Below are 144,179 nucleotides of genomic sequence, written 5' to 3'. Positions count from 1 at the left end.
GTGCAAAGAGAGCTTGCTTTAGGTGGCATTGGGGTATTTTTGGTAATGAGCCTAGTCTTTAAATTCAGAGCCTTCTCTCTAGCCCTTCAGTGACATTCTGTGTGGGGCTTAGGTATTCTGATTCTGAAAAAAATGTTTTTCTCTTTGCTTATGAGTTGATGTTTTCTTAAATAAAAATAAAAATCCACATCACTAATTAGTAAATTAGTAATTTACTAAACATTTACATTATAATTAGCTTGCCATGCTATTAGCAAATTCTCAAGAATAATACATGTGTCCATGCAATAGTTTGTGTGCTCTAGGTTAACTGTGGCAAATTCTGCATCTTAGCAGGGACCTGTATAAATTTCTTAGTCATATCTTACACCAAGACTTACCTTGATTTTTTTTTAAAATCTTGATTTATGCACTTACCACTCATGGTTTCACTATGGAATTCTACTGTGGCACATGTACTTGAACATGTTACCAACTGGTGGCACTGTTTTTGCAGGTTGGGGAATGATATTTAATCCAAGGAGTTTTGCTGGAGGATGTGGGTTCCTGGGCACTCAGCACAGCTCTGTTTCTTACCTTATTTCTGCTTCTTGACTTGCAGACACACCATGACTGGGTACCTCATTGTCCTGATCCCATGATTCTCTTATTATAAGGTGCTGAATCCCCTCGAACTGTTTGTTTAAAAATATCATTCTCCTTTAAGTTGCTTCTTTCAAGGTATATTTGATCGTGACATCAGTGAAGTAACTTAATAGAGTGTTGTGCACACACAGCTACAAGACCTCATTCCTTGTCACCTTCTTACCTTTCGGGTTTTGGTCTAAAGAAATCATTGTGATTTCAACTGATAAGACGGCTAAGAATTGACTGGATGGAAATTGGCTGGTCATTTTTAGCATTTTGGCTCTTGAATTCCAGAAGCCTGCCTGCCTTCCTGCCTTCTTTCTCTTCTTTCCATAATTCTTATGTCAACACACTCCTGTTCAACCAGCTTACATTTGAGAATACATACATTTGCTCACATGTGAAATGGTTATACTGTGGCATTTTAATTAAATCAGGACTTTGCGAATTTAAATGGGCAGAACAATGTGAAGAAATGGTGCCATCAACTCTATGTTTTATTCAATATAAATGCTTTCTTTTAAAAATATTGTATTATTGGTTTTGGGAATTTCACACATGCTAATATATTTGCATCATTTCCTCCTCCTCCCTTACCCCCTGTTACCCATGTCATGCTCCCCAACTCCGTTTCAACTTTATGACATCTTTATTATTCTGTTTCTGTCTCTGTCTCTCTCTCTCACATACACATGTAAATACAACCTGAGTCCAATTTTTCTGCTCATATGAATATACATGTTTATCGCTGACCACTTGGGAATGGTCAAAACCTTTGTCCCCAAAGAAGACTGATTCACAGTCTCTTAGAGGTCATTGATTGTCTATACCTCTTCATGTAGGAGCCTTGGGATGTTTCTCCCATCCACACTATCATGCTAACTGGTTTTGTCATGTTTACTCTCTTGAGAAGAAATTAGATGACCTGCTTTAGGTTGCTGAGAGTGGCTTGGAACCTCTGGTTTGTCTAGTTTGCCTCAGATGTGCTGGGATTCTAGTCGTGTGAGGGATCAACCCCAACCTAACTATATTCCCAATTCATCCACTGGTTTTAATAATGACCAATGACCATGATTTCAAAGAAGCACATTTACTTCTTTGTGACACAAAAGTCCATAGGTCACCATTGCATAGAAGGATGGTGATGCTGATCCAGGAGGAGGCATCAAAATGCAAGGTTTTGCAAGGTAGCCATTCTTCTGCTCCTAAATTGTCCAAGATTGAACTGTGTCTCCAGCCACATCCAGGTAACAAGAAGGAATTGGGGGATGATGGAAGAGAGGTGATATAGCATGTGCCAGTTAGCTTTAAGGAAAATTTCATTCTTAAAAAAATTGATGCTTCCTTTTATTTTTTATGTGTACTGGTGTTTTGCCTCCATGTATGTCTGTGTGAGGGTGTGGTGTCCCCTGGAACTTGAGTTACAGACAGTTGTGAGCTGTTATGAGAGCTCTGGGAATTGAACACGCATCCTCTGGAAGAGCAGGCAGTGATAATAACCTCTGAGCCATCTTCCCAACCCCTTAAGGAATATTTCTTGAAGTCATGTGATAAACTCTGTTGGAAAGAGTTCTAACTTCTGATATGAAAAAACTGCATCACACATTGGGGGCAACACAGCTTCCCTGTTTTATCAATATTTTGTTTTTTAACATGGACTCAACTCATTCTTAAAGTCTCTTTACTGAGATTACAATACAGTATCTTTATTTCTAGTAATCCAATAGTATTGATTAATTACCTGTTGATACCTCATTCTGGAAGTAAAGCTAATGTTAAACATTTTAACTCATTTAGTATTGTCTTCAAAAATTCTTTTTGCATTTTGGTGTGTGTGTGTGTGTTTGTGTGTGAGGCTGAAATCAAACTTGAAACTTGATAGGCTCCAAGTGCTTAGTCTCTCAACAGGCTACATCTTGCTTCAAATCTTAATAATGCGTTCTTAACACCCCTTACAAAACAAACAAACAAACAAACAACACCGAAGTATAATTACTTCAAATTTTCAGATCAGAAAATGAAGGTTCAAATAAATTAAATAACTTTCCAAAGTTTTGCTAGAAGTTTTAATAGCAGAAATGCAAATTCAGCCGTTCTCTGGCCAAAGGCCTCACGTTGGTTCCTTTAATTCCCATAGATGAGTAGTTTAGACAATGTCAATACTAACCGTCAGTAGTAGAGATAGGAAGAAGACCTAGAATAATAAAAGAGGGGATAAAGGGGGCTGGTGAGTTGGCTCAGTGGTTAAAAGCACTGGCTGTTCTTCCACAGGTCCTGAGTTCAATTCCTAGCACCCACATGGTGGCTCACAACTGTCTATAAACTCCAGTTCCAGAGGATCTGGCATCCTCACACAGATATACATGAGGAAAAACACCAATGCACATAAGAAAAAAAAAGATTTGAAGAAAAGAGGAAATTAAAAACAGATTGATGGGAAGGAGAGAGAGATGAATGGGAAGATGATACGTAAAGAAAAAAGAAGATTATAGATGGAATATGGGCTAATTTGTTGACCTCAGTGGTCATCAATATGGAGGATCACTGATCCCAAGGGGACCTTATGAAATAAATGTCTGAAGCACGTGGCACTGGTGATCAAACATGGAATCTCATGCCTGCAAACGTGAGCATTAGCTCAAACAGAGCAGCATCCCTAACCCCTGCTGAAAATATTTTCAGCTGCCACAATGAGTAAGAGGCTGTGGGGTCCTGGCAAGCAGAAGCCTAGAGTGTTGGTAAGTTTCAAGCAATTTATGAAAGTGCCATCCACGCCAAGACTTGTCAGCATGTGAACAGTGTTGAGTTTGGGAAACTCTCGTTCAGCCTTCCCTAGCCATCACCTAGACATTCAGAGGAATTCCCTAACCATCTAAGGCAGTAGTTCTCAACCTCCTAATGTGGCGATCCTTTCAATACACTTACTCACATTGTGATGATGTGCACTATAAAACGATTTTCATTGATACTTCAGAACTGTTATGAATCAAAACATGTTTTCCAATGGTCTTAGGTGACTTCTGCAGAAGGATCATTTGACCCCCACAAAGGGGTCTTGACCCACAGCTGGAGGCCCTCTGATAAAGTGTCTTATTTAATTGTAACCCTTAAAACCTGAGTACACAAGACCAGGAGAGAAGACTTAGTACTATTAACATACTTTTTAATCTAAAATTCTACAGTGTCTGAGATAACAATTGAACAGATAATAGTTATTGAATATAAATTACACTCAACTAACTTCAGCCAACTCTTATGAGGCAGGACAGGGATGATAAGCATGTCTCACCTTTCTGTGTGAGGTTTTCAGAAACCTGGTACTAAAAGGCAGGTAGGTCTAGGGCTGGGGAGTCAGCTCAGGGGTTAAGAGTGCTGACTGTTCTTGAATAGAACCTAGGTTCAATTTCCAGCACCCTTGTGGTGGCTAATAGCTGTCTGTAGCATCATTCTTAGGGGATCTGAAGCCCTCTTCTGATTTTCTCAGGCACCAAGCACACATGTAGAATACATACATACATTCACTTATATACATTAGAAGTTAGGAAAACAAGTAACTCTAAACACTGCAAGCAAGTAAGCAAGCATCATACCAGGATCGAGGTTTTGTAGAGAAGGGAGTTAGGTCATGAAATGGAATGACCAAGGTTACTTAGTGACTGGGATTGACCAAAACCGCAGTTCCTAAAGCTTCTAACTTTTAGATTTGTCTCCATCAAATTGACTTCTGAAAATGTTTATCAACGGTTACCATCAGGAATGATTTGGATCGTTTCTTTTTAGTTTCTGAGGCCTATCAGTTAAAAATCACACAGACCCAAATAAATATCCTGGTATACAGATACTAAATTTATTGGGTCAAGACAACCATAACAGCCCCCCCCCCCCCGCTACGGCCCCTCGGCCTCCGAGAGATGACGTGAGAGGGTAGCGTAAGCTCAGTTGCTTGAGACTAGTTTGGGAAATGTAATGTGACTTCATATTGAGTTTTTAAAAGTCTCTTTTTTTAAGTTTTGTAATTGGGGCTGGAGGTGCGGTTCAATGGCAGAGTGCTTATACAGCATGTGTTGGGCTTATACTCAACTTCAGGGCAAAATAGAATTTTGTGATGATTGACAAGATACCCCCTTTCTTTTGAAGAAAAAAAAATGGCCATGATATCAAATGATACCAAGAAGTGTGTTCTGTTGAATGTCTTGTAATTTTGCAAGTCATTAGTTTGTGGGTTTTTTTTTTTAAAAAAGATTTATTTTTATTTCATGTGCATTGTTATTTTGCCTGCATTTATGTCTGTGTGAAGATGTTGGCTCCACTGAAACTGGACTTACAGATTGTTGTGAGCCGCCATGTGGGTGCTGTGGATTGATCCCCTGCCCTCTGGAATAGCAGCCAGTGCTCTTCACCACTGAGCCATCTCTCCAGCCCTAGTTTGTGAGATTTTATAGAATCGATGCTCTATTTCTTTAGTTTCCTTTTTATTTAATACGTTTTGTAAATATATCTAACTTTCTCACCAGTTTAAGTAAAGAAATAATGGGAGCAAGATATCAGCCATTAAAATCAAATACAGGAAGGAATTACACGCCAACACATTTATTAAATGTCCAGTATGTATATTAAACACTGTCTGTCATGGCAGGGATGGCTAACATTTATTACCTGTACCAGGCAATGGTTAATGTGTTTTCTTAACTCATCCATTGCACTAGCTACACTGAGACCTGGAGGTGAGGATAAGAAAAGTGTATCCCTTCATTGTGGGAAGCATTGATTAACTGGAGAAGAGTACAGGAATGAAACCTAGTCGCTCATGATAATACCAGATCTAATTGTAAAGAGGAAAAGGGAAACTGCCAGTGCTCATTAGAGTGTGTTCCAAAAATGGTTGTGTAACCAAGGCTTCCCAAGGCACACCTCCAGGGCTCCTGGACCTGGCGACTGAAGGTTGAGATGGGAAGATCCAAGCTCTTGGGAAGGAAGAGTAAATGGCCAAAGTTGAATAGGCTCATCCTCCAAACTCTTCACAGCTTCCAGGATTCTGGCTATCCCTTTCAACAGAGCAGTAGGTAGCTGGAAGGCAGAGTTCTCCAGAGTTGTCACAGCAATTTTTGGAGTTCTTGGTCCTACTCACATGTGCTTCTCCTTCATTTCCTGTGTGTGTGTGTGTGTGTGTGTGTGTGTGTGTGTGTGTGTGTGTGTGTAGGAGGGTGTATCTGGATTCTCTCTATCATTGGGTGGGATTCCCTGGAGTATCTCTGAATACTACTGCCCGCTCCACTGGTGTTTCAGATGACCCTTGCAGCTGCAACAGAGAAATCTCTATAACGTTATTGCAATGCGTGCTTGACTAATGAATGCTCTTCTGTAGTTATATATCACTGCAAATCCCTAAAAATGGTTAACCAAGTCAAGGTGAGATGAATGGATCTTGACTCACCTGAATACAGAACCTGAAGCCTTTGCATGCAAAGATTTTAATCTCTGTAGATGTGGAAATAAATGTGACTTTTCCTCCCAGGGTAGTTGTAAGGAGTGAGCCTCTACCACTAATACATAGCTAGCAGACATTTTTCTTCAATCCACCAATGATCTCATTCACTATGATGTCAAAACATGAAGACAACAGCAAACATCACTACTCATTTTTTTCTTGTTGCTGTGACAAAATATCAAACACAAGAAACAACTTAAATAAGGAAGGGTTTACTTTGGCTCATTGAGCATGAGGCAGTTGGCTTCTTCTCTCAATAAGTAAGCAGAAAGAGATGAAGGGTACTGCTAAGTTCACTTGTTTCTTTTAAGTTGTCTCAGACCCCAGCCCATAGGATGAGTCTTAACTCCTCAGTTCACCTTCTGGAAACACAGACAGGCCCAGAAATATGTCTTCTCAGTGACTCCGATCCCAGTCATCTTGATCACAAAGAGCAACCAATACATAAATGGTTATTCTTATAGATGTTTAAAAATATGTATAGGATGAAAGATTAATTTGCTTACTAACATAGTCAACTAGTGTCTTTTACCCCTACTAGGTCTGGCACTGCAGTGCCCCAAGATATCTGCTAGATATCTCAATCTCAGTCAGCAAAACCTCTCACCCGCTTTGCTCCATCCCATATCACACTGTCAATAGCCTCTTTCGAGCCTGGCAACAATCTCTCTACCCATCCAGTTCTCAAGGCAGGCTGCCACCATGCCAGAAATATACATCTTAATTCCATGGTGGCTTAGTGTCCCAGCCACCACATACTCTCTTAAACTTAATTTGCCACAAGAAAGAACACATAATACAATAACCTCTGATCCAATTGATAAGATATAATTACCACCTAAACATACAAAGCCCTGTGCACATCCATCCTTTAAGAGCATTCATAACAAATAAGAGTGGAATCTTAACATCCACCTCCATGTTCTCTCGGCGGCTTCTTCCTCCAGTCTCCTTCCGTTCCAGTCTCCTCCTCTTCCCTCAAATTTTTCTCCCACCCATCCTTTCTCCTCATCCCATGACAGACCTCGTTCTATCTTCAGCTGTATGACATCACCCTACACACAGAGGCAATAAAAACCTGTCAATGGCATCACTTTTGATTTAACGTTAATAAAAACACGAAGATATTGTTTTAGAAAAATCAACAACGAACTGTAATAACTGCTTTTAGGGGAATATATAATTGAATTAAAACATGAAATCCTATTTTTCCCATTCTTTCTGTGTCTTTACGTTGTTTATGTATGTGTCTTGTGTTGGGAATTGATCTGGGGCATGGTATGCAATATGCTCCAGTCCAGTGAAGGAAGACCTTGCTATGTAACTTAGTCTCGCCTTCAACTCATGGGCCGATGGCCTTTACCTTTACAGTGGTTGGAAGTACAGACATTCACTGCTCTAACAGGCTTTTATCATTGTATTTATTTTTGGATCATTATTTCTGTCTGCACGTAGAGAAAAAGGAAGAGAAATGTGAAAAGAGACTATCTTCAGCCTTCGATGTAAGGGAAGGACATGACCAGCTGGATCACCTCAGGGTAGCCTACTTGCTTGACCTGCATCGTGAGGATATGCATAAAAATAAAGAAAGGACCACACACAATTTTCTCTGCCTTTCCTAATTGCAGATATCACAGAGGTCTATAACCAATGAACTATAGATTTGACACTTTTGGAAGTATGTTCAATGGGAGTGTATTCAGCTAATTGCATCTCTGCCGAAGGAGGCAGGGCTTTTTCCTTACCCCATTTCTGCTCTCTGCATGGTGTGTATCATGCATCCATCTTTGACCTTGTACTAACACTGAAAGCCTGTACTAATCCTCAAACATCTGATAGGAAGCTCAAGGGCAGAGTGATCCTATACCATTGATGACTGGTGTCACTATATCAACTATCAAATATCCTTGGATTTCTTTTACACAATAGAAATATGTAAAACATTCATATTTTAAGTTTTCAGTTAAATCTCTTTTGCAATATTACCTTGAGAATGTAATAACATAGTTTTTCCAGAAACTTGCTCTATTAATATGAACAGTCTTTCAACTTTGGCTCTCCTGATGTCAAAAATTACTTAATAGACATAGGTTTCCCAAGAGAGGAAAGTTAAATTAAGAGTGTTGCTTCCTCTGTGTGTTCTCCAAGACAAGAACTGACAGGGGATCCAGAGGGTTAATGGTGAGACTTTTATTCAGGTACATAGGGGTAGTCAAAGTTTTCCATTTTCTTTAAAGACATTTATAATTAAGTAGACCTGGCAAGGGGAGACTGCTAAGTTTTTAAAGAGAGGAACTATGACAACACGTGTTCATGATGAAATAAATAGAAAATTGGCATCCTGGGTTGGCTCCATTCTAACCCTCTCAGCAGCTGAAGACCTCTGCTGATAGCTGTTATGTCAAACCTGTCTGCACGTCTGTTTTTCCTTGTCATTTGTTTATCTGATTATTGTTCCCATCCCTTATTAAGCAGCTCTCATCTTTGTGCCGTTGCTATTGAGTCCCATCTTGACGCTTTTCTTACTGTCATGATTTTTCTCTTACAGTAGTACAGATGAACCAGAAGACATTCCATTACTGAGCTACAACCCAACCTCATTTATTTATATATTTAGTTAAATATTTATTTCATATAGGCATCCATGCCTGGGTGTCAACGGGTGCACCATGTGCATCAGTACCCGTGAGTGACAGAACAGGGTGTTGGGTCTACTAGAACTGGAGTTGCACGTAGTTATCAGTCACCTGATATAGGTGAATGGAACCAAACAAAGGTCTTTTGCAAGAACAGTATATTCTTCACTGCAGAGCCATCTCTTCAGTCCCTATCTATCTATCTTATCCATCCACCCATCCATCCATCCACCCATCTATCTATGTGTGGGGCAGTAGGTAGTGATCGGTACCCTGATTCTTGGTCGAGATAGGTTGAATCCCTGGGGGACCCTAAAAGGGATAGCAGGTGCATTCTCAATCTTCCAGGATATCAGGACCCCACATAACTGCACCCCCAAAGACCCCTGTAGAGAGGTTTGAGTCAGACCAGTCACATAGGACAATGCCTCAAGTCCCTCCTCCCCAGGTAAGCCTGTGACCACAGGCCACATAGGCTCAAGACAAATCAGACATCAGACCACACCTCCTTATATGTAGATAAGGTCTTCCTGCGCTCTCAGGCCAAACCAATAGGAAGTCAGACACTGACCCATCCAAAAAACTGTATTTAAGTGTTGTGTTCAGAATTAAAGGTGTGCAGGAATTATTCCATTGTGTGAGAGCTTCTGTCATAAGAGCTGTAGCACTGCTGCTTGGGGAAGAGATCTGCTCTCCCTAAATCGCTGCCAGAAGCTCCCCTACACCCCTCTCCAGCTAGTCAGTATCCTGCTGGCTCAGCACGGTGAGCTCAGCACCATGTGGTGGTAGAAGAAAGGAGAAGGACCAAAGCTGTTCCCCCTCCCTGTCCAAGTTCTCTCTGCCTCGCCCCAACGCCTGCATCTAGCAGGGCAAAAGATCACCATGAAATGCACCAGGCACCAGAGCCCTACATCTATGTATCTATGTATCTATGTATCTATATGTATCTATCTATGTATCTATGTATCTATCTATGTATCTATCTGTATCTATGTATCTATCTATCTATCTATCATCTATCTATCTATCTATCTATCTATCTATCTATCTATCTATCTATCTATCATCTATTATTCTGAAGGTTGACTTGAAGTTCCCAATGCTTACTAGGCAAACAGACTTCCACCAACCTGTATCATTAACCCTTTCACGTTGCTTTCTTGAGATCAGACAGCCCAAGCAGGACTTCAAATTGATGGTCTTGCCTCAGAAGGTGGGATTACAGACCTGAGCTACCCAGACTGACTGCTCTCTCTCTAATCTTGACACTACTTTACCTAATTGTTCCCTGGTTAGACAAGGAGCACTTACTGATTTCTCTGGGAGTAGCTGGAGTAAACCACACTTGATTAGGATATTCACGTTTCCCAGCACAGCCATCTTCTTCATGATTAAGTCATCCTGGAGGATTATCCCTCAACATATGTGCAAACTGTCCTGATTTTGGGTATATCGTTGTCTGGTATTTTATGACGTTTCAAAACACTTAACTAGGTAGATAAAGGCACACAGAAATTGTAAAATGGGAAGCTATGAAGGCAACACAGGTGGATTAGATAATGGAGAATAAGTTGGAAAATGAGGACTAGAATCTAAGTCTTGTTTCCTCTATCTTCCTCCTGTGGGTAGTACAGGTTATAATGGATGCCTGGTGTGGATAGGGACATTTAGAATATTAAATTATATATATATATGTGTGTGTGTGTGTGTGTGTGTGTGTGTGTGTGTGTGTGTGTGTGTGTGGAGAGAGAGAGAGAGAGAGAGAGAGAGAGAGAGAGAGAGAGAGAGAGAGAGAGAGAGAGGCTGTGTACCATGTGCATGCTTTATTTCTGAAGAGGCCAGTAGAGGGCAGCAGAGCCCTGAGAGCTGGAGTCACTGATGTTTTTGAGCTACCAAGTAGGTACAGAAAATGGAATCCATCTGGCCAGCTCCATTGAGTTGTTTTTTGTTTTGTTTTGTTTTTTTAATTTAATTGCATATATATTACCTGGGACTCAGTTGATTTTCCCTTAATATTTGCCGAATAGTTTTTGAACCTAAACAATTAACCTTTTTCTGATAATTAAAAGAGGGCTTGTATATGAAATTTCCAATGTTCTCACATCTTCAACATTCCAGAAGGAATTAGCTCCGTTTTGTGATGGGAAACATACACAGAAGGCATTTGTGGTGTGGGAGAGATGACTCAGCAGTTAAGAGTTCACGCAGCTCTTGCTGATGATCCTTGTTTGGTCCTCAGCACCCACGTCAGATGGTTCACAGTCACCGCTAACTCTAGCTCTAGAGGATCAGATGCCCTCTTCTATGGGAATCAATTTGCACTCATGCCACGTATGCATATACATGTACATGTTTAGAATGAAATCTTTAAAAATAACAGAAAAACTCTAAGTATATATACGCATTTGTTTATTTAAAATGTATTGTTCTGTGGCAGTGTATACAGTAAATAATAATGGTTTTCACTTCGGCATTTTCATGCATACTTTGCCCTTGTTTTCCTCCTCCTCCTCCATTCTGTTTTCTTGCCTACCGATTGTCCACTTTCTCTTTCCGTAGTCCCTTCTACTTTCATGTCGAATGCATTCCATCATTCTCTTTATCCTTCTTTCTCTCCTTCCTTAAGACCTTGTTCCCTCCTTCTCATAGTTTACTTTCTAGTTTTATGCCTACACCCCTCATACATACACATTTACTTACATACAAAAACTGCATCCAAGTGGGAACACACTGTATCTGTCCTTGTGAGTTCCCTTACTTAGTAAAATACTTTGCAGATCCATTCATTTTCCTGCAGATTTATAATTGAGTAAGATTCTGTTATATCTATCTATCTTATCTTTCTTTCTATCTTTCTCAAATATATATGAGATCTCTCTTCTCTTTCTATCTCTCTCAAATATATATATGAGATCTCTCTTCTATCTCTATCTATCTATCTATCTATCTATCTATCTATCTATCTATACATTCATACTGTAATGATTTGTATATGCTTGGCCCAGGAAGTGGCATATTAGGAGGTGTGGCCTAGTTGGAGTAAGTGGGCTTTAAGACCCTCATCCTAGCTGTCTGGAAGCCAGTCTTCTGCTAGCAGCCTTCAGGTGAAGATGTAGAACTCTCAGCTCCTCCTGCACCGTGCCTGCCTGGATGCTGTCATGCTCCCGCCTTGATGGTAATGGACTGAACCTCTGAACCTGTAAGTCAGCCCCAACTAAATGTTGTTTTTATAAGAGTTGCCTTGGTCCTAGTGTCTGTTCACAGTCTATATACATGTTTTTATTACCCACTGATATGCTGATGGACAACTAGGTTCTTTGCATTTCCTCGTTAATTTGAATACTGTTGTAAAATATGTGGATAGGCAGGCATTTCCATATTAGAATGCAGAACTGTTTTTGGGGAAATATGCCCACTAGTGGTGTATCTGGGTCATAGAGTAGTTCAAATTTTGGTTTTTGAAAGAAACTTCCTTGGTGATGCTTACAGTCCCACCAACAATGAAAGGTAGTCTTCTTTCCCAAGTCCTCACCAATTTTGCGATCATTAGTTTTTGTGATAGAGGCCAAACTGAATGGACAATTTCTTCATGTTCTTAGTGGACAGAGTGATCCTTCAAGAAACTAGTTAATAAAGTGGTTATTTTCTTCGTATAACAATATTTATTTTAATACACTCTAACATTTCATTATAAAAAGAAAAATTAATTTTCTTAGAAAATAATTTTAAAATGTTCTATAATGTAACTCTACTCTCACCTGAATTTGGCCATGGTCGATTTAAAACATTAACAGGGTTTGAGGATCAGATTCTTTGACCTTTGAACTTTCTGCGATCAATTTTCTCGTATTAATAATTCATCATGATCGGCAAGCTGCAAAACACCTATCTGGAGATATTTATAGGGATAAGAAGTCAATGTTCCTAGGAAAACAAATTAAGACATCCAATGTAGGCTTATGAGCATCATGAGATCTGACCCAAACTGGTAATCCCCTCACAATTTCCAAGTTAGAGTCACAGAAACCTATTGCATCAGAGTTTATAAATGAATCATATAATTCGATGGCTAATAACTAATGTTCAGAAGGGACTATTTCCCACACACAAGGGGGAACGCTGGGTAAAGGGCGGAGCACTGGATTTATAAGAATTGGCTAGAGGCCAGCGTGAGTTATAGAGGGAACTCAGGAGTCATAGCTACGCAGAGAAACCCTGTCTCAAAATAAAATAAAATAAAATAAAATGGAAGGAAGGAAAAGATAGAAGGAAGGGAGAGAGAGAGAGAGAGAGAGAGAGAGAGAGAGAAGAAAGAAAGAGAGAAAGAAAGAAAGGAAGAAAGAAAGACAGACAAAGAAAGAGAAACTGGCAGGAGAACAACACTTGTTTCTTTGGAAGGTCTGTGACAAGTAGTTAAGACAAACAGGAGGTGTAAAAACTCTAAAAAACCAGTCTGATGGAGGTGATTCCTCGATTCTTAACTGAAATTCCCTCTTCCCAGTAATGTTTACCTTTGTGCCAATCTGATGAAAAGTACCCAGCACAGAGAGGGGTGGAGAAGGAGAGAGAGAGACATGGAGAGAGAGACAGAGAGAGAGACAGAGAAAGAGAGAGAGAGAGAGAGAGAGAGAGAGAGAGTGTCTTTCTCTCACACACGCACACAGAGTGGCAGATAAATAGAGATGGATATAGATAGATAGATAGATAGATAGATAGATAGATAGATAGATAGATAGACAGACAGACAGACAGACAGAGAGAACTAGGTAAGGAATAGGAACAGATAAAATGAGTTAGAATAGACAAGAAAGAGTCAGGGCATCAAGACAGACAAATGTAGATCTGGGAATGCAGGCTCCCAAACGTGAAAATACCTCAGTCACATATATGAGTTTAGTATAAATTCTCAGCTTTACCTCCACAAATACTGATTCAGTTAATACGGTAAATCAGGAATAGGGTCTGGTGTTTTCCATTTGGCAAAGCTTTCAGCAAGAGCCCTGTGATGCAGTTTAAGGCTCATGCTTGAACCTCTCTCGACATAAATGCCATCCTTCTGGGGTTTAACAAGAGGGAAACACTATGTATCAGAGAAAGAAGGAGTGTATACACAATGCATTCAGCACAAGGAAGGGTGAATGTGCTAGGAATGAATCCACAAGGAAATGGATGTTAAATGGAGATGATTTTCTTAAATATAATAAACCAACCTAGAAAGAAAGACATCAGATTTTCTCTCATATGTGGAATATAGATTTCAAGAAAGAGACTCATTACAGTCAAAGGGGGGCCAATGGGAGGGGACAAGAGAGACTAAAAGATGAATATGAGACAAGCATTTTCTGTGAATATATAAAAATGTCACAATGAAATCCATTATTCTGTACAGTTAGTGGTGTGCTAATAAAAAGTTAAACGAGGGAAAGGCAAGCTGGGATTCTTCACATTTTTCAGGAGGCGGTAATGGCCAAACAGCAAGCTGTGTCAGTGGACAACATGGTGTGATGGAGTGACAAGCATCTGATGATGAGTTCTGGGGTCTAGTCTTTATGAGTTTTGTGGCAAGCCTTCTGCTCTTTAGCATTAGTGGTTTTACCTCTAAACTAAAGGAAAGGGAGAGCGGAGAGACAGTCTTCTGTTTTTCTTCTGGAGAATATTTAAGTGGGGGTTGCCACTGCTATGAAGAGACACCATTGGCAACTCCTACAAAGGAAAACATTTCACTGGGGCTGGTTTACACATTCAGAGGTTTAGTCCATTATCTGGTTGGAAGCATGGCCTGAAGCAGGCAGACATGGTGCTGGAGAGGTAACTGAGAGTTCTACATCTGGATCGGAGGCAGCAGGGAGAGGGAGTGAAACTGGGCCTGGCTTGAGCTTCTGAAACCTCAAAGCCCATCCCCTAATGACACACTTCCTCCAACAAGCACACACCTACACTAAAAGACCACACTTCCTAATAGTGCTACTCCTTGTGGACCTATGGGGGTTATTTTCATTTTTTAAAAGATTTATTCATTTATTATATATAAGTACACTATAGCTGTCTTCAGACACACCAGAAGAGGGCGTTAGACCCCATTACAGATGGTTGTGAGCCACCATGTGGTTGCTGGGATTTGAACTCAGGACCTCTGGAAGAGCAGTCGGGTGCTCTTAACCGCTGAGCCATCCCTCCAGCCCAGTTATTTTCATTTAAGCCACTACAGGATCTGTGCAGAAAGATTTCCTGGTAGCTCTAAGGATCCAGTTCCTGCTTCTAGAAATGCATTAGTTGTCTGGTAACACAATACTAATACCAATGCATAATAATTTCTAGCCCAGTGTCTGAGAGAACAATGCTGAACAGGTTACAGCACTTTTTGCCTCCCCTTACCTCCCCTCCCCTCCGCCCCTCTCCCATCCCCTCCCTTCCCTTTCCCCATTATTTTCTATTTTATTTATGATCTATGTAGAATACAAGAATCAAAAAGTATATCTGGAGAATTCAGAGATGGCTCACTGGTTAAGAGCACTTACTGTTCTTGCAGAGGACCTAAGTCCAGTTCCCACCATAGTGGCTTGTAATTTTAGTTGCGGGAATATTGGCATCTCTGGACACCTACCGGCACAGGACTCAGAATATCCCCTCCTTTTCTTGTCCGTGTCCGCGCGCGCGCGGCATTGAGAATTGAACCTAGGTTAAGTTTTCACAGTTGACCTACATCCTGTACCCTGTCTGCCAGTTTGTCTGCCAGCCACCCTATTCATCCACATCAAGATATATCTTAGGCGATACATGACTAGGGGTGTTAATATCGAGCTGTTGAAATGTAATAAGAACAGCCATTTCTTCCACTTTAGCAATCTGCGTGAGAAGCGAGCATTCACCTTTTCTTCCAGCAGAGGGCAGTACAATACGCTCTGTAACTTAAACAGGCTTTGGGAGCTGTTGAGAAGCAAATCGTTATTTCCATTTCTGTTTGAACACAGAAACTTGAGAGTTTCTTGTGGGGTGAAAAGTTTAAGAAAAAAAAGAGTAAGTTACATTTATTGTTGTTATGAATCAGGACAGGTTTTTTTTTCATATTACTTTTATTTTTTTTTAATGTACATTGGTGTTTCACATCCAGAGATTCCTTTATCCACACATCTCCGAAGAAGTCGAGTTGCTTGCGTGTCTGGCTGAGTAGCTCACTCTAAAAAAACTGCCGTAATATGTCAGTGAAGTTTTGGGATGTTCCAAGAATTGGAAAAAATGGAAAAGACAATTGCTTGTTCTCAGGACTTTTCATTCTGCTAGGACTCCAAAGTAATGGAGAAGCATTATAAAGAACTACATTTCTGGGCATGGTGGCACACACCTTTAATCTCTGAATTCAGGAGGCAGGGGAAAGCAGATCTCTGAGAGTTCAAGGCCAGCCTAGTATAGCGAGTTCCAGGCCAGCCAAGGCTACATAGTGAGACTGTCTCAAAAAAATGCAGAAAAATTTATAATACATTTATAATCCAACACCTTTACTATCTGGCCAATATTTATTAATAGTCTAGTCCATGTTCCACCGTCACAGAAATAAAGAGTTACTAAAATGTAAAAAGCAATACTTCCAAAGAAAGCTGCAGGGGAAAGTGGCTATAGCAAGAATGAGGACCAGCAGGAAGGAGGTGCAGGGGTTTGAGAAAGGACCAATAAGAGCAAAGTACATATGAAAATGACATAACGCAACCTGTTACACTGGACCCTAACTTTAGAAAGAGGAGCAGACTACTTCAGGGAGTGAGCTTTGCCAATGGAGATTTCAACAGAGTAGCAGAATTTAGCAGAAGTAGAAGACAGCGTTCAGTTTGAGACCAATCTTGATTTAGGCTGTACTTGTGGTATGATAGGAATATCCAGTGACCCCTATAGAAGGATCTGAACATAAGATAGGCTGAAGTTGTCATAAATGTCAACCCTGTATCATTCATGTGACAGTATTATGTTTTACTGAGCCCCACTTTCATAGCAAAAAACAACAGGAAACTTGTGCCTGGCCTGGAATGACTTGCACCAGAAGCAGATACCCTTCTCCAGGCAACATGTACACCTTCCCTTCCCTAACCCCTGTTTCAGCAATGATTACTACTTGTTTCTACATACAGGCTCCTCTGAATAAGAACTCTATTTGACCACTTTTCTGCAGGGCCCTGGGTTTGGAGCCATTCTCTCCTTGAGTCAAGAGCCCTCCTCTTCCTTTGCAGGGGGCCCTCTTCCCTTATGTCATTGCTATAGGTAAATTAATGCTCTCAACAATTCAACTCAGGTTTGTGTTTATTAACACGTTTGATGCCTTATAGCATTCTTCTTTTGATCTTTTGATCTTCTTTTGATTCTTCTTTTGAAGCTATATTTGCACTTCATAGACACAGAAAACTAAACCGTTTAGGTGTGCTCAGTAATCTTGACTTGTGTTTCCTTCAAATATATCCAAAAGGCCATGTTTACTTTCTAAAGAATCCACAGAAGAAACATGAAGAAGCAAATCCTGCAAATATATTAGGTTTTTCTTTCTAACCTATGATGAACGAATGGCCTCTCCATGAGTGTAAAAACCTCGGCTTTCTGGCTCGGTGCTGCACTTTGGCTGTATGTCTTTCCTGAGGCCGCAACAACGCTGCTTTTAAAATACGAGGATCATTTTTCTCATGGTTCAGTGTCTAGGGTCAAGGTAGAGTCTCGGGAAGGAAAGCTTACAATCTGCCCATTTAGTCTCTCTATAACAGCATCTTTCTAATAACGTCTTAAGATGTTTATTTCCTAGCTCCCCAGATAACTCACTGCTTTTCAAATATTAATGAGGGTAGGAGGAAAAAAATGGCACAACTGTGAGTGTTAAGAGGCTTCCAGGTACAGCGAAGAAATTGAATTTCATCACTTTTGGATGCTAATGGCTTCCCAGCACCGTGGTTATCAACACTTCATACAGGATCCTCAGTTAAGGCCTTAAAACTCTGTTTTCTTCTCCATCTCCATTCCCCCACTTCTGCTCACACTAGCCTCTGAGAGTTCCATACACAAGAAGCTCTTCCCAGCTTCAGAGAAGATCTCATGATGCTTCCTCAGCCCTGGACTGCATGACCTCTATACACCCTTCAGATCTTCGTTCTATCCACTAGCAAGGTTTCTATTATTTGGTGTTTCTCATGCTTCAGCCGTTGCTTCACTGGATGGCTGGAACCTTGTCTCCTTTCTACAAATCCCCGTTTCCTCCAGCAGAAGAGCCCAGATACGTTCCCTGGGTGGGTGATATGTGTGGGAAAATGAATGAGCAAGGCTGTCAGTGTCTCGTTTTCTGAGGAAATGTGGCTAAGTCCATGCTAATGAGGAAACACACAGTGAAGTCATTGCTAAAAAAGGCAACATGAAATAGCAACTTACCTGTCACCCAGTACTTAGTGAAGCTGATAGGAGAACAGTGTTCTTAAGCTCCTGAAGAATGAGATTCAGTAGGGTGCTCTAACTGTGGAGTGCGTCAGGCCAGTAAAGGACTAAAGAATCAGATTATTGATCTTAAAAAATTGGGTCTTTTGTCACTAAAGACCTTTGATGTGATGTCATTTGCTTCAGAGACTGGCTCTTTTTAAAATAAAAAGAAGGCAGATCTTCCTGGTTGCTGCTGCCGCAGAGAGCTTGTGGGCAGCACCCCGCGAGCAAACTAGAGCCTCGGGACCACAGGTAAGACAAACTTTTCTGCTGCAAGTGACCTGGCTGGTGAACTCGGGACACACAGAGGCAGAATTCCTCTAGGACCGGGCACTTCCTGTGTTTACCGGGAGCCCCAAACCCGCGGATCCCGGCCCGCAGCACCTCTCTGCTCCCAGACCCCATGGGAGAGAGACCTCACCGCCTAGTCAGGTGGGCACTCCTGAGGCTGCAGAGCAGAAGAGACCACCAACACTGCCCACCCCTGCCAACATCCCTGGCCCAAGAGGAAACTGTATAAGGCCTCTGGGTTCCCGTGGGGGAGAGCCCAGGAGCGGCAGGACCCCTGCGCCTGAGACACCACCATAATCTGAAGGAACAGACCGGATAAACAGTTCTCTGCACCCAAATCCCGTGGGAGGGAGAGCTAAACCTTCAGAGAGGCAGACACGCCTGGGAAACCAGAAGAGACTGCACCCTGCACACATTTCGGACGCCAGAGGAAAACACCAAACGCCATCTGGAACCCTGGTGCACGGAAGCTCCCGGAAAGGACAGCGCAGATCTTCCTGGTTGCTACGGCCGAGGAGAGCTCATAAGCAACACCCCACGAGCAAACTTGAGCCTCGGGACCACAGGTAAGACCAACTTTTCTGCTGCAAGTGACCTGCCTGGTGAACTCGGGTCACAGGCCCACAGGAACAGCTGAAGACCTGTAGATAGGAAAAACTACACGCCTGAAAGCAGAACACTTTGTCCCCATAACAGGCTGAAAGAAAACAGGAAAACAGGTCTACAGCACTCCTGACACACAGGCTTATAGGACAGTCTAGCCACTGTCAGAAATAGCAGAACAAAGTAACACTAGAGATAATCTGATGGCAAGAGGCAAGCTCAGGAACCCAAGCAACAGAAACCAAGACTACATGGCATCATCGGAGCCCAATTCTCCAACCAAAACAAACATGGAATATCCAAACACACCAGAAAAGCAAGATCTAGTTTCAAAATCATATTTGATCATGATGCTGGAGGACTTCAAGAAAGACGTGAAGAACTCCCTTAGAGAACAAGTAGAAGCCTACAGAGAGAAATCACAAAAATCCCTGAAAGAATTCCAGGAAAACACAATCAAACAGTTGAAGGAATTAAAAATGGAAATAGAAGCAATCAAGAAAGAACACATGGAAACAACCCTGGATATAGAAAACCAAAAGAAGATACAAGGAGCTGTAGATACAAGCTTCACCAATAGAATACAAGAGATGGAAGAGAGAATCTCAGGAGCAGAAGATTCCATAGAAATCATTGACTCAACTGTCAAAGATAATGTAAAGCGGAAAAAGCTACTGGTCCAAAACATACAAGAAATCCAGGACTCAATGAGAAGATCAAACCTAAGTATAATAGGTATAGAAGAGAGTGAAGACTCCCAGCTCAAAGGACCAGTAAATATCTTCAACAAAATCATAGAAGAAAACTTCCCTAACCTAAAAAAAGAGATACCCATAGACATACAAGAAGCTTACAGAACTCCAAATAGATTGGACCAGAAAAGAAACACCTCCCGTCACATAATAGTCAAAACACCAAACGCACAAAATAAAGAAAGAATATTAAAAGCAGTAAGGGAAAAAGGTCAAGTAACATATAAAGGCAGACCTATCAGAATCACACCAGACTTCTCGCCAGAAACTATGAAAGCCAATAGATCCTGGACTGATGTCATACAGACCCTAAGAGAACACAAATGCCAGCCCAGGTTACTGTATCCTGCAAAACTCTCAATTAACATAGATGGAGAAACCAAGATATTCCATGACAAAACCAAATTTACACAATATCTTTCTTCAAATCCAGCACTGCAAAGGATAATAAATGGTAAACCCCAACATAAGGAGGCAAGCTATACCCTAGAAGAAGCAAGAAACTAATCGTCTTGGCAACAAAACAAAGAGAAGAAAAGCACACAAACATAACTTCACATCCAAATATGAATATAACAGGAAGCAATAATCACTATTCCTTAATATCTCTCAGCATCAATGGCCTCAACTCCCCAATAAAAAGACATAGATTAACAAACTGGATACGCAACGAGGACCCTGCATTCTGCTGCCTACAGGAAACACACCTCAGAGACAAAGACAGACACTACCTCACAGTGAAAGGCTGGAAAACAATTTTCCAAGCAAATGGTCGGAAGAAGCAAGCTGGAGTAGCCATTCTAATATCAAATAAAATCAATTTTCAATTAAAAGTCATCAAAAAAGATAAGGAAGGACACTTCATATTCATCAAAGGAAAAATCCACCAAGATGAACTCTCAATTCTAAATATCTATGCCCCAAATAAAAGGGCACCTACATACGTAAAAGAAACCTTACTAAAGCTCAAAACACACATTGCACCTCACACAATAATAGTGGGAGATTTCAACACCCCACTCTCATCAATGGACAGATCATGGAAACAGAAATTAAACAGAGATGTAGACAGACTAAGAGAAGTCATGAGCCAAATGGACTTAACAGATATTTATAGAACATTCTATCCTAAAGCAAAAGGATATACCTTCTTCTCCGCTCCTCATGGTACTTTCTCCAAAATTGACCATATAATTGGTCAAAAAACGGGCCTCAACATGTACAGAAAGATAGAAATAATCCCATGCGTGCTATGGGACCCCCACGGCCTAAAACTGGTCTTCAATAACAATAAGGGAAGAATGCCCACATATAAGTGGAAATTGAACAATGCTCTACTCAATGATAACCTGGTCAAGGAAGAAATAAAGAAAGAAATTAAAGACTTTTTAGATTTTAATGAAAATGAAGGTACAACATACCCAAACTTATGGGACACAATGAACGCTGTGCTAAGAGGAAAACTCATAGCGCTGAGTGCCTGCAGAAAGAAACAGGAAAGAGCATATGTCAGCAGCTTGACAGCACACCTAAAAGCTCTTGAACAAAAAGAAGCAAATACACCCAGGAGGAGTAGAAGGCAGGAAATAATCAAACTCAGAGCTGAAATCAACCAAGTAGAAACAAAGAGGACCATAGAAAGAATCAACAGAACCAAAGGTTGGTTCTTTGAGAAAATCAACAAGATAGATAAACCCTTAGCCAGACTAACGAGAGGACCCAGAGAGTGTGTCCAAATTAACAAAATCAGAAATGAAAAGGGAGACATAACTACAGATTCAGAGGAAATTCAAAAAATCATCAGATCTTAGTATAAAAGCCTATATTCAACAAAACTTGAAAATCTGCAGGAAATGGACAGTTTCCTAGACATATACCAGGTACCGAAGTTATATCAGGAACAGATAAACCAGTTAAACAACCCCACAACTCCTAAGGAAATAGAAGCAGTCATTAAAGGTCTCCCAACCAAAAAGAGCCCAGGTCCAGACGGGTTTAGTGCAGAATTCTATCAGACCTTCATAGAAGACCTCATACCAATATTATCCAAACTATTCCACAAAGTTGAAACAGATTGAGAACTACCGAATTCCTTCTATGAAGCCACAATTACTCTTATACCTAAACCACACAAAGACCCAACAAAGAAAGAGAACTTCAGACCAATTTCCCTTATGAATATCGACGCAAAAATACTCAATAAAATTCTGGCAAACTGAATCCAAGAGCACATCAAAACAATCATCCACCATGATCAAGTAGGCTTCATCCCAGGCATGCAGGGATGGTTTAATACACGGAAAACAATCAACGTGATCCATTATATAAACAAACTGAAAGAACAAAACCACATGATCATTTCATTAGATGCTGAGAAAGCATTTGACAAAATTCAACACCCCTTCATGATAAAAGTCCTGGAAAGAATAGGAATTCAAGGCCCATACCTAAACATAGTAAAAGCCATATACAGCAAACCAGTTGCTAACATTAAACTAAATGGAGAGAAACTTGAAGCAATCCCACTAAAATCAGGGACTAGACAAGGCTGCCCACTCTCTCCCTACTTATTCAATATAGTTCTTGAAGTTCTAGCCAGAGCAATCAGACAACAAAAGGAGGTCAAGGGGATACAGATCGGAAAAGTAGAAGTCAAAATATCACTATTTGCAGATGATATGATGGTATATTTAAGTGATCCCAAAAGTTCCACCAGAGAACTACTAAAGCTGATAAACAACTTCAGCAAAGTGGCTGGGTATAAAATTAACTCAAATAAATCAGTAGCCTTCCTCTACACAAAAGAGAAACAAGCCGAGAAAGAAATTAGTGAAACGACACCCTTCATAATAGACCCAAATAATATAAAGTACCTCGGTGTGACTTTAACCAAGCAAATAAAAGATCTGTACAATAAGAACTTCAAGACACTGAAGAAAGAAATTGAGGAAGACCTCAGAAGATGGAAAGATCTCCCATGCTCATGGATTGGCAGGATTAATATAGTAAAAATGGCCATTTTACCAAAAGCGATCTACAGATTCAATGCAATCCCCATCAAAATACTAATCCAATTCTTCAAAGAGTTAGACAGAACAATTTGCAAATTCATCTGGAATAACAAAAAACCCAGGATAGCTAAAACTATCCTCAACAATAAGAGGACTTCAGGGAGAATCACTATCCCTGAACTCAAGTAGTATTACAGAGCAATAGTGATAAAAACTGCATGGTATTGGTACAGAGACAGACAGATAGACCAATGGAATAGAATTGAAGACCCAGAAATTAACCCACACACCTATGGTCACTTGATTTTTGACAGAGGAGCCAAAACCATTCAATGGAAAAAAGATAGCATTTTCAGCAAATGGTGCTGGTTCAACTGGAGGTCAACATGTAGAAGAATGCAGATCGATCTATTCTTATCACCCTGTACAAAGCTTAAGTCCAAGTGGATCAAGGACCTCCACATCAAACCAGACACACTCAAACTAATAGAAGAAAAATTAGGGAAGCATCTGGAACACATGGGCACTGGAAAAAATTTCCTGAACAAAACACCAATGGCTTATGCTCTAAGATCAAGAATCGACAAATGGGATCTCATAAAACTGCAAAGCTTCTGTAAGGCAAAGGACACTGTGGTTAGGACAAAACGGCAACCAACAGATTGGGAAAAGATCTTTACCAATCCTACAACAGATAGAGGCCTTATATCCAAAATATACAAAGAACTCAAGTTAGACCTCAGGGAGACAAATAACCCTATTAAAAAATGGGGCTCAGAGCTAAACAAAGAATTCACAGCTGAGGAATGCCGAATGGCAGAGAAACACCTAAAGAAATGTTCAACATCTTTAATCATAAGGGAAATGCAAATCAAACAACACTGAGATTTCAGCTCACACCAGTGAGAATGGCTAAGATCAAAAACTCAGGTGACAGCAGATGCTGGAGAAGATGTGGAGAAAGAGGAACACTCCTCCATTGTTGGTGGGGTTGCAGACTGATACAACCATTCTGGAAATCAGTCTGGAGGTTCCTCAGAAAATTGGACATTGAACTGCCTGAGGATCCAGGTATACCTCTCTTGGGCCTATACCCAAAAGATGCCCCAACATATAAAAAAGACACATGCTCCACTATGTTCATCGCAGCCTTATTTATAATAGCCAGAAGCTGGAAAGAACCCAGATGTCCCTCAACAGAGGAATGGATACAGAAAATGTGGTACATCTACACAATGGAATATTACTCAGCTCTCAAAAACAATGACTTTATGAAATTCGTAGGCAAATGGTTGGAACTGGAAAATATCATCCTGAGTGTGGTAACCCAATCACAGAAAGACACACATGGTATGCACTTTTTGATAAGTGGCTATTAGCCCAAATGCTTGAATTACCCTAGATCCCTAGAACAAATGAAACTCAAGACGGATGATTAAAATGTGAATGCTTCACTCCTTCTTTAAAAGGGGAACAAGAATACCCTTGGCAGGGAATAGAGGCAAAGATTAAAACAGAGACTGAAGGAACACCTTCAGCGCCTTCCCCACATGTGGCCCATACATATACAGCCACCCAATTAGACAAGATGGATGAAGCAAAGAAGTGCAGGCCGACAGGAGCTGGATGTAGATCGCTCCTGAGAGACACAGCCAGAATACAGCAAATAGAGAGGCGAATGCTAGCAGCAAACCACTGAACTGAGAATAGGACCCCCGTTGAAGGAATCAGAGAAAGAACTGGAAGAGCTTGAAGGGGCTCGAGACCCCATATGTACCACAATACCAAGCAACCAGAGCTTCCAGGGACTAAACCACTACCTAAATACTATACATGGACTGACCTTGGACTCTGACCTCATAGGTAGCAATGAATATCCTAGTAAGAGCACCAGTGGAAGGGGAAGCCATGGGTCCTGCTAAGACTGATCCCCCAGTGAACTAGACTGTTGGGGGGAGGGCGGCAATGGGGGGAGGGTGGGGTGGGAACACCCATAAGGAAGGGGAGAGGGAAGGGAATGTTTGCCCGGAAACCGGGAAAGGGAATAACACTTGAAATGTATATAAGAAATACTCAAGTTAATAAAAAAAATAAATAAAAAGAAATGTTTATAAGTGTTTTGCCTGCACCTGTATCTGTTTACTATGTGTGTTCAGTGCCTATTGAAGTGAGAGGAGTTCATCTGATCCCCTAAAATAGGAGTTACAGACTGTTGTGAGCTATTGTATGGATGCTGGACATTGATCCTGGGTTACCTAGGAAGAGAAGCTAGTATTCTTAACTGCAGAGCCATCTCTCAAGTCCCAAGATGTAGGAGTTAGGTCTTTCTTCCTCCCAGCCCCGTGTTCCCAGAAATAACACTCAAACTTAAAATATATTTACAGATACTTTGGCCATATAGCTAGGTTCTTCTCTAATTATATCGTAATTTAAAATAACCCATTTATTTTAATCTACATTCTGCCACATGGCTACCTACCTGTGCTCAGACCCCATGTATCTGTCTTGTTATATCTTCTAAGGCAAATCTCCCACCTGGCACTTTTCCCAGAATCCCTTCTGCCTCCCGGATGTCCCACCTCCTCTTTCCTGACTAAGCCGTAGGCTATCAGATTTACTACAGACAGGTGCCGCACCCATACAGGCATAAGATATTTTCTCTGCACCAAGAGACAGTCTTTTTGTTGCCATACTGCATGGAATTATAGGGACATAGCTTGTTTCTCACTGGACAGCTGGCAATTGAACATTCAGTTGCCACAGTAGAAAAAGGGCTGCAGTCATCCGGTGTTCTTAGTGCACCATGCAGCCCCACAGGAATGACCATTCAGAGCCTTCCCATGTGAGGATCCAACCCATATTCATACAGCCACCAAATCCAGACAATATTGTTGATGGCAAGAAGTGCATCCTGACAGGAGCATGGTATAGCTGTCTCCTGAGAGGCTCTGCCAGAGCATGACAAATACAGAGGAGAATGCTTGCAGCAAACCATTGAACTGAGAATGGTATCCTCATTGGAGGAGTTAGAGAAAGGATTGAAGAAACTGAAGCAATCACATAAGAACAATGCCAACCAATCAGAGCTCCCAGGGACTAAACCACCATCCAAAGAGTTCACATGGACAGACCCGTGGCTCCAGCTGCTTATGTAGCCAAGGCTGGCCTTGTTGGGCACTAAAGGGAAGAGAAGCCCTTGGTCCTGCCAAGACTGGATGCCCCAGTGTAGGGAAATGTCAGGTCAGGGAGGCAGGAAGGCATGGATGGTTGGGTAGGGGAAAAGTGGTAACATTTGAAATGTAAATAGAAAATATTCAATAAAAACCAAAAAAAGGTGTCAGGGGGACTGTAGCTAATGCTAATCTGATGAAGGATGTTAGGCTCAAGGACAACTATATCAGGAGTAGTTGCATTTTTGCCAAACTTTTTGGATTATTCTTAGACACAAACATAGCAAATAAAATAAATTTCCACTTTGCAATGGATATTAGAAAGCACAGAGTCATATTTATAACAGGGTCACCTATAGCACATTACACCCTATTCTTTTTTAATTTCTTCATATTTGGTTTCAGTTTGTAACTCATAATTAACGGGCCTTTGTCTTCTTCAGCTATTTCTAATTCATGATATTTTGTTCTTTTATAAGTTTCCGAAATTTTCCGAAAACTTAAATATCTTAAATAAATAAGTAAATGCACAAAATAGTTCTAACCTGAGACCAAGGACTTAATTAAAAATCAATACATAATGAAAGTTGCTAGTTGAGTGTGGTGGTGCAAGTTTATAATCCCAGCACAGGAAGCTGTCTCTGTTCTTAGAGTGCTTGATGTGCTCAATTCACAAATTGATCCTCCTTGCCAGAATCTTGCCCTTAACTTGCTTGTTTACAGTGATGCGCAGGGCATGCTGGGTAACATTGTAGACTCTTCCGATTTTGCCGTGGTAACACTTATGGGGCATTCCTTTATGAACAGTGCCCATTGCCTTGATGTCTAACAGTATCACCCTTCTTGTAGATTCGCATGTATGAGGCCAAAGGAAGAACTAACTATTGGACTGAGCACCAGGACCCCAATGGAGGAGTTAGAGAAAGGACTGAAGGAGCTGAAGGGATTTGCAACCCCGTAGAGAGAACAACAATATCAACTAACCAGACTCTACCAGAGCTCCCAGGGACTAAATCACCAACCAATGAGTACACATGAAGGAACCCATAGCTGCAGGTGCATATGTAGCAGAGGATGCTGTTGTCTGGCATCGATAGAAGGAGCACCCCTTGGTCCTGGGAAAGCTCATTTCCCTAGTGTAGGGGAATGCCAGGGCATTGAGGTTGTAATGAAAGCATCTTCATAGAAGCAGGGAGATGGGGGAGGGGATATGGGAGAGTGGGAAAGGGGGATAACATTTGAAATGTAAATACATAAAATGTCCAATAAAAATAAAAAGTAACAAAAAAAAAAAAAAAGCACGGCACAATTTAAAACAATGAATAGAACAGTGATGGTTTGCACATGCTCGGCCCAGGGAGTGGCACTGTTAGGTGTGTCCCTATTGGAGTAGGTGTGGCCTTGTGTGGGTGTGTCACTGTGGGTGTGGGCTTTAAGACTCTCATTCTAGCTGCCTGGAAGCAAGTATTCTGCTAGCAGTCTTCAGATGAAGATATAGAACTCTCAGCTTCTCTCGTACCATGCCTGCCTGGATGCTGCCATGCTCCCATCTTGCTGATAATGGACTGAACTTCTGAACCTGTAAGCCATCTCCAATTAAATGTTGCCCTTATGAGAGTTTCCTTGGTCATGGTGTCGGTTCACATCAGTAAAGCCTTAACTAAGTCAAACAGCAATGAATATAGTTAAGCATGCATCTCTGTGGTGGGATGAAACATCCTTTGGGTATAATGCCCAAGAGTGATATAGCTGGATATTAAAGTAGATTGGCTCCCATATTCCTGAGGTATGACCACATTGATTTCCACAATGGCTGTCCAAGTTTGCGCTCCAACAATAGATCACTGTTTCCCTTACTACATAGTCTTGTCAGAATGAGCTGTCATTTCCTTTATCAATTTTGTCCATTCTGATGTGTGTAGGATGAAATCTCAAGGGAGTTTTGGTTCTCATTTCCCCGATGACTAATGATTTGGAACATTCCTTTAAATGTTTCTCAGCCATTTGATTTTCCTCTTTTGAGAAGTATGTGCTTAGATCTCTACTGCATTTTTAAAACCTGGGTTATTTGTTTTCTTGATTTCTACTTTTTTAATTCTTTGGATACTTTGGATACTAAGCCTCTATTGGCTGTGTACTTGGTAAGATCTCTTCCCAATATGTCAGCTGCCACTTTGTCTGAATGATGAGGTCCTTTGCTGTGCCAAAGCTTTTCAGTTTCACGAGGTTCCATTTGTTAATTGTTGATCTTAGTCCCTGTGCTAAAGGTGTTTTGTTCAGAAACTCCTTTCCTGTGCCAGTGAGCTCAAGGCTATTCCCTAGTTTCTTTTCTATCAGAATTCAGTCTATCTGGTTTTATATTGAGGACTTTGGTCCATTTGAAGTTGAGTTTTTTGCAAGATGGTAAGGGTGGGTCTATCTGGATTTTTCTACATGTAGCTATTGGTTTGGCCAACACCATTTGTTAAAGATACCATCTATATTCCAGTGTGTATTTCTGGCTTCTTTCCAAAATAAAGTGTTCGTATTTATGTGGATTTATGTATGGGTCTTCACTTTGATTCCATTCATCACCATGCCTGTTTTTTGCACCAATACCATGCTGGTTTTATCAGTATAGCTCTGTAGTATGATTTGAGGTTGGAGTTGGTGGTACTACCAGCCATTCTTTTATTATTCAGGATTGTTTTAGCTCTACTGGACTTTTTCATGTATTGTTCTTTCAATATTTCAGCAGGCTTCTAATTAGTTCTGCGGATGGGGAAACACTAGTTAAAATGGGGAAGAATGAGAGAGGGAATATATGATTCTGCCAGTCACCAATTCCAGCCAGCATCCAGCCAGAAGAAAAGGAAACTTAAGGCCGGAGCCTCGAGTGCTTTTACATATCTAAGAGCAGGATACTGTACTTCTTCACAAAAACCTTCCTCATAAATATTGATGTGATTTTCAGAGATTCACACAAGGTCCACAGGTAAGAAGGTCTCTTTTCTTGAAGTTCCCAGATTCCACTCTTTACTTACACTCTCCTTTTATCCTACCTTGGGAGTTACTAATAAATGCTTGCTAATGTTGACATCTCATTTTCCCCCCTTTAGCCTTATTACATCTGTTTGTCATCTTTTTCTTATTTATGTCCTCTCTCTTTGAAATCCCAGAGGGGTTTCTAAATTTCCATCATGTGTTGGACACATGTCTGTAAATCCTTGTGTGCGATCTGTGAGGACTTTCCACAGTCCCTAGCTGTGTGGATTGATCCCTGCTGAGCTTGACATGGACGATGCAACTTCTCTATCCTTCTTTCAACCACTGTCATCTTCGTCTCCCTGTCCCATGTGGAGAGTATTTGGAGGGATCTCCAAGGCTCTGTAAGAACCACTCATCTAGACTAACACCACAACAGGCTATCCTTTTACTCTGCTTAATACAGGGCTTTTATTTTTGCTTGGTGCACCTTGACCTTTCCTTTGGGTGTAAGGAGTCCACCACCCCTGTATAAACTCACTTGTAGTTCGTGGCACCATGTCAGAAATTCGTGGTACCTAAGCTGTTTAAATTTCTTCTTCCCTGTGGGGTTTCTATCCCTTTCAGGGCCAGAAATCCTCCTTCCTATTCTTCCATAAGATTCTCCAAGCTCCATCCACTATTTGTCTGTGGGTGTCTGCATCTGTCTGAGTCGGCTGACAGATAGAGCCTCTCAGAGGACAACATGCTCCTGTCTGCAAGCATAACAGAGTATCATTAATAGTGTTAGAGACTGGTGCTTGCATGTTGGGATGGGTCTCAAGTTGGGCCAGTTATTTGTTGGTCATTCCCTCAGTTTCTGCTCCCTCCTCTGTTCTGCATTATTTGTAGACAGAATAAATTTTTGGTTGGAAGATTTGTGTGGGGTTGGTCTCTCTATTATTGCACTGGAGTTCCTTCCTCACTACAGGGGGTGGCCTCTTCTAGACCCTTGGGTCTCTCAAAGTCTGATCTACCAACCAAAGAACACATACAGGCTGAACTTAGGCTTCCCTGCTCATATGTAGCAGATGTATAGCTTGACTTGAATGTAGGGCTTGAACAACTGGAATGGGTGCTATGTCAAAAGCTATTGCCTATAGGTGGGATATGTTCTAGTACCTGGGCTGCCTTATCTCCATTCAGTGGGAGAGGAAGTACCTAGCTTCACAGAGAGTTGAAGTGCCAGGGTTGGGGAAGGAGTCCCATGGGGGCCTCCACACACTCAGGGGAGAAGGGAAAGGGAGATGGAGAAAGGATTGTAGGAGGGGGTGAGTGGGAAGGGAGCAGTGAGTGGAATGTAAAGCGAATAAGTAATACATACATACATACATACATACATACATACATATATAAATAAAATAGAATTAATTTTTTTCCTTTCCCTCTTTTCCAAAATCACTAGGCTATTTTCTGGTTATGTGTGTGCACATGTGTGTGTGTGTGCGTGCATGCGCGCGTGCGCCTGTGTGCATCTCCACTTGTGCACAGTATAACTAAATGTCCTTACTGATGAACGTTCAAACTGTAAGTCCCTGAGAGTCAAGGCTATATTGTTTTTTGGGGTTTCCGAGATCTCTCTCAGTGCTTCTGAGATGGGTAGTCAAGAGCCCTAAGTCTGAACTGTATCTCCTCTCTGCAAGGCGAGGGGTTGCTTCAGTTTTGAAACTGAAAACCTATATAAAAGTTTCTGTCTTGTTGCCTGAGTGCTTTGTGTTTGGGTCACACTTTCTCTCTGGGATAGTGTGGTAAAATCTTTATCACTGAAAAATAGAGGAAGCAGGAAGGGTCAGCCTGAAGTAGAAAGGGGATCTTCTGGGAATTGGCACAACACCCTTCCCCTGGTGGTTTAAGCTCTGCCACAGCCAGCATTTCTCCTTTGTCCTGATTTTCACTTTCTTCCTTCACCATTTACAACCTTCTTCCTTGAATTTGCTTCCTGGCCCCAGCTCCTGTTTTCTAGATGCTAGTCAGGTTTGCACCGTAGGTTTCCGTGTTTGTTTGTGCCATTGTACTTCCCGTATCTCAAAGACTGGTATCAGGTATATGAACTGGGATAAAGTTATATTTCCTGCTGCACCACTATACTTAATTTGGAAATAGTTTGGTATAGAAACTCCACAGATGAAGAAGAAGCAGATCTCTAGGTTAAAAAAAAATCAGTTGTCTGAATTTTAAGTATTAAAGACAGTAGCTAACACTCACATAGCACTAATGTTTTCTTGTTCAGAGATAGCAATTCTGATAGTAATTTTTCGAGTAGATAACTAGCATTGTTTTCATTTCATAGAGGGGATGAGTCCATAAGAAAGTCCAACTATTTTTTTAAGATCACACCATACTACACAAAAAAAAATCATCATTTGATCCCAGGTAACTTGATCTCAGAGTGGTACAGTCAGTCATTGGGTCTTGTTGCTTCTCCAACACTGCTTTTGGTAAGAAGAAAGCACACTCATTGTCTGATCCAGTTTACAGAATTCCAGTCATCTACCATGCGCTTACAAAGAAGAACAAAAGGAAGCAAAGAGAAAAACAGATTGTAGTTTTTCATTCATTATTAGTAAGGATAATGTATTGACTTATTTCTCTTCAGAGAACCAGGTGGCAAAGGGTCAGATTGTTACCACTGTCACCTTTGGATTAGGGTGCTTACAGCTTCTCCCAGCCAAGTTCAGTCTTATTGGTTATATATACCCCCAATTAAGGGTGAGCAGAGAACCTGCAAGTCCAAGGAGGGATTACTCCCCATGATAAGAAATCTACAAAGAAGACAGAGAGGAGAAAGATCAGTGTCTTTCCATGGCCCGAACTTTCAACAGAAGAGAGTAATTCAGAGTTTTTGTTTATCTTTCTAGAATCACCAAACGTCAGTCTAATTGTAAATCTAATGAAAGCCATGACTATGGCATCTAAACAGCTGTAAAGTAAGCATGTCTTCATATAGAAATTTAACTTCACCAAGTTTAAATAGTCTTATTTGCCTTAGAAATGTAGTATGCTTGTACAGTTGCTTTTGTAAGAGTAACAGGTAATCTGAACAGGCTCATATATTACTTATAACCTGGAAAACCATACCCTTGTCAACTATCTTTCTTTCTTGTAAACTATAATAATATTCTAGCTTCATTTTTATTAAGATTTTGATATCTAAGCACATTTTCAAATAATTCCATATTAAATATGTCTATATGCAACTAATGTGCTATGATGAAAAAATTTTCTTTATCCAAATAAAATTTAACCACAAATTACCATGGAAGGAAAGAAGCAAGCTCAATTGAAACATTGAGAAGAGAGAGAAAACATAAAATGTTAGAAGGTCCTTTGGCCCACGTTGGACAAAGAACAAACACACATTCATTTACTCATTTATTTAAAAAGTGTTGAGTACCTATTATATACAAGGCAAAAGCTGGTATTAACAATGTATATTAGAATATGATAATAAATGATGATTCTAAACAGGACCAGTCCATCAACTTGATTATGTTCTAATGGCTGGTAGAGTGAATTGGTGGGCGCTGTCCATGAAGGCTCTTGAAACACCCCCAATCCTGGCAAATAATATGCACTGTAGTTAGAGTTACACTTTGTTTCAAGGCTAATAAATAATGAACACCCCCCACTGAGGTGTTTAGAATCCAAACCAGTTACAACTAAGGGTGAAGAAGTCGACTTGTAACATAAGCCAGATCTAGTGTCCCATCTGAATATTTGTGAACATTTGACGTGGTTATAACATCAAGTACCTAGCAGTATGCATCATAAAATGCCATATTAAATACAAAGGTATTGTTAATAATAAATGGAGTAAAGAACAATTGATGTGGAAATTTCCTTGAGGATATAGTAGTCCACATAATCTAGATGTAACTTTCCTACCACTTACTAAACTCAAATATTATTTTTGTTTTGTGTGCATATTTTACAATATGGGAGACTCGTAACATGGTATCACTCACTTTCTGATGAAATTTGGAACTGTGGAAGAATGTTGGCTTCGTTTTATTTTATTTAAGAAATTAAAGCCTTTAATAATGATAAAATTGAAAAATGGAACTAAACACATGGTATCATAATTATTTATTTTTTTTATTTCAAGCTCTTCTACTGTATTACTATAATATCCTATTGTTATGGAATTCTTCAAACATGTCTCCTGTTGAATAAATTTAATCTAAAAACTTTAGGATTTCAGTGGTTATGGTTCATTTCTGTACAAGACTCAAGATAATGGTTTTTAAGAATTATTGTCAGGTAAAAATAGCTTCTTTGATTCATACATGAAAATTCCAGATATTTCCTCTCATTAGCTATAATGCTAATATTCTCGATAAAGTTATAATATGGCAGAGATCTTTAAAATAGTTGAAATATGCAATGAGAGGGTAATATTTTCATGCTAAACTAAGCGTTGAATATCCACACATGAAAATAATTCCTTTATTAGATAGTGACCTATGTTTTTATTTGCCTACATAGAAGTTTAATTGTTAACAGTAGAAAAGCTAGAACAATGTGTGGTGGCAAACAACGTTGTTGACATATACAGGCTTATGTGGACGAAACATTCTTTCAACTATCCCTGGCTTTTGCAGTCAGGAACTTCTTGTTTGTAGTGTCTTAAATGAAAGGTAAGGAAGTCGTAAGAACAAGCTATGGAAAAAAGAAAACATCTGAAAAGCAAAGGTCTTCTCTAATTATTCTGTTTGCTTTCTTTATTGAACACAGCCTGGGTGCTTTTGTGCCTCTAGAGGTTTAGAACATATGGAACAGGAAGAAATAGCATAGAAGCGGGAAAACATGGCTCTCACTTCAACCACACAACCACTGCCACCCGCACTTTGAAGGGGCCCCAAGTCTTACAGGCAGGACTGCTCAGAAATACTACTGCTCCTATTCTTGTCATTTTCAGGCAAAATAATGTCATTGCATTTGACAGAGAGCCCAATAATGGCAAAGCTCTCCTCTTCTGCATCTTTATACCCCATCGACTAAATTCAGTGTTTCTTTGAACTGTGCAGTTGGCCTGGACAAATTCATCTCTTACATCTACAGTGTTGTATAAGTCTTCTGAATATCTTCTTAGAAATGGGGCAGGGGGGCCTAAGAGGAAATGAATGGTAGATAGAAGGGAGACAGTTTCTGGAATTTTTAAACACCACCAAGGCACGGATAATTCAGTAATCTGGGGTGACCAAGTATTTAGAACTGCTGTCAGCTCAAAGAGTTTGTGACTGTCCTTGTCAGTTCCCCAAACATGTACTAGTGGATATTTTCATATTGGCCTATTTAATGGAAAGAGGCACTGTTGAGTGACAGGGAGTTAAGTCAGGGAAGACTAGAGCAGCAGCCATTGGTGACAGACTCCAGTTTGGTCATGCTCTCTGACTGACCCTTAACTATAGACTGGATAAGAAAGTGCATCAGATATATGTGAGAAAAAGCATGTGCTGCCTCTCCAAAGTCCAGAAGGGCTTGAGAACTGTGGTGTATATGATTCAGAACGATCAACTACGTGCACAGAAGGAGTTTTATCATAGCAAAAAAAATAATAAAAAGTGACAATTTTTCATCACACAGTTACACTGCTGTTTTCCTTTTTCTCATTTTTTTTTTGTTTTTGGATCTGTCATTTTTTTTTGTTTCCTTTTTTTTCCTTTTCATTTCCACTTTTGACTTTATTTTATGGAGGGCTCGGGAAGGGTAAAGATTTGGTCCACTGAAGATTAGTCACCCCCAATGATATATATATTAGAAAAAAAAATATGAGCAGCAAGACTCTCTAGAAATAGATTCTGTTTGATGTAGCTAGTCTGTCTTTTCTGTTTTGCCCTCTTTCACAGCAGCCTCTGAAGCTTTCCGCAGCGGGGCTTTCTCCGAGTTGGCATGTCCTTGGCCAGAGTCTGCAGCACCACCGTTTTTGTGAGTCGTGTGTTTTTCCAAGTAGTTAAGCATCTCACTGAGGACTGTTTGGAAAGTGCTTAGGGCTGCACATATTGCTGGTGTCCCAAAACCATGAGTGATCAAACTGGAAAGGAGAAGAAGTTGGAAAAATAGGTGAATACTTAGGAACAGAAAAATCCCTTTATTTAATCTAGAACATTCCACTGTGACATTTTCTGCTTATTACGGATACCATTCAATGCTTCCCCCTTGGCCATAAAAAGCTTAAGATCGATTGAGACAAAGGGTCATGCTGACAGACTGAATGAGTACAAATTATTAGCAAGTCTGAGTAACACATGGTTTCTCATCTCCTTAGGAAGTAGGGAGCAAATACATCTCTCTTGAAGCAAGGATCATCTTGCTTCCCAGCACATGTCACGTAGGTCTGTGTAGGCATAGATCACACTTGAGGAAGTCACTCTTGGAGACAAGCAAGAAGGCTGGCAGACGGTCACATCCAAGGACTGGACATGATTAGTGCATGTCATATGAATCTATGATATTGCTACAATAAACTATATGTCATTTTGTATATCTAAAATGACTCATAAGAAAATCAACGTCGGTTGAATGTGCCTGATAGCTGGTTCCTCTTACTTTCTCATTTCTTTATTTCTTCCTTCCTTCCTTCATTCCTTCCTTCCTTCCTTTCATTCTTCCTTCCTCCCTTTTTTTCTTTCTTTCAGGACAATAGTGTTTTTCTAGGCATAAAATAATCCACCTATGAATTTAATTATTAGCTTCTTTTTCCTTCCTGCTCAGATAGACGACTAACCTGTCAACAGTAGAATAAAAACTAGATATAGGCAATTTTCATTCTTATATAGAAAATGATTGCCCTCTATTTCTTCCCAAAAGATCTATCCATCACACAAGTGAAGAGACTACCTTAGCGACAGAGACAAGTGGAAAGTCAGAAAGAAACTAGACTCCGAGATATTGAGGAATAAAGTTCTATTGTATGCAAGCTTTTTGGTCTGTCTTGGAAGATAACTATTAGACACCAGCAAGTGTATGTGGAAAATGCTGTTGGAAACTCAGCATCAGTAGGACTTGCAATTATAAGAGACATTTCTCATTGAGCAAACATAACTACAGATTAACCCTCTCATGAATAAAACCACCCACACTGCTCAGTTTTGTTAAATTGTCTTGAAATGATACTGTCAGGTTTCATTCCAAAGCTTGTATCTTGTAATAAAGAAGACATATGTGATGCATGTTATGCATCTAACATAGAATACAATATTCTGTGTATATATGTTCTATTCCAATAAGAAAAGCTACTGTGTAAAAATAAGGCTTGTTAAAGTAACAATAATAATAGCTTTCTGTTAGCCGCTATCATCTTAGTATGTTATCTGATACCAGATACCACATTTATAATATGTAGTCTTCATCATCAAAAATAATGAGATTTTAAAACAATGCAAACAAGGAAGGAGTACAAGTTAGCCTACAGAAACACCTTAGTGAAAGTCTAATAGGATTAGCCTATTGGATTTTGATGACATCAATGTATCAGAAAAGTAAAGATGATATTCTACTACAGTATGCTGTCAATTATAGGTGTTGACAGTTTAGATATATTCATTGAGGAAGAGTAAATATTTTGCATGTTCTTCATTCTGTTCTAGAGATTTCCAGCATCTTTAGGATAATTTACAAAACTTGTCTTATCCCTGAGCTGACATTAATGTATGTTTAAAAAAGCAATACTTCAGTCACTGCTAATTTAGTAAATAAAAGTAGTCAAGATTTAAAGATACTGTTTACTAAAAAGTACTAGTATAACGCACAACCACAGTATGATCATATATATATATGTATATATATATGTATATATATATATATATATGCTTTTATGTTGAAAACTGGGAGGGTTTATTTAATTCCATTTCTATAAAGATTACATATGATGACTTGAATATAGCACCAGAAACACAGATCAACTACTAAGGCAAAAGTAAGCAAGTGGAACTGAGACAGCAAAATGAAAAGGTAGCCATGTAGAAACTATTACCAAATCATGAATGCAATGTGTTAATATCCAAAACATGTAAGTAGTTCATATACCTCAATCAAGGCATCCAAGAAATCTCATTAGTAGGAAAAGTATCTAAGCAGACATTTCCCCAAAGATTAAAGAACAATGGACAATAGGTTTGTGGAAAGACAACTCTATTAATGGAGATGGAGACATAGTCTCCTTCCCCATTGCTCTTTAGAGGATCTGAGAAAGTGGATCCTAGCATCCACACTGAGTGTTGTACACCCTCCAGTGACATCAGCTCCAGGGCTTCCAATGTATTTTTCTGGATTCTGTGGGCACCTGCACACATGTGCACGTGTGCCCATACACATTCATACATACATACATGCACACATGCATACATTCATACATACATATTTTTGTAGGAAAGTAACGCTACTCAAGATAACCCTGGCGGCAGTGGAGTGAGTTCTTTGCTATCTGCCCCAATGTTCTGGATTGCCAAATGAAACACACATATATTCAGCCTTCTATTTTAATATGCCTTAAACAGCTCAATGGCTGAGCTACTCCCAAACGTCTACTTTGCTAACATCTCCCTTCCTATACTCCTGAGTTATTACTTATTAAAACGTATATCCTATATTTGCTACCCTACATCCAATGGGGGTGGGGAGACTTGGGTCTGCTCTTCCCCAGCTCCTACATGATCGGTTCTCTGTCTTCTGAAGCTCTAGCATCTTGTTCCTTTCCCAACATGGTGATGTTCCTTCTTCTCAACTTGTTCCCTTGCCAACAAATCCTAAAGTCCCAACTCTGTCTCCCTGCCCAGCTACTGGGCACTGGTAACTTTATTTATCAATTGAAACCAACTGAGGGCAGAGACCGTCAGTGTCTTACATTAGGATTTTTGTGCAGTCTTGGGAACCCAATTAATATAATACAAGTGTTAAGCCAAATCTATAACACATACATACATACATACATACATACATACATACATACATACATACATACACACACATAAATAAAAGTTAAAACAAAACCTCAAAAACTGTAACTAATCTGTAGCCTGCAGAAGCTAGAGGTGTTGGATTCTCTCTGGACCTGGGGTTAGAGGACACTGTAAGCCACCCAACAAGGGTATGGGTGCTGGGAATGGAAGTTGAGTCTTCTACAAAAACAGTGTAAGCTCTTAATTGCCAAGCCATCTTTCCAGCCCTTAGGTATGGATAAATTAATTAACTGGAGGTTAAATGCTTCTTGGTTTCATTTGGGACTCTCTGGTCTCTAGAGTAATCAGAGTGAATTTAAAAATACATTCTGAGAACAAGGATGAGGAACAACACAGAAGTAGATCCGGTGCTGGAGGCTGGTAATGAAAGCAGGTGATGGATTAAATAGTAATTAATATACTTTGCTTTCTTTCCAAAGAGCTTAATTGTGAAAAGTGTCAACAGTATAATTAATGGGGCTGAAGCTGTGTTAGAGTTAGGATAAAGAGTTACAGGTAGCCAAGTGTAGTAGTACATTCCTTTAATCCTTACACTTGGGCAGCAGAAGCAGGTGGATCTCTGAATTTGGGGCCAGCCAGCTCTACATAGCTTCAGGCTAGCAAAGGCCAGCCAGCTCTACATAGAGAGCGTCAGGCTGCAAAGTGATACCCTGTCTCAAAAACTCAAAACAACAAAAATTATTATTGTAGGAATTTATTATAGCACTTTCTACATGTGATTTAAAACCTGTATTTTCTAAAAGATCTCTTCTTAGCTGCTAAATCATGAGCATCTTTTCTTTGTTTTCCTTTTCCTTTTTGAAACAGGGTTTCTCTGTTTACCAACTCTGGCTGTCCTAGAACTCATGTTGTTGAGGACCAGGTTGGCCTTGAATTCACAGAGATCCACTTGCATCTGCCTACCAAGTGTTGGGATTAAGGGCATGCACCACCATGCCCAGTTTGTGCTTATCTCTTTTCTGTCTTCATAATTTCTCAAGGATGTCCGAGCTATTTCCTTTTCTTCATAACAAGTATCTGCATTTTTTCTCTCCCTCCCTTCTTCCCTCTCTTCCTCCCTCTCTCCTTTTCTATTTTCTTCCTGCCTGCTGTCTGTCTTTCTTTTTCTTATTTTTTTGAGTCAAGGTTTCTCTGTGTAACCCTGCCTTCCTAGAACTCAGTCTGTAGACCAGGTTGACTTGATTCCACAGAGATTTGCCTGCCTCTTCTACTACTAATTTCACAGTGAGAAGAAAAAGGGCCTGACAGTCAACTGTGAATGATGTAGCCCTCTGCTGAGCAAACACAGATAGTTGTAGCTTATGGCACCTGACTTGGGGTGGGTGTAACATATTTAACAGTCATCTTCTTAATTTTGTTCATGGTTTTAAAAGCTTCTATTTTGCTCAACTTTCCAACTAACATTCTCTAGAACTTCATTCTACAGCCCAAGAAACCTTTCCCTGTCACTCAATTTCAAAGAAAGTGGGACTTTTCTGGATTCACAGGTAAAGCTCCATTTCCACTTTCCCTTAAGGATTAAGTTACCCCACCCTCCCAACCAGTTTCCATACTTCAGAGATCAGAAGGACACCACCAAGTAAAGTGGTATTTTCTAGAAACTGTGGTTTTGTGTGTGAGTATGGGGCAGATGGCTCATGTCTGCCCATGGATATGTCATATTTCTGTCCTCTACAAATTTGCACCTGAAGCTGATGGTGTATATTAGTGGTGGAATTTTTATGCCTGGCCCTGGGTTTGATGCCCAGCATAGTACCAATCAATTAGTCAGCCAATCAACCTTTCAATCATTCAATCAAAAAATCAGTCAAGCAATTCTTTACATGCCATCATCAGGTGAGTGGGATTGGCCTGATTAAGTTCTAATGATAGAACCTGTAATTTTTTTTAAGTAATTTATTTTTCGAGACATTTTACTATTTATCCCTGGCTAGCCTTGAACTAACAAAACTCCTCCTGCCTCTGTCTCTGCCTCCTAAGTGTAAGGAATAAAAGCTTGAGTGCAAGCTAGTAGTGACTTTGACATTTTGAAGAAAAATATATTTAAACACTGTAATTATTATTGGTTGTTTTGTTTAGTTTTTGGTACTGGGGCTCAAATAACCTGGGGTGACTTCAGATTCACTTTTTTAACTTTGGTTAAAGCTGACCTTGAACTCTAGATTTTCCTGTCCTTACCTCCCAAGTACTGGAATTACAGGCATGTGCCATTATGCTTGGTTCAGTAGTTTCTAACAGCAAAACAACAACAAGAAAAACAAAACACCATCATCAACAACAAAAACCAAACAACAAAAAACAGAACCAGAGACTCAGAAACAAAAGAAAAAACAGACCTTGTGTAGAACAGACGCGTTTGAGACAATAAGTTATAGTTCTGTTAATAGGATGGAAGTGACAATCCATGTTATGGCAGACACTGTTTACATTTATAATATATCTGAAAATCTAGCAAGAAACAACTATATAATAATTTTCTTCATACTTTGCATATTGATTAGTTTTTGTGTGTGTGCCAAATTGACACAAACTAGGGTTGCCCGGAAAGAAGAACTTCAATGGAGAAAATGCCTCTCTCAGGTTGTCTATAGAGAAGTCTGTGGGGGCATTTTCTTGACTGTTGATGTGGGAGGACCCAGCCTGCCATGGGTGGTGCTACTCCTGGACAGTTTGTCCTGGATACTGAGCAAGCCATGGAGAGCAAGCTGGCAAGCAGCAATGCTTCATCATCCATGCTTCAGTTCCTGCCTTTGGGTCCCTGCCTTGATTTGAGTTCCTGCCTTGGCTTCCCTTCATGATGGACTATAATCTGTAAGCCAAATAAAACCAAGTTGCTTCTGTTCGTGACATTTTATCATAGAAAACTGACTGTAATTCTTGATCAATTTTTTTACTTGTGTTCAAAGCCTTAACCACATCTTTTTTTGAAATAAGCTTCATTGCTTAGTCAGAATGTTCTCAAATCTAGGTAAGGTAGTAGATATTTATCAGAAGAACCAAAGCTAATTTATTTTCCTTAGTATAAGTAAGTATGGCTACATTCTGCTAGTCTATGCTAGATCCATGTTACCAAGCTGGTTCCACATTTGCCATATTGTTCTTCAGAAATGCTGTGTCTATGCATGGATGTGTCTAAGCACCTCTGGGATCTCTCATCCCTTTCTGTCTTGAAAAGAGTTGGATCTGCAACCTAGAACTTCACATGTACCAAGAAAACACTGATTTAATATGTATTAAAGATAAAGCAAAGTGATTTTGCTACTTTCTGCTAGACACTGGGCCACAAAGTTGTGGCTGCCAACCACAGATGGGTTTTTCCATCTTTTCTTCAGGCTACAAAATTGCTGAAAACAATCTATATCATTAGGCTACACATCAAAAAAATCTGAACCAAGATGGGAAAAGCAACCATCGCTTAGATAGATGAAAGCTAATTTATTTTGTAAAATTTTAACTTTTTCTTTTTTGACTGCACTGGGAATTGAATCTGAAACACTGCAAATGTCAACCAAGAAAGTAGCCGAACAGGAGCTATACCTGCACTTCCAAATTTATACATAGACAATGTTTGGATGCTTAGGTTTCTTTCCTTCCATTCTTTGGGTCCATGAGAAGATTGGAGTAACTTGGAGGTTATTATTACTAGTGTTTTGTTACATTATCTTATATTGCTCATGAGTGGCTGCTCTCCTAGATCTTTTGATTCTTAGTGCTGTTCACAGGGGCTTCTTGTGCTCACCTCAGTCCTGCTCTTTTGCTTCTCAGAGACATATAACCAGCAAGACTCCAAGGGAGAACCAGCTTCCCATGTTGATCCCCCCCCACCTACTTCCTCATTGAAAAAAGAAGATTGATCTGAGGCTCTGTGAGTGTCCTTACCATTAGGATTAGGTGATGTCCACTACAAAAGTGTATTCTTGCAAGCATGAAACAACAAGAACAGATGTCTAGGAAATAAAATCCAGAAGACGCCTGTAAAGGGTTCTGTCAAGTTTTACTTTTCTTTTTTTAGCACTTCATAGATGAGGTATTTTAGCTCCTGGATGTGGCATAATTTTTAAATACAGGCTAAGGGGAGAGACCCTTACCCTGGGGAAAAATGGGAAGCTTATTTTTTGCTATAATTTGAGAGCTATCTATGTTTCATGGACTGAACAAGGAAACAAAAAAAGCAGGAACCAGCTGAAGATGCTTATTCCCTCCATACATTATCTTATCCTATGGCCCCAAGTGCTTTGTAAATGGAATTTAATTAAGGTACATAATGAAAATGTTTGGTTCCCTGGTGGCCAGTGGTGGGAAACCACCCAAATCTGCTCAGTGTAGTGGCCTTGACAGCACCCAAATATTCCATGATTTGCTAAGCTTTTTTTTTCCTCAACCACAAACACACATTAAAAAAAATCACCTCACCAAGCTTATTTCGTTTTGTGGATCTTACCCTAGAGATCCTGACTTACTGGTTTCGGACAAGATCCCTAGAATCAGCATTTAGAAAACTATTCCCATGCTTAAATGTATTCAGGGAATTAGGCTTATCTCTCTAGGGCCAAAGAACACTGCTATACTGCTTGAATGTCTTCATCACTTTAACAAGCACAGCGGTAGAGCTTCAGTTCTAGAGGAAGTTAGTATAATGAGATATAAAAAGTTACCGTGACCGAGTTTTATAAACACAAAGCTAAGCAACATTTCAGCTCCAGAAAGGTCCAGGAAGCCAACTGGTGCAACAGCCAAATGTCCTTCAACCAAAATGCTTAATCAAAAAAAAACAAATGTTCAACGAAAACAAATGAGATGGACACTGTAAAATCTGTTTGGAGAATGGTGCCTATAATGTCCCCCTGGTGCTCTATCATGTTGGGAGATGGAAGTCTCTCTGCCACTGAAAGTCCACACTTCTTGATCAAGTCAGCCTCGTTGAGATCCCAGAGGGACAGGGTCTTTGCGATCTCAGATTATTTAAATCTAATTTATTAGCAAAATTGACTAAGAGTGAACAAAATATTGTGTGTACGAAGGGAGACCCAAGCGAGTCACAGCCTCATCTCATTTTGAAGGTGGTAATACCTTGACATGACATCAGCACTGAACTTTTCCTTTCTTTGGGAACAGAGTGTCAGAGGCTAAAAACAATTAGCTATTTCCTTAGATTCATCAACCCAAAGAACATCACATTTTCTTTTTTTTTTCTTGGTTTACTTAATTTTTATTTTTAATGAAAATGAAGCGTGCCTTCAACATAGTCATTGAATGTTACAAAAGCTAAACATTTGTATTTCTTTTATTAAAATACCGTACTCCTCAAATCATGAGAGATTACTTCTATTATTTGCTTTCATGTGATATTATAAAATGCCTCATATTTCTTATGTTTATATCACTGTGAAATTTCACATTGAAAGAAATAACAAATAACATCTTAAAAAGTGCCTGCACTGACAATTCTTCTCCAAACTGTAGGTCGAAGAAAACACAGTACTTTGGAAAAGAGGCAGGATAACTTTAAAGTTAGGATATGAGCCTTTGAAAGTGAAAGTCGCTGAACTTCCATTCTTAAAAAAATGTCTCGGGGTTGGGGATTTGGCTCAGTGGTAGAGCGCTTGCCTAGCAGGCGCAAGGCCCTGGGTTCGGTCCTCAGCTCAAAAAAAAAAAAAAAAAAAAAAAAAAAGTCTGCATTGGCGAACTAGAAAGAGAAGAAATAAGAACTTATGGAAATAAAGCATGAGGGGTGATTTTTTTTTTTTATTAACTTGAGTATTTCTTATATACATTTCGAGTGTTATTCCCTTTCCCGGTTTCCGGGCAAACATCCCCCTCCCCCCTCCCCTTCCTTATGGGTGTTCCCCTCCCAACCCTCCCCCCATTGCCGCCCTCCCCCCATAGACTAGTTCACTGTGGGTTCAGTCTTAGCAGGACCCAGGGCTTCCCCTTCCACTGGTGCTCTTACTAGGATATTCATTGCTACCTATGGGGTCAGAGTCCAGGGTCAGTCCATGTATAGTCTTTAGGTAGTGGCTTAGTCCCTGGAAGCTCTGGTTGCTTGGCATTGTTGTACTTTTGGGGTCTCGAGCCCCTTCAAGCTCTTCCAGTTCTTTCTCTGATTCCTTCAATAGGGGACCTATTCTCAGTTCAGTGGTTTGCTGCTGGCATTCGCCTCTATATTTGCTGTATTCTGGCTGTGTCTCTCAGGAGCGATCTACATCCGGCTCCTGTCGGTCTGCACTTCTTTGCTTCATCCATCTTGTCTAATTGGGTGGCTGTATATGTATGGGCCACATGTGGGGCAGGCTCTGAATGGGTGTTCCTTCAGTCTCTGTTTTAATCTTTGATGAGGGGTGATTTTAAGTGGGACAATAACTCAAGAGTGGGAAGAAGTATATCATTATCTGGAGGGAGACTAAGACAACGTGCAGTTTGGCTCCATCAACTTCCAAAGCAACGTACAGAGAAAGATTAAATGGTTGTAGCGTGCTCTGAATCCAAGCATCTGGCTAAGGGTCCCAACTTAGAACTCTAGTAACCTTTCTCCTGCTTCTGGTCATACATGCCACCTCTCTGTGGTCATCTCTTCTACAGAAACCCCAGAGAGATATAAAAAATTTCATTGAATAAATGTTATAAATTTCCTTCAACGTATCCATTGTTCAAAGCCTTTTATTTGCACTGGCTATGACATGACCACAGAGACAGACTCTTTTCATTATAAACAGCTATCTCTAACGTTAGCCGTTTACATTATTCAATGTCCTACATGACAAAGACAAGGATCCATAAAAAAAAAATGTAAGCAAGGAGCTGTAGAGTCGATGTTGTTTTTGGTTTGGGCGAGGGGTAGTGTGCGAGTGTGCACGAGTGTGAGCATGTAGTACACATTGCACGGTGCATGCAGGTGGGGTTTAGGGTAGGAGCGCCCGCACATACACAATGTGGAGGCCAAAGGACCACTTCCACTCTCTTCCTGTATCTCCTTTTTGCCTTCTTCCTTTAAGATAGGGTCCCTCACAGAACTAGAAGCCCTTCATTTCACTTAAGCTGTCTAGGCATTGAGTTCTGAGGATCCATCTGTTCCCATACCCCAAGACTGTGATTACAGGGACACGTACCACACCCAGCTTTTAATGTGGCCGCTAAAGATTTGAACACAGATCCCCATGCTTGCATTCCCACTCACTGAGCCATTTTCCCATTCCCTTCAATAAATATGTCTCCTGGCAAAGGTATTTTTGCTCGATCAAAATGCAGTCTCTTGAATTCTCTGTAACCATGAGCTCTCTCATAAAACCAAGTTTTAACAAGAATATTATGTTACTATATCACATCAGGAAAGCTCCCTACCTGGTATTTAACCATTGTTGGTACCTGATTATATTTTCTCATTCACCATCTTTACTCTGATTACCATAGCCTGTCGTTAGCAAGAATCCTGTTAGGTAGGCTTAGCTAGAGTCCCTTTACTCTGATGTTTCCTTCTAGTAACCTTTCGCCCACTGATTCCCATGCATCTCTTGTAGTAAATTACCACCGGTCCATGCCATGTTTCCATGTGAGCCATCCCCCTCCCCTATTGCCAGACCTTATTGAGATAATCCCGCCACCCACTGCAGATATAGTGGCTATATATCTTGGCTATATAGTGCCATCAAATGCTTTACCTGTAAGATTTGGGCATGCCTGGTTAGATGCCACACAGCTTATACAGAATGATGAATACTGACAATAAATTTACTTTTCTTGATTTTCTACTTCATTTTAGGGAAGTGCAAACGATTTAACATAGATTAATTAAAGGCATCATGACTGCTCTAAATAAACTGAAGTCTTTGCCTGCTTTATGTTCACATTTATATTTTTGCTAGTAAACATTTTTACAAGGGAGGCTTCTTTTAATTGTCATAATCCTTACAGGCTTCTTTCTCTTTGCGTTTGGATGCGACCTTCATTTTAAGAGTTTAAGTTATAGTTAAATGTCACCTTTATATGGATTTTTATTGGGGAAACAGGATTTTTTTTCCTTCACGATTCACACTGACAATTTCTAGTACTCTTTAAAAATAATGTCGGGCTGGAGAGATGGCTCAGTGTTTAAGAGCACTGACTGCTCTTCCAGAGGTCCTGAGTTCAAATCCCAGCAACCCCATGATGGCTCACAACCATCTCTAACAGGGATCTGATGCCCTCTTCTGGTGTGTCTGAAGACAGCTACAGTGTACTCACATACATAAAATAAATAAAATCTTTAAAAAAATAAATAAAAATAATGTCATAGACTAGATGACCATTTATCCCCAAAGAACTAACTAAATATTTTGTGTATGTGTGCACATGTGCTTGAGTTCACAAAGCCACAGCACAAGTGTGAAAGTCAGTTCTTGGTAAAGTCAGTTCTTTCCTCCCACCTTGTGGGCTCTGCCAATGGAACTCGGTTCTTCGGGCCTGGTGAAATGTCTTCTTCCCCACTGAGCCCCCTGAAAGGCCCAAGAATTCTTGGAAGAAGCCTTGAGAGTTTTGTCTCTTATGTGCTGAAATTAGCTGTTTTGCTTTCAGATTAAAGATTTAATCAAAATCTTTATTTTCTTGGGCAGGAGAGATGACTCAGTGCTTAAGAGCACTGGCTGCTCTTCCAAAGGAACCATGTTTAATTCCCAGCATCCACATGGCAGCTCCTAAATGTCTGTACTCCTGTTCTGGAGGGATCTGACACCATCACATAGATGTAATACAGTCAAAAGACTAATATGAGACAAAAATAAATAAGTTATAAAAAATGTGCAAACTGAAGGCTCCTAGGATGAGAATAAATATGCTCACAGCAGGGGTGGAATTTTTCTCTGGCTCTATTGACAAGGACAGAGCACTTAGAACCTCCCAGTGCAGTTGCCCAGAATGCCTGTCTTACTCAGAACACAGAAAGAAATGGAAGTGAATAACAGGAGGAGAGGAAGCTGGGGACATGAGAGTTGACTGCCTTTAGAAACTGGAAACAGGAGGAAATTGACTGTGCTAAGCCCTCAAGGAGACAGATGTTAGAGACAGAATCCTATCAATGGGAGGAGGACATTTCTAATAGGCTTGTTACTGATAGAAGAGCAGGCTGTCACGAAAAGGTTTCAAGCCTGGAAGACGTGACAGCTTGGCAGCGATGTGAGGCAAAAAGATCTGAATGTCGAAGAAGAGTCAGAAATGGAAGAAGCCTCCCAAAACTGAGGCTCCACCAGGAAATGAGAGTCACCAGCAAGTTTGCCTATGTAGTTCTTAGTTCCAAAGCCTGACAGCTATGGTACAAGAGACAATTTCTAAAGACAGAGAGGTATCAGTAGACTTTTTGACTTATGCTAGAGAATTAAGCAAGCTTATCAATTTCCTTCCCTGGCCCGTGGCCCTGGGCATGGGGGTGAAACAATACAAGACGTAGCCAAGACTCAAGTGAAATACGATCATAATATCATTTAGTATGGGTTAGATACAACACATACAAAGACGAAAGATTTTTTTGTTTGCCTCGGGTAATTATCAATACTGTGTCTATTCTTTGTCTTTATATGTTTTTGTTTTGATCGACTCTCTTTTTGAGACAGTGTCTTGCTACGTAGCCCTGGCTCACCTGGTACTCATTATATAGCCTAGGCTGGCCTTGAATACTTGGCAATCCCTCTGCTTCAGCCTCTCAAATGCTAGGATTATAGACTAGAGCCACAAAACCCATTAATACATAAGTCCCAAAAGAATGTGCCAACCCCTCATCCTTATATTGGCCCAGTGAAAGAAAGAGAGAACTAAGTCTTCTGAGGTTTGTGATGAAAAAGAATTCTGCTTTTACTGACAGGTCCATCCTCTCAGAGTTGCGCATTAGTGGTGTTCTGACTTATTATTTATATGGACCCATGTGCTCCTGTGACCTCATACTCAAGATTATGAGAACATGCGATGCAAGGAATGGACACATTTTTAAAATCTCTTTGAATCCCAGAAAAGGAACTGTTAAGAGTTCAGACAATTAGGGCTGTGGTTTTGAGGTGAGTTATCTGCCCTCTCTTCTCCTCCTGCCTCATATCATCCTGCAGTAATTGACATCACCAGGTTCAGAAAATGTGAGTGCAGGGGAGCAGCCTGCAGATTTCAATCATATCTCTTCCCCTCTCCTGGTAGGTGTTGTGGTGTCTGCTGTGTTTGCCATGACAATTCTTACTGTCAATGATACTCAGTAAGGGATAAATGATGAATAAACCTGCCTTCTGTCATTCTGGTGGAAGCAAGCATCTCTGAAGGCTGTGCGTGACTCCTAAGAGCGGTCACTACTATTGTCAGAGCTTTCCAGAGCACAAGCATATGTGATCTGCAGTAAAAACTAGAGAGAGTTATTTTTGCTTTACAGGGCCAGGTCACCCCACCCATCATTGTTTAAACACAATCAGTCTGCCGAAAGTAAGTAACAATACTTAGTCCATAATCCTGAAAGGTATAATGTTAAGCACTCTGCACTCTGAAGACTTTGATTAAACAAAATAGTAACACAAATGGAAGTTACTAATTACAGAACCTTCTACGCATATCCAGTCACGTTCTCTTTACACTCCTTGCCCAGCTAGTGCCCAGCATAAATTGTAGAGAATCCAACTCTTCCAATTGTTTGTGTTAACTGGAATGCAGGCTAGAGTGCTTCTCTTGGTCCTCTTTCCACTACAGTCAGTGGCCATTGTCAGCAAAAAGTAACAGCAACAACAAAAATGAGACACTCGTATCTAGTGCGTTTTCACCCACATTATTAACAAAATCATATATGAAAACCTTTTAGGGGCTAGAGATATGGCTTAGAGGTTAAGGGCACTGACTGCTCTTCCAGAGGTCCTGAGTTTAACTTCCAGCAATCACATGGTGGTTCACAAGTATCTGTAATGGGATCTGATGCCCCCTTCTGGTGTGTCGGAAGTGTACTCATATACATCAAATAGATAGATAGATAGATAGATAGATAGATAGATAGATAGATAGATAGATGATAGTTAGATAGAGAAATGAAAGACCTTTTCAACATATCATTATCTAAGTCACGAATTCGTACAATTTTTTAATTGCCTCTTCTGAAAAATGTATTTGTGGGCCAGAGAGATGATTTTGTCAGCCAATGCTCTTGCTGACAAGCCTGATTTCCATTCTGAGTAGCAAAATGGTAGAAGGAGAGAACTGACTACATCAAGCTGTCATCTGACCTCCATGTATGTGATAGCATGTGCACACACATGTTTTAAAGCATCAGAATCACATTTTCGTTCAAAGGATGATAAGATTCTGAAAGCTGGGAAGGTCTTAGGACTATGTTTAAACCTAGCTACCAGAAATTGGAAACTAACATAAATTCCAGAGCCCCAATTTTTGGTACATTGACTCTAATCATTTAGGTTTGTAAAAGGGTTTCATCAATAATTTTGCTGTGAAGCCAAATTTAATCACCACACTTACAAACTATATAGTCTTTTCAATGTTAGCCAATACACCACCATTTACTAACCTCCTGTTAACAGAGTTATTGTTAAAATTGTGAATTTGTTCAATTGTTACATTGGTAAAAATGCTATCGTTGCCTTTGAAATGCATGCAGAGTGAAATCGTGTATACATTGAAATCGTAGGAAGGTGCATCAGGAGCCTTCAATCTGGGTTGTAGCAGAAAATGACAGCTATGTTTAAAATGGTATAATTTTGACATGGGAAAGAGAGAAGCTGCACACTCTAAATTATTTATAGAAATTAGCACAAAAGGGATCAAAGACCTAAATATAAGATCTAAAAACTGTAAAACTCTTAGAAGACAACATAGGAGAAAGCCTTGAGACACTGGATTTAGCAAGTATTCTCTGATGTGTGGCGGAGAGTGTAGACAATCATCGTAACAGTATACAAATTAGTCTACAACAAAACTGTAAAAATTTGCTTCGAAGACGCACATTCAAGAGAATGAAAAGGCAACCTTTTCAAGATAAGAATTTGCAAATTGTGAATCTAATATTTAATCTAGAGGGTTGATATAAAAAAAAAACAAAAATAAACAATGGTGCACTACAGCACCCAAGGAGGAACTTGAGACTACTGAATACGTGTCCTTGACGAACGACTAACAAACCTACAAACTCGTGTTCAAAATCATTGGTCTTTAGGAAGACGCAAAGTAAATGTGCAGAGAAAAGTGGGTCACTACTATTTTTTAAAAGTCAGCAGGAAGTGTTGGAGAGGATGTGGAGAAATGCAAATCTTTGTGTAAGCTAACAAATATAATAGAAGTTATACTGGAATATTATATGGTCTTAAAGGGAAAGGAACAATGACATATGTGACAACAGTTGTGCACCTGCAGTATATTGTGCCTGATTAAATAAGTAGTCATAAAAGACAGCCATTGTATAATTTGCAGTCTGAGGCCAGAGAGCCAGAGAAATATGGAATTGTTATAAGCGGATATGATGTGTAAGTTTTGTAAAATACAAATTCTAGGAATTTTTTCACAGGAAAATGTAAATATACTTAGCTATAGAGCTGAATTCTATTGAAAAAAAGGGAATATTTTATTTTAGTACAATTTACAAAACACAGACTTTAGGGAAATTTTCTACAAAAATGAATTTTAACCCCAGTGACTTCCAGAATCATGAGAAATTAGAGGGCTTTATCAAAATAAACAATCTGGAATGTAAGGAAAAATAAATGAAAATTCTGGTAAAAGTTTAAAAAGTAAAATAAACAAGAAACCACAATGAGATATTCAAAGTCCTCAAATATAAATACTAAAATTTAGAGATACTATTATTCTAAAGGTACTATTAATTACTATATTTATTAATTAACATTAAAACTGCTACTATACATTTAGTGTAATTAAATATGAAGTTTAGAACATTTAAACAGATAGCTTTATCTTTGAAATTGTGACTCGACACAATTGAGAATTGACAGCCACATATTTTGAGAGTTTTGAATCTCACCCATTATCTCGTTTTTCCTGAGAGTAGAAGCAGCCAGTTCCCTTTTTCTTTTGAGACAGGATTTCTCTGTGTAACCTTGACTGTCCTGGAACTCTGTAGACCAGGCTGGCCTTGAACTCAGAGATATGCCTACTCTGGAGAGCTGGGATTAAAGGTGTGCTTCACCACTATCTGGCTATTTAGTTCTTTAGTTCCTGGATAAACACCACCTTGTTACCATATTCTAAGTAGGGAGGTAAATAAGAGAATGTGAAGCTCAGAGGAATCCTGCTTACTTCTTATTTTAGAAATCAGAGTTTGCTCTAAAGAGTTCTGTGGATTTGGGAGATAGATGGCTTATAGGCAGAGTGTTTGCTTGAAGAAGAGAATGAGAAGTTTGATCCCCAGCACCCACATAAAAAGATGTAGGTGTCTGGGCTCTGGTCTGTAACTTCCAGCACTGTGAAGAATGGAGACAGGAGGACAGTCTAGCCCAAAGGAGCAGGCTGTGAGTTCAGTGAAAGACTAGATCTTAGAGGTAGAGCTTGAAAAAGCAGGAGCCTAGACATTCTCTTCTGTCTCCCCCCTCCCCTGCACATCTGCACATAGAACACACACACACACACACACACACACACACACTTTTGTGACATTATGTGTATAGCTTGTAAAAGTATCAACAAGATAGCAAGCCTGTGCTAAATATGCAAGTCTTCTACCTATTCATTTCCTTCAGAAACTGATATTCAGGTTAAAGCCCATTTTTGCTCTTAGCTAGAAGAGATGAGGTCACTGTCAGATGATAGCATCAGGATGCCTAATTAGAAATAGACTCATCCTATGGCGTAGGCTCCTGCTTCTCTGCATCCTAATAGTAAAATCCTTGTAAATTTGTAACTTTGCAAACATCATTAATCACAATTTAAATTAATAATAATAATAATAATAATAATGATAATAATAAACAACTCAGCATGTGAATGCAACAAACCCTTTAACGTATACATAAACCAAACTGTGGCAATAACCCTGGGAGCAGCAATTTTTTTCAAGCTCACATCATTGGCAGAGACAAGCAATACAGCATTTACTAATTAGTGTTAAATTTATATCCTGTCTCATTTCAGCTCATTACTACGCATAATTATTACACAGAGGTTTTATATAGGAACCCAAGCAAAAGTTTGAAAGTTTCCCCACACAACCCACCTCATATGTAATGGGACCTGAGTTTGAAAAATAGCTCTCATGATTCCAAAATCGTGTGCTCTAAAATGTCTAGACTTTTTTAAACATTCTAGATTTATTGCAGTTTCTCCTGATTCTTCCTTTGAGAGGCAGATAAAATTCTGAGAAATGTATACTATGTCCTGAGTCATTTTGAAAAATAAATTCTAGGTAGAGTATGAAAAGATTGTGCTTATGGAATCTTGAGTAGAATTGTAGCATATTAAGAGAAAATACTGCATTTAGAATACTCTGTGCAAACAAAATTACTTAAGCATTTATTATGTAGATAATTGTGTATCATCTTCAACAGCCTTATAATCTTAAGCAGTTTTTCTGTTTGTTTTAGCCTAGGCTGTTTTGATTTTATTTATTCTTATTAAGTACTATTAATTATCTAATAATATAATTAATGCCTATTTGTATTCTAATGAGAGAGAAAAAGTGAATCTGGATAATTGGGGAAGTGGGGAGGATCTGGGAGGAGTTGGAGGAAGGGAAACAATAATCAGAATATGTTGTAAGAAAAAAAGCTTATTTTCCAGGTCCCCAGCTCCGAAAAAAAGAACCAAAAAAAAAAAAATTAAAGGAAATTTATTCATAGGTTCATTGTCTTGGACTTTTCCTTTCAAACGCTAATAAATAGTTCTTAACCTTCAAAAAAGAACTTAAGCAGGTAATGGAAACATTTTTTTTTTATAATCTTTTTTTTTTTTTCCAGAGCTGGGGACCGAACCCAGGGCCTTGCGCTTGCTAGGCAAGTGCTCTACCACTGAGCTAAATCCCCAACCCAACATTTTTAATTCTTTACTTTTCGTTTGCTCATTTTTGAGACAGTGGCTCTCTATGTAGGCCATGAGCTGTCCCTGAATTCTCTCAATGCTTGCTGCCTCGGAATGCCAAGTATTACACGTGTGCTCACCATCCTAACTTGTGAGTTAATCTCTCATTAACGTTGTTTATACTTTCCAACAAATGATAACTAAAAAGAAAATGAAAATGTTTTATTTTTTGTATAAATGAGAAATACTGTATCACACTATAATTTTAGAGTTTTGAAATGGAAAATTATTTAAGCAGCGGCTATTTTCTTTCTCTTAATAATCTGGAGAGTAAGTTAACCAAAAAGATAGTCTATTTATTTTCAAAGTGTCCCAGAAATGAAAACTTAAAATATGCTTTTAATATTTCATTTTAGTGTCCCATGTTTTAAGAACCATTTTTACAGGACTAGAGAGATGGCTTGGTGGTTAAGAGCACTGGCTGCTCTTCCAGAGATCCTGAGTTCAATTTGTAGCACACAGTGGCTCACAACCATCTGTAATGGAAATTGTTGCCCTCTTCTGGTGTGTCTGAAGATAGTGACAGTGTACTTACATACATCAAAGGAAGAAAGGAAGGAAGGGAGAAAGGAAGGAAGGGAGGAAGGAAGGAAGGAAGGAAGGAAGGAAGAAAGAAAGACAGAAAGAAAGAAAGAAATTTAAGTAAAAAGAATCATTTATACTTCTAAGTTTATAGAAATCATCAGTGCATTCCTAAAGATTTAGTCGTTGATATTTAGTTAGCTTCAATCAGATCTGATTTAACAATTTACCCTATCAACATAGTAACTGTTTTAAAAAAGATTTTAGAAACCTGGACAAAATTTCTTAGTATTCCTGATTTAATAATACACATTTTCATGAAGCCATAGCTTCTTGATGAATATAAAAAGATATTACATTTTCTGATCTAAAGTGCCTCAATCACTATGTTTTCTTAAATTGATAGTCTCAAAAATTCAGGCCGTCACTCCTGTGATCTGAATATTTGTTTCTTCTTCTCCTCAAATTCATACACTGAAACTAAACCTCAATACAGTAGTAAAAAGAGAAGCCTCAGGAGGTGATTAAGTTTTGAGAGGTTGGATTTGTGCCCTTAAGAAGAGTCTTTTGGAAGTTTCTTGGCCCCTTTCATCACATAGTACTGAGTTAAAGGATCTGAAGAGACAGAGCTCTCAAAAGATACTGATTCTGTCAGCACCTTGCTCTCAGATATCCCAGTCCCGGAATCTGAACTACACACTTATATCTTCTATACATTATCGAGTCTAGAGTATCATAGCATTCCGAACAGAGTAGAACAGTCATTATTTTATTAACATAAGGATATCTCTAACTGGAATTATGATGACATCACAAAATCCTAGAGGATTGAGTGTGGTTTAGCTGCCCAGAGTCTAAGCAGCTGGGAAAAGCTGTCTTACCTGAAATGTGTTAAGTGCCTCTGGATGTCAAGGTCTAGAATGGGAGTCGGTCGGGAGGATCCCAGTGGTGATCTATCTTGACTCAGGAGGTCTTGGAATTCTTTACAAATTTGCCTACAACAAAAGGGTACAAAATTGAAATTGCACTCTCGAAACGGACTTATTTTAATTTCACGAGATATTATCTATCAAAGTCTGTTTCCCCTTAAAAGGAGACCAGGAGGATTTTTCTGTCAGCAGTCTCAAGTTCCATTGGACCGATTTTGCAGGGCCAGAGGACGATAGTAAAACATTTTTCGAGACACTCACCATGTTCATTTTTAAAGAGCATCTTTAGATGTTAATCTCCGGATAGAAGAAAATTCACGTGAGAAAATTTGTCCTTAAAATGTCTTTAAAAGGATTACAAATGCTGTTTTTTTTTTTAGAACATCACATCTATAGACAATTTTAACTAAAGTTAGAGGTTTACATCACTCAAAGTCGTAATACAAGCTAACTTTGGACAATTCTGTCACCCAGTATGGCAATATTTACTTTCTGACTATTTTCATGCTTCGGCATTTGGAGTCAATGATCTCTTATTCCCAAATTATTCCACCAGTCCTAAAAAAAAGTCGCTATGCACTGTTCCCTTCCAGCTGCTACTTTGCATACCTTCTCCAGCTGTTCTTTTTTTTCTAACATGGTTATGGATTTTAGCCTATGTATAACCAAAAACATTGCGGTGCGTCATGACTACCAGTTAATCCCTTGCAGTGTATAATTTTAAAGAAACATAACAGTTAAGAAAATGCTATTTTATTGTCTCTGTGTGTGTGTGTGTGTGTGTGTGTGTACATGCACGCACTCACGCATGTGAGCATGTGTGTGCACATGTGGGTGTTTTCGTGTGAGTTTGGGCACACACATGCCATGGTACACCCGTGGAGGTCAGTGGATAGCGTCAACTTCAAACTTCACCTTCTATTTTCATAAGGAAGTGCCTCTGCTGTCTTGCCCCTGCACACACCACAGTAGCTGGCCCATGATCTCCTGGGATTGTCTTGTCTCTGCCTCCTATCTCACTGTAGGAGCAATGGGATGACAAAACCAGTACTTGGACTTATGTGACTTCTGGGAATTCAAACTCAGTCCTTTGTGATTGCAGTGCAAGTAATTTTTATCCACTGGACCATCTTCCTGGGCTAGAAAATATGTTTTAAAAATATGCCTATAGTGAAATGAATGTAGCAGCTACAGAATGAAATCAATTAACAGGAAAAAATTTCCTAAAAGCATTCTTCATATATGGAGGAAATATCCGATATTCAATATAATATAGTTATTTTGTATGTATATCTGTTACTGTATGTAGGTTGTTGGAAAATACAGCAGTTAGGCTTTGCTTGTCATGATGAGCAAATGTAGAAAGGTCAAGTCACCCCAAATGACTGTGTGGGTAACAACAGCTAAAGCTGCTTGCCTCTGAGCCTTAGGGGTCAGTTTCATTTCCTGGATCCACTTGGAGGAGGATGAGAGCCAACTTCCTGAAGGTTGCCTTCTGACCTCCACTTGCATGCTTGGCATGTATGCACACATGTATGTATGCATGTGTGTGTGTGTGTGTGTGTGTGTGTGTTCGCGTGCACACACACACCATTTATTCAGTTCTGTTCACTGTGGCTTTATTCATAATTACTAGAAACTGGAAACAACCTAGATGTCTCTCAACCAAAGACTGGATAAAGAAACTGTGCTGTATTTGCACAATGGAGTATTACTTGGCTGTTAAATTTGTAGGCAAACGGATGGAACTAGAACAATAAATCGACTCGAATGAGGTAACCCAGACCCGGAAAGACAAACATGATATGTACTCACTTATAAGTGGATACTAGTCGTTAAGTAAATGATAGCCAAGCTGCAATTCACAGAGGCTTAATAACAAGGAGGGCTGTAGGAAGGATGTATAAAACTCCTGGCCAAGGGAAAATAGAGTATAAATTGTGTAGATGGACTGGAGGTGGGTGGGGATGGGTACAGGGTGGTGGTGGTGATATGAGAGAATGCAAGAAGAGACAGCTGGAGCTAAAGGGGTCTAGGGAGGGAGGAAGTATGGAAACCTGGAATCTATGAGGTGACCCTAGTGAGGACTTTGAGTTATGGATGATTTGAAATTTGAACTGGACTTTTTTGTATGAAGGCAAGATAGTGATGGGTAAGATAGGGTTGCATTAGATTGAGTTGTTGGCTGAGGGGGTTTTATGGAGATCCTGAAACAACTCAGGTTGGTGCTAAGACAGACAATAACAGACAGAAAGCTGTCAAGAAGGCCCCATTGTTGACAACATCCAAACAGCTCATTGATCATAGAGAGGTAGAACAGGTGCCTTTATGAATCCTTCACCCCTATATTCTAGTCTCTTTGGTGCGGGCAGTTACCCTGCAGGTTAAGGAAAGTGTAACCTGGAACCCAGCAACAAATCTTATCACCAACAATCAGTCCTGTCTGCAAGATGTGCTGGGGAAATGTGGTGCAGAACTTGTGGGAGCTGCCAACCAATGTCAGGTTTAACTTGAAGCTGATACCACAAGAGGGAGCCCATGTCTGTCACTGCCTGGATTACCAGGGCTAGAGACTTGGACAGTTCAGAGACCTAGGATAGGTATCTTGTCTAGTTGTCATCAGATATGCTTCCTCTTGCAGTAGACTGAAGTGGGTGCAGAGACCCACAGACAGACATCATTTGGAGAGAGAGTCTAAATTGCACATCTCTGTTGGATCCCTCCCCTAGGAACTTAGGCACCCAATGGGAAAAGGGGAGGAAAGATGGTAGGAGTCAAAGGGGATGGAAGACACAAGGAAAACATGTTCCAGTGAATCAACTATGCAGGGTCTTACGGGCTCACAAAGACTAAAGCAGCAAGCACAGGGCCTGCATGGTTCTGCACCAGATCCTCTGTGTATGCTATGACTCTTAGCCTGGTGTTTTATGGAACTTTATGAAGTGGGAGCAGGTGTGTTTCTGACTCTTTTGTCTGCTCTTAGGACCTGTTTTCATGGATATTGAGACTCTTTTTTTTTTTTTTACTAAGTGTATGGTTAAAAATTTACTTTATTAATTTTAATGGATTCTGTCTCTCTGAAGTGAAACTGGATAGCTTTCAGGATAGTAATTGAGTGGTAGTAGTTGAGTTCAACTTTACTTAAACATTTAGTAGCATTTTGTGGTGCCACCATCTCCAGGGCTCCATGTTATATAAGAGCGATACATTGTTACATTTGCTTTAGATTTCTAACTTAAAAACATAAATATAGCCTATGTTCCAGATTTTTGGACAAATGTTATGAACTCTGATGAAATATTACATCATTATTGTCTCCCCCCACCAAAGATTAGGCTGGTTTTAAGTCTTCATTTTTCTCTCAGATTGAAACACATTTTAAGCAAATAAACACCAATAATTTTTTAGATCATTGAATAAATCAATTTATATTTCTGCAGACTGGCCTCATTCTTGTCCAAACAGGAATGCAAATTCTAGTCAAATTGGTGAGTGAATAACAAAAAGCAAAACTTGGCAAGCTTGAACTCTTGCTAGATAATTCAGCATAGGACATCGCTCTCTTGCTACCAATTGGATTTTATAATCTTGTCATTTGTTTCGAGGACATGGGACAGCTTATGTCCTTAAATGAAATATGACAATCCTGTAGGATTCAGTGGCAATTGCCACCCTCTCCACAGGACAGTTAGGGAATTATTATTCAGACTACTTTCATTCTTATTTAAATTCTTCTTTCTGAAGCTGAGATATGAAAAGACTCTTTTGTCTCAAAACAAAATGTCATATTATGAATTATGTAACAAAGATGATCTTCAGTGACTCACAGCATTCTAACTTTGTCACTTACGTCATTGTCCTTAAGGAGGTTAAAAATTTTAGTGGATTTATGGATTTAAAGTTTGGTGTTTCTACTAGTGATCGCTAATAAAGCAATATTTAATTAAGATCACTAGCTGTTCTGGCTTACCTTAGCGTGGATCAAGTGTTAAGCATATTTATTTCCAATCCAGTGAGGAGACCTTTCTGTGTTTTCTATCAATCAGTAACAAGTATCATGTCTAGTTCAAGATATGTCTAGTTTCTATCTTTCTGCCTAAACAATTTTCCTAATTATACCAAAATATTTGGTTAATTACCAACACTAGAAACAACAGTGCTTTGAGGAGGGTAACTGAATCTAACCAATTTTTTCCCCTGTAATTGTGTATTTTACAAAATATCCTGAAATACAGCGAAATATATTATTTACCAAAGATGGAAATCAGTAATTGGTTATGTCACTGAAGGAGTTTTGCATTTCATGTATATTTGGAACTTTTATTGTATTTTACTCTCTCTCTCTCTCTCTCTCTCTCTCTCTCTCGTGTGTGTGTGTGTGTGTGTGTGTGTGTGTGTTTGTGTGTGTGTGTGTGCATGTACATGTGATAACATATAAGTAGAAGTCGAATGGTAACTTGTAGGATTTCTTTCCATTGCATGAGTTCTTGATATTGAACTCAGGTTTGTGAGTACTGGTAGCAAGTGCCTTTAGCTGTTGAGCCCTCTAGTTGGCCCAGTTTCTGCATATTCTAATCATTGTCTTGATAGTCCTCTTTCTAATCATGTAAACTTTGATGCCTTGGTGCAGATGGTAGAACTCTGGGTTAATCTATTTCATTGCTGGAATGTGATCCCCCTTGCTTTTAGAGAACTCGTGCTCTCCAGCCTGTCGTTCAAAGAAGAAAGGAAAATTGAAGGTGCATGGAGGTGTCCCTGCAGCTCTTACTTGGTCGCTAGGATCATCTTTTTCCGTGCTGTCTGTTCTTTCTGTTCCATATGTTGTCTGGCGAGATGTTCTCCTACTGCCTTGGCTGGAAACTCTGTTTCGCATGTGTAGCCAAAATCCCTAGCCAAGTGCAAAGCCTCTCCTGTTGGCAGAAAACATAAGTCACTGGTTTATCCATATCTGACCTTACAAGGGCAACTCTGTGTCTTCTCCAACTCTCAAACATGGCTGTGGTCATGTGAAAACATTTTGATTCTATCTAATTTAAACAATGTTTCTATCTAATTTAAGCAAAGTTGGGGGGCAGGGATAGAATCTGTGAGCAATGGCAATGAAAACAAAGGAACGGGAACTTTACAGGTAAAATGTTGGAAATCTGAGAAGAAATGAGTACAAATCAGTAACTCAGGAGTTTTGACTCTTTTCTTTGAATGTCTCACTCCATTACAGAAGAATGACTTCCAGAGTTCTATTCATAATCACCAATGGAAAAGCTTCATACACACACTATATGCATACACACACATTATATGCATATATGCAAATATAATATAAAATGTATATGCAAATATATATGCTTGTTGCTGCTAAGACCGATGTCTCTAATCTATAGACAAGCCATTCTGATGATTTTTTTCTGTGAGACTGATCAAAATATACAGCAATAGTCTCAAATACTTAGAAAGTTGTTATCACTTTATAAAATGAAGTACATGAATTTCACACTGCAGTGTTAGAGTTTATTATCTGACTATAATACTATCAACATCAGGCCTTCCAGAAGGCTCTGGTGTACTGTACTGTTTTGGAAAATGCAGAACACAGCAGAATCATAAACAACTTCTGCTTGTCCACAAAATATGGAGTGCAAGTAAAATTTTAATAAGTGGGATAAAAATATCTTACTAAGAAAGTAGTATTTACTAAGGAAAGTCAGTCTAGAGCATATTGGTCAACATTTTTAAATAATGCTTAATCAAAAGTCTTATCTGACAAGTAAAATTTATTTTAAAATCCAAGTTTCTCAGTGAAAATACAGTTAGATCTTAAGCTGCCTGCCTAGAAGGCCTGAGATTTAATTTCTAGAAACAAGAATGCCTTTGTGAATAAGTACTTGTACACACAATATATATAATATATAAAGCATAGAAATGTATAAACCAATATATAAATCAAACCATGCTGTATATGTACTAAGTGACTACTTTACTCAGGGGAATCTTTTTTTAAACTTTTTGTTTTATTTTTCTATTTGCATTGGTGTCTAGCCTGACTACATGTTTGTATGCGAGTGCCCGACTCCATAGAACTGGGACCACAGGCAGTTATGAGCTGCCCCGTAGGTGCTGACAATTGAACCTGGGTCCTCTGGAAGAGCAGCCAGCTCTTAACGGGCGAGTCATTTTCGGGGCCTTCTTAATCAGACGTAATAGATGGAATAGAACTTTAAATACTGGTTTTCCTTGCCTGGGGATGGGATTAAAGAGCTTGCTTAACTGGTATGAGACCCTGGGTCTGATTGTGAGCTTGACACAAAATTAGAAAGCTACAGAGGGAGTTTGAGTCCAACTAGACCATGAGACCCTATCTAAAAGCAAGGCGTGGGGAGGATGACTGCGATGGTAAAATTCTTGCCGTGTAAACCTGAACTGTAAAGTCAATCCCTGAACCAACATGAAGGTGGAAGTAGGAAGAGATTTCCAAGGTTGTCCTCTGACCTCTATTTAGCACCTATTCACACATGTGCATAGACACACATGCGTTATGCACGCGTGTGGCATGCACGCGCACGCACGCACGCACATATACCCACACACACACACACACACACAAATTGGGATGTCATAGCAACACGAGCAGTCATAGCAACAAGAAGAAATGAAATACTACAATAGCAATTTAAGATTTTCGTTGCATCGTTAGAAGCACCATATAAAATACCTACCCATGTGTATTGTAGAGATAGGAGATGTGGTACTGCAAACGAGAAATTATTGTTGTTAACGGGTTTTCCAGAAGTAAGGGAAGGTGGGAATCATGGGGCAGAGGTGACCCAACAGCCACAGCTAATCAAACTTTCCCATGAAGAAGTAAAAACGATTCAGACTTGATGACCACATCATGTGGTCCTTGTTTCATAACTGGCCAACGGAGCACTCTAAGAAGTTACTGTATTTGATGTTGCTGTCCACTCATAGAACAGCAGACTTGTTGATGGGTGAGCACCAGGAGGGCATCAAAATAGATAACAGGAAAGATTAAGAGGGGGGACAATCCAGTGAACTAGACTGTGGGGGGGAGGGTGGCAATGGGGGGAGGGTTGGGAGGGGAACACCCAAAAGGAAGGGGAGGGGGGAGGGGGATGTTTGCCCGGAAACCGGGAAAGGGAATAACACTCGAAATGTATATAAGAAATACTCAAGTTAATAAAAAAAAAAAAAAAAGAGGAGGGACAATCAGACATAAAGAGGTGTACACAAACAGATTTGGCGACATCAATAAAATATTCTAAGAAAAATACTGTTTTTCTACTAAAAATAGCCTTTTAGTTTGAAAAAAATCAACCAAGTTAACAGCTGTAACGAACAGGAAGTCCATTTAAGATTGCAGGAAGCTGAGCAACTGGTGTTCAGGAAGTAGTTCCCCCTCCCGCAATGTTCTGTTAACCTTTCTTACAAGTAAAAGCTCTAGTCAAGATTTTTCTCAAACACATTTTTAAAAAGCATACAGGAAAGCTGAGAGAACTGTACAATAAAAAGACATATATCTATTCTTCATATACTAAGTGTACTCTCTCACACGCTGATCAATTATACTCCAACTCTATCCGCGCTATTTTCGGAGGAAATTCTAAATTTCATGCCTTTGTCAAAAGTATCAGTTTGTATGTAACTAACTGGGGTTCTACCTTTAGTCTCTTGAGCTCGCCCTCCACTATGCTAAATAAGAGACACAAAACTGGGGACACTTCGATCATGACTTGCTGGTATGGTGTGTATGAATGTTGGGTGTGGACGAAGGAGAGTGAGAGAGGATATCAAGTGAGGTTTGGGCACATGCGAGGCAAGCATTTATTCCACTAAGATACACCTTCGCCCTTATTTACATACTCCATAGCTACTGGCTACACAAGGCCAGGCAGAGGTCTGGGGGAGTGGCAGAGGAGTTGAGCCTTGGCTTTGCTCTCACAGAGGGTGGCAGTCCCTTTCTCAGCATGGGGTGGTCCACAACTGCAAACAACTTCAGCCCTTAGAGCCCTGCTCCATTCTCCTCAGACACCAGTGCTCATGCGCACACCTGCGCACACACAGAACTCAAACTGAAAATACATATTTTTTTAAAGGATTTTTTTGGGAGGGGGGATCGCTTTTGTCTATTTCAGAAAGGAGCATTTGGGCAACAGGGTAACCTGCTGATCTGATTCCCAGCCGTACTTGGGAACCTGCGTGGAATTTTCAATGTGAATGAGTATCAATCAAGCATGCAGCTTCATCGGTGCAAATAGGTTTAAATTTTATTTATCAATAAATGCTACTACTGTTAGTGCTTTTCTCCTCTCATCCTGCATTTTATAAATATATCTCTCCTTCCTACAATATAAGACTTTGCAAAAGACCCTAACTCAATAGGAAAAAAAAATCTCAATGAAGTAAAAGCATATCATTGAGGTAACAGATAGCGTTTTGTGAATTAGCTGACTGAGGCATGCCCCACACACTACAAATGAGAAATGCTGTGACTCGTGTGTAGATTTTTTATTCGTGTATTAAAAAGTTTCAAGTCACCTCCATTTAAAACAGAGATGATATGACTAAATGTGAAGGGTTTCTTTATTCTCAATATTCAATATTTTGTGTATTTAATTTCATTTATATTTAATTGACATGCAGTCAATTAATTCAATTATTAATCAATTAATTTAGTTACTATTTAATTATTTTCAGTAGTGTCATAATGAACAAGCAGCATTTAAAAAATGTTGATTTCCAACAGTTTATCACATGAAGATACAGGAAATGAAATATTGGTTTAAAAAGACATAGCAATGTCCTGTAGAATGCTTCCTTTTGCTAGAAAAATGACAAAATGGATTACTTGTGAAATTTCACATTTGAAGATAGAAATGTCAAAGTGGGAGCCAACAAATAAGGCTATTGCACCTGACCAGAAGATAAACTTGCAGTTTTTTTTGAAATTAGATATATTCCTTTATTTACATTTCAAATGTTATTCCCTTTCCCGGTTTCCTGTCCATAAGCCCCCCATCCCCTCCCCCATACGGATGTTCCCCCCATCCATACCCTTTAACCCCCCCCCCCACGACATTCCCCTGCACTGGAGGTCCAACCTTGGCAGGACCAAAGCCTTCCCCTTCCACTGGTGCCCCAACAAGGCTTTGCACTTCTTAAGAAAGATACAAAGGTCATCTTTCAAACCAGCACAATGACCGTGTAGGTAGGCTGTCTTCCAGCAATATATACCAAGCAAAGTTGCATGCGTCAGATTAGTCGCACAGTTTGTCATTCCCACAGAAGCAGATACTTAAGTAATGTTTTAATACACTATTTCATACACCAGTGGCTCGCAACCTTCCTAATGCTACGATCCTTGTGTTTGTGGTGACCCCCCCCAACAAGAAAGTTATTTTCGTTGCTGTCTCAGAACAGTAATTTTGCTACTGTTTTTAGTTGGAATGTAAATACCTACGTTTTCCGATGGTCTTAGGCAAATCCTGTGAAAAGGGGTTAAATGGAGTCGCGACCCACAGGTTGAGAACCATTGACACAGGTAACTAGGAAAACTGCAACATGCCTTCTAGAGTTCTGTGCAGAGACCTGACTCTATGACGATTTATCTCATTTCATGCGAAGCTCAACCCTGTGGTAGTTTTAAAAAACAGTTTGAGAAGAACAGCTGGTATTTACATTAACACTGACAGCCAGATCCTCCCTTCCCCCACTTCTGTTTACTGCTTTCCATGGCTTGCAGTGTAACATTGTCACAGGATGTATAGTGATGCTACATCAAAGACATGGCAAGTGAAGACATTCTGATATGTAGTTAAAATGTGTACATCACTGCAGAAAAGCTTTGTGTGTGACAATCCAAGAATCAACAAATAATGGATCGGTCCATTAAAACACACAGTCTTCTAAAACAAGAAAACCTATGAAGTACAATTCTTTCTAGTGGATGCCTTCATGTCTATGGGCTTAAGGAAAACCAATTTTAGGGTAGGAAAAATGTATGGATAAGCTTCTCTGAATTTTGATTATTGGTGCAAATAACGACATGTTTCTCTGAGTCTAAGCAATGGGCAGTTATCAGTGGTGTAAAGAGAATTCTAAGAAGAACCAAAACCATTTTCCCTCCTATTCTTATGGCCAAAGGATGAAATAAGTTGCCGTAGTTCTGAGAGGACTTAAACTTCCTGCTTATTTTATTGTGTCACTTGGATATCAACCCTCTAAGTGCGAGCAGCGAAACCGATAACTTTAAAACTAGATTAATTTCATTTCATATCAAAAACTTCTCAGTTTAGAAGTCTACGCTGATGAGACTAATGTTTACGAAAAACGCTTCAGGGTGCATGTGCCAACCAATAACTCATGCCCATCTTTAAAATGGGAAATTCCAGAGCAATGATTCAATGTTTTAGGTCGCAGCTTATTAGATAATGGTCTTAAATGATGGTCATTTACAAATGAATTCCAAACCCTGGCAAGGACATCAGCATGTATCGTGCTCGCCATGCCTCTGGGGATTCAGGTTTGCAACATACACCACAGCAAAAGTAAAATTTTCGGAGAAAACATTAGGAAAAAAAAGTGGAAAGTTAATGGCAAAGTATTTTCTGATGAAAAGTTAATTGACTGTTGTCCTGAGATTTGGGTTACAGAAGGAATGGGTCTAAACTTATTATTTTTAAAAATGTATTTTCATTCTCTTCCATGTGCCTCCGTGTCTTTGTGAGTGAATGCCATGTGCTTCTGGGAGACAGGAGGCCAGAAGAAGGCACAGGATGTCCTGCAGCTGGAGTTATGGGCAGTTTTGTGATACTGGAAACAGACCTCTTGTCTTCTGGAAAAGGTGCATGTGCTCTTAATTGCACATCCATTTCTCCAGCTCCTGGAGTTACTTTTAAGTTAGAAGTAAATACACCTGATTTTTCAAATGTGGGTACTTGTGAGGAATTTTTGTTTTTGCCTTGTAATTCCTTAGAAAATCTTTACCACTTGTCATTGTAATACTATTACCCCAATATTATATTTAATTTACTATTGCAACATCTAATGGCATTAAATAAAGGCAAAATTATGTATTTTAAATACTGGTCATAAATCTATGATTTCAATGTTATTTTCACGTGTGACAAAAGAGCAGATTAAGCAAGGAGTATCTATTAGTAAATTTAACAAGAACCAAATCTTTACATTAATAAAATTAATAAATTCTTCTCTCTCTCTCTCTCTCTCTCTCTCTCTCTCTCTCTCTCTCTCTCTCTCTCTCTCCTGCAGTACTGGAGTTTCAACCTGAGACCTTCTGCATTCTAAGAATGTATTCTAGCACTGAGTTCTCCCCTCAGCCCTCTTCCAGTTTCCTTTTTGAGATGTGCTCTCACTGAATTGCCCAAGCTGGCCTTGACTTCTTTCTGTATCCACGGCTGGTCCTAAGCTTTGTCACTCACTCTCCTGCCTCAGACTTTTAAGGGGGCTGTGATTGACCATCTGCACTGCAAAGCTCTACAAATAAATTTTTTCTTTCTTTCTTTCTTTCTCCCTTCCTTTCTTTCTTTCTTTTTTCTTTCTTTCTTCCTTCCTTCCTTCCTTTCTTTCTGATTTACTTATTTCATGTATGTGAGTACAGTGTAGCTATCTTCAGACACACCAGAAGAGGGCATCGGATCCTATTACAGATGGTTGTGAGCCACCTTGTGGTTGCTGGGAATTGAACTCAGGACCTTTGGAAGAGAGCATTCAGTGCTCTTAACCACTGGGCCATCTCTCCAGCCCCACAATTTTTTTCTTTTTTTTATAATTTGAACTTACAATTAGATCATAGAGCTGAAGCACCAAGAAACATGTTTGACTGTGTTCAAGCTTTTTCTGACAGGAATGCAGTCTACAACACAACTTCACTGGCGTAGTTACATGTCTCATAACTTGGCAATTCCACCAGGTAAATTTTGATTGTTTTCAAATATCTACATTGTGTTTCCCAGAGGAATCGTTCTGCACCCTTTTCAATGCCCCATAACTATCAGAAAACCTGATCTGTCTGTGACAACCAGGCTCCCAAGTATCATAACCGTCTTGTGAGGTATTCGAATAAATAAGGCACAAAGACAAAGAGAAACTTGCTAAACATTGGTTACATATTACAAACTAATAAATAAAACTCTATTACTATGTCAATGGGGCCATTTAATAAAACAAAGTACACTTGAAGACACAGTTTCGGAACAGTTCTAACTCATCTTTTTGCTTAAAAGGGGGATAAAAAACAAAACCACTAGATTTCACAAATATTAGTTAATCTCTGTTACTATGGCTTGAGCTTTTTGCGAAAGCTTCTGAAGTAGTTCTCTTCAGCTGTGGTTAAAAATCTCTCTCCTGGGGCTGGAGAGTTGCCTCAGCTGTTAAGAGCGCTGAGTGCTCTTCCAGAGGTTCTGAATTCAATCCCCAGCAACCACATGGCAGCTCACAACCATCTGTAATGGGATCTGATGCCCTCTTCTGGTGTGTCTGAAGACAGTGTACTCACATATATAAATAAGTAAATCTAAAAAACACAAAATCAAAAACACCTCTCCGCTAAGAGGTTGAGAAAGTTTTACACAGATATATATATCTATATGTACATATAGAATATGTAGTCACACATATTCTCCTGTAGAAGAAGTCTGTGGGTTACATCAGGGGAAGGCAGAAGCCACTGAGTTACTAATAAATTATGAGTTCTATCTAGCTATATGTTCACAAGGGACTGACATACTTGGCTAATATAATATCAGTTCTGGAGACAAGCAAGGAAACATGGTAGTAGGAACAAGAATAGCATGACCAGGAAAACGAAGACATCGCTCTACTCAAACAGTATACTCATGTTAAGAAACGTAATTGGAAGATGTAGCTTGTTTTTCAAATTAGTAGGGAAATGATGGATTATCAATAAAAGGTGTTGGGACAACTGGGTGGCCATCTGGAAAGAATTAAAGTTGGATCTATACCATAGATTCAAGAACAAAACAAATCCCAGATGGAACAAAGACTTAAGTATAAAAAGTAAAACCACAAAGTAATTTATAAAAAATGGGATGATGCTTTTGTGATTTTTTTAAACTAGAGGGGTCTTTTTAATATACTAAAGTCAGAACTGAAATTTCAAAAATTTCATGAGAAGTATGATCATATCATCAGGCATGCCAAATGCCTGAACATGGCTAGAAGAAAAGAAGATAATGGCATAGGGATTATGGTTAAAGAACACTATGTACACATATGCCTGAAACAATACCAAACAATAATTAATTTTAACGAAAGATCTAAACAAACAAAACAGCCCTGTAACTGTGAACAAGTGAAATCTGGAGGGCGGGCTGTAAGAAAGTTTGCAACAATAAGAAACTTAGCAACAATCAACTTCGTTATATTTTAAAAATATAAAGTTACCCTATATATTGACTGTCCTAGGTCAGTGTATAGAAAGTACGGCTCATAAGTCTAAGCCTGTATTGAACCTAAATTTTAAGAGAGAGATTTTTGTCAAATCATCAAATTAGCACACACTAAAAAGTTGAGCTCACCTCTTTTATGTAAAAGCACAGAGAAGCGCTACCATGCAAACATCTTACCCACATTATGATAAGACTACACATTTACAACAATGACCAAGAATAAACTGCTTACAGTTTAGCAAAACCGTAGGCACATTATCCTGTGAAACACTGCTATCTCTGAAACACTGTTCCTAAGAATTTATCATAAATGTTCTTGGGTGTCTGTCTAAGCATACAAACAGGAGGTTATTCGTTGCAGCACTATTTAAATGCTCAAAACTAAAAATGCTTTAGGCATATTAAATAGAAAACTCATTAAATTATTGTGTGTGTGTGTGTGTGTGTGTTTGTGTGTTTGTGAAAGACAGCAAGGGGAAGTATACGGGAGAGCTTGGAAGGCATAAAGGAAAGAGGGGAAATACTGCGATTACATTGTAAACTCAAAAATAAAAGAAATAATTAAAAATAAAAATAAACTGTCATGTTATGTCATCAATGTAATGTTACTCAATGTTATGTCATCAATGGTTAAAAGATTCATTAGCAATTCATATGTACTAGGAAAAAGAATGCCTAAACACTAAAACATAAAGCACAACTTCATGTCATAGAATATAATTAGTTTATAAATGAAGTAAATGCATACATACTTATATTTTTGGAGTGAAACAGAGGGACAAGTTGTATTTGTTTTCTTCTGTGAAAGTAAGTAGCTGCCTTGAAACAGAGTATATATCCCCGTGTAACATTTGGATTTTATATAATTTGCATGCGTTGCCTATTTTAAAATATATTAATTAAGGAGAAAAATCCTGCTCTTAGAAAGACTTCATTTTGAACGCAATGATTTTTGTTATTATCAAATTTAGACAATTTTAAGATTCTGTTGCTTCAATATAATCTACGATTTGATTAAAGACCAATGATTTTTGATAAATATAAGGAATGGAAAATAATCAGAAGTTAAGTGTTTGGACAGCCCATTATCAGAGATACAGTCTCTGAAAAGCAGAATTTTTAAAAGGAGGAAAGAAAAGAAAACCAAGAAACCATTGTTGTGATGGTTTGTATATGCTCAGTTCAGGGAGCGGCACTATTAGTAGGTGTGGCTCTGTTGGACTAGGTGTGTCACTGTGAATGTGGTCTATAAATAAGACCCTCACCTTAGCTGCCTGGAAGTCAGGCCCCCACTAACGGCCTTCAGATGAAGATGTAGAACTCCTGCACCACGCCTGCCTGGATGCTGCCGTGCTCTTGCCTCTATGATAATGGACCAAACCTCTGAACCTGTAAGCCAGCCTCAATTAAATATTGTCCTTAGAAGAGTTGCCTTGGTCATTGTGTCCCTTCACAGTAGTAAAACCTTAACTAGGACAATGGTAAAGATGTGAGTTTCTCAGTAAGCCTCACTGTTTACAAGAGTGTTAATGACCGACCAATGGCCAAAGACTGAGGCCAAGAACTTCACACACACATTGACATTCTCCATGAGTAGGAAGGGGAGTCCAAAGGCCTATTGTACATGTTTCAAGCACAGATGAAATTGTGTAGCATCCTGTTTCTCCTGTCTATAAGCAAATACCTTCCCTCACCACGAAACTGATAATGTATTGAAATGAAGAGGAGTAAAAAGAGAAACCAGGGAAGTAGCAAGTCAGGAGACATTTCAGGACATAATTTCCATGTGATACCTGTGTGCTCATCACATCCTACCGAGAGACAGGTTTACTGAGACCAATTAATGAATCCGGAGAAAAAGTCCTGAGATATTACATAACGATATTTAATTGTTACCTAATTACCAGTTATTAAAGCAGAATCTATTTTTTTAGGATTGCTCTTGTGCTACAAAGAAATTTATCTGTAATTTTCATTGGCCTGGGAGGGAAAAAGAAGCCAAAAGAGGCCTTACAATGAGTGACTAACCTAAGTTCTGTTATAATTAAATATATTGAGGTCAGTTCCACTGTTGGCTTTGAAATGCAAAATTATGCCCCCAAAGACATGACAATGCTATATTCTCTATGTGCTAAAGGGAAAACTAGGGTCCCTTCCTTACTGCTCTTCCTCTTGGTTGTGTAACTAAAGTGAACATCAACCAGAGGTATTACCGCCTCGCTTTCCACACCCCATGAAGCTTTTGAATGAAGGTGACCACATGTATTGCAGGGTGTGACTAATAGGGATCGTTCAAAGGCCTGAGAAGAAGCTGGCTGGCACATGGTCACCCTTTTAGACATACACATATATTTTGGTCATTCCTTTTAGCCTTTTTTATCAAAATAAGTCTGTGGGACATATGCCACTCTTATACTCCTTAGGTATATGATCAGTGTTGAGCGTGGATTGAACAAATGTTATCATTAATACCCAGGCACAATGATTCTAGAGGGTTCTTTTTTATTAAAGTCACAAGGAGTGGTTCTCTCTAAAGTAAAACATCACAGACACGAACACCTAGACACTTTACTGGCCAGCTCTCCTGCCTACAGGAAAACATTTTCTACTATGTAGGTTATGTTTCCTGCATTACTGGAAATGGAGTTACATAGGCTCAGGATCAAAGACAGAGTAGACAAGATATCGATGATAAGTTAGGTCTATTAGGCTGGGCCAATACCTCAGTTGGTATAGGGATCACTGTGGGAGAGAAAAGATAGGAGTTTGGATGCCCAGAAGGGAAATAAAGGCAGATAGTGCAGCACATGTCTGTAATCCCAACATTCCATGGCAAGAAGGGAGGTGGAAGCAGGAGAATATTTGGAAGCTCATTGACCAGGTTGCAAACAAGCTGGAACATGAGGAACACACACACACACACACACACACACACACACACACACACAAATGCGCCCGCGCGCGCCTGCACACACACATGCACAGGCATAAAAAGCACACACATGCATACACAGCCACATACAAGCACACACACACACATATACACACACATGCATACACAGGCAAATACAAGCAAACATACAAGCACACACACAACACACACACAAACAATTTTTTCACTTATTTTAAAGATACCCTTTTATTATATTTTGAGTCGAAGTGTTTTATAAACTTCATCTGTAATTCTAAATAATGCTATTGATTACTACAGATTAGAAGGACAAGTCAACATTAATGCTATTCTCACTTGAGGGAATTAAGTGGGAGAAGATTTATGAAGATTTTACAAGCTTATCCTTAGTAATGGGTAAATGAGAGGCCAAAATGCCTGCTTACGGTTCACAGGAATAGCAGGGGCACCGTGCAAGGTAAAAACAGACTGCGGCCTCTACCTGGCTCATTAATTCAAGTTAAGAATGGAGTCTGTGGCAGTTCACTGTGCCACAAAAACAAGTGAAAATGGAAAACAGACTTTGGGTTTGCCAAGCTGAAGAACTAGACCTGTATCCCTGTTGTCTACAACTATATGATCCTATACAGAACAGTTCATCTCTTAGCTTTAGTTTTCTTGCTCAGGCCGCTCATCATTCTCGTGGGTTTGATGTCATGAGTACGGTGTTACCACTGCTGCTGCTTCATATACAAGAGCATTATGATTACTGATTGCCTCTGTGGAGTAGGTGATAGGTAGATGTACGTTCACACTGGCTTATTCATCCCTAGAGGCCACACTCTTAATGAGTTTTGAGGTGTAGGTGAAGAAAAACTAGAGTGTAATATTTAATTAATTCTTCTTTAGGTTCTCCTGTGCCATCCTGGTGCCAAGTATTTAACTGATGTTAACGTCACTAACTATACAAAAGCCATACAATACAGTGTTGGATTCATATGGGGTTTGAGTATTGTCTTTTGAGAAGATATTTTTAGTAAAGGAATTTATTACATTGTAATGTTTTTATTTTGTGTGGGAGGGCAGGGGGAACATGGAAGCCAGGGAATCAAGTCATGTGTCTCAGTGACAGACTTCTCTATCTGCCATGTTACCAACCTTTGGTTACTAAGCTCTTTTCTTTGTATACTCTTAAGATATTTTGGAGACTTCTCAGAGAGACAACATTTAAAGCACCGCTCAAGCTTACCCCTACACTCAGGTATGATCAAGTGATGGATTTTCACAAATTTGGCAATAATAAACAGCAGACGGGGTTAAGATGATGGATTCCACTTCTTTCCTCTTTCAGGATATATTAACAAGACTCTTAGGACTGAAAGAAGTACGTAATTATAGACAGAAAAAAAAAACACCTCTGGGTTCTTGGTCTCTGATGAGACTGATAGAGAGGAGGATTACTAATGAGGAATGTGTCAGACCATGGCCAGGACAAAGCAAGGTGCCATTGTGTTAGTTGCTAACCAGCAAAATGGAATACGGGGTGTAACAACTAGTATTCCCCTAGTTATCATTAGACACTGTGGTCTTTTGTTTATAAATGAGGAAAATGGAGCCCAGTCAGGTGAACTAACCGTCCTAACTTTAGTACCAGTCTTAATAATGAGATTATTCTTAGAAGGTCAAGAATTTAGTGCTAAATGTTAACAGGTCTTAGAGGTGGAACAGTAGTTCCCATTAGATAAGAAACAGGGCAGTCTGGAAATTTACAGATTTGAAGCTAGAAAAGTCAGCAACAGTAACACTGGGTTCCATCTGACAGACTGAGGCTCACTGTGGAGAGAGGTGGGCAGGCAGAAAGATGAGGAGGAGGAGGAAGAAGAGGGAAAAAGAAGGACTTGGCATCTTTAACCACTGCTCTTCTAGGCATTTATATCAAACAAACTAAATCAGTGGTGTTCCAGAACCCCAGAGGTTGCCCGACAAAACTACGTGAGGATTTGCAGAAGCAGCAAGACTGATGCATAAAGCCTTCCACTCTGGTAAACAGAACTTTCCTCCCACGCCAAATGCTGATGAGTGTAGAAAAGTGTAGGTAAGAAAAAAATCGATGGGCAGCAGTGACTACGTCACCAACTCCTTCTCTACTCTTGAACAGCTTGCTCTGCAAAGGCTGTTTGTTGTAAAGTGAACTTCAGGGACCACGCCTTGGAAGTTCCCATCCATAAGTAGCAGATGCAGAGGAAGATTGTCAGGACTCCAATGGTAAACCCATGGCTAAGGTGCTTTGAGTGGTTCCTAGAGACAGCAGACTCTGGAATTATTTTAGCATTTCTTCAGGAAGCCAAGCCCACCAGATTAAGTAGCATTAAATTCCTGCATGTTCTTGAGGGTAATATTGCTCTTATACTCTAGATACTGACATGGACAAACAAAAATTGAGAAAAGTATGAATAAAAAAGAAAGGAAGTCCAAAGGCCCATAACAGAGGCTAAAAGACATGTTTAATTCTTACGTGTGTGTCTAAATCGACATAGATATAGATATATAGGTGAAACGGGAACAAGACCTGGTCTCTTTTGTAGTCAAATATTATACCAGACTATGGGAGATGACTGACCTTCACTCATGTGCTGGATCACATGGGTGTCTGAAAACCTACTAAACTCAATTTTACTGCCAGCTATGAATGAGCTCCACACACAGTTTTAAGAGATATTTGCAGGAATCTAGGTGGTTAGCTCGTTGTCACTGAGGTGTCTACCTGGATAATGTAGAAAATCCAGAGGATAAAGGACAAATGTGAATTTAAAAAGTGGTGGAGAAATAGTGTAATCTTTTCCACAAATTCATAGGTTGAAAAGAAAGCCGATAGAGGGGCAGAAGAGAAGGGTCAACGGTTGTGAGAACTGGCTGGTCTTCCAGAGAACCCAGGTTTGATTCTTAGCGCTTTGGACAATTATTCATGACCTTCTGTCACTCCAGTTCCAGGGGATCCAATGCCCTTTTATAATCTCACCAGATACCAAACCACACACACAGCACACACATATACATTCAGGAAAGGCACTCATATCCATTAAATAAAAATAAGTAAATCTTAAAATAAAAGGGAAAATGTGAATAGACAATTCTAGGATAAGAAAATAGCTTGAAAATTTCTGGGAGCAGAATGAATTACTCATAGTCTATCATTTATGTGATTCTCAAATCTGTGGTGTTATATCTAAGTGTTTTCTCCCTTAATTACAACCCGCAAGCCAGGTGGAGGTGGAACATGCCTTTAACCCCAGCACTCTGGAGAAAGAGGCAGGCAGATCTTTGAGTTCGAGACCAGCCTGGCCTACAAGGTGAGTTCTAGGACAACCAGGGCTACACAGAGAAACTCTGTCTCAACAAACAAAAACAAAACCAAAGCCAACCAAACAAAAACAATAAGTAAATAGTTTTAAAAAAAACCACTTTTCTTAAAATGAGCAGGAAGCTATATCCATTTTAGTTCATAATTAGTCCCTTTCTTTCTGTTTGTTTCATTTTGGTTTGGGTTTTTTTAACCTCGCTCTACTCTCGCTAGCACATATATGTGGGTAATAAGTAAGATGTCTCTATCACAGATGAGCTTTCTGAGGCAGCAAATGCAATGCAAGAATCAGGATAAGATACAGGCCAACTCTCCTTTACCTACAACGCTGAGGTCCACAGTGTTTTGAATTTTGGAAGCTCCTTTTCAGATCTTAAAAAAGTAATTGGATGAAATTACTAATTGAACATCTCTAACCTGAAATTGAAAAAAACAAAAAAAATTCTGAACCTCAGACTCTTATCTGAGTATCATGTTAGAATTCAAAGTCTGGATTTTGGACCACTTCAGAGTTCAGGTTTATGGCCACCCTTTAACACTAACGTCGATTAAATTGAAATGCTAGCTGCCAAAGTCCTACGGCTGTGGTTGCTATTGCTATTACTGTTAACGCTACGAAGCTGAGCTGACTGACAGATACCTATATTGTAATCATTCAAGAGGTCAAAACAGGGACTGGAGAGATGGCTCAGTGGTTAAGAGCACCCGACTGTTCTTCCAGAGGTCATGAGTTCAATTCCCAGAAACCACATGGTGGCTCACAACCATCTGTAAAGAGATCTGATGCCCTCTTCTGGTGTGTCTGAAGACAGCTACAGTGTACTTATATATAATAAATGAATAAATAAATCTTTAAAAAAAAAGAGGTCAAAACAGGAGGGCTGATGTTTCGGGCTAGTGTTTCCTATAACATGTGACCTTGTCTTAAAACACTGAACCAAATAAAACCCAAACCAGATAATTAAGCAAAAGCAAAGACAATTATTGATAGCGGAAATAACAAAGCTATTTTGTCAAGACGAATGTTAAGAATACAGTCAATATACTTTCCTTTAAGTGTTGGTTTGTTTGTTCTGTTAAAATATTTTGCTCATCGAAGGGGCTCGAGACCCCTTATGAGCAACAATACCAAGCAACCAGAGCTTCCAGGGACTAAGCCACTACCTAAAGACTATACATGGACTGACCCTGGACTCTGACCTCATAGGTAGCAATGAATATCCTAGTAAGAGCACCAGTGGAAGGGGAAGCCCTGGGTCCTGCTAAGACTGAACCCCCAGTGAACTAGATTGTTGGGGGGAGGGCGGCAATGGGGGGAGGATGGGGAGGGGAACATCCATAAAGAAGGAGAGGGGGAAGGATTAGGGGGATGTTTGCCCGGAAACCAGGAAAGGGAATAACACTCGAAATGTAAATAAGAAATACTCAAGTTAATAAAAAAAATATTTTGCTCAGTCACCAAAGGTGTATTGGAATTTACGATGTAGTCCAGGGCTGGCCTCCTTCCAGTCTCTTCTATGATCGATTACTATTGTGTGCTCAATGTCTGGCTAAGATCGTAGGCATTGTTAATGTTATACAAACAGATGCTACACTTGCATCATGGGGAATGTCAGTGTGGTATCTGATGCTCTCCAGGCCCCGTGCCCCATAGCATCACACAGACGCTAACTGCTGCAACGAAACTGTCACACCTGAGCTCTCAGAACACTTGTCAAGGAAAGGAAGCCATCCACCATTTCTGTTTAAAACAAAAGTATTCCAGAACTTTGGAAGAGCTTTCCTCTGGCATTCAAAACCCCATGAAGCTGCTCTTTAGCAAAGGATCTTATGAAAATGCACGGTTTAGTCCATTCAGAAGAAACAAAGAGAAAAATATGAGAGAAACAGCAACTCTTGGCAGTGCGTCCCCACCTCCCTGTATGCGGTACTTCTTAATCTCAAAATCTGTCTGACTCAGTTTACCCCCTCACGGGCACGAACTTCAATGTGCTTTAAGAATGTCTACAAGCTTCTAGGGATAGTGGCCCACACCTTTAATGCTAGCATTTGGGAGTCAGAAGCAGACAGTTCTCTACTGAGTTCCAAATCACCTAGAACTACGCAGTGAGACTCTGTCAAAGTTGTCTATAGCGTTTAATGCAATCTGCTTTCAGGCCTAATAACGTCATCAATCTCCTAAGGGTGTTTATCCCACGGATCTTGTACCAAATTGCAATGGTTCAAACTAGGCTCATTCAAACCTTAAGCTAATAATGAAAAAAAGAAGACCGTGGCCAGGTTTTGCTGCTGTATCTGAGAAATGCTTGGGGAAGTATCTCCCATCACCCATCCTTTATTCCTTCTTCCCCAGGATTGCCAAAATCAGTGAGGCACTTGATTGATCCCACGAGTTAGCTATATTTTCTATTGAGGCAAAGTTAATCCTTGTCAAAATTAATCAGGAAATTCTCTTATAATTGTCAAATATTACCCTTAACAAAAGCGCAGTAAAGCAGTAAAATTAACCAAGGCCTGTAGTAGCACTGTAACTAGAGTTTCATTATTTCCTCAAGGAACATGAAAGTCATACCTTCGACTAAGGAAGTGAGCAAGGTAACGTTGGCTGCTTTCCGTCTTCCGGCTGGCAAGTTTAAGCCAAGCCTGTCTAGTTTCTCTCTCAAGCAGCGACCACCATTCTTGGATTTTGCTCTGTCCAAAATCAAATAAAAATCAAGTTTGGTTAGACAACACTTAGAAGAAATTGTGAGACAGCTTGACCTCATGGGGGGGTATCACACTTGAAGGAAGATAAGAAGACAGAGTGTTATCAGGTCAGTTACCAGAGACATGATGGCAGGACACAGCTCCAGCTTACCTCCTCAGAATGCCTCCCAGAAGTGAAGCATTGAGGCACTCGGGTGGTGAGAGACGCCTCTTTACCTCAGCAATGGTCACCTTGTATTTGGAAGTAGAACTGAGAAGGGACAAACGACCAGGAACTGAGCAAAACAAGTCTGTGGGGTTGACCACACAGGTGCCACCTTGGGAAGGAAAAAAATGTATATGTTAGTAATAGTGAAAGAGTAAAGTTTTGTGTGAGGCAGGCACATCAAGAGATGCGTGGCAACAGTTGTGTTTACCCACCACTTATATCAAGTTACTCAGAAGATATCATTCTAAGTACTAGTTAGGATTTTGTATATCACCCAGAAAACAAATCTGTGTATACCACTGTAATTCCAGACAAAATCAGAACCTTCTAGAACATTGGTCTCCTCTGTAGTGTTACATCGAGGAGTGCATCAGGACATTAATACCCCCAAATCAAGACTTAACCTCAGAAAAGTAGTTACTATTGGTTCACAGTTACAAGTGATTGTGCACATACACCGAATAGACAGAAACTTGTGACATACGCTTTTCTTTTCTCAAAATCTTTATAAATTGTCTTCTTCCCTTACCTATCCATGAGCTAAAGTCACCAACCTTTATGTATACTTAAAAAAAAAATCACCTGCTTATCACCAAAAATGCAGGTGACAATCCCATCAAAGCTGGGCAGCATATTTCAATCTGCACCGTCAGCACAGGTAAGTGAACACAGTATAAGGTCCGGTGTTAGCTAGTGACCTGTGTTAAACATGCCTAATATGATTATAATGGCTGCTTTTTCACTGCCACTAGGATGCAGGACAACGGTAACCACACAGTGCAGTGTCATCAGAGCAGCTTTACCCCGATGGTGTTCCTGGAACTGGAGATTTCTATCTCCAAGTTTTTCAGAGCTTCTTGAACCTTACGTTCCCACAGAAACAGGATACTCCATTCCCTAACCCCAAGACCGCTCCCACTGACTCAAGGGTGAGCGTCACTGGTCATAGTTTCTTAATTAATAGCCATATTGCTAACTCGATGCCAAAATCCTCAGCCAACGCCTACCCTGCAAAGATGATTATGGGATTATGATCTTCGGATGGAAGGCTATCTTCATATCCTCCAAGACCTCTGAGGGCACGGTTTTCAGGGTTCATTGCCACATTCACATTCAAAACTGTTTTTACCCCTGTTTCATTTTCTTTTCTTCTTCTTGTTTGTTTGTCTTCTTGGTTTGCATTGGTATGGTTTTCTTTTGAGACAGGGTTTCTCTGTGTAGTCTTGGTTGTCCTAGAACTTTCTCTCTAGACCCGACTGGCCTTGATCTGCCTGCCTCTGCCTCCCAAATGCTGGGATTAAAGGTGTGCACCTCCACCTCCTGGCTCTGTCTTTTCTTAAGGGGAAAATTTTTTTTCTGGGTTTTTGCAGTATTCTGAGGAGGGAAGAAGATAATGTCAGATGCTGGGGCACTCGAGTCCCAGGTAGTTGTGAGCTGTTTGCTGTGGGTGCCAGAAAGAAATCCACATCATCTGTAAATGTTAAGCCACCTCCCCATTCCTTCACAGCTTTTCTGAGCATGCATTTTTAAATTTTCTCACTTTGGTTGCTGGTAAGCTTAAGTTGCTTGTCCAGAAACCAGACTACGAAGGAAAGGACGTGAGGGATACACAGTTAAAGAAAGAGGGGTGCTGACAATGTTGTCCAAAATCCATCTCCTGAGACTGAGATCGATATTGGATTTCTAGGAGGAAACTTATTCCAAGTGTGGGATCTTAGATCCCATCTTGGTTCCTGATCTGCAATCTATATTTCAAAGAAAGACAGATGATGCTCATACCCATTCAAGTCTGAGAAGTACTAGACTAGAATATGCCCCTATTATCTTCTACCAAGAAATACGGAGAAGCAGTTGCAGCAAGGAACCTCTCTCTGATTGTCAGTCTCAAGGGTATCCCCTGGACATGTCACGTAAAAAACTGGGAGGACACGAACTTATGTAAAAGGATCCCTACTTGGAGAAAGAATATTAAAATATTTCCATCCCTGTGATGTTTTAGAATTCTTCCTAGCTATTTTACAAATACCCCTGTTTTTCTCTTTTCCCAATATTTTTCTTTAACAGTTGCATGCACATTCATAATGAACTTTAGTCATTTTTTTGTCCCCATTACCTTCCTTCACCCTCTTTTCTCTCCCTCCTCTACTCTCTCTGTGTTACCCATTGAATCTAATATTTAATTATAGTTGCTTACATGAACATGGATAGGATGTTATTTACCCGAGTACAGGCAAAAGAGCAGTTCACGAGGTCTTGCCTGTCTCTAAGGAACTATTGTCAACTAATGGTTTCTGGGAAATGGACTATAGTCCTTTCAGTAGTGTAGACAATGAGAAGTTAGTTGCCCGTGCTCCAGTAAATAACCTAAGTTTCATTTGAAATTGCCAATAGTCAAAGGTCTTTCTCCCTTAACTAGTCTTCAAGCCCTAGTGTTTCTCTGATATAAAAGAGGGGAGGATACAATGTCAAGGAATCCTTAGCTGAGTCTTCTCTCCATTCCAACAATGCTACTTTCTGGAAACAAGCCCTGGGTTTTAACGGCTAAGAGGTCCAGAGGTCTGTCAATTGTTAAACTAAAATCCTGGTCTTAGAGTCAAAAACTGTAAACTATCTACTTTAGCAGTAAGAAACATGCAAATTTACTAATTCTTCCTCACTTTGAATTTCTACAGGGTTTCAAAAGTAATAGTAATAGCAAAAAATGTTTGATTTCACAGACTCTTAGCTAGTCCCTCATTCACTTTAATTAATTTTTATACTTTGTACTTATAGATACAAAGTGCCTCTCAAAAGAAGTGAGAATCACTTCTCAAAAGTTGAATGAACTGAAAACTTGTAAAATTAACTCAAGGTAATTTCAATAGAAATGAATGTGAATATACAATATTCATCTACAAGTCTCCTAAAAGAGGACCTCTATCTCCAGTCGCCATGAATCAGAAGCAGGCATATCTTAACATCAATCATCTCTCCTTGTACAGGAAAGAGGAATCTTTTTTCAATGCTTTAATACATATATTTTTCTATCTTTATTAAATTGGGTATTTCTTATTTACATTTCAAATGTTATTCCCTTTCCCGGTTTCCAGGCCAACATCCCCCAAACCCTAACCCTTCCCTTTTATATGGGTGTTCCCCTCCCTATCCTCCCCCCATTACTGCCCTCCCCCCAACAATCACATTCACTGGAGGTCCAGCCTTGGCAGGACCAAGGGCTTCGCTGTCCACTGGTGCCCTTACTAGGCTATTCATTGCTACCTATGCAGTTGGAGCCCAGGGTCAGTCCATGTATAGTCTTTGGGTAGTGGCTTAGTCCCTGGAAGCTCTGGTTGGGTATTGTTGCTCATATGGGGTTTCAAGCTCCTTTAGCTCTTTCAGTCCTTTCTTTGATTCCTTCAACGAGGGTGGGGTCCCATTCTCAATTCAGTGGTTTGCTACTGTTATTCGCCTATGTATTTGCCGTATTCTGGCTGTGTCTCTACATCTGGTTCCTGTCAGCCTGCACTTCTTTGCTTCATCCATCTTATCTTGTTTGGTGGCTGTATATTTATGGAACACATGTGGGGCAGGCTCTGAATGAGCGTTCCTTCAGCCTCTGTTCTAAACTTTGACTCCCTATCCCCCTCCCAAGAGTATTCTTGTTCCCTTTTTAAAGAAGGAGTGAAGCATCTGCATTTTGGTCATCCTTCTCGAGAAGAAAGAGGAATCTTAAAGAATTGGTCTTAAGTGTCTGAATATTTTTTCTCCTGCTAGGAAAGTATAGGGCCACACAATTTTAGACTTTTCCTATACTTAGTAATCTGTTAGTTACAAACCCGATTTAGAGAGAAAATATGGTTACAGATTTTGAAAAATGAGTTAAATCTAGTTTGCCTGCATTCAGAATCTACACCCTTTGGCTTGGTTGAATGCAGGCCATTCATTCCCTGCACATCCTTTGTGTAAGCTACATGGCCATCTGTAAACTCTACAGGACCTGAGTGGTTTTGCCCCTCCATCCATGTTGGGCATCTGGTTTATGCTAAAATAGGCATGTATTAGGTAAGTTACGCAGGCTGCATGTTAAGAATATGCTTTATGCGCACACACATTGCCTCAAGGATTTATTTTGTATTCAGGATTATCCATCAACTCTAGACTCTTTTATTTTTTATGTCACAGAATCTTTAAAGGGAATTTCTGTTGCTTTGATACGTGGCATCGTTGCAGCCTTGGGGAACTCTTCTTATTCTGGATAAAGATTGGGCAACTTGTAGAGTTTACATCAACTTGGGGAACCTTATATCTTTCTTCCCAGTGGGTTACTTTTCAGGAGGGCAGACAAAAAGTAAAGTCATGGTAATCAGGGTGTTGTATTTGTAAGGGAAATATCGATGTGGTGGAACCTAGCCAAGGGAACTGAGACCAACAGTGTTGAGGAGAACTCAGAGGACAATTAGAAGTGGATCTCACCAAGCCATCAACAACAGTCATTCTGTGTTCCCCATCAAGGTCATCCCTTACATATATTGGGAAATACTGATTTTTTCTGTCCAGCAATCCAGCTGGGGATGACTTTGTTGACAGAGCCAGATAGGTCATTCAGAACTCCTCAGGAGTTCTCATCCTCTCCATAGAGAAGCAACGTACACAGAGAAAAATAGTACAGAGAAGTATTTCTACAGAGGCCAGTGCTTGTAAATTTGGAGAGAACTATTTCTTATGGATCTGTAAATTCTAATTCTAATAAGTAACTACATAAGCAGTCAAGAATTATCTCAAGAAGGCTTGGGGATTTAGCTCAGTGGTAGAGCGCCTGCCTGGCAAGCGCAAGGCCCTGGGTTCGGTCCTCAGCTCCAAAAAGAATTTTCTCAAGAACACTTGTCTGGGACTTGTTTTTATAATAAACAAACAAACAAACAAATAAAAGACACGGTTCTGCTGAAGTAACAGAAAGACATTAGCCACACCCTGTAGCTATGAGCACACTTGACACAGAACAACAGGTTTAGACTGTCCTTCATACTCTGTCCTTCATACTCTGGAAGATCCCGAACTGACTGAGGAAAGCTGGAACTGCATTTCTCTTGGTTAGCCAGGGGGATCTGTCCTTCTGCCTTCAAACCATAGGTTGATGGGACAAAAACACTGGTAATGAGGAGGAACTTGACCAAATTGCATGAAGAACACTCCTTTCTTAATCTGTCTCTATTCACTCCTGTTCCCCTTCCTGCTCTGTCTGATGAGGTGTCAGCAGCCTGAATAATGGTGCCCAACCTCAACTCTGTGGTGAGCAGCTGCCACATTACAGGATCAGTGCTATATTCATTTACCCATATATTCATTTACCCATAGTTTGTACCACAACTTAATGGGAAGCTAATCGCTATACACCTCTTCTCACCCCAGACTTGTAGAGCAGAGCAAAAGAGCAATGGGTATCTCTAAGGAGTTTCCATCCTACGGCCACCACCCCTAAGAGCACACCCAGTTGTGCCAAGAGGCTCCCTGGAGCCTCTGCAGGTGCGATCCATACTTCCTAGCCTGCTTAGCTCCCTAGGCCTCAGCAGCAGCTCTCAAAGTCACAGCACCTCAGCACTGCCCCGCCCCACTCCGCCAAACGTTGGTGTTGACATAATTAGACCAAATCTTAGGAGCTGAAATAAATGTTCTGTTCGCCTTACAGCCAAACAGATGTTTACAATTCAAATGAAAGAAATACAAACGGTAGGGATTTTTTTTCCTCCCCTTCTTCATCTCCAGTGATCGCTCTTTTTTTTTTTTCCTTGACACATTAAAAATGTGTAAGCGGTTACAAGAGTTTCCCGTCCCTGTTTGTTTTGCGGTTTCATTTCCGCGAGGTACTCTTGTCCGATAGGTGGGTTAGGATCTTTTTGGACTGTTTTTTTTTCCCTCCAGCCTTTCTCCCTTTATCAGCTCTTCACCCCTGCTCCTGGGAAGCCCCTCCCCTATGGCGGCCGGTATTAATTGTATTCAAACAGCAAAAAGGTGGGGACTTAGCTCCCATCACGCAGGCCTTTGAGGGTGTGTCAGCAGCGAATTGTGCAATTCCGGAAGAAAGGTTGTGCTAGCAGTACAGGTGTAGCTACACCAAGCAGATGTAGCTTATTCCCGGAGTCAGTGCTACATTCCAGTAAAACAAAAGAAAGGGAACTGGGTACCAGATAGACCTCCAGGTGTCTCACAGTGTGTCCTGGTGTGTGCTTAGTGATTCAGGAATTAAGCATGAAGTACTTTGGGTCCTGGTGATATTCCCTGAGCAGGAAAGAATGAGGGGAATGGGGCAGGAGGAGGAGGAGGAGGAGGAGGAGGAGGAGGAGGAGGAGGAGGAGGAAGAGGAGGAGGAAGAGGAGGAGGAGGAAGAGGAGGAGGAAGAGGAGGAGGAGGAGGAAGAGGAGGAGGAGGAGGAAGAGGAGGAGAAGGAGGAGCAAAACACCTTTCCTCGTGAAACTTAACTATCCAACAAACCACCAAGCTTCTAGATTTTTTGGTTGCATGCGGTTTTTGGAAGAGATTAAATTCAAGTCTAATTAGGTATGTGCATTTTAGCATTAAGGAGGCACATGAAGTTTCCAGTGTGTCATCTGCTCTATTTTCATTCACCAGGGTTGAAGAACCAAAGAGATGAGTTTGAGCCAGTGTAACTACAAGAGATTCAGGGTAACCCACTCACTGATGGGATTCTCTGACAAAGGAAAGGAGAGTAAGCTACCTTCTCTTTTGCCCCTTCCGGAAGCTGCTAGAAGGAGTGATCCCAAAGTCCAACCAAAGTCCCAGAAGACCAGGAGAGAACTAAAAAGCCAAAGCAAGGAGCATGTCCTTTCAAGGAAGGGCCAGAAAAACAAAGTCACTCTGTCCTATCCATTATTCGTAGAAAGGGGCGGCTGAAGCTAAAGCTGCATTTTGAAAAAGAAAATTAAATCAGATAATGTTTGCACAGCAGTATAAACGCCTCAGTCTTGGCTAGCAACTCACCTCAGCCGTCTGATATACCCAAGCTCCCTTAAAACTCGCAGAGTTCAAATCATATTAATTCCCCCCAAATGTTTTGATTCAAAGTAGTTTGTATTTTGTGTAGCCAAGGGCAATTGGGAAAGTGCTCCTGACTGCAAGTGGCCGGTGGGTTCTCTCTCTGCATGGCCCAGAGGCTATAGGTATTTAAGCTTTGGAAATTAGCCTGGGGCTGCAAGGCGAGATGATCACAAAGCGAAACAAGGGCGCTGCCCCTCTACACTTTTTTCTCCCCCACCCCCACTTTTTTTTTTTTTTTTTTTAGTTTGCCGTCCCGATTTCACAAGAGATCAGGGCCAAAATGTCACTTTCCACCCATATACAGGAATTCTGAGTGTTCGCATTTTCCTCAAGTATGTGAAGGGCAGAGGCCCTTTATCCAAGTGAACCGCGTATTGTGATTCCAACCTGACTCCATTCATGATTAGCTTAGTCACAGACTTGGTCCTCATCATTATTTTATTATTAAATACTCAGAAATAAAAGGGCTTGGGTGTCTGATAAAAGGGAGGGGCCCGAGCACGCCTCAGAAGAATCGCCAAGAAAAAAAGGACTGGGCCTTTCTTTCTTTCTTTCTTTCTTTCTTTCTTTCTTTCTTTCTTTCTTTTTTTTTTAAATGATTAAAAACATAGGCGACTCCTGTAAATAGAAGCCCCGTTTCTTGGAGAGAGATGCCTTTTGAAACCCACTGTCTGAATATTCAACGAAGGCAAAGCTCCACTCTGTACGAACAACATTAATATGATCTCTGCAGAATTTGTTACTCAGAAATATTAACATATCAAAGACAACGCCCGAGGCCAAAGAAGCTATCGATACGCGTGTGCAGGGTAAAGTAAAGATTATTGGTTCTGATGGTCGGAGCGGCGGAGCTGCGGGCAAAATCGCGCACACCATTAACCGGGAGTGAGCGCGCAGGGAGCTGGGCCTCCGAGGCGGCCGCAAATATTTTATCTAGGTGGTAATTACCTCGCTGCTGCCTCCCCAGTCTGTCTACATTATCTTTTGGCTATCAGGCCTTCGTTTACAAGGGGAAGAAATGTAATTGACACTTAACAAAGTGAGTCTGAGAAATGACACTTCGTTCTTTACTACAAATTTGGGGACCAATGACTCCCCATCCCTCCACCCTTCTGCAAGCCAGGCCAGCTTCTTTCTATCCCCCTCAGGTAGCACAACTTGGCAGGTATCTTTGCTCAAGGCAGATCCTGAGGAGGAGTGCCTTGAGAAGTGAAATATATTTTTCCTAATATTGTAAATGCTGGATACCACAGGAATGTAAATATAGCCAAGAACTTAATAAAAGAGAGAAAATGAGGAAACAAAAAGACTACTTTAACAGAGGCCAGCCTGTGAGGGATAGATTGGAAAAGTAACAGATATTGTCACCATAGGAGGGATGGGAACTTAACACTTAACTGTTCTATTTCTGATGAACCTGAGAGAAGCTGAGTTAGCGATTTAAGAGTTCTCTGCGTGCAGTCATGCCAATAGACTTTTTTTTTCCTGGGTATTTTGACATGAGGGGACTTGCCAACACTGACAAAATATAAAAGTCCTTGCTATCCATTTGGAAATTGTGAACACTGATAGCTAGAGCACTCCTGTGGTCTTCCCCCATCCCCCACACTCATCTCTCTAGAGCGCAGATTGTTCCCGTCCTGTAAGACATGTAGAAATGGACAAAAATACTCAGATGCTTGGATCCGAACTACTCAGAGGTGGGTGGGTTACAGATTTTGTTGGTGCGTAACTCCGAAGTTCCAGGTCCTTTCCCTTGGGAATTGCACTTTTCTCCTACATAATCAAAGCTTGGTTCAAAATAACAGACCAAGGGAAGGATGCTAAAAGATGAAACAAATAGGTACTGAATTGTAAAAGAACAAGAAAACGTCACTTCAGGAGTTGTAATAAGGTAAGAAGTGTTTTCTTCCGTCTTTTAGACACCTCAAAGCTTAGCTCCTCTTGAATGGCCAGATGAAAGGGAGACGTTACCTTACTGTCCCTGGAAACTTTATTGACTCCACATCAACTATAGTTCCATCGCCCAGCCTGGAATTCATCCTGTCAGCTGTGCTACAATCATTTGGATGTGACAGTCAAGCATCGGGAGGGGTATTTTACCAAGTACCAACCAGAATATACAAACCGCGGCGGCGGAAAGCTCTCTCTCAGCAGCGGGCTGTTCCCTAATTAGTGGCGCTGTCCTTCAGCACCACGGTGCCTGTGCGCGCCCTGAGCGCTTGGCCTCACCTTTACTGTATTTTACTGTATTTGCTTCCCAACAGACTCCAATCAGCAAGACTTGCCAAGCCCCCCTCTCACGGTATATGCTTTATTTGTCCAAAAGTTGTGAATAGTTAAATTTAACATTTATAAACCTGTCTCTGTTTCATGTCATTTCAATATGGCTGAATACAGACAGACCTGACTGGAAAGTTTAGCAGCATCCCTTTTAAATATATATATATGAAGTGATAACTATACGCTTTGAAACCTCAAAAGTGTGAAACAACAGATTCGAATAATCCTTTTAAATTTGACATACAGTGCAGTCACATGCTTTTTGAACAGCCAAGTTCCAAAAGATAAGTGCTCTTTGTTTTCTCTCTTACTGTTAATAGTGGATACAGGGTCATGAAACCTGTGTTTCAACACAAAATATTCCATTGTTTTCAAAGCGTGCATTTCTCCCTCCCAAAAAAAAAAAAAAACAAATCATTCAACTAACTTTGAAAGAAATGGGGATGGACTAAGGGACCGTTACTTGGTACCATCAGAAGTTTAGCAGTTTGGTAACTAGAGACAACTGTGGCCCTGAAGCAGGAATTAGTTTTGGTGAATAGGCTGTCTTATTAATTCGTAGGAAGTTGGAATAACAGCTGGTCCCTCTTGCCTCATGTGCTCCTCGGGTTACTGGGCATGCTAGAAAAATAAACTTCAGAGGCTCTGGGTACAGTTAAGCAGCAAAGCCAGTAAAAATCTGTACTGCCTTGAGGCCCTGTGAATGTCATAGTTCAAAACCTTTTGTCAAAATGGAACATCTGAGATACAGTCCCCTTCAGTGCCTTACCCCCCTTTCCAACGCTATGGGTAACTCTCTGGATTCAGATGTTTTCCTCAACAGATGGGAACAAGAAAGCTTTATCCAGTACACTTAACACTAACACTACCTCCTCCTCCCCACCCTCCTTTAAAGAAAGAAATGTTCTGGACGTTTCAAAAAATAATAAGGCAGCTACGATATTGGTGACTCATTAGCCTCCTGGAAAGTCTCAGTGATACAGCCTTTCACTGGGTCCCCTAAGGCCCATAGCTAACACCATCACCCCAAACACACAGGCTGTGGCTAGCACATTAGGTCTAAAAGAAACCAGAAATCCTGTTCCAGGATGTGGTACGGGTGAAGGGAAAGAAGTGTGAAAACTTTTTTTTTAAACCCCAGTAATTTTCTCCCTAACTTTGATGCTGTCACCATTCTGTGAGGAGTAGTAGAGAGCTCTCAGCATAAGTGGGCTCACCCAGCACTCAAGTGTCAATGGAAGAAAGAAGCCTTTTAAATGTAGATATGCCTGTGTGGACCAAGAATAATTGACTAACATAATTCTTTTCTTAATCATCAGGCAAAGAATCTGATGTTTACAAGTCTCCCCAGATCTTCAAAACAAAGACACAGATTAGAGACTAATATTTGAGGCCAAGACAGTCCTACTCACCTCTTCTTATCACACCCCCTTGGCCGTTGAGGACAATCCCACACTGGGCTTCCACAGAACCCTTTAGAAAAGAAGAAAGAAATAGAAGCATTCAAATATCGTAGGCATGACCCTGTGGATGAAGTATTTTAGACTAGCCTACCCCTGACTCCTTCTCAGGAGACCATTCGAAACACCATAGAGCTGGGACAAGCTTAACAGCAAACAGAATTTTAAGGAAAACAATAATAATAAAAATAAACAGCCCCAAACCCTTCAATCTAAAAGTTCTATTCATCTGAAGGTATGCATTTCACTTCCCTCCCCAATATCACACTTTAGAAGCCTTAAGAGGTTTTCCTTTGGGCACACAGGAACGAGAAGCACTTTGAGTCTCATAGACAGCGTATACTCAGACACATGTTCATCAAGAAAATTATAGCTTAAGTGTCAAGTGTGGGACGGGAGGGTAAGAGGAAGAATTTTCACATGGTGGAATCAGAATATCTTTTGAGGATTCTGTTTACCCCCAAAGCAGGAGCAACCACACAAACCTATCCAAAATCCGCCTGGTGGAGGAAACAACTTCAGGCTCACTCCCCACAGATCCCTAGGTTCCCAAGGTGTTGAGTGATCATTTGAACTAGAAAACTGGAAAGGGTTTGCTCCCTTTTTATTAAGAAAAATAAAATTTTCTCCCTTTGTCTGTCTTTTCCCCCCGTCAGAATCAAAATGTGTTAAAAGCTCATTTTCCTTTACAAACAAACGAGGTATTGGACATGAAAGAGGCCTTGAAGGGTGTTAACCTACCCAACAGCCCGTGAAGAGTTAAGTAAATGCGGAGAGAGTCGGTGCATAATAAAAACCCACTTTACAAAACAACCTTTACAGCCCTGGCTCCCTTTTGCCTCCCCATTTTCACCATATTGAGGCAGGCCTGTAAGACCCCCCTTTTCAACCTACTCACCAGCTCTTTCTTATTTTAAATGTTCTGCCTTAAAGTGATTATCAAATCAATATGAAAAAAAAAACTTGGAGACTGAGCATAAATTAGAGCGGTGATGGGAAAAGGTGTGACAGTTTCCTTTGTTGGCCATAGCAAATCTTTTTAGGGGACTCAAAGATGGGACTGAAGCCACAGGACCGTTTGCATCTGTTAGGCAGACTTAGACCGCCCTCCAAACCGTTGGACTTTCACTTAAAATTCTGTGCAGGGAAAAGTATATTTACATTTGTTGCATTTGAAATGAGGCATATGCTGATGAATGTTTTAAAAAGGGAGAAATAAAAGGAGAGAGACAGGTTTTTTCCCCACACACTCCCTCCTCACTTCTTGTTTTAAATGTAGCCATGGCTCTTTCTTTCTCATTCTGCCAAGTACATCCAGAAGAGTAGAATAACTTTATAGATTTATAAGCTTGTCCTACTATTCATACACATCACAATCCACGCACTGGCATACACCTACAGAGAGGTCTTTATGACCATACGTGCAGACACCGAACAGCACAATCTTCCATCTAGGATTTTAAAAGTGTTTCCTTCCTCAGTAATGATTCATGTTACTCCAACAAGAATGGTACAAAGAAAAGAAATAATAAATGTATAAGAGATGGGCTGAAATAAAGATTTATAACAGATATTTCGAGTGTAAAAGGTAAAGAAAACCAAGCTCTCCAAGGAAGCAGACTAATTTTCCTCTCTCTGACGCACTGTTAAGATGCTTATTTTCCTAGAAGAAACAAATCTTGGCCTCATCACTTAACAAACTTTCCCCCCTCATAAGTAAAACATGTTGTTTGGTCAGATGACATTGCATAAATGACCAGTTGAATGGCACTAAGTCGAAAATTGGATAAACTACGGTGTCCTTTTGCACAGGATTCTGCCTTTGTCTGGTGCTTGCAAATGTTCTAATCCTCTCTTTTGAAAAATGCCCAGCTTTGTGCCTAGCACAGAAAAAAAATTTGTACAGATACAAAAAAATCAGCAACAGACGTGGCTATTAAAAGGAGTAAATAGGTTTTAGTTGAACTAAGCATTGAATGGCAGATTTTTTCCCCTTCTGAGACATAAGGGGATCCTGGGGAAAATGTTAAAAAATGCCCTAAGCGTATAAAATTATTTTGTGAATATCACTGTATAAGGTCAAAGTTTTAGGAGCGAAATCTTTTTTCGTGTGCATGAATCTTGTAGTTCTGGCTCCTTGTTGGAATTGTTAGGGCTTCCACTTTAATTTAAAATTAATCTCTTGCTCAGGGGTAGAGGAAGAGGGAAGATATTCCGTGCGCAACAAGAGATCTCTTCAGTCTCCAAGTTGTGCTCCTGGAATATCTTCCCAATCTTCAGGAGAATGTGGTAGCAGATTTTGTGCAGACAGAAAAAAGAAGGACTTGCCCTGGGCAGAGATGTGCCTTCCACTAAAAGAAAGTTCCAGTTTGACTTCTGGGTTCTTACTCTAGATCTCAGAGTTTTCTTATTTGATGTGTGTCTAAGACAATGGGATCACTTAATTAAAATTTCTGTTGTTGGAAATGAATGTGGAAACCGGGTAAGAAAGTAGGAGAGTTGATTAAGTGGTGGACTCTGCGGTGTCTTAATTAGTTTACACCCTCTCTCCTTCCTCTCCTTCCTTTCTTCTTATCCTCCTGTCTTTCTTTTTCTCCTTCCTGCTTTTTCTCTCTTTGTCTCCCTTCTTTTGTTTACTCATTTTTGACAGCATAATGAGTTGCATCTTACGTAAGATTGTAAGATTGTAAGATAGAGAAAGACTAAAGCATTCTGTGGGGCTACAAGCTTGTGTATACTCAGGAACAGAGAAGCACAACTATACCTTGGCGAAGGGTATTGTGCAGATTATTTTATTGGGGCTTTTTTGAAGCTGTCATTGGTGGTTCCTTTCTTGACATAGCAATCTGATATGTTTGTGAAACTTTGGCTCAGGCTTGTGATTCCAACAATTTTCTGAGAACAAACAACTTCCCTCCCCTGAACTCACCCCGAGAGACTCCCCTAAAGGTTCTGTCTAGGCCAAAGCTGGAGACCCTGCAAATTATGGAAATTGAGGATACAATTGATTGGTCGTCAGCTTTTAGGAATCTTATTCTGGGACCTCTAGATTCAAACACAGCTCCACTGATCTCACACACCTATCCTCCCAGTGTCAGAAATGTAGATTCACAAAAGACTTCTGATGACTGGCTCCAGGAAAGGACCTCAGCTATTGATCCAATGAGAGGAACCAAGTGGGCACAGTCCTCCTGTAATTTCATGACTTTCACTAAGTCGTGTGTGTGTGTGTGTGTGTGTGTGTGTGTGTGTGTGTGTGTGTTCGCGCGCGCACGTGCCTGTGTGTGTGTGTGTGTGTGTGTGTGAGAGAGAGAGAGAGAGAGAGAGAGAGAGAGAGAGAGAGAGAGAGAGAGAGAGAGAGAGAGAGACTTAGAGCTAGAGCATTAACAGAGAGCGGGAGGGGGAGGGCAAGGGGAGGGCGCAGACAAATCCGCTGCACGCTTATTTACCTGCAAGTCGTCGGCTCCCGCGGCGGCCAGCCCCAGGCTGGGCCCTGGCAGGAGTCTTTGATCTGGGTGCATTCCATACTGAGAGCCATGGCTCATGAGGGACAGGTCGTGGCGGCGGTAGGCATCGAGGCAGCCCAGCTCCCGCCTCTGCTCGTCCAGGCAGGAGGACTTGAGAGCCCGCGCATTGTGCAGGTTAATAAAGTCGGTGGGCTCCCCGTGGTGAATCTGCTGGTAGTACTGTTGTGAGTGGTGGAGCGAGTTCAGAGAGTAGGCGTCGGGGGTGACCGCCGGGTGGCTGTGCTGGAACTCGTAATGGAAGGACTGGTGGTGGAGCGGGGTGTACTGGTGGTTAGTGGAGAAGTAGGGGGACGCAAACTCGGTGCCGGTGGTAGAGTAAGTTAAAGGAGAGGAGGAGGAATAGGCAACCGTGGAATTGGCTACGGACTCCAGACAGCCAAGCTGCATCAAACGGTAGCTGTTTGATCCGTCGTGACGTATCTGGAAGGAAGAGGGGGAAAGGGGAGAGCAGAAAAACTTGAGGTTTGTCATTTTGCAACCAAGGCGCCACTCTCCCAGAGTCAGGAGCTTTCCCTGGCTTTCCCTAGGAGAAGGAGAGAGCGTGCGCTGGGCTCCGGAGAGCAGCCGGACTCAGAGAGTGCCTTCACCAAGCAGACTTCGCTAACAGTTGAACTGGGGGTGGGCGGCCCCGTCTTCACAGTGGAGAGAGCGGGGTGGGGTGGGGGCAATCCCCCACCCTATATAGGTGCGGGAGACATTACACATGCACACACAGTTTCACAGACAGACAGAGAGACAGGAGAGACAGACTCACACACACTCACACACACACACACCCTTCAATTCCCAACTTGTGCCTGGAGCTAGGCTTCAGAGTCAGGTTTGCAGGTGACTGGGGGTTTCGGGGAGCCGGGGAGTCCACACAGAGAATTCTAGGCTGCATCTCGCTGCTCCAGCCAGACCCTAGCACCGAAATGCCTCCTGGCCATGCAGAGGTGTTCAGCCTGGGCTGCTCAAAAAAGATCATCCCACATATATAAATGTATATATACATATACATTGAAAATCCCAGTCCGTGCAAATTGTTAAACTTGCTCGCCTCCGTAGCCACTTGTGTACCATTCCTCGAATAAATCCCTTCCGAAAGGGCTGCGTTGCATTCTTCTCCATCCCCTCCTCGTCCACCTACCGCCCCCCATCAGTCCCCTTTCTTTGCTTTTTGGAGAATCCTTTCTGTGTCTCTAGCTTTCTCCTCTTCCCCACTTATTGTTAGGATTATGTTTCTCCCTCATTACGGCAAATAGTGCTTAACGTGGAGGAGAGTTGCCCTCCCTGGCGACAGATGTCATAACGAACTTTCTCCCGTTCCCTTCCGTAACTTCTCCGGAAAGCCAGATTATAATTAAACGTAACGGTCCAATATAGATTAGAGGCAGGGGAAGCTGCCACCACCGCCGCCACCACCGCCGCCGCCACACACTCACACACTCACACACACTCACACACGCGCGCGCGCTCACAAAAAAAAAAAAGTAATAATACCTCGGCATCGTGGACTAGTCCGGGAAAGGTAGTTGACATGTTGGGTTTCTCCAAAAGCTTACGATGCAATTTCCCCCTCCAAAAAAAGAATCAGGAAAAAAATCCAAAACTTCTTGTATTTTCCAATTTTTTTTAAAGGAAGAAAAAAATGTTCCGTAGATAGAGATCTAAACTGTAATGGTTTTGCCCGGATCAGATAGCTCCTTGCCTCGTACCCACTTAAAAACCTGTAGGAACAAAATTTTCCCTCTGCACAAAAGCAGCTCCCTGGAACAGATTTTGTACTTGCTGAGAATTTCTTTGGCTGATGTCGTAGGTCCCTTGGTAATATAGAAGTTTTGAAAATTAAGCATCAGCACTGAGAACGGGAGGACAATAGGCAGAAGAGATTTATCCCATGAGACAAGGAATAAATATTGTATCTTCGCCTAATAAGGAACTGGGGGTTCTTTCAACATTTTTATCCATTTTCCACAACCTTTATCATGCTTTTCTATACCGACTGAGGTGGGGACGCTTCTCTGCAGAGAGCATTTACACATTTTTATTGTGAAGATTGAAATCTACCCCCAATACATGCAGGTTACAGACAGAAATATATATTAATTAAACCTTTCTTTTACATGACTGAGGATTTGCTCCTATTGGTTCCACTCCCTGGATGCTGAAAGCTGATTTTTTTTTTTTCCAACAGGCATTGGAATCAGCCTTGCCTAGTTGGGATGTCTGCCTTCTTCCAAATGAAAACAATACCCTTTTCCCCCTCGTATTTACGTTGAATTTCTGTTCTTCCTCCTTGAAAGGCAACACCAGGTGGTGGCTAACATTTTTTAAACAGTTTTTAAGACAAATACACATGACGGACAGTCTTAAGTTTCTGTTGCAAAGAAGTGGGGCACCTGGAAAAATGAAAGAGAATAAAGCTACGGGAAGATACTACACACTTAAGTAAATGTCTTTCACTCCCCAACCCAACATATTTTCCCCCTTTCGTGTTTTTTCCCTTTCTTGTAAACAGTGGGTTTTTTGTTTGTTTTGTTTTGTTTTTGTTTGTTTGCCTCTCTCTCTCTCTCTCTCTCTCTCTCTCTCTCTCTCTCTCTCTCTCTCTCAGAAGGTGGAGATGGACCATTCAATATACTTTAACAGATATACTTTAACACCATTACTCCTAAGTAGCCCCTAAATACATTATGATTTACAAAGGGGGTGCTGGAAAGGGACAGCAACACACACACACACACACACACACACACACACACACACACACACACCCCTATTACCATTTCTTGATAGGTTTCTAACTTTCAAACAGTTTTAGAGTTATACTTCATCCAAAAATTAGGCTGATCTACTGAGTTATCCAATGTTTTGAAGGGGTGTGTGTGTGTGTGTGTGTGTGTGTGTGTGTGTGTGTGTGTGTGTGTGTGTGCATACACTCGATGGCAACAAGCTCAAAACATAGAGGCTCTGCAAGGTTTTATCAACAAACTTGCCTGTGCAAGGGGGAAAAAAAATCCAAAACCTGGCGGGCTGGCTCGCCCCACTGGCTCATCTCAGAGATAGACAGGGTAATTCAGTCTTAATTGCTATTTCATTTGGTTCGCTTTTAAGTGTTTAAGCTGAGAAGGTGTCTTAATAACAAGCCGCAGGCAAACAGACATGTAGCTTTTTTTTTTTGGTTGGGGGTTTGGGAGGGTTTATTAGGGCATGCACATGCAGGGTAGCTGGGGCTGTCACTCAGAGCTTTTGGCTCTATACAAATGGACAAGGACACATGACAAGAATTAAAATGCATTGTCTGCAATAGAGATCCGAGATGCCTCGCTTCCACACAGGATCAGCAGCCAATATTTGCTCCCCATGTCAAGATGGACTTATCCCCACTCCCCACCCTAAAATTCCACATCCTAGTCTATAGAAGGCTTTTCAGGCAAGGCCAGTGAGGATGAGAATGAAGAATATAGGACTTGGTCTTTAAGTAGGAGAGAAAGAGGAACACTGTTGGTACTTAGAGCCTGTGTCCCCAAACACTTGCATTAGAGTCTTTGTTTGCTAGTTCTGAGCCCAGTTCTCATAGCTTATCCACAGTGGACACAGATAATATGATCATACACAGTTGTCCATAGCGGCTGGAGACTGTTCCTATGACCTCACCTCAGATTTCTTGCCCCCGAGAAAGTTCAGCTTCATCCCCACTAAAAGAGTATGGAGGAGGACCTCCTACATACCTTGTGAATGATAAGACACGTTTGTTAATTTCCTAAGGAGTCTGCATTCAAATAAGAAAGGGTAGTACCTTCTCAGACAAGTCAAACCCATTTGTCCTCAACACTCCCAACTGCCAAGAATGTCTGTCGTCACTTAAGGTGAAGGGCCTTTTACTTTTAGCTTATGTCCAAGGAGAGGATGCACAACCTTCTCTTCTAGGACAACCAGGGGGCTCAGGAAAGCATGACTGCCTTAGCTTGCTGTGGAGCAACATTGATCAACTCCCAGAAACGGCGATCGGACAGCACCTCTCTTCAAAATGAGTCTCATGATGCTCTTGATAATGAAGTTTACAGCCTATCACGGGGTACCTTCTAGCTGCTTCTCCTGTCTGAATCCTTCGTGACGTTTCTGAATTGCTGGCAGTTGTAACTCTCTGTTGCTTTCCCAAGCAATACCTACACCACTTCCCTGAGTGGGTTTTAAGTAACCCAACAAAAGATATGCAGGGTTTCTTTATGTTAAGCTGCTGAACACTCTTGGACTTAGGAGGAAACTGAAGGTCATAGAGTGAGAGAGATATTTAAATACACCCAAGGGAGATGCAACAGGGAGGAGAACATCTAGACTTTTTTTTTTTATAGATCTATTTTGGCTCTGTTGGAGCTTGTTCATCTTCCCCCCCAAGTTCGCATTTCTTCTTCCATCAGCGTCATAGACGAATGGAACTTCAGTTGGTCAACTGTTTCCTCCCACCTACATCAACTTTAAATACAAAAGAGCGTTTTACTCTGAAAGCATAGTTGGAGAAATCATCTGTGCCATATGCACTAACTGGTCAGTATTCCCTCCCATCTGCTCTGGGGTTGCTCAGTGTGCCTCTTTTATAATTAAATTCATCGGGGCAGGTGTGCAGCCACTGGATTTGTTTCTGGCAGACATCTCCCCCCTCCCATTCTCCTCTCATCCAATTAATAGTCTTGAGCAATTAATAAGTGACATCTTGCTTGACCCAGAGACTGGGCTTTTCAGCAAAGTTAATTCCTCTTTTTTTTTTTTTCTTTTCTGGTTTTGCTCCTTTCTTGGAGAGTGATTGGCTACACATTCTCCAGGGGGTGTTATAATTGAATTAGCTGGCCACAGCATGTTGGATTCATGGTGACAGGCTGCCTGGGGCCCCTTCTAAAGGGAAACTGGTGGTGTTCATCCTGGTCTCAGCTAGAGGCCAGTTGCATACCTACTCAAAATAGTACACAAGAACATGAGACAATCTTGCCAGTTGACACCTCCTGAGAAGGAGAGATCTCTGTTAGCAGCCATGCTTTTCTTCCCCTGTCTGCTTCTCCTGTCCTGTCTCACGGAAGGGATTACCCAACAAAATCTTCTCTCTCTCTCTCTCTCTCTCTCTCTCTCTCTCTCTCTCTCTCTCTCTCTCTCTGTGTGTGTGTGTGTGTGTGTGTGTGTGTGTGTGTGTGTGTGTGTGTGTGTGTAAAAACCTTGGTTAGGAGTCAGAGTTGGAAGAATAGTTGAGGAAATTGAAGTTCCTTTTCCTGAGACTCTAGGAGATTACAATGCATTTTGTTTCAGTTTGGATCCATTCTAAAGCATTTTCATTGCAAGGATGTGTACCTCCTGTAAGTTTGAGGTTAGCAAGCAATTAGCAGTCCCATACCTCAGCTCCTATCCCTAATTTTAAAAAGTTTTTTAAGCTTTCTTTTTCTTCATCCTGCTCCCCCACCCCTTTCCCTACTTGGGGCTTTCTTAGCAATTTGTTTGGGTCATATTAAATAGAGTGATGATTGCAATTATTTAGTATGATTTATCCTGTGTGTGTGTGTGTATGTGTGTGTGTGTGTGTGTGTGTGTGTGTGTGTGTGTGTGTGTGTGTGCTGGAATCAAAGTCAGGCTTTAAACTAAGTATATTGTCTACTACAGAGCCACAGTACTAACTTCTATTTGGGCAATTTCTACCACCCTCTCACACTCAGATACATTTACCAAAAGGATCTATATCTTCTTTTCTAGTCTGTCCCTTTCTATCTGCATTTGCCAGCACTGCTTCCCCCTCTTTCTTCATTCCTTTCTCTCTTCCTTCTCCTTCTCCTTCTCCTTCTCCTTCTCCTTCTCCTTCTTCTTCTTCTTCTTCTTTCTTCTTCTTCTTCTCCTTCTCCTTCTCCTTCTTCTCCTCCTCCTCCTTCCTCTTCCCCTTCCTCTTCCCCTCTTCTTCTTCTTCTTCTTCTTCTTCTTCTTCTTCTTCTTCTTCTTCTTCTTCTTCCCCTTCTTCTTCTTCTTCTTCTTCTTCTTCTTCTTCTTCTTCTTCTTCTTCTTCTTCTTCTTCTTCTTCTTCTTCTTCTTCTTCTTCTTCTTCTTCTTCTGGAGGAAAGTAGAGGGAAGATTGATCCATTAATGTTATGCCTTAAGCAAGTATCCGTGTGCATTGTCTAAGAATGGAATTCAGTGTAATCTACTGCACTGGTGCATGTAGCCTCACAACCCAGGCATGCATGTGCACAATCAGAGACATTTTCCATTGTCACAGAGCCCCTGGCTTCTACATTCTTCTTGGTGAGAACAACAAGAGAACAATGTACCCCCCAAAGGTAGACAGGATGCTTGGCACACAGAGCAGCAGAGTGCTCAGTGGTTGAAATGTCTATCCCACAGCTACTAGCAAGAAGTACTTGTTTGAAATCTGTGGGCCCTCCTATTGCTTTTCACCTCTGTGATGCCTTGAGATGAACATAAAAATGGTCAATGTTAGAGCAAAGAACAGTTGAAAGACCTCAATGCCCTATCTTGCTCTGACTTCATTTCCCCATAGGAACTCCTCTTCGATGATTCCAAGTCCTTTGAGGAATTCATCCTGAGTAGGTTTATAACCAGAGCTCTGGAGTTTGAAGAGCTTCTTCTTAGTACTCCTGCTCAGGGACCCTAACTTTCAATTACTCAAGATTTTTGGGTTCTTTCTTGGTCCAGGGTCTTACAATGGTGCTTTTCTTCTCTACTTCCCTCACTGCAGCTACAGTGAGCCAGTGAACAGACTATTCCTTCAAGGGGTGAACAGACAAATACAGTGGACTTCCCATCCAGTGTCTGAAATCTCTGCTGGATCCCCCTTTTCTCCACTGGAAAGTTGGAAAGAAAAGTGCTTCAGACAGTTCAAAAGATGTTTTAAAATGACATGGACTCCATCTCTTAACTCATTTAAATACACCCCCATCTCTTGTCCCATTACATGAACTCCCTATCTTTTTGGGTCCCTTCACTCTATCCGGCCCCTTTCTAGTGAGTTACATGCTTCTCTTCTTCCTCTTCTTCCTCTCCTCCCTCTTCTTCCTCTCCTCCCTCTTCTTCCTCTCCTCCTCCTCCTCCTCTCCTCCCTCTTCTTCCTCTCCTCCTCCTCCTCCTCCCCCTCTTCCTTCTCCTCCTCCTCCTCCTCTTCCTCCTCCTCCTCCTCCTCTACCACCACCTCCTCCTCCTCCTCCTCTTCTTCTTCCCCCTCCTTCTCCTCTCCTCCTCATTTTTTTTTTTGGGGGGGAAGTGTGCAGCTACTTTTTCTCTCCCTGTACCTCACCACTTCACCTTCAGCAAACCAATGGCCACTTTACATAAAAATGTTTCCCAATTGCAGAGGAGAAAAGGCAGGGCATTTTTTTTTTTAAAGATGACTTTACAAAACGTAGGGGAAATTGATGTTCCTGTCAGACTCTCGAGTCATTTCGGTTTAAGGGCTGTCACTGATTTTTAAAATTTCCCTTTCCTTCTGTTTTCTCCCTCCTCTATCCTGACCCTCCCCTCTGCCCCCTCCCTCCGCGAGCTGTTTGTCAAAAGCCTAACACGGGTCTGTATTCTGCTTCAGCCTTACAGCCGACAGGCAACACGGATTCCATAATCGCACAGAGAAAATGCATTTGCAAAGCAATTAAAAAGCCTTGCGAACGTATTAGTCGAAAATTAAATAAGAAGACTCTTCGTCTGAAGTCTTCTCTTTGATAACAGTGAAACTAGGAGCCCAGGCTCTTGTCTGAGCGACTTCTTGTTCCTTTCAAACAGCTGTCTAGCCAAGGCTGGAGCTCAGACGCAGCCAAACTCGGTAACCCTCTTAGTGTCTCTCCGGAGCTGTCTGGCCTGCCCATCTTGTCCGGAGTGCGCACCCGCAGGCAGCAGGGCGCGGTCCCCTAGGGCGCGATGCCCCGCAGGCCTCCCGGCTGGCTGCCCTCATTTAGGCTGGAAGCCAGTTCTCTCGCTCAATGCCTTTTTTTTTTTTTTTCTCCAGGAGAAATTTACTCCTTTGGGCCAAGAAATGCCTTCGTTCCAAAAGAGCTTGCCCTTTATCTACTCCATTCGCTTCCGAGGTTTAGAAAGTCCGTCTGACAGTCTCATGGTTGATTAAATCACCACTGTTTATCAAGCGCTTGAAAAAGTTTTATGCTCACCTGAAAAGAAAAATGTATTGGCTCATTTGATACCAAGGACAAGTCCCCGCCTGGGTACGGGGGTGGGGGTGGGGGTGGGGTGGGGTACAGAAGTTGCTGTAATTTTTTTTTAATCACCTTTGTATAGACGAAAGGATAACACAAACTGACAGTATTGCTAAATTTTATTGAGAGCATATCACGTGGCAAGCCAAGTTACCATTTTAAAAACATTATATTGTTTTATCTTTACAATAAACATGGGTGGGGGTCAGAAGAACTAGAGGTTGATAAAGAAACGGGACTCCACTTTCCACCCCTCCTTAACCCTTCAGCTAGGCAAGCTCACAAGAGTGAGAGCTAAGATTTGCAAAATCACCCAAACTAGCAAAATCACCCAGGCTACACAGGACTTTGACCTTAAAGATTGTGACTTTATCTCCAGAGACTGACCCACTCCCTGTAATAAACTTTTCCAAAATTGAAATTTTTTTTCTTGTTTTTCTTCTCCATCCTTTTCCAAATATTTATAAGAAAACTCCCAAGTGCTGTTTGTGGTTTCTTTGCAGCGAAGGACAAGCCACTGCGAAGACTTCCGCTGGAAGACCTGTGAATTGTGACGAAAACTCAGCCCTCAGCTTCCCAATTGGTTCTTACGTTTTGCTTTTGGGATTTCCAATGTGGTCCCTCGCCACAGTTAGTTCACTACCAGCCAGAGGCTCCAGCAGGTCGTTCAGGTTTTCCCAGGTTACTTTAGGGACCCGGGGAGAGCCAGGCACCAGGTAATCCGCAGCATCTGGGAGTCCCCTGGTACCTGTTTTCCAGCCAAGGGAGGATGAAGCTTTGGAACCCCACAGTGGCCTCTGGGAGCACCTAGAAACTGGGGTTTCAAGTAGAAAGACTGCAGTAGGAGAGCTCCTGGACCCATGGAGGCCAGAATCCAGTTGCCAAGATTGATTCTTTGTGGAATGGCTTATTTTCTTTACAAAATAGAAGGAAACAAAACAACTAACAAAATCCTAAAAGCTAAAGTAACTCTCTTCCAGTTGTTAAAAAACTTAAGGTGACTATTCTTAGTGGTAGAAGCAGGGCCCAACGGTGGGAAGTTGAGGTCCTATCTTCAATACCAGTGTGTGGGAGAAAGCATACGTGCTTGTGTGTGTGTGTGTCTGTGTGTGTGTGTGTGTGTGTGCGCGCGCGCGCGTGTGCGCGCGCACATGCTTGCGCTTCTTTGTGCCTGTTACTGTGCCAGTATGTGTCTGTGTGTATACCTGTTTGTGTGTGTGTGTCTATCTGTGTTTGTGTGTGTGTGCTTGCTTATGTGCTTCTTTATGTGTGTGCCTGTGTATGTCTGTGTGTGCCTCTGCGTGCATCTGTGTGTATACCTGTGTGTGTCTGTGCCTTTGTGTGTTGCCTGCATGTGTGCATTAGTGTGCCTGTATGTGTGCTTGTGTGTATGTCTGTGTTTGTCCGTATGTGTGCCTCTGTGAGTGTGCCTGTGTTTATGCTTGTGTGTCTGTGTGTATCTCTGTGTGAATGTGTGCTTGTAGGAGTGCAGGGGGTGGCATTAGATCAGTGTAGATGATGATTTAGGACTTGGGTTAAAGTTGATTGTTACCATAGTAGGAATGGTATCAATGAAGCTGCTGAAGAAGATATCCTAGTAGCAGGAACTTTGCATTGCTACTCCTTTCAGACAAATGACATGGAAAAAAAAAATTCAGGTACAAGGTTACATGGGTCCACTCTAACTTTGGAGTTAGGATTCTGCTGTCTGCATTCATTCAGACGTAAGCAGGATCTGTAGAAGGGAGAGTTCAGTCATCCCTAATTTCCTCCATGCTTTCTCTTTTGTGACAATTTATTTTCTCTTTCTTTAGCATCTTGCTCAGAATATTTTTAAATTCCCTCTCCTGTTTCCCTCTTCACTTCCCCATTCCTCTCTCCCTCCAACTTCCTCTTCTTTCCTGTTACCTCCATCGTCAGTTCTTACCCTGCAGCAAGGCACCTAGGATTCCCTTCTGCTTTTGGTATCCCTCTGCTAATCTCTGAAGATTTCCATTTCACTTCTTCTGCCTCGGTGGTGTCCTGGGCACTGTTCCAGAGACAATGATGTGTGTGTGTGTGTGTGTGTGTGTGTGTGTGTGTGTGTGTGTGTGAAGAGGCACTTCTCTGGTTTCAGGACTTCATGCTGTGGTCATCCTATTTCATACATAGATCCTTCCCTACCTTGCAACAACCCCCCTGGGGTCTAGCTACAGATCGTGAGTCCTTGCCTTTTCTCCCTTCTAGTAGCCTTGGGGAGCTCTGAGGCAGTCACAGCCTCCAGTTACTTCTTTTTCCTTGAAGAGCTTTGTCTGCATCTTCTGTCAATTACTCCAGTAGCCTCTCAGAGGCCCCGTTTATTTTTCCATTGACCTTTCCTTCCTTATGTACTGGAACAATGCCTTATTATTTTATTTATCTTAATCTCTTGTGCAATCTTCCTTTTATACTCCAACTTGACTGTGTTAGTGTCTGCCTTTACCCGCGCTTGACTTCATTATGTAATCTTGCCGGATCTCTGCGCTCTGTGCACGTTGTTTAGACCTCACGTCTGTCTTTTATTTACCCTTCAATAGTTTCTGTTTTGAAACTCCTGGCCCATCCATGTTTACCTTATTTCTTTGTTTCTTGCTATCTTTTTTTCCCCCTGACTTTTGTACTCAGGGATACATATGGTCCAGAAATCTGCAAAGATTCTGCTTTCTTACATATCTTGTCCAGTAGGACATTGCATTTAAAAGCATTTTTCCTGCTCTGGCAGGCTGTATTTCATTATGTCCCTTTCTCTGAAGTCAGTTCTGGTAGTCTCTGTTATAATTAAGCAGTCTGGGAGATTAATTCCTCTCTCTTGATTTCTGTCAGGTCAGGTGAAAGAAGGTGTCATCCATGGGCTTCGTGATTCTAGATACATTGTTTTTGCCTGATAGCTAGGCTGTATTAAGTGGAGATGGGGGCAGCATTCTGTAGGGAACACTTCCTCCCCCCTCCTTTTGTAAAGTGTTTTAAATTATTTGGGAGGTGGAAGTTGGGATATAGCATGGTGACATGGGCAAGGGCCTGCTCGAGATCCCAGTCCATACATTTACTCATAGGTTTTGTTTCTGTAACTCATCTTCATTCATAGAGATGAAGTCAATCAGGTTGACCTCATTGGGTTGGGTCACTTTTTGGTCATAATTCACCTTTGGCAACACTCAGTTGTGATCTGCTTGCCTTTAGATATTTCCATGTCAGAGGATTTTGTACAAGAGTCTAAACTCAGATTGGTCAGGATGTCTTTTCTGAACACCTTTCTACATTCTTACATTATATATGGCTTGAAGGGACCAAAGGAGCTCTTCCACATGCCTTGTCTGTTAATGTTCTCATACAGTGATTGGAATTACAAACCCAGAGACAGTCGATTGTTACTCTTCCCACTGTGCCATCCTCTCTGAATGTGGTTTTTCTTTTTACTCTTAATCACCCATGCATTTTTCTCTCCTTGTTTTCAGATATAGAGTCATTCCTAAGAAATTACTGGAGGAGAAAAGTAGAGGACACTATAATCTAGAGATTACTGAAATATTGGCACTCAGCACATCCCAGACACCTGGCTCCATGCAAGGTCCACTTTAAAAAGCTCAGCAAATGGAAAGTTCAGGCTGGTACTTTTTTACCTTCACAAAAAAAAAAGAAATCACCTCTAGAGACCTGAGAAATTAGAAACTAAATATATCTTTGGAACTTTTCTCTAGTGCAAGATACTGGCATAGACTGTGATGAATTAAATATGCACAATATATTAGAAATACCTCTAATGAATGCTGACATTCTGATAAATAATACAGTGTAAGATCCTTTGTATGACTGAGCACTATCTACTTCACATATATTCATATGCAAACAGTTAGAAAGAACAGACTCTTTCCCTAGTTAAATAGGTGGAAAGAATCTTTCTGGATGTGTTGCAATCTGAATGCTAAGAATTCTATGGTGACAAAGTTAAGCAAATATAAGTGTGTTGCCCTGAATCTTGCAAATGCAGCTTAGAGGAGAAAGGTCCCCTATTGATTATTGGACTTTTGTGGAATCAGCAGGGGAGCCAAGGTGAAATGTTCAAAATACATCACTGCCATGCACTTCTAGATGACAAGTTCAAGTGAAATTTAGATACCGTTGAAAACAAATTTTAAAACATTGTGATGTAGAAATTATTTATCTTGGGATATAGTCATTGATTTTAAGACACAAAAAGCAATGGCCTAAATTATTCAGTCTGTGAAATGAGGATTTCAAATATTTTACTCCATTTTTCCATGATTTTCAAAAGTTGGAGAAGGAAAAGATTACTTAAAAGACTTTTTTTTCCCCCTGAGGACATTGCATCCACTTACAGATCTACAGATAAGACAGTCTATTGTCTTATTCTGATATCAGCACAGAAAAATGATTTTATTCCTCCAACTGTGGAATCATGGTGGTTTGAATAGAAATGACCTCTTCATCCTGTAGACTCATATGTTTGAATGCTTGGCCCATAGGGAGTAGCACTATTAGGAGGTGGAGCCTTGTTGGACTAGGTGTGGCCTGATGGGAGGAAGTGTGTCACTGTGGGGGTGGGCTTTGAGGTCTCATATGCTCAAGCTACTCTCAGTTTGACTCACTGTTGCTTCTGCTGCCTTAGGATCCAGATGTAGCACTCTCACTTTCTTCCCCACCATCTGCAAGCCACAATGCTTCCCACAATGATGACAATGGATCAAATCTCTGAACTGTAAGCTAGTCCTAGTTAAATGTTTTCCTTTATAAGAGTTGTGGTGGTCATGGTACCTTGTCATAATAGAAACCCAAACTAAGTGAGGAATATTTAACATAGAGGTAGAGGCTGTTAGGTTGGGACGATGCAACCTGATGACTTTGAGCAACAGTTAAGTGTCCTAAAACCCCCTCCCCCCATCTTTTCTTAGATAGGTGTGATATAATCTAAGTTCTTAGAATGTGGAAGCAGGAGGATCAGGAATTTAAGGCTAGCCAGAGTTACAAAAGATAATGTCTCATGAAAACACAACAACAACAACAACCAACAATATTCTTTTCATTTATTTATTTATTTTACTTAAAAAATTACACATGCACACATGCATACACACAGCATAGTGTTTTGCATGCATGCATGTCTGTGCTTCATGTGCATGCCTGGTGCATGTAAAGGCCAGATGAGAGTGTCAGATGCTCCAGGACTGGCATTACTGTGAGTTTCCATGTGATTGTTGGGAACTGAACGCAGGAAGAGCAGCTGATCTTCTTAACTGCTGAACCATCTCTCACGCCTCTATTTTTACTTTAATCTCTCTCTCTTTCTTAACCTCTTCACTACATAGTACACACTATGGTAGAATATAGCAGCAATAAGAGCACAATTCTTCTCTCAATATCCCTCTCTGTCTGTCTGTCTGTCTGTCTGTCTGTCTGTCTGTCTATGAGGTAGGCATATGCCCAGCTAAGGACCTGTATGCAGGGATTTTTCTTTTCTACCTCCTATCCTGTAGTAGAAGTTCTGAGGTTACAGACATGAACTACCATGTCAAAACGTTCTCACACTTGTGTGTCAAGTGTGTACACACTGAGCCAACTCCACAGCCCACAAACATCTTTTCTGAAGAAGTAATTCATTGACTAGACATGAGAAATGGATCAACCTAATGAAGAACATAGGGCTGTTTTAAACCTAATGCCAGCCTTTTCTTTTTCTTTTTCTTTTTTCCTGAAGGCAGTATACTATGGAGGAAGAAGATATAAAATAGAAACTGAAGATACTCAGAGCTTGTTCACTGGTATTTGGAACTGATACAAATTTGATTCTACTGAAGAGTTTCTCCATACTACATAAACACAGAAAATCAATATTAGGTTGTATTTAACTGTGCATTGATGCCAATTATCAGTCTATTCATGCATTGAAGCTCTAATTTACAATGTAGTTCTTCTTGAGATGGGACCTTGAGAGTGCTAGTTAAGGTAGATTGAGGGGGTAGGAGTGGGTTCTAGTTTACTCTTAAGATAATGGACATGACACTAGAGAAAAGCTTATCCTAGGCTACCACAGAGGGTGGCTACTAACAAGCCAAGGAAAGAAGTGTTTGGAGAAACAAGCCTGATGTCACCCTAATCTTGTAGTTATGGCAAATTAATGTCACCTCATCAATGAAGTCTTTAAGGACAATCTCACAACTGTCACAATCTTTTTGAGAGAAGCAATAATGATACCAGACCCTGATGTAGAAAGGTTAACCTGCTACTGTCAACTAGGCCTCTGTCTTGCTACACTCTTGCCTGGTACTCACAGTCATATTGTAGTGATCCCTTGTTGGGCATTCTTACATAACATCCCCATTAGGCCAGCCCACTCTGTGTGCAAAGGACCTACTCTATTTGCATCTGAAATAAGACTTTTGTTATATGAGCTATAAAATACCAGTTTTATTCCTCTCCAGCTAATAGGAAAAACTGATGCTCCTTTATCAATCATAGATTTATTCCCACACTATTTTATCTCTTTAAAGTTTCTTGAGATCTCCAATTTTAGCTCTCTTGTTTTATGAGACCACTCAACATAATGTGAACCATTTCTTCCTAGGTTATTCCCCTGATCACTCAATGAAATTTCAAATTATAGAAATACCTTTTTGTTTTGTTTTAAGGCAAACTCTCACTGTATATCTCTGACTATCCTAGAACTATCCATGTAGAGCAAACTAGCCTCATAGAACTACTTGCCTCTACTTCTTGGATGTTAGTATTTAGGCATGTACCACTATATCTATCTAGAACAGTTCTTATCAATGCCTTCGCTGAGGTGGTTCCTGATTTCCAAGACTGTGTGACATCTCTTATGAGAACAAGAAACATGTCTAAAAATTTCAACTCTAGGCATATGTTTGGTGTTCTTGGCTAGAATGTATTGGCAATTTGGAATAAAATTACTCAAAAAAATGTGTTGTAAGTACACAATACCTACTTGATTTCTTTATTTTTATATAAAAATGTGGAAAAAAATTTCAAATTTTCTATTATGGTAATGGTGATAATATTTTGGAGGTGTTGTCAATAAAATATATAATGAGAAATCATCTTGCTTTTGTATTCTTCATTTTAGGTATGAACATTAAATCATTTAAATTCTGCTTGCCATTTGCATTTAATCTATATTGAATTACACTTCGATATAAATCTCTCCCAATAACCAATCCCAGATAGCTCACATTACAATAATTTTTCTGTTAAGAGAGTTTTAAAGGCATATTAGAGGCCACACCATCATGGATAACAATAAGTCTCAAATCTCTGTGGCTTGAACCATCGTGGGTTTAGTGCCACAACCATCGTTGGCAGGTAGTGATCCTCTACCTGGAGAAGTAGAGCACTACAGAAACCTTTATGTCTTCTAATTTCAAGATGGAGGCACTCTCTAAGTACATTGGTCAGAGCTAGTTATGCGGCTCTGCTCAGCAAGGGGGTAGGTTATTCCCTTGTTCTTAGTAGAGGGAACTGAAAAGAAATAGTAGGAATGACACATGGCTTAAGATGAAAATGCACAGAGGTGCTAGAGAGAGAGAGCTCAGCAATGAGTACAGCTGATGCTTTTCCAGAGGACCAGCACCTACTTGGCAGTTCAAAACCACCAGTAACTTCAGCTCTGAGACCTTGGATGCTTCTGACCTTCAAGAATCCTTGTACCCACCCCACCCTTCTCCACACACCTGTGCATGCATACATGCATGCAGATACACCCACGAATACACACCCATACACACCCTCACCCCCCACATTCACACACACACACACACACACACACACACACACACACACTTAACAAATAATACAATGTTGAATTTGAAGAGATGGCTTACCACTTAAGATCTCTGGCTGATCTTTCATAGAATCCAGCTTCAATTTCCAGCATTTACATGTCAGTTCACTACTACTTACAGTTCAGTTTCAGGGGATCTGCTGCTCCCTTTAGCCTCTACAAGCACCGGACACATAGATGGAAAAGAGACATACATTTAAGTGTATAACCCTTATACACTTAAATGAGAAACTTAAAAATAATAATAACGAGAAGTGCCCAATTAGGTCTACTTAAACACAAATGTGGGGACACATTTGATATATGTGGTAGGGATTCCATTGAGAAGGTATGAACTCAGAGGACAAAAGTAATTTTGCATTGTTAAAAAGTTCTCATAACTTCCAGTGGAGGGATTGGGACACGAACCGAGTCTCAAAACCATTGACCTACTATTTGTTCTGCCTGTAAGTTGTGCTCTGTGGTAAGATGGCAGAGAACTAGGGGAAGTGGTCAATCAATGACTGATCCAGCTTGAGACCCACACCAGGAGAGGAAGCCCACTCCCCATATTGCCTGGAGGGCCAGTTACCAGAGGCTGGAGAGCTCAGAAACCTATAATATTACCAAATGCCAGTAAAATGATTCCTAATGATATTTTGCTAATTTGTAGTCATACCATAGTTGTCATCAGAGAAGCTTCATCCAGCAACTCATGGGAACAGGTGCAGAGACCCACAGCCAAACATTGGGTAGAGCATGTGGAATCCTCTGAAAGGGGGATGATGTAGTTGCCAAAGGGGCAAGGACTTCACAAGAAAACTCACCGAATCAACCTACCTGGGCTCAAAGGGGACTATAGAGACTAAACTGACAATCAGGAAGGTATAAGTCTGATCTAGGCCCTCTACATTAAAGTTAAGTTTGTGTAGCTTGGTGTTTTTGTGGGACTCCTAACTCTCTTGCCTGCTTTTGGGACCCCTTTCCTTCTATTGTGTTGCCTCTTCCAGGCTTAGTATGAGGGGAAGTGCCTTGACTGATAGCAACATGATGTTTGGTTGCTATCCCCAGGAGGTTTACCCTTTTCTGAGGCTTACCCTTTTTTGAAGATATATGGAGGAGGAGCAGATAGGGGGCTGGGGGTAAGACTCAGGAAAGGAAGGAGGGGAAGCAGCAGTCTGGATGCACTATATAAGAGAAAATACACTGGAAACTGATACTTATATATTTTAGTCAGTATTTCTATGACAAGGTATAGCTGATTATCCATTGTTTTTTTTTAACTGTGTGCGCTCACGCGAATGTGCTATTTTAACGCAGGTGCATTCAATGACTGAAAGAGAGCATTAGACGCTCTGGAGCTGGAGTTACTAGAGGTTGGGAGCTACCCAGGTGCTGGAATGATGGAATCTGAGCTAGGGTCGTCTTCAAGGGCAGCATGTGCTTTGAACTGCTGGGCCATCTCTCTAGCCCTCCATGATAACAACTCAATGGGTCCAGCTGCTTAAAGGTGATATATGGTTACTCATAACTCATAACTCTTTAAACTCTTCTCCAACATTTTAAAAAGCAACTTTGAGACAAAGTTCTAACATGGATCGAAGGCAGTATCATATCAAGAAAGCTATTAAGAATGTCTGATATTTTAGAATATTTAAGAAGGCCACATACTTTCTATGTGACACACACACACACACACACACACACACACATCTATATATATATAAAACATGTGAATATCTGTATCTCTATCTATATATCCTTTTCAATTTTCATCTCTCTTTATCCTGCTCATGCCCCAATGGGTGGTGTTGGTGTGGTGGTATTACTGAATTCACCAAGGTTTAATGATGCTAAAAACAAATTGTGATCCTGGAGATTTAACGAGTTAAAACCTTCCGATCAGCAGGCAAACCTAAAATTCAGGCGAACTTGCCTGTCTCATCTTCAAAGGTCTCCTCCTAGCATCAGAAAAGTTGTTTGTAGTAAGCCCAAGGGAGGAAGGAGGGCCTGACAAGCTTTCTCCTCCCCTTCTGTGGCTGAACTGAGAAGCTGCTAGTAAGACTAATTCTACCAATATCGATCAGTAGGTTAATTTCTAGAGGAGGAGAGGAGATAAGCCTATGGCTGTGTGCGGTAGAAGAAAGAGGGGGAGGTGCGACACCTGATCTCACTCTCCCACCCCCTCCTTCCCTCTTTCCTTGTCTCCAGGGTCTGCCAGTGCCCTCAGAGTCTGAGAGTCCTCTGTGCTCAGCCTAAGAGAAAGGAGCTGTCCGTTCAGTACTAGGGCCACGTGCAACCTGCCCGCCAAAACACAAAGAACTGAAATATTAATTAAAAAAAAAAAAAAGCCAATCTGTTCAATCCTCCGCCCGCAGGCAGGCTCTAACGGAAAACCACATATGCTTTCCCTTTCTCCTCAATAAATCTTCATGTGGGCATTAAAATACCTAAAAGGATTAGTCATTAAATGCTTGTACATTTGGCTTAATGCGCAAGAAACTGTATGTCACAGGGTTACATCAGAACTGCAGTTTAATCTAATTTGCAGTATTTGCGTAAATGCTTCATTTCGTCTGCTGATTGTTACAGAGGATAATATTAATATCCGAAGTATCCAGAGGGAAAAGGTTAACACGCCAGCACGGAAATAAGCCGGATGCCGACTGAAGTATCAAACTATCAAAGCTTCTTTTAAGGTGAAATACACACACATAAAGAGAATAAATGGGAGTGTGGCTTTTTCCTCCTCAAACTGCATTTACTATTATTATTTATCATTTGATCCTAAGGTAATAAGGATTTTTTTTGTTTTTTGAAAAGGGAGCTTTGCACTTCAGATAGATACGGTGTCCTACATATTACAGTCAAAAGCTGTCGATACAGCAACAGTGAGACGATCCTTCAAAGGACTTATAATTTGCAGACTCATTCTTATTTTCTTCTGAAGAGGTTCCTTTGTAGAAGTGATGCTCAGTCTAGTTGAGAACCACGCCCTGCACACCCCAGCAGCCAATGCTACCATTTCTCCCCCTACTGTGTTGCTAGAGCATGTTTTTATCCACCTGCATCTGGCCTAGATAACTTACTTTTTCGTTTTGTTTTGTGAATGATGTTTATATTTCAGAGTATAGGCTTCATGCAAAATGTGAACAGGGTCTCAAGGTTATCCTCATGAAAATTTTGCTTAATGATTATCTTGTGAAAGTTGTCTGCTGGGTTTTCTTGTAGGGCATTTATTGATTACATACTTTGGATGTATCATAGATCAATGAAAGATGCTGGCATCAATTCTTACCTCGTTTCGGCCAGAACATCAGGAAATTCAAGCCAAGTTCATTACAAGTAGATTTTTATAATAAAAAGTCCTGTTCATTCTAGCAGATTGGTAATTTAAGGAAATAGAGACATGGTTGAGTACACTTTACTCTTTGATGAAGAATAAATAGCATTAGACAAATGAAGGGTTCCTTCTTCTCCAAGCTTCTCCTTGACATGACTCTTGGTGTTACATCTGCATATTGATTTCCTCTACCAACCAGGCTGACTAACAACCAGCCCTATACTAACATGTTCTGCAGGTGGAGCAAAAACTAATAGACTATTTCAAACACTCATTGTAATGCCATGTGTGTGCATGTCTGTGTGGTATATGCTTGGTTCATGTGTATGAAGTGGGTAGGTCAGGGCATGCACCCATATGAAGAAGTCAGAGGACAATGGGTATCTTGATCTATTGTTTTCCTAATTTCCTTACCATGAGGTATCTCACTGAATCTGAAGCTGGACTTATAGTCAGCAAGTCCTCACATTGCTCCCCAAACCCATCCAGTGCTGGGGTTTTATGAGTGCTTGGCCACATCCAACCTTTTACATGGATGATGGGTATTTGAACTTAGGTCCTCATAGTTGAGAAGCCAGTGTTCTTATGCATAAGCCACCTTCCCAGCTCCTCATAATTCCTTGAAAGTTAAAAAGAGTTAGGGAAATTAAAAATAAGTGTTTACAAATGAACAAATCTATATTATTACTTCTTGCAGATGGGTGGATACTTTTACAATGTAAAGAGGACAATGGGAAATACTGATGCAATTTTTAAGTCCATTTATGATTTAGTCACTAATTTTCACATCCATAGTCACTCCCAGGAGTAATGTCGTATTGGATTGCTACACTGGTTCTCTCCCTTCCTTCCTTCCTTCCTTCCTTCCTTCCTTCCTTCCTTCCTTCCTTCCTTTCTTTCTTTTCTTCCTTCCTTTCTTACTTTGTTTCTTTTTTTACATTTGTTCAGATTTTTCTTCAAGATTTATTTGTTTTTATTTACTTTATGTCCCAATCACAGTTGCCCTCCCTTGTCTCCTCCTAGTCTCAGCCTTAAAAATCCCTCCTTCCCATTGACCCCTCACGTTTTCCTCACAGAAGGAGGAGTCCCCATTGGTAAAACTGCACCACAGGACATGTAGTCTAAGCAGGACTAAGCATATCTTCTCCCACTGAGGCCTAACCAGGCAGTCAAGGTAGTGGGCAGGGCATTCAATGGCAGGCAAAAGGGACCAAGACAATCCACTTGTTAGAGGTCTCACATGAAGACCAGGCTGCACAGTTGCTACAAATGTTTAGGAAGCCTACGTCCAGTCCCTGCATGCTCCCTGGTCAGTGACCTAGACTTTGTTAGCCCCCAGGAACCCAGGTTAGTTGACTCTGAGGTCTTTTGTGGTATCCTTGATCCTTCTGGGTTTTTCAATTCTATCCTCTGCTCTTCCATGAGACTCCCTGAGTTCCACCTGATGTTTGGCTGTGGGTCTCAGTCTTCTGTCTTCATCTGCTGCTGTATGAAGCCTCTCAGAAGACAGTTATGGTAAGGTCCTTGTCTGCAAGCATAGAAGAGTATCATTAAAGTGTCAGGGGTTGGCTCTCTCACATGGGATGGGTCTCAAATTACTTTTTAGTTTTGTCCTACCTTATCTTGCTATAATTTTAATCTGTGCCTGGAGGTTTCATTCTTCGTTCTTTAGTGCCATCCTTGTCTAAGTTAAATTCCTTGAGTCACTAGTTTTTAGTTTTCTTCTTTGTAACAATGAGCTATGTGAAAATTTTAGATGTGAAACAAACCTGAAATTATGAGACTTACTTTATAATCTCTCATTCTAAAAATACAGAGTCAGAGGCTGGAGAGATGGCTTAACAGGTAAGAGCAATGACTGCTCTTCCAGAGATCCAGAGCTCAATCTCAGCAACCACATAGGGTGGCTCACAACCATCTGTAATGGGATCTGATGCCCTCTTCTGGCATGCAGAGGTATGTGCAGATAGAGCATACACATACATAAAATAAATAAATCTTTAAAAAAACTTAATGAGTCTATTTGCTGTTTTTATTTGCCAAAACATAAACGTTATTACTCTCTTGCTATTCAATCAGTTGATGAATTGATTACAAATGATCTGCTATTTTACCCCAAAGAAGTTTACATAAGATTATACTCAATCTAATTAATTCTCAGTATTAGTGAATCCTACCATTCTTTAGATGTTAATAAAGGATGTCGGTTCTCTACAATTTGTTAAGTGAGATCAAAACAACTAGGTGATCACTGAAGTTATATGAAATACTGTTTTGGAGAGTGATGAAGACACTATGTATTTAGTGTGTAGAGTTATATTGGACAGGAGCTGGGGAGATTGCTCAGTGGTCAGCATTTTTATTCTTCTGAAGGACCAGCGTCCATGTTAGATGGCTCACAGCTTCCTGTACCTTAGTCCTATGTGATCCAATAGCTTCTTGTAGCTTCCAAGGGCACCTACATACAGGTGGCGCATGCGCGCGCGCGTGCGCGCGCGCACACACACACACACACACACACACACACACACACACACACACACACAGAGAGAGAGAGAGAGAGAGAGAGAGAGAGAGAGAGAGAGAGAGAGAGAGAGAGATGTTAAAAAAATATTGAAGTATTATTGGTCATTTTAAAAGAGATCTGAACACTTTTTTTTTCTTTTCTTTTCTTCGGAGCTGGGGACAGAACCCAGGGTCTTGCACTTGCTAGGCAAGCACTCTACCACTGAGCTAAATCCCCAACCCCCTGAATACTTTTATATATTTTTATTAGTTATTTTATTTTATATTACATTTTAAATATTGTCCCCTTCCCAGTTTCCCCTCTACAACCCTCCTATCATACCCCTCCCCTTGCTTCTATAATGGGAGCTCCCCCCGTCCTCCCGTCCATTCCTGCCTCACTGTCCTAGCATTCCCTTATAGCCTCCATAGGACCAAGGGCCTCCCCTCTTATTGATGCTAGGTAAGACAATCCTGTGCTACATATGCAACTGAATCCATGCATCTCTCCATGTGTACTCTTTGATTGGTGGGTTAGTCTCTAGGGTGTCTGGTTGGTTGATATTGTTGTTCTTCCTATGGGGTTGCAAATCCCTTCAGATTCTTCAGTCCTTTCCCTAACTCTTCCACTGGTGTCCCTGTGCTCAGTCTGATGGTTGGCTGCACGCATCGGCATCTGTATTGGTCAGGCTCTGGCAGAGCCTCTCAGGGGACAGCCATACTGGGTTCCTGTCAGTAAGTGCTTCTTGGCATCAGCAATTGTGTCTAGGTTTGGTGTCTGCATATAGGATGGATCTACTCTTTGTGTCCTGGCATTTTCTTTAGACAGGAACAAGTCTGTGTTAACATTTTTGACATGGGTGGGTGACCCCATCCCCCAACTGGGGGCTGTGCCTAACCTCTGGATACGGTCTCCATAGGTTCTTTCCCCCCTTTGTTGGATATTTCATCTAATGTCATCCTCAGTGGGTCCTGGGATCCTCCTGGTTTCCTGGCATCTGGGACTTTCTAGTGGCTCATCCCAGTTCCCCATCCCCTACTGCTACACACCTCCATTCAGTTTCCTGACCCTCTGTACTCCCCCCTGCCCCGTCTCCTCCCACATATGATCCTGTTCCCCCTTTCCCTCTTCTTCCTCTAAGTGTGGATGCTTCAGTCGTACTTAGAAGGGGGAACAAAATAATCATGGGAGGTAGAGGGAGGGAATGGAATACTTTTAGCTGAGAACAGAGTTCACATATAAGATACAAGTTGAAAATACAAAATCAAACTGTGATGAAATATGGTTACAAAGCCTGACTTCTTGGAGTAAAGAGGACAATGGCGTAGGTTGTGTTTTTCTGGGACATGGTTGAAAGAAACAGTCTAAAACAGCACGAGCATAGCCTAGGGACTACTATGTGACATTAAAAATCAAAGTTATGGAATCATAATAATTTATTCATATTTTCAACTTCTAACTCTTCTTCCATAGATAATTTTTCTTTCCTCTTACTTTTCTACCAGGACATGCCACACACTTTGTTCTTTATAAAACGCCCCACTCCCCGCCCCCTGAACCTCTCATGTTTTCTCTGCTCTAAAGAAGGAAATGACACACTCAAAGCACAAAGCTGAACTTCCCACGGGACGACTTGGATGGAACCAGATGAGAGAGTTACATTAGGGCAGAAGTGTGGGTCAGAGATATCAAACTGAAAGCATGAAGCTAGAATCAAGTTTGGAGGCTATTGTTTGTATCAGATCCTTTAAGGCTAGCCCTACAATTCAAAGGCTTCCTTATATAAGGAAAATTTTCTAGCCAATGAATAGTAGTAAATTGAGTGCATTTTAAAGTAATCTAGCATGGGTGCAGACTGACAAATTAGACATGATTAGAAATAAAATTGGGTAGAATAACTCTTATATTTTTGGTTGGGAGCATGGCATTTAACGACTGAGGCATCTCTCCAGTCCCATGTGAAATAACTCTTAATCTAAATAATTGCAATTAAAAACATGTGATCCATGAAACAATAGTCAAGTGAGATACAGTTTGTTCACAAGTGTGCTGTTTCTAATGCACTAGAATTGTAAGCAGGGAGGCTTAGGGTAAGTAAGTCTAAAAGCTCATTTAATATTGTCTGCACTCTATGAAAATAACATGGCATTTACATCTAATTTGTATTTTTAAGATTGTTTTGAGAAAGCTGCTGATACCAAACACATTTTTATTAATACATTTTGTTATATTTTCAGCATATTAGCAAACTTTAAAAGGAAAATTTATGTTAAGAATGTAACATAAATGTACATATGTATTATATACTATATTCTATTGTAATAGCTTTGCTTAATGATGTTTGAATTTCCATCCTAGCTATTCAAATATGTGGTGCTCTCTCTCCCTGCTTCTCTCTCTCCCTCACTCATTCTTCTGCCTGAATTAAAATAGAGCAGATAAAGCTTAACTTCGAAATCCTTCGGTCAATTCCAAATGTGTCTGTGAGTGCTCCCGAATCATAAATTGAGAATGGTCTTGATTCTTTTGAAGTACACAATTTCATAAACAGGATACTGAATGGCTTCTAAGAATTTAAAAGCTGCTTTTAAAATGGGGGATATTAATGTTTGTAGCAGTTTTTTTTTTGGTAGAGTTTTCTTAATTGTAATATCTTCATGAAAGCTCATCTCCCAGGGCTCAGGGAACTATGTGGGAAAGAAGGTTGAAAGATTGTGAGAGTCAGAGGTATGGATGACTCCAAAGAAACTGTTTTCCAGCGTGAACAGGACTGATGAACATATGAACTCACAGAGTCTGTGGCCACATGCACAAGATCAGTACAAGGGTCCCAGGACCAAGAGTGGGAAAGACGCTATCTTCAATATTGATATCCCTCAGGAAAGGAAAATTTAGTTATCTCCAGTAGAATCTCACTGCGTGCACAGCTCATCTTATGTCAATTTGAAACACCATGTAGAGTTACCTGAATGGAGAAAACCTTAACTGAGAGATGTCTCTAAGGCTTTTTCTTGATCAGTTATTGATGGGAGACAGTCCTGTCCATTGTGGCATGCTCCATCCCTGGGATGGTGGTCCTAGGTTCTATAAGAAAACAGGCTTGGAAAGTCAATGGGAGCAAACCCTAAGCAGTAACCCCTCCACCCTCCCTGTGACCTCTGTACCAGCTCCTCGTATTCAGGATCCTGCCCTGCCTGAGTTCCTGTCCTGACTTCCTTCTTTGAGCAGCTGTGATACAGAAGTGGAAGCCAGATAAACTCTTTCCTATCTCACTTGCATTTTGGGCATTTTGATATTTCATCACAGCAATAGTAACTCTAAGTCAGATAACAGGCATATTAAGCACAAATTCAAGGCTAGGTATTGTGTCCAGGAATAATTAGCCAACAGGACATGAAATCAACGCTACTTTTGTAGATTTTTTTTGTCTCATTTTGTTTTGTTTGGACATTTTTGTTTTATTTGTCTTTTGATTGTATATTTTGGTTTCCAGAGAGAAAGGATGTGGAGTTGGGTGGGTGGGTAGGTGGTGAGGACCTGGGAGGAGTTGGGGAAGGGGGAAAAGTGAGATTAGAATATACTGTTTGAAATTCTTTTTCAAGAGTTCATGCATAGCCAGCCGCTTTCCTAATTGCCCTTCCACAAAACTGTGAATGGTGAAATACTTGTAAGAAATTTCACTCTTCTGTTTTTTATGGTGCCCTCGGTCCACAAGCAGCTGTTTGATTCTATTTTTTTCCTTCTGATTGCTGTTACTTTGTTGAAACGGATGTTTTAAAATGAAGCCTAAATAAGATACCTATCATTTTCTTAAGAAATAAATCAAGGTTAGAGTGTCAATACGTAACCTTGGTTAACCTGGAATTCACTAGGTAGACCAGGTTGAACTCAAACTCACAGACGCTCATCTATCTTTGTCTTTTTGATCCTGAGATTAAAGATGCATACCAATAAGCTTGATTTGGAGCATTCAGAAATAGAGTTATTTAGTTATCATTAATTATAAATATGTGCATGTGTTTATTCATAGGTTTGTGAACATGAGCACTGTGTGGAGGCCAGAGGCATTAGATGCCTATGGAACTGAAGTTATAGGCAGTTGTTAGCCACATGATATTGCTTCAGGGAATACGACTCTGATCTTTTCCAATAGCAGTATGTGGTCTTAACCTCTGAGTCACCTCTTCAGTTTACATTTTAAAATATAATATTTTATTATTTTCTAGAGTACATCCATATAATATATTTTGATCATATTCACCCCTTATTCCTGTACCTGACTCCTCCCAGATTTATCCACCAGTCCCTCCCCTTTTCTTACAATGCATTTTGTTCATCTTGTGCCGCCCATGTATTCATGAATATGAGGCCATCCACATTCAATTAAGAGCACAATTGACCTATCAGAGCCACAACCTTAAAGAAGACTAACTCTCCCAGGTCTACCAGCTATCTGCTATCAGTAGTTCCACAACTGGGTGCGGGTTTCAATATTTAAACAAGCAAGCAAACAAACAAGAAACTAAAGAAACCCCAGAGTTCTCTAAAGTCTTTGAAGTTGATGGAAATACTGTTCGATTGGTATATGGTTAGATAGTGTTTTCCAGTTGAAAGTTTAAAGTTGAACAAGGTGGTTGTTAGATCTATTCCTGCTTTTCCAATTGTGTATCCGTATCTTTCATTTGATCCCTTTCACAAGATTTCATTAAGATCCTATTTAACCTTTAGTGGAAGTGACGGTGCACCAAAGAATATGTGTTCATAAGGTTTAATACTTTTTAGCTACTGATACAGCAGCCGGTGAGATGGTACCTACCACACTATGCCACTTTCCTTTCTGGAGCTATCATTAGACTCGCTGTGCTTCATTTAGGCCTCACAGATATGCAGTTGTTGGTACCTGTTCATTTGGCATATATTATATATCAGAGACTATGTTAATTATTTAATGTGAAGTTTTTTTAAACCATACAATGCAGTCTTCAAAATACACTCAATCTTAAATGGACAAGGAAAATCCTTTACACTTGTATATCATGGAAAAGACAAAGAAATGATGCGATTGTACCTCTTAAGCACTAGGAAAGTCTATAATGTATTCTGCTGACACATCATTCACCAAAACACAGAAAATGAAGATATCCGGCTTCAAAGGATGGTTGATAAACATACTTTCATGTGGTAAAACCATAAAACCAATTGAAATTTTTATTGCTATAATGAAGAAGAGAATGGGTATTAGAAAGATAGCTAGCATAGGACACTTGGTTATAAAACCATCAACTAACTTTTCCTGTGATTTCCAAAATACAGTAATAAAATTGCAATGACACTGGTTTGTAGAGCAGGGTCTGAAATTAGAGTTTGGGGTTTTCTTTCTGTTGAGCTCGAATGAGAACTTCCTAGAGGAGGTAATATTTGAATTAGATATTTAAGAACAGCAAGGTTGTGCATTAGAAAAGAGTGAGTGCACTCTAAGAAAAATGAGAGAGAAATCTCAAAAGTGATAGGTATTACAGAGCATTTGGTTAAATCGAGATATTTTAGCAAGTCTACTATGCAGACTTGCCTCCATACAAATGAAACACAGATGAATTAGGGGGTTGGAGGTAGGTTTTGAGGATGTCTGTCATATTCAGGTCATATTCTATCACTTAGGTAGGTCAGGCAAAAACTACCAAAAGGAAAATTTGTAACCTATTGAACACCTTGACACTTAGTATCTTCACCATATTTATAACCTTTTAATCTGCAATGACTGCTTTAATTAAATTAAACAATTTAATTTTAGCTAAGAGGAAAATTGTGGGTAACAGGGTTAGTAATAAAGATAAAATGTTCCATGTTTTTCTTATTTGAGGAATCTAGGTCGAAACACACAAATGGAACATGAAAGCAAAAGGGATACTATTTATGAGAAGGTAGGAGAATGGTTAAAATATTTAGGGGTGAGGATTAATGTTTAAGTATTTATAGCCTGACTGCAGAATCAAATAATTTTATTTTCTGTAGACTGGGCCTTTCATATGGCATCCGTCTCCTCTGTCATGGACCCATGTCTTGGCTTTTTACACTGACACAGGGTCTTAAGTTACTGAAGTTGCTCTTCAACCTATGACATTACTGTCATGTGGATAGCTAGATTGTAGACCTACAATACCAGGCCTAGCAAGAATTTAAATCTTATTAATTTTACAGTGTCCTTATGTCCTGTATGTACAGTGTCCTCTGTCTTGTATGTATGTATGTATGTTGTATGTATGTCTTTGTCTATCATCTACCTATAGACTGACTACTTACATCTATGTATCTATGTATCTGTCTGTCTATCTATGTATCTATCATCTATCTAATATCTTGGTGAAGGAGGCTTTCACTTTAACCCTTCTGCCTCAAATTATCAAGTGCTGGAATTACAGACATTAGCCACTCTGCAGAGTCATATGAAGCTTACATTCACAAAAGGGACCATACTTGTAAAACAATTTGACTTATGAAAACACTCAAAAATTTGTTTTCATACTCATCTGATAATAATTTTACAACAAAACCATAAAAACCTCATAGAACACAAAGGCAAGAAACAAATAACCCAGTTAAAAATAGCAAAGGTCTTGGATACATTTTTATCATAAGAAAATATACAAATGTCCAAACGGTTTATGAAAACATATCAGGGGTCAGGAGATGGATCAGCAGATAAAGGAGCTTCTTGTCATGTCTGACAACCTGATTGAGCACCGGAACCTACACGGTAGAAGGAAAGAACTGACTTCTGAAAAGTGTCATATGACTTCCAGCTGAACACCGTCTCATGGGTACACACACACACACACACACACACACACACACACACACACACACACCCCAAATAAAAAAGAATAATTAAAACATAATAGAATAAAAATATATGACTATTTTACCATGTTGGGCAGCACAAATACATATAATTTCTATACACAAATCAATAAATATATGGGCGGAGGATATACCTCAGTGAATAGAGTGCTTTCTTAGCATGCATGATTCCCAGAATTCAATTATCCGCACCCCAAGAAACCCAATATGGTGGCATATACCTGCAATCTCAACCTTTAGGAGAAAGAAACAAAAAGAGTCTCCGTTCAAAAGAAAGGAAAACACAACACCAGGTAAACAGAAACGTAGAATATTTGGATATGAAAAAATATATTTCCAAGTGAAAAAAAACACATTTTGAAAGGGTATATATTGTAGCATTCTAACAAGGTGACGTTCCAGAAAATAATTCAAAACTGTATGGTTTTAGGGTAAGGTTTTGAGGGCTATAAAAAATGTCAGCGATTGCTAGGTATTATTCCGGGAGGAGAAGGTGTGAAGGATAAGAGTGCAGATGATTCTGAGGACAAAGGAACTACTCTGTATAACATATTGAATATTCTCTGTGTTTCTCAAAACCCACAATGCCATCTAACGGAGAGAAACCTCAGGTATTAACAATCCATCTGTTCTAACAAATACTCCACTCTATGTTAGAATCATAGTAAGGGGGGAAACTGGGGTTAGGGGATATGTGGGAAGGTGCACGTAACAACTTTATGCTTGATAGTAAGGGTTTTTTGTTTTGTTTTGTTTTTGTTTTTGTTTTTTGTAAGCTTACATTCAACCTGGAACATAAAATATATTTTAGAATGCTTGTTTTTGTTATCAATGTCAGGATAGGGCTAGGATGGTAGATTTTATAATTTCAATATGAAGCTCTGCTTCTAGTAGTTTTAAACACAATGGAAGAATGACATAAATCATAGTCACAAAGTTCTTGATCCTTACAAATGGCAGCAAGCAGTTTTGCAAGGCAGAGAGGAGCAGATGGCTCTCTGTGATTAAGTGGCATACATTAGACTCAGGAAATAATATAGGAGTTTTCTGTCTTGTAGGGGGAACTGTGTGTAATAACTTTTTTTATGGCAGGGAATCTCTAGCATTATGAGAAAACAAACATGAAGAGTCAGGAAACTAATATTTATTTGCTACTTAGTACAAGCCACTCTGTATGTATTATCTTTTAATCATCCCCAGGACATCTTTTATGATGTTCCTTCACATGCATTATCTCTTATCTCATAGTTCTATATTGATACTGCATATGGCTATCCAGATGGAGCCCTCATTTCCTGCCTCACTGGCAACTAGATGTGGCCGCATGATTTTTTTTTGCAATGAATATGAGTAGAATCGATGTGGCAGATTCTATGCCGTCATTTAAAGGCATTCGTGTGCTTTTGGATAACTTCATTTCCCATTTGTATAAGTGATAAATAACCAACTTTGACAAAGAAGATAAGAATAATCGTAGCATATTCAACATGCAATGTTATTGACATCATATTGCTCTTTTATACCCAGCAGGACTATGCATACTCATTAGGAGCTGTGGTCAAGGTGAAGACATCAAAGAGATTGTGACAGCGTCATCATCCACTGGTGAGTCAATGGGACAATTGGCAAGGAGTCCAAATGGTTGAATCTGTACATAATTCTTCTGAGACATTAAAGCACAAAAATGTGGAAAATGTCTTATTTTCTCACAGGAAGCTGATGATAAAATCTGCATATTTAGAGTTTATATAGAGTATAATTAGAAGGTAGTAGTGAGAGAGAAATTACATGTGTAAGTAGATGCATGTTATTTCTAATTTATGAAATATATTTTGAATGTCTAAATTTTATATAAAATCTAAACTTACTACTGAAGAAGATGAGAAGTTAGAGTTGTCAGTTAATTTTTTCAGTGAAAGAAATTTGTTCCATATTTAAATTTTATGCGGCCAACTATCAATATTATATCAGAGTAATTCTGACGATGAGATGCATTATAATTGCATCAAAAGTTATCATACCTTATATATGCCACAGGACATCTTGAAATCCCTAATTTTTCATTATTCACAATGATGTGCTTAGTTAAAATTACAAGCAACCCAGCCTGATTTGAACCGGTTACTAAGAGAGTAGAGCTAGTAAAATATTTTGAGTTACTTATTAAATAGTCCCAAGATGAGACATTCTCTTGGATGACTAATCTGCTAAAAATGTCAAAAATATCAGGAATGTCAAGCATAAAATCACTTTTCAGGAAAGTTCTGCTGAGTATAAGCTACGTTCTCCTTAGTCATTCCTGGCTGCTCTCCAGAGGCTGTAAGGTCTGGCTCAGGTCCTCCGACACCTCTGCTTTTGTTCTTGCAGCTCCTGAAATGAAATCTTTGAACTGACTCTATGCTTAATTTGTGTTCTTGGTTAATCTGTCATGAAGCCTGGGTTAGTAGCTAGTTTTTTTTTTTCTTCATACTGGAAGATAAATTCTTTTTTCTACTAAGAACTACAAAATGTGAGAAATTCCCTTTTTGTTTTTTTTTGCAAATGATTCGTTTGACTTTTAATTATGTGTCTCTCTGTGTGTTTTTATGTAGATTTGCATGTGTATGGGGAAGCCAGATGAGGTTTGCAGCTGCAAATACAAGATGTATCCCATCTGACCTGGGTGCAAGGAATTGAACCAGGGACTTTGAAAGAGCAGTATGCACTCCCAGTTGCTAACCCATCTCCTCAAAGTGAGGAATTTCCAAAAAATACTATGATTAAAACTTGGGGTCACTCACATTAATGTCCCCCTGTATATCAATATATCAGGTATATCTATGCCTATAAGGTGTGGTGATAAATGATTGGCTCTTATATGTAGGAGTCAGTGACAGCTATTGATTTCCTCTGACTCTACATGTAATATTGATTTCTCAATGGCCAGGTAACTTATTCAAAAAGTAAAAAAGGTAATGAACATGAGGGAAAAATGTAATAATTTAATACTTACATGAAGAAAAGGGAAAAAAATAGAAATGAGACTTAGGGCCCAAGGGCCACACTTAGTTTAAAAAGCCTTCAAATCTTATTTTTAGATCACCAAATCATGAATTTAACCAACAATATAAGCATTGGGTTTTAGATCATACAGATTACATATTTCATACTGTTGAAAGACATATATTTTTATGTCAATTTCACCTTATCAAAAGGCCCAATGAACAGAATGCCAACAAAATTTAATTTATTCTTTAAGTAGAATTTATTATGGTATAGTTTGTCTCATATTATCCCACAAATTTTAGAGCCCCTGACTTTGATTCAAGTATTTATTTTTGGTTTGCTTGAAGGGGCAGTAACGATTCTGTGCTTTTCCTGTAATGTGAAATGTTTTTCCCTCTTTTATTAAAAGCCAGTTCTTTTTTCATAACATATCCTTTATTACAGTTTCTCCTCCCTCTTCGCCTCTCAGTTCCTCCCCACTTCCCTTCTATCCAGATTCACTTCTTTTCTGTCTGTCACTAGAAAAGAACAGACTTCTAAGAGGTAACAACAAAACATGATAAAATAAAATATGAGAAACTACAAAAGTCATCACATCAAAGTTGGTCAAGGCAAACCAACAGATGGAAAGACTAAAAAGATGGCACAAAAATCAGAGACCCATTCACTTACTCATTCACACACTCAGGAGTCTGACAAAAATACTAATATATAATATATATATTTTATATTATATACTATATATGTATGTATGTATATATATGTATATATATATATATATATATGAGAGAGAGAGAGAGAGAGAGAGAGAGAGAGAGAGAGAGAGAGAGAGAGAGAGAGAGAGAACCTGGTGAAAACCCATGGAGGCTCTGGGTTTTTGCTTCAGTCTCTGTGAATCATGGGAACTCTACTCAGAATATTTGGAGAACCTTGTTCTCCTGGTGTCCTCCATCTTCTCTACCTTTTATGAGTGTGAAACTTTAATTATATTCTCTAGTTTTCGAATCGCAGACTGTGATTGGATAATCAGAGAAGAAGTTTTTGTTTTTATTAGCATAGACAAGGCTTAAATTTTAAAATTCCGTTTAAGCCAACATTGTACTACATGAAGAACAGCACAGATACAGACACTGCATGTCAGATAGTTTTCATGTTTAATTTTCACACAGAGCAACAAGAAACTCTACCTTTGAGTCATGATTCACAAGTGATTTGCTTGCTGAAGAGACCGCGGGCTTCAAACATATGCTATTCAAGGTGAGAATCATTCTCAGAATCGAGTCTTAAATTATTTCTGAGAAATTCTTGTGAAAGGAAAGTGAATTAGTTGAGGATGTGATGAGAAAAATTCATTTGCTCTCCATGTACTGGGAAAGAACTTGTTGAATAGCATTTAAAAGAGGATTAGCGCTGATTTCTTACAAGCCTTAGGATTATCAGATTTGTAAACTGAAGCAGAATTAGGAGTTGCAATTCATTTACAAAGTAGCTGATATCATTGGCCTTGGGCCTCACAATGCATTTGATTCTGGACACATGATCCCTGTGGTTTTTATATGCATTTAGGCATGGCTTTTTCTTCCTGACATATTTCAATAAGAAGGAACTAAGAATAAGTTGCTGTTCAGGTTGTTGATATATGAACTCAAGAATGGTATGTTGCAGCAAAACAGAAATCAGATACGGGCATGTTTCTAGTGGCCTCATTACATTTATTGCACAGCACAGAATGTTTAATGAATGTTAGTGTGATTTTAGATGTAAGCCTCGCCGAATGCGGGTGCTCCTTGAACGAGTAATAACATGAGCATTAAGAAAACACATAATGATGCATGTCTATAATTTCAGCACTCAGGTGATGGAAGCAGGATTACCAGAAGCTCAAGGTTATCGTCATGGACACCGAGAGTTCTGGTTAGCTTGAGCTATCTGGGCTCTTGCTTCGTGCCTTCCTCCCCTTAATCCCTCCAAAACAGTGCGTATTAATTATACAAACTAAGAGGTTACATTGTGACATTTTCCCAAATGCATATAAGGTGATTTGATCATTTTTACTTCCATTGTTTCATTGTGTCCCCTCTTTTTTTTTCCCTCTCTTTCCAGTCTATTCTCTACTCTTGCCTCTTTTCTACAATCTAGATTCTGCATCTGAAGGAAATCACTCACTATGCATCTGACTCATCTCACTTAGCATGATTTGCAGCTGCGTACACTTTTCTACAAATCGCATGAAGATGATTCAGACACTCTCGCTCTGACATCGCACCATGCACTTGGAGACCATGTTATTATTTCTTTGCGATCGCTGCGTGATGAGCTGTGTTGGATCTCCTTACAAACCATCTGCCATTGGCATCTGCATCGACCCCTGTATTTGCAAAAGATCATTGTTTATTGGGAAGCTAAAAAGGTGACTTTTTGAGACAGAAAACTTGATTGACTTCAAACTCATTGTTCTCCAGCCTCAGCTTCTAAACTATTAGAATTGAAGACTTATGCTATCACACTTGGCAAATTTGGATCTCAAGATTTCTTCCTATCTTCTTTTCATTCAGAACCATCCCTTATCCCTTCTGTACTTAAAAATTCTACTTGACTATCTCCATTTGATAACCACTTGCAAAGGAAGAATTAGGTAGTGTAAGAGACTTCTCAAAATACAAATCATTGCTAATATCCTTGATTTCATTTCAGAAGTTGAAGGCAAGTGCCTACTACTGAAGACACCCCATACTTTGGGTACAGGATTTACAGGATTTGAACTGGAACTGACCTAAAAGCCTCCTCTCTGATAACTAGCTTTCATTGTTCCAAATGCTGCTATGCAAGCTGCTAAGGCAGGAAAGCAGTCAATAGTTCTACCCAGCTATGACATTTATGAACAATGACTAGCATGGCATGATATCCCTAAAAGTACAATAGCAAAACTTACATCTTGGTTGTAACCAACCACTCTCTAAGTAGATTTCATTTACCAAGAGGAGAATCATTACAAATCTAGCCAGTTTTACATCTGGCTAGTGAGGTCATAGATCTTAGAGGGGGATCTATAAGTGTCACAGTCCTAATATAATTCCTAACTACATTTGAAACATTTATCTTTATACTGATAAATAAATGTAGATCTTACCCCTCATCAAAGAAGCTCCTTTTCACAGTATAAGGATATATACAATATAAGTTACAAATAGCCACAACCAGTATACCCAACATAGTGTCCAGCCTCAGTGGATGCATCTACAACACAATTTCTGAACAAACAGAAGGATCAAGGGACATCAGGGAAGAAGAAATAGAAAGATTTTTTAAGAGCTAGAGTACCAGGAAATCGATTGTGATATTGTGCCTTCTAGATATAACAGAAAAGCTAAGACCATGAAATCTCAACAACATGGCTGCCTAAGCAAGACTCAAACAATTCTAACCACGGTTGTACCTCCCAATGTACATGGAGAGAATCTGCAAGGTTCCATCCATCCCTAGAAAAAGATTTGCAGTCAACTAACAACTGCTGTGAGGAGGAATTTGTCTTTATCAGGGTTGAGTCCTCTGGTTATGCAATACCAAGTGGTCAGGTGTAGAAACACATACAGGTGGGTAACAGTAAATGTATTCAGTAATATCTATCTATCTATCTATCTATCTATCTATCTATCTATCTATCTATCTATCTAGGATAGTTAAAGGGGAGGAGGCTGTAAGTTTGGGAGGTGGTTCACACCTGTGATGGGCAAGAGAGAAAAGAGGTAGAGGGGGCAGAGAAATGATGTATTGATATTTTAGTTTAGCAAAGAAGAAAGAGAAAACTACTCTAGAAAACAATAAATCAAGGGGCTAGATATGTGGCTCAATGGATAAACTGAAAACACACGTTCAGGTCTCCAGGAACCACATAAAAACCCAGATGTGGTGGCATCTGCCAACGATTCCAGCATGGGAAGCAAAGACAGGAGAATTCTTGGGGACTGGGACCCTCACTAGCCATCCAATCTAGCCAATCAGAGAGCTCCAAGTTCACTGAGAGATCTGTCTCACAAAGTAAGAGAAGAAGTTTACAGAGCAAGCCAGCTGATGTTGATCTCGGGCCTCTACAAGAACATGCCCAGATGTGTTCTCACAAACACACATACACAATATCTATATGCACACACACACCAAAAACCAAGAAAGGGTTCTACTGCTGAAGACAGCTGATGTTGACTTCTGGCCTTTACCAGTACATTCATAGATGTCCTCTAAACAGATATACACACAAGTAGCATATACACATGCAACAAAATGCTGATAATAAAGTAAAATAGAATTTCCACTTCCCAGGTGGCCACCATGTGTATTGGTATATATATTTCAATTGTTAATTCTTTCAGTTTTAATATCTAACTCAAATTTGGTCAAAACTGATTTGTGTTCCTAAGTCTTAGGGACAAAAGTTGTTTTTGTTGTTGTTGCTGTTGTCTGTTGTTGTTGATGATATTCTGGAGTATGGAGACTGGATACATTGATAATAACATCTTTGTAAGGAAGATCATTGCTGATGTTGATAAGAGTAGATGTGGTAAGAAGGCAGCAGGTCTGAAGGGTCTAAACAGAAGAACTAGTACAGTATTGAAGTCAGAGAGAAAAGAGTTTCAGTCAGTATCAATTTCTCACATTCTTTGTAAAATGAGGGAAACAAACCAATGAGGGTCCAGTAATGGATATTACAGAGAGGAAGAACATTGGGATTCAGAAAACGGCGAGTAGAATTATGGCAAAGATAATTGTTCTTGTGCTAGCTTGAGAGGATGGGATGCTTTGAAAGAGGATGGGTTGACTGCTCCAAGAGCATAACCAGCTCATCCCAAATAGGAGAACCATGTATCATCTCCTGATAGTAAAGTGTGTAGAAACTGGTTAAAAAAAAAGCATGAGGGAGGAATTGATGGGAGAACTAAGTATTGGTGGCAGAGCCTGAAACACACATCTAGGCTTGGTTACTGAGTAGAAAAAAATAGCAGAGAGAACAACAATTTTCTCCAGGTTCATGGCTACACAGTCAACACCCTTTTCTGCCTGTGTATTCCTCTAGCTTGGATGAGCTACTTAAGTACTAAATCATTAAGCATATTTAATATTTTCATACTAAGTTTCCTGTTCTGTGATCATAAAAACTGCTGAGATACAGTGATTACCATGGAGAACCCTCTAGTTTACTGGTATATCAAAATTTAAATGCTGGTGACTTCTATAGCAGTGACACAAATGTTGCTTATCATTTTCCACTGAGTACATCTTAGCCTTACATTAAAAGAGAGAGAGGATACTTGTTCAACGTGGCCACTGTAAGAAAAGGAAGAAGGAAGTCTAATGAAGCAGCAAGTCCCTAGTCACGGATCTAAAATGAGATTTGCATTGAAACAGAGGACAGAAGCCCTTAGCAAAGCTGAGTCCTGGTCAAAGTGTTGTCTGTCCCATCATTGGCCCATGCTTGTTATGGCTCTAGACTTTCCTGAGAGGTGGTCTGCAAAGTTATCAGGACTCTGTGAGAACTTCTTCCACAGACAAGCTACTCTTCTGGCTGGTCTCATACTTCAGCCTTTTCTGAATATAAGACTCTTTTGGAACATTCCATTTTGTAGGGATCCACTGTTTCAAGACACTGATACCTAAAGGGATGGGTCCTGGCGTTTCTTTAGAATATTTTCCTTCCTGTCGGGATAATGGTAATTCCCCACTCTTTGTTTTCACACCTTAATGTTTAGATGAAATATGCCAGTGTTTGAAACAAATATTATAGGCAACACGAATAAAACAGAGATGAGAACGTAGTGTCAGGTAAACAAACATAAGACTCACCTGGGTCTACTTTCTTACCTGTGGTGACTTTTGGGTCAACTAAAAATGACTTTACTTTTTCATATTTTTGTTTTTGTTTTTGAATCTCTCTGAAGTCTAGATGGCCTACAACCCACGATCCTATTTCAGCCATCCCTGTTCTGAAATTACAGGAAAGTGGCATCATTCCAGTTATGTCTTTATTTCAATTCTGACAATTTCCTCTCCTGTCAATATTCTCTGAAGATACATCCATTAGCCCTCTGATCTTTGTATCTTGACTGTCCTTAGTCACCGGGATGTAATTTCTCCTATTGGTCTGATTTAGCGTTAATCCTTGAATTCAGTTCTTGGGTGCCTGCTGAGTAATCCTTTACTATCTTAAAAATCTGCCAAGATTATTTTAGTTAGGGCCAGACTATCTCAACATTTGAAAAAAGTCCAAATACTCATTTTTCTGCTTTGCTCCACCAAGCATACATAAAAGAACCATTTGATAGCTGTAGTGAAATGATAAGAAAAAGTAATTCCTGGAATAAAGATTCCAGAAGTTGTATGGGGGACCATTCAATATTTTCTCCTTATCTGGAGAAACTTGCTGCAGGTGGATGACTCCCTAAATATGTTCTTTTCACTTATCCAACTCACCAGTCCCTGTAATTGGAGATGCTAGGGTCAGAGCCCTGCTCCTGGCACTTCTACTTAGTTGGGCTTCACCACCCATCATTAGTAAGTCAAGTTAGCAGACAACTGAATAGACAGTTTGGAAAAGAGAAGAATATTCAGCGATGAGACTAGACCATGAGCTAGAACCCAGCCTTTTATGTATCACTTGGCCATAGCAAAATATAAACAATCACTAAGGAAAGTTTGTTAACTTTAATTCTTCATATCTCAGTCTATTTACACTATTTACAAATATTTGTTTAGAAATAGAATTATGGATTATCAGAGCTGAAATGAATACATAATTCATTTAAGAAATAAATATGTAAACATGACTTTAGTTTGACAAATCACTAACTGGGTCTCATAGATGTGAGGAAAATTGTTTAAATGGACATGACTGGGTATTCTCAATTTGGGAAATTTTTAAAAACTTTAATGGCCTGCAGAAAAAGGTGTCATTCAACCCAAGACTCCACAGTAATTTCTTATTTGTTACTCTAGCCCACTTTGAGTTTGAGAACTGAAATTTCTTTGGTGTACTTCAGAGATTAAGATAGCAAACAAGCAAGGCAAAACAGAAACAAGAACATTGCCAGAAAAGGAAAACTTTCATACAAAAGAGCTCCTGTTTTATTGGATTTTAGCCTCATTATACTATAACACAATGGCTAGAGAAGGTTTTTCCTTATCTCCGAACATGGTGCAAAATACAGGAGAATGCAGAAAGAAAAGTTCATCAATTTTGAAAACATTAAACAGGTAGGTAGGCTAACGGAAGGAACCTGTTCACTTGCCAATATTGTTTTCTCTTTGGTAACCTCTCCCATACACAGTGACAGTAAGCCTTAGAAATAATGCACAGAGGCTTTCAGTTTGAATATCAAAATCCAACTTATGCCCATTACATTTGGGCGAAGAACACATAGAAAAATCAGGGAAAGGGTTTGTTTAAAAGATGTAATAGAAAGGTATGATTCAACTACCCCATTTAGACAATAAATCAGTGAATCAGCCTGTTACACATTCCATACCTTGGTTTGAAAGCTAAAATATGTAATATACAAAACACAACATTGGTGGTTGGTAATGAGTTTAAGTTGATGAAAAACAGTTCATAAACTTTTGTGTGCCTTGGGGCCGGTGAAGTGGATTAGCAGGTAAAAACACTCACATGCACACCTGATACCTGACTTTGATCCCTGGAATTCATATCAAGTTGAAAGTAGAGGACTGAGTTCACAAAGTTGTTCTCCGACCTCCATGCAGGAGGTCATGCCCATAACATGACATGCCAACCCCCCATGGCATGACATTCCCTCCCTCAGTAAAGGTTTTAAAATTTTCTGTTTCTTGTATGGAGAGTGTCTTATGAGGGTCCCACCTACCTGAGAATTTATAGGTACTTAATGGTGGCTGGGAGGATGAGACACAAGACCGTCCACTCTCTCTCTACTTATTCAGTATAGTACTCGAAGTCCTAGCCAGGGAAATCAGACAACGAAAGGAGGTCAAAGGGATACAAATTGGAAGGGAAGAAATCAAAATATCACTAATTGCAGATGATATGATAGTATACTTGAGTGACCCCAAAAGTTCCACCAAAGAACTACTTAATGTGATAAACAACTTCAGCAAAGTGTTAGGGTATAAAAGTAACTCAAATCAGTAGCCTTCCTCTACTCAAAGGATAAACAGGCTGAGAAAGAAAATAGGGAAATGACACTCTTTAAAATAGTCCCAAAGAATATAAAATATCTTGATGCGACTTTAACCAAGCAAGTGAAAGATCTGTATGACAAGATCTATCTTCAAGTCTCTGAAGAAAGAAATTGAAGAAAATCTCAGAAGATGGAAAGACCTCCCATGCTCATGGATTGGCAGGATTAATATTGTAAAGATGGCCTTTTTGCAAAAGCAATCTACAGATTCAATGCAATCCCCAGCAAAATTCCTATTCAGTTCTTTATAAAGATAGAAAGAGCAATTTGCAAATTTATTTGGAATAACAAAAAATCCAAGATAGCGAAAACTATACTCAACAACAAAAGAAATTATGGGGGAATCACCATCCCTGACTTCAAGCAGTATTACAGAGCAATAGTCATAAAAGCTGTATGGTATTGGTATAGAGACAGGCAGATAGATCAGTGGAACAGAATTGAAGACCCAGAAATGAACCCAAACACCTATGGTCACTTGATCGTTGAAAAAGGAGCTAAAACTATCCAATGGAAGAAAGATAGCATTTAAAAAAAATGGTGCTGGTTCAACTGGAGGTCAGCATGGAGAAGAATGCAAATAGATCCATTCTTACCACCCTGTACAAAACTTAAGTCCAAGTGGATCATGGACCTCCACATAAAACCAGATACACTCAAACTAATAGAAAAAAAAGTAGGGAAGAGTCTTGACACATGGGCACTGGGGAAAATTTCCTGAACAAAACAGCAATGGCTTATCCACTAAGATCAAGAATCAACAAATGGGACCTCATAATTCTGCAAATCTTCTGTAAGGCAAAGGACACGGTTATTAGGACAAAATGGTAACCAACAGACTGGGAAAAGATCTTTACCAATCCTACATCTGATAGAGGGCTAATATCCAAAATATACAAAGAACTCACGAAGTTAGACTCCAGAGAGCCAAATAACCCTATTAAAAAACGGGGTACAGAGCAACAAAAAACATTCTCAGCTGAGGATTATCAAATGGCCAAAAAGCACCTAAAGAAATCTTCAGGGGTTGGGGATTTAGCTCAGTGGTAGAGCACTTGCTAGGAAGCGCAAGGCCCTGGGTTCGGTCCCCAGCTCCGGAAAAAAAAAAAAAAAGAAATGATCAACATCCTTAGTCATCAGGGAAATGCAAATCAAAATAACCCTGAGATTCCACCTCACACCAGTCAGCAGAATGGCTAAGATAAAAAACTCAGGTGACAGCAGATGCTGGAGAGGATGTGAAGAAAGAGGAATACTCCTCCATTGTTGGTGGGATTGCAAACTGGTACAACCACTCTGGAAATCAGTCTGGAGGTTCCTCAGAAAATTGGACATTCCACTACCTGAGGACCCAGCTATACCTCTCTTGGGCATATACACAAAAGATGCTCCAACACACAACAAAGACACATGCTCCACTATGTTCATAGCAGCCTTCTTTATAATAGCCAGAAGCTGGAAAGAACCCAGATGCCCTTCAACAGAGGAATGGGTTAAAAAAATGTGGTACATCTACACAATGGAGTACTACTCATCTATCAAAAACAATGACTTCATGAAATTCATAAGCAAATGTAATAAACTAGAAAATATCATCTTGAGTGAGGTAACCCAATCACAGAAAAACACACTTGGTATGCACTCATTGATAAGTGGATATTAGCCCAAAAGCTGGAATTACCCAAGATGCAATGCACAGACCATAGGAAACTCAAGAAGAAAGATGACCAAAATGCAGATGCTCCCACTCCTTCTTAAAAGGGGGGAAATACTCATAGGAGGGGATATGGAAGCAATGTTTAGAGCAGTGACCCAAGGAATGGCCATTCAGAGCCTGACACACATGTGGCCCACATATATATATATACAGCCACTAAAACTAGATAAGATTGATGAAGCTAAAAAAATGCATGCTAAAAGGGACTGGATGTAGATCTCTCCTGAGAGACATAGCCAGAGCATGTCCAATACAGAGGTCAATGCTAGCAGCAAACCACCCAACTGAGAATAGGACCCCCTTGGGGGAATTAGAGGAAGGATTGAAAGAGTTGAAGGAGCTGGCAACCCCATGAAAACCACAATGCCAACCAATCAGAGCTTCCAGAGACTAAACCACTACCGAAAGACTGTACATGGACTGACCCAGGGCTACAACTGCATATGTAGCAGAGAATAGCCTTGTTGGGGTACCAGGGGAAGGGGAAGCCCTTGGTCCTGCCAAGGTTGGACTCCCAGTGCAGGGGAACATGGGGCGGTAGTAAGTGGGATGGATGTGGGGAACACCCATATGTGGGAGGGGGAGGGGAACTTATGTACAGGAAATAGGGAAAGGGAATAACATTTGAAAACTAAGTAAAGAAATATATCTAATAAAAAAGAAAGAAAAAAGATTTACAATATAATCAGTTTTATACAAAAAATCGTCTATGATCTCATAAATAACCTTACACGCATGCTGTTGTGAATGACTAACTCTGGATTACAGTCCCCATGGAACTAAAAGAAGACATGGAAATAAAAGATTAATTGGGAGAAGAAACAGTATGCATGTGAATAAGACAAGAGAGGAAATGGGGAGATCATTAATTGATTAAAATTATATGCAGGTATAAAAATGTCGCAATAAACCCATTATCATGTATAATTAGTTTATAGTTGTAAGAATAAATGAGCAATACTAAACAGAACAAGGAAGTCTTTTCTGTTTGTATTTTCAAAGAGAAATGTCTGATTTTCTTTCAGTTACATAGTACTTGTTAATAAAATGAGCTTCAGTTATAAATATGGATGTGTGTATGCGTGTGCGCGCGCGCGCGCGCGCACACACACACACACACACACACACACACACACACACACACCCCACATGGTTGTGGAACAGTGTAATCAATGACTTTGTTTAGTGTTTGGGGTTGGAGGGCAGTTAGGTTTTAGAGAATACATGACCAGAATGGACTGCAGGAAATCATCCTTTTAATGACCATAAACAAATAAGTGGACAAGAGGACGACGACCCTTATTTGCATTGGGCTTATGCTTTTCTATTCACCGCAAAAATAAGAAAACCAGGAAACCACATCCACCCTGAGCCATTCTTCTTGCTTTTTCTTAGTGGAGAACAATCTTTCCTGGTTCTCCCTTTCTTTAATTGGTCCTTGGAGAGTCCTCTCAAACCTTTACAATGACATTTCGTGAACATTCCTGAGTGGTGCCAAGCCAGAAAGTCTGTGATAGCTCACAAATTACACATTGAACTAAAGCTGTATTACTTTTGCAATGTTTTATGTATGAGTTTTCTTATTTGGTATGGCTAAGCCGATGACACACTCTTTTCTGCCCCCCTTCTTAAAGCTTTGCGAATTTCTGTGGATACGGCTTAAAATATGTTCTTTAAAAATGATTACAGGGCAAAACTTTCCTTCCGTTGTTCCTCTGCACACAGTTTCAAGCCAAATGACTACAAATGAATGGCATGTGTGTCTGTAAATGCAGAAATAGTGCGAGAAGGTGGATTTAAGACACTTAAAGCCACTGATTCTGCATTGACGGCTCCACACAAAGAAAGGTGAGAGAATATTCGTAGAGCTCTTCAGTACCTCATAAGGCACATTGTGGTATTATAACAGGCCAGGGTCAAAATGCCACCAGTATTAGAGTAGAGCTTTAGACATAGGGTGTCATTCTGATGTGTTTTCACCAAGAGGCAGGAAATAAATTCTCAAAAGTTACTCAGAGATGATTGTGGTCTTTGTGTTTCAAACTGTTTCAAAATCTTTTTATTTTATCTATTTTGTGTTCTAGTAGTGTGTGTGAAAAGACATAGGTATACAAAATATATATATGCATGTATATATATGTATGTATGTAAGTATGTATGTGTGCAAACACATAGGTGTGTATAGTGTGTGTGTGTGTGTGTGTGTGTGTGTGTGTGTGTGTGTGTGTGTGTACAGCACATGCACACTTGAACAGAGGCCAGAGCTGGTTAGGTTTCTTCTATAACTTTCTATCCTTTTGGTATTTTGTTCTGTTTGAAACAAATTATCCCTATGTAGTCTGTGTGACCTAAAACTCTTTGTACAGAGGAGGGAGGCCTCAAACTCAGGAGATCTGCTTCCCTCTGTCTCCTAAGTACTAGAATTAAATACATGGACAATCATACTTTATATTTTTTCCCATTAATGTATTTACTCATTTTACATCCCAATAGCAATCCCCTGTGACCTCCCAGTCTCTCCCTCACATAGCCCCTCTCCCCATTCCTCATTCCTCTGTCCTTCTGATAAGGGTAAGAGTTTCCCCCTGGTATTAACCTATCCTGGCACATCAAGTCACTGTAGAGCTGGGCGCATCCTCTCTCACTGAGGGCAGAGTTAGGGGAACAGGATCCATATGCAGGCAACAGAATCAGAAAGAGCACTCACTCCACTTGTGGGAGGACCTGCATGAAGACCAAGCTGCAATCCTGTCAGACGTGTAGAGATCTTTGGTCCAACCCAATTATTTATTTGTTCGTTTGTTTGTTTTTGTTTTTTTTTCTTTTGGTTTTGATTTTTCAAAAAAGGGTGTCTCTGTGTAGCTTTGGCTCTCCTGGAACTCACTCTATAGACCAGGCTGGTTTCGAACTCATGGAGATCCACATGCCTCTACCTTCCAAGTGCTGAGATTAAAGGTGTATACACAGTGTTCTGCTATACATTATTGATAATTAATTAATTAATAGTTATTATTTGAGACAAGTCTTGCCACTGAACCTGCAGGTAGTTATTTTGGTTCGGCTCATTGGCCAGTGAAGCCCACGATATCTGTTTCCACTTCCCTAACACTGGGATAGTTGTCATGTGTGGCCATGTGCATCTTAGAAGAGTATGGGGAATTTAAATCAGGTCATTTTACTTTCACAGCAAGCTCTGTCAGACACTGAGTCATTTCCCAAGCTTTGTATTTAAAACCTTTTGAAGCTATAGCATATACAAACACACTAACTTAACATTTTTTATTTTTAAATTTAAAAATAATTTTTATTATATATTTCTTTACTTACGTTTCAAAGGTTATTCCCCTTCCTGGTTAGGAAGCCATAACCGGGATATGTCCATAAGCCCCCATTCCCTCCCTTCCCCCTCCCCCATACAGGTATTCCCCCTATACATTCCCCTTATTGCCCTCCTCCATATTCGCCTGCACTGGGAGTCCAACCTTGGCAAGACCAAGGGCTTTCCCTTTCCCTGATGCCCCAACAAGGTTATTTTCTGCTACACATGCAGTTGGAGCCCTGGGTCAGTCCATGTATAGTCTTTTGGTAGTGGTTTAGTCCTTGGAAGCTCTGGTTGGTTGGCATTGTTTTTATGGGGTTGCCAACTCCTTCAACTCTTTCAATCCTTCCTCTAATTTCCCCCAAGGGGGTCCTATTCTCAGTTGGGTAGTTTGCTGCTAGCATTGACCTCTGTATTGGACATGCTCTGAATGTGTCTCTCAGGAAAGATCTATATCCAGTCCCTTTCAGCGTGCATTTTTTTATTATTATTTTTTATTAACTTGAGTATTTCTTATTTACATTTCGAGTGTTATTCCCTTTCCTGGTTTCTGGGCCAACATCCCCCTAGCCCCTCCCCCTCCCCTTCTTTATGGCGTTCCCCTTCCCATCCTCCCCCCGTTACCACCCTCCCCCCAACAATCACGTTCACTGGGGGTTGAGTCTTAGCAGGACCAAGGGCTTCCCCTTACACTGGTGCTCTTACTAGGATATTCATTGCTACCTATGAGGTCAGAGTCCAGGGTCAGTCCATGTATAGACTTTGGATAGCGGCTTAGTCCCTGGAAGCTCTGGTTGCTTGGCATTGTTGTACATATGGGGTCTCGAGCCCCTTCAAGCTCTTCCAGTTCTTTCTCTGATTCCTTCAACGGGGGTCCTATTCTCAATTCAGTGGTTTGCTGCTGGCATACGCCTCTGTGTTTGCTGTATTCTGGCTGTGTCTCCCTGGAGAGATCTACATCCGGCTCCTGTCGGCCTGCACTTCTTTGCTTCATCCATCTTGTCTAATTGGATGGCTGTATATGCATGGGCCACATGTGGGGCAGGCTCTGAATGGGTGTTCCTTCTGTGTCTGTTTTAATCTTTGCCTCTCTATTCCCTGCCAAGGGTATTCTTGTTCCCCTTTTAAAGAAGGAGTGAAGCATTCACATTTTGATCATCCGTCTTGAGTTTCATTTGTTCTAGGCACCTAGGCTAATTCAAGCATTTGGGCTAATAGCCACTTATCAATGAGTGCATACCATGTATGTCTTTCTGTGATTGGGTTACCTCACTCAGGAAGATATTTTCCAGTTCCGACCATTTGCCTGCGAATTTCATAAAGTCATTGTTTTTGATAGCTGAGTAATATTCCATTGTGTAGATGTATGATATTTTCTGTATCCATTCCTCTGTTGAAGGACATCTGGGTTCTTTCCAGCTTCTGGCTATTATAAATAAGGCTGCGATGAACATAGTGGAGCACGTGACTTTTTTATATGTTGGGGCATCTTTTGGGTATATGCCCAAGAGAGGTATAGCTGGAACCTCAGGCAGTTCAATGTCCAATTTTCTGAGGAACCTTCAGACTGATTTCCAGAATGGTTGTACCACTCTGCAATCCCACCAACAATGGAGGAGTGTTCCTCTTTCTCCGCATCCTCGCCAGCATCTGCTGTCACCTGAGTTTTTGATCTTAGCCATTCTCACTGGTGTGAGGTGAAATCTCAGTGTTGTTTTGATTTGCATTTCCCTTATGACTAAAGATGTGAACATTTCTTTAGGTGTTTCTCAGCCATTTGGCATTCCTCAGCTGTGAATTCTTTGTTTAGCTCTGAACCCCATTTTTTAATAGGGTTATTTGTCTCCCTGCGGTCTAACTTCTTGAGTTCTTTGTATATTTTGGATATAAGGCCTCTATCTGTTGTAGGATTGGTAAAGATCTTTTCCCAATCTGTTGGCTGCCGTTTTGTCCTAACCACAGTGTCCTTTGCCTTACAGAAGCTTTGCAGTTTCATGAGATCCCATTTGTCGATTCTTGATCTTAGAGCATAAGCCATTGGTGTTTTGCTCAGGAAATTTTTTCCAGTGCCCATGTGTTCCAGATGCTTCCCTAGTTTTTCTTCTATTAGTTTGAGTGTATCTGGTTTGATGTGGAGGTCCTTGATCCACTTGGACTTAAGCTTTGTACAGGGTGATAAGCATGGATCAATCTGCATTCTTTTGCAAGTTGAGCTCCAGTTGAACCAGCACCATTTGCTGAAAATGCTATCTTTTTTCCATTTGATGGTTTTTGGCTCCTTTGTCAAACATTAAGTGCCCATAGGTGTGTGGGTTCATTTCTGGGTCTTCAGTTCTATTCCATTGGTCTATCTGTCTGTCTCTGTACCAATACCATGCAGTTTTTATCACTATTGCTCTGTAATACTGCTTGAGTTCAGGGATAGTGATTCCCCCTGACGTCCTTTTATTGTTGAGGATAGTTTTTGCTATCCTGGATTTTTTGTTATTCCAGATGAATTTGCAAAATGTTCTGTCTAACTCTTTGAAGAATTGGATTGGTATTTTGAGGGGATTGCATTGAATCTGTAGATCGCTTTTGGTAAAATGGTCATTTTTACTATATTAATCCTGCCAATTCATGAGCATGGGAGATCTTTCCATCTTCTGAGGTCTTCTTCAATTTCTTTCTTCAGAGTCTTGAAGTTCTTATTGTACAGATCTTTTAGTTGCTTGGTTAAAGTCACACTGAAGTACTTTATATTATTTGGGTCTATTATGAAGGGTGTCATTTCCCTAATTTCTTTCTCGGCTTGTTTCTCTTTTGTGTAGAGGAAGGCTACTGATTTCTTTGAGTTAATTTTATACCCAGCCACTTTGCTGAAGTTGTTTATCAGCTTTAGTAGTTCTCTGGCGGAACTTTTGGGATCACTTAAATATACTATCATATCGTCTGCAAATAGTAATATTTTGACTTCTACTTTTCTGATCTGTATCCCCTTGATCTCCTTTTGTTGTCTGATTGCTCTGGCTAGAACTTCAAGAACTATATTGAATAAGTAGGGAGAGAGTGGGCAGCCTTGTCTAGTCCCTGATTTTAGTGGGATTGCTTCAAGTTTCTCTCCATTTAGTTTAATGTTAGCAACTGGTTTGCTGTATATGGCTTTTACTATGTTTAGGTATGGGCCTTGAATTCCTATTCTTTCCAGGACTTTTATCATGGAGGGGTGTTGAATTTTGTCAAATGATTTCTCAGCATCTAATGAAATGATCATGTGGTTTTGTTCTTTCAGTTTGTTTATATAATGGATCACGTTGATGGTTTTCCATATATTAAACCATCCCTGCATGCCTGGGATGAAGCCTACTTGATCATGGTGGATGATTGTTTTGATGTGCTCTTGGATTCGGTTTGCCAGAATTTTATTGAGTATTTTTGCGTCGATATTCATAAGGGAAATTGGTCTGAAGTTCTCTTTCTTTGTTGTGTCTTTGTGTGGTTTAGGTATAAGAGTAATTGTGGCATCATAGAAGGAATTCGGTAGTTCTCAATCTGTTTCAATTTTGTGGAATAGTTTGGATAATATTGGTATGAGGTCTTCTATGAAGGTCTGATAGAATTCTGCACTAAACCCGTCTGGACCTGGGCTCTTTTTGGTTGGGAGACCTTTCATGACTGCTTCTATTTCCTTAGGAGTTATGGGGTTGTTTAACTGGTTTATGTGTTCCTGATTTAACTTCGGTACCTGGTATCTGTCTAGGAAATTGTCCATTTCCTGCAGGTTTTCAAGTTTTGTTGAATATAGGCTTTTATAGTAAGATCCGATGATTTTTTGAATTCCCTCTGAATCTGTAGTTATGTCTCCCTTTTCATTTCTGATTTTGTTAATTTGGATACATTCTCTGTGTCCTCTCGCTTGTCTGGCTAAGGGTTTATCTATCTTGTTGATTTTCTCAAAGAACCAACTTTTGGTTCTGTTGATTCTTTGTATGGTCCTTTTTGTTTCTACTTGGTTGATTTCAGCTCTGAGTTTGATTATTTCCTTTCTTCTACTTCTCCTGGGTGTATTTGCTTCTTTGTGTTCTAGAGCTTTTAGGTGTGCTGTCAAGCTGCTGACACATGCTCTTTCCTGTTTCTTTCTGCAGGCACTCAGCGCTATGAGTTTTCCTCTTAGCACAGCTTTCATTGTGTCCCATAAGTTTGGGTATGTTGTACCTTCATTTTCATTAAATTCTAAAAAGTCTTTAATTTCTTTCTTTATTTCTTCCTTGACCAGGTTATCATTGAGTAGAGCATTGTTCAATTTCCACGTATATGTGGGCATTCTTCCCTTATTGTTATTGAAGACCAGTTTTAGGCCGTGGTCGTCCGATAGCATGCATGGGATTATTTCTATCCTTCTGTACCTGTTGAGGCCCGTTTTTTGACCAATTATGTGGTCAATTTTGGAGAAAGTACCATGAGGAGCTGAGAAGAAGGTATATCCTTTTGCTTTAGGATAGAATGTTCTATAAATATCTGTTAAGTCCATTTGGCTCATGACTTCTCTTAGTCTGTCTAGGTCTCTGTTTAATTTCTGTTTCCATGATCTGTCCATTGATGAGAGTGGGGTGTTGAAGTATCCTACTATTATTGTGTGAGGTGCAATGTGTGTTTTGAGCTTTAGTAAGGTTTCTTTTATGTATGTAGGTGCCCTTGTATTTGGGGCATAGATATTTAGGATTGAAAGTTCATCTTGGTGGATTTTTCCTTTGATGAATATGAAGTGTCCTTCCTTATCTTTTTTGATGACTTTGAGTTGAAAATTGATTTTATTTGATATTAGAATGGCTACTCCAGCTTGCTTCTTCTGACCATTTGCTTGGAAAGTTGTTTTCCAGCCTTTCACTCTGAGGTAGTGTCTGTCTTTGTCTCTGAGGTGTGTTTCCTGTAGGCAGCAGAATGCAGGGTCCTCGTTGCGTATCCAGTTTGTTAATCTATGTCTTTTTATTGGGGAGTTGAGGCCATTGATATTGAGAGATATTAAGGAATAGTGATTATTGCTTCCTGTTATATTCATATTTGGATGTGAGGTTATGTTTGTGTGCTTTTCTTCTCTTTGTTTTGTTGCCAAGACGATTAGTTTCTTGTTTCTTCTAGGGTATAGCTTGCCTCCTTATGTTGGGGTCTACCATTTATTATCCTTTGTAGTGCGGGATTTGTAGAAAGATATTGTGTAAATTTGGTTTTGTCATGGAATATCTTGGTTTCTCCATCTATGTTAATTGAGAGTTTTGCAGGATACAGTAACCTGGGCTGGCATTTGTGTTCTCTTAGGGTCTGTATGACATCTGTCCAGGATCTTCTGGCTTTCATAGTTTCTGGCGAAAAGTCTGGTGTGATTCTGATAGGTCTGCCTTTATATGTTACTTGACCTTTTTCCCTTACTGCTTTTAATATTCTTTTTTTATTTTGTGTGTTTGGTGTTTTGACTATTATGTGACGGGAGGTGTTTCTTTTCTGGTCCAATCTATTTGGAGTTCTGTAGGCTTTTTGTATGCCTATGCGTATCTCTTTTTTTAGGTTAGGGAAGTTTTCTTCTATGATTTTGTTGAAGATATTTACTGGTCCTTTGAGCTGGGAGTCTTCACTCTCTTCTATACCTATTATCCTTAGGTTTGATCTTCTCATTGAGTCCTGGATTTCCTGTATGTTTTGGACCAGTAGCTTTTTCTGCTTTACATTATCTTTGACAGTTGAGTCAATGATTTCTATGGAATCTTCTGCTCCTGAGATTCTCTCTTCCATCTCTTGTATTCTGTTGGTGAAGCTTGTATCTACAGCTCCTTGTCTCTTCTTTTGGTTTTCTATATCCAGGGTTGTTTCCATGTGTTCTTTCTTGATTGATTCTATTTCCATTTTTAATTCCTTCAACTGTTTGATTGTGTTTTCCTGGAATTCTTTCAGGGATTTTTGTGATTCCTCTCTGTAGTCTTCTACTTGTTCTCTAAGGGAGTTCTTCACGTCTTTCTTGAAGTCCTCCAGCATCATGATCAAATATGATTTTGAAACTAGATCTTGCTTTTCTGGTGTGTTTGGATATTCCGTGTTTGCTTTGGTGGGAGAATTGGGCTCCGATGATGCCATGTATTCTTGGTTTCTGTTGCTTGGGTTCCTGTGCTTGCCTCTTGCCATCAGATTATCTCTAGTGTTACTTTGTTCTGCTATTTCTGACAGTGGCTAGACTGTCCTATAAGCCTGTGTGTCAGGAGTGCTGTTGACACGTTTTCCTGTTTTCTTTCAGCCAGTTATGGGGACAGCGTGTTCTGCTTTCGGGCGTGTAGTTCTTTCTATCTACAGGTCTTCAGCTGTTCCTGTGGGCCTGTGTCTGGATTTCACCAGGCAGCTCACTTGCAGCAGAAAAGTTGGTCTTACCTGTGGTCCCGAGGCTCAAGTTTGCTTGTAGGGTGCTGCCTACGAACTCTCTGTGTCGGCAGCAACCAGGAAGATATTCGCTGCCATTTATGGGAGCCTCTGTGCACCAGGGTTCCAGATGGCGTTTGGTGTTTTCCTCTGGCGTCAGAGATGTGTGCAGAGTGCAGTCTCTTCTGGTTTCCCAGGTGTGTCTGCCTCTCTGTAGGTTTAGCTCTCCCTCTCATGGGATTTGGGTTCAGAGAACTGTTTATCCGGTCTGTCCTTTTCAGCGTGCATTTTTTAGCTTCATCAATCTTATCTAGTTTCGGTGGCTGTATATGTATGGGCCACATGTGTGTCAGGCTCTGAATGGACATTCCTTGAGTTGCTGCTTTAAACTTTGCTTCCATATCCCCCTCCTATGGATATTTTTCCCCCTTTTAAGTAGGAGTGGGAGCATCTGCATTTTGGTCATCTTTCTTCTTGAGTTTCCTATGGTCTGTGGATTGCATCTTGGGTAATTTGAGCATTTTGGCTAATATCCACTTAACAGTGAGTGCATACCAAGTGTCTTTTTTGTGATTGAGTAACCTCACTCTGGATGATATTTTCTAGTTCATTACATTTGCTTATGTATTTCATGAAGTCATTGTTTTTGATAGCTGAGTAGTACTCCATTGTGTAGATGTACCACATTTTTTTAACCCATTCCTCTGTTGAAGGGCATCTGGGTTCTTTCCAGCTTCTGGCTATTATAAAGAAGGCTGCTATGAACATAGTGGAGCATGTGTCTTTGTTGTATGTTGGAGCATCTTTTGTGTATATGCCCAAGAGAGGTATAGCTGGGTCCTCAGGTAGTGCAATGTCCAATTTTCTGAGGAACCTCCAGACTGATTTCCAGAGTGGTTGTACCAGTCTGCAATCCCACCAACAATGGAGGAGTGTTCCTCTTTCTCCACATCCTCACCAGTGTCTGTTGTGACCTGAGTTTTTGATCTTCGCCATTCTCACTGGTGTGAGGTGAAATCTCAGGGTTGTTTTGATTTGCATTTCCCTGATGACTAAGGATGTTGAACATTTCTTTAGGTGCTTTTTGGCCATTTGATAATCCTCAGCTGAGAATGTTTTACCATTTTTTAATAGTGTTATTTGGGTCTCTGGAGTCTAACTTTTTGAGTACTTTGTATATTTTGGTTCTTAGCCATCTATCAGATGTAGGATTGGTAAAGATCTTTTCCCAATCTGTTGTTTGCCGTTTTGTCCTAACAACAGTGTCCTTTGCCTTACAGAAGCTTTGCAGTTTTACAAGGTCCCATTTGTCAATTCTTGTTCTTATAGCATAAGCCATTGGTGTTTTGTTCAGGAAATTTTCCCCAGTGCCCATGTGTTCGAACCTGTTCCCACCCTTTCTCCTATTAGTCTGAGTGTATCTGGTTTGATGTGGAGGAGATATTCTTAAGGAGAAAATAAAAAAAATTGCTTGAAGAAGTCTATGAAACCCAATAGAGTGAAAGGAAATGAATAATTT

General features: G+C 40.2%; 1 protein-coding gene across 3 annotated transcripts; it reads right to left on the bottom strand.

Moving 5' to 3' along the window:
* Window positions 1–33,719: 33,719 nt before the first annotated feature.
* Tfap2d (transcription factor AP-2 delta) lies at window positions 33,720–93,122 on the bottom strand. 3 transcript variants are annotated; one of them, NM_001401661.1, is given in 8 exon segments: window positions 34,686–35,056; window positions 54,410–54,523; window positions 59,226–59,367; window positions 76,726–76,844; window positions 77,011–77,176; window positions 87,795–87,855; window positions 91,292–91,789; window positions 92,852–93,120. In NM_001401661.1, coding segments are annotated over 8 exon segments (1,359 nt in total). In that variant the 5' UTR covers window positions 92,891–93,120; the 3' UTR covers window positions 34,686–34,836.
* Between the last annotated feature and the right edge of the window lie 51,057 nt (window positions 93,123–144,179).

Source organism: Rattus norvegicus, chromosome 9 (assembly GCF_021556685.1).
Source record: "Rattus norvegicus strain SHRSP/BbbUtx chromosome 9, alternate assembly SHRSP_T2T, whole genome shotgun sequence".
Taxonomy (NCBI): Eukaryota; Metazoa; Chordata; class Mammalia; order Rodentia; family Muridae; genus Rattus; species Rattus norvegicus.
Note: the sequence above shows the minus strand (reverse complement) of the source record. Positions and strands in the feature narration are given on the sequence as shown.

Excerpts from the sequence above, each read along its gene's own strand:
- Tfap2d (XM_087565128.1), bottom strand. The coding sequence starts at position 91,840 with ATGACAAACCTCAAGTTTTTCTGCTCTCCCCTTTCCCCCTCTTCCTTC. Across the intron at positions 54,524-59,225 it reads AAGATGATCCTAGCGACCAA|GCAAATTTGTAAAGAATTCC; the intron begins GTAAGAGCTGCA and ends CTTTTGTTGTAG. Across the intron at positions 35,057-54,409 it reads AGGCACTTAACACATTTCAG|TTTGATCACTCATGGTTTTG; the intron begins GTAAGACAGCTT and ends TCTCCTTTCCAG.